General features: G+C 36.9%; 18 protein-coding genes and 1 long non-coding RNA gene across 22 annotated transcripts; 10 read left to right on the forward strand and 9 right to left on the reverse strand.

Moving 5' to 3' along the window:
- Positions 1–1,716: 1,716 nt before the first annotated feature.
- On the forward strand, positions 1,717–3,355 carry LOC118433155. Its single transcript, XM_035844819.1, has 2 exons — positions 1,717–2,458; positions 2,587–3,355. The coding sequence occupies exons 1-2, from the start codon at positions 2,438–2,440 to the stop codon at positions 3,175–3,177; spliced, it is 612 nt and encodes a 203-aa protein (XP_035700712.1). The 5' UTR covers positions 1,717–2,437; the 3' UTR covers positions 3,178–3,355.
- A 1,699-nt stretch (positions 3,356–5,054) lies between these two features.
- Positions 5,055–10,768, forward strand: LOC110861590 (zinc finger protein 525). Its single transcript, XM_022110719.1, has 3 exons — positions 5,055–5,153; positions 5,382–5,562; positions 10,131–10,768. Exons 1-3 carry the CDS (start codon positions 5,055–5,057, stop codon positions 10,766–10,768), a joined length of 918 nt encoding a protein of 305 aa, XP_021966411.1.
- An 11,261-nt stretch (positions 10,769–22,029) lies between these two features.
- On the reverse strand, positions 22,030–23,629 carry LOC110861598. 2 transcript variants are annotated; one of them, XM_022110728.2, is made up of 3 exons: positions 23,264–23,629; positions 22,509–23,010; positions 22,030–22,440 (listed from the first exon to the last, which is right to left on the reverse strand). In XM_022110728.2, the coding sequence occupies exons 1-3, from the start codon at positions 23,292–23,294 to the stop codon at positions 22,413–22,415; spliced, it is 561 nt and encodes a 186-aa protein (XP_021966420.1). In that variant the 5' UTR covers positions 23,295–23,629; the 3' UTR covers positions 22,030–22,412. The 2 variants fall into 2 exon arrangements, with proteins under 2 accessions (XP_021966420.1, XP_021966419.1); XM_022110727.2 differs by having other exon boundaries at positions 22,030–22,304; positions 23,264–23,618.
- A 618-nt stretch (positions 23,630–24,247) lies between these two features.
- LOC110861599 lies at positions 24,248–29,207 on the forward strand. The gene is made up of 3 exons (XM_022110729.2): positions 24,248–24,365; positions 24,478–24,537; positions 28,026–29,207. The coding sequence occupies exons 2-3, from the start codon at positions 24,498–24,500 to the stop codon at positions 28,649–28,651; spliced, it is 666 nt and encodes a 221-aa protein (XP_021966421.1). The 5' UTR covers positions 24,248–24,365; positions 24,478–24,497; the 3' UTR covers positions 28,652–29,207.
- Positions 29,104–31,014, reverse strand: LOC118433149. Its single transcript, XM_035844809.1, has 4 exons — positions 30,898–31,014; positions 30,556–30,766; positions 30,380–30,471; positions 29,104–29,938 (listed from the first exon to the last, which is right to left on the reverse strand). The coding sequence occupies exons 1-4, from the start codon at positions 30,964–30,966 to the stop codon at positions 29,696–29,698; spliced, it is 615 nt and encodes a 204-aa protein (XP_035700702.1). The 5' UTR covers positions 30,967–31,014; the 3' UTR covers positions 29,104–29,695.
- A 10,612-nt stretch (positions 31,015–41,626) lies between these two features.
- Positions 41,627–46,628, reverse strand: LOC118433150. The gene is made up of 6 exons (XM_035844810.1): positions 46,246–46,628; positions 45,893–46,161; positions 45,089–45,241; positions 44,896–44,993; positions 43,030–43,498; positions 41,627–41,782 (listed from the first exon to the last, which is right to left on the reverse strand). Exons 2-5 carry the CDS (start codon positions 46,023–46,025, stop codon positions 43,316–43,318), a joined length of 567 nt encoding a protein of 188 aa, XP_035700703.1. The 5' UTR covers positions 46,026–46,161; positions 46,246–46,628; the 3' UTR covers positions 41,627–41,782; positions 43,030–43,315.
- Positions 46,629–50,850: 4,222 nt separating this feature from the next.
- LOC110861596 lies at positions 50,851–53,893 on the forward strand. The gene is made up of 5 exons (XM_022110726.2): positions 50,851–51,041; positions 51,451–51,531; positions 51,601–52,178; positions 52,826–53,387; positions 53,740–53,893. Exons 2-5 carry the CDS (start codon positions 51,463–51,465, stop codon positions 53,785–53,787), a joined length of 1,257 nt encoding a protein of 418 aa, XP_021966418.1. The 5' UTR covers positions 50,851–51,041; positions 51,451–51,462; the 3' UTR covers positions 53,788–53,893.
- Positions 53,894–54,329: 436 nt separating this feature from the next.
- LOC110861591 lies at positions 54,330–59,782 on the reverse strand. 2 transcript variants are annotated; one of them, XM_035844808.1, is made up of 4 exons: positions 59,675–59,782; positions 55,413–55,659; positions 55,232–55,323; positions 54,330–54,895 (listed from the first exon to the last, which is right to left on the reverse strand). In XM_035844808.1, the coding sequence occupies exons 2-4, from the start codon at positions 55,654–55,656 to the stop codon at positions 54,614–54,616; spliced, it is 618 nt and encodes a 205-aa protein (XP_035700701.1). In that variant the 5' UTR covers positions 55,657–55,659; positions 59,675–59,782; the 3' UTR covers positions 54,330–54,613. The 2 variants fall into 2 exon arrangements, with proteins under 2 accessions (XP_035700701.1, XP_021966413.1); XM_022110721.2 differs by lacking the exon at positions 59,675–59,782 and adding an exon at positions 55,773–55,927.
- On the forward strand, positions 59,165–61,339 carry LOC110861592 (zinc finger protein 728). The gene is made up of 3 exons (XM_022110722.2): positions 59,165–59,881; positions 59,970–60,072; positions 60,355–61,339. The coding sequence occupies exons 1-3, from the start codon at positions 59,573–59,575 to the stop codon at positions 61,125–61,127; spliced, it is 1,185 nt and encodes a 394-aa protein (XP_021966414.1). The 5' UTR covers positions 59,165–59,572; the 3' UTR covers positions 61,128–61,339.
- A 4,586-nt stretch (positions 61,340–65,925) lies between these two features.
- Positions 65,926–66,568, reverse strand: LOC118433185. The gene is made up of 2 exons (XM_035844872.1): positions 66,371–66,568; positions 65,926–66,285 (listed from the first exon to the last, which is right to left on the reverse strand). Exons 1-2 carry the CDS (start codon positions 66,563–66,565, stop codon positions 66,088–66,090), a joined length of 393 nt encoding a protein of 130 aa, XP_035700765.1. The 5' UTR covers positions 66,566–66,568; the 3' UTR covers positions 65,926–66,087.
- Positions 66,569–70,652: 4,084 nt separating this feature from the next.
- LOC110861593 (zinc finger protein 235) lies at positions 70,653–73,123 on the forward strand. The gene is made up of 3 exons (XM_022110723.2): positions 70,653–71,362; positions 71,673–71,775; positions 72,073–73,123. The coding sequence occupies exons 1-3, from the start codon at positions 71,042–71,044 to the stop codon at positions 72,834–72,836; spliced, it is 1,188 nt and encodes a 395-aa protein (XP_021966415.1). The 5' UTR covers positions 70,653–71,041; the 3' UTR covers positions 72,837–73,123.
- Positions 73,124–78,280: 5,157 nt separating this feature from the next.
- Positions 78,281–80,994, reverse strand: LOC118433153. Its single transcript, XM_035844817.1, has 4 exons — positions 80,105–80,994; positions 79,350–79,611; positions 79,178–79,269; positions 78,281–78,729 (listed from the first exon to the last, which is right to left on the reverse strand). The coding sequence occupies exons 1-4, from the start codon at positions 80,177–80,179 to the stop codon at positions 78,481–78,483; spliced, it is 678 nt and encodes a 225-aa protein (XP_035700710.1). The 5' UTR covers positions 80,180–80,994; the 3' UTR covers positions 78,281–78,480.
- An 8,783-nt stretch (positions 80,995–89,777) lies between these two features.
- Positions 89,778–91,198, reverse strand: LOC110861641. The gene is made up of 4 exons (XM_022110774.2): positions 91,061–91,198; positions 90,561–90,840; positions 90,401–90,492; positions 89,778–90,140 (listed from the first exon to the last, which is right to left on the reverse strand). The coding sequence occupies exons 1-4, from the start codon at positions 91,127–91,129 to the stop codon at positions 89,892–89,894; spliced, it is 690 nt and encodes a 229-aa protein (XP_021966466.1). The 5' UTR covers positions 91,130–91,198; the 3' UTR covers positions 89,778–89,891.
- A 3,525-nt stretch (positions 91,199–94,723) lies between these two features.
- LOC118433182 (zinc finger protein 184-like) lies at positions 94,724–98,107 on the reverse strand. Of its 2 annotated transcripts, XM_035844867.1 has the most exons (4): positions 97,959–98,107; positions 97,101–97,822; positions 96,900–97,002; positions 94,724–95,829 (listed from the first exon to the last, which is right to left on the reverse strand). In XM_035844867.1, exons 2-4 carry the CDS (start codon positions 97,338–97,340, stop codon positions 95,054–95,056), a joined length of 1,119 nt encoding a protein of 372 aa, XP_035700760.1. In that variant the 5' UTR covers positions 97,341–97,822; positions 97,959–98,107; the 3' UTR covers positions 94,724–95,053. The 2 variants fall into 2 exon arrangements, with proteins under 2 accessions (XP_035700760.1, XP_035700759.1); XM_035844866.1 differs by having other exon boundaries at positions 97,101–98,107.
- A 3,888-nt stretch (positions 98,108–101,995) lies between these two features.
- On the forward strand, positions 101,996–103,412 carry LOC110861654 (proline-rich protein 2). Its single transcript, XM_022110782.2, has 2 exons — positions 101,996–102,277; positions 102,355–103,412. The coding sequence occupies exons 1-2, from the start codon at positions 102,207–102,209 to the stop codon at positions 103,100–103,102; spliced, it is 819 nt and encodes a 272-aa protein (XP_021966474.1). The 5' UTR covers positions 101,996–102,206; the 3' UTR covers positions 103,103–103,412.
- Positions 103,413–104,184: 772 nt separating this feature from the next.
- LOC110861621 lies at positions 104,185–105,219 on the forward strand. The gene is made up of 2 exons (XR_002549069.2): positions 104,185–104,420; positions 104,503–105,219. It is a non-coding gene; the product is annotated as an uncharacterized LOC110861621 (long non-coding RNA).
- Positions 105,220–111,399: 6,180 nt separating this feature from the next.
- LOC118433156 lies at positions 111,400–114,378 on the forward strand. Its single transcript, XM_035844820.1, has 4 exons — positions 111,400–112,223; positions 112,321–112,477; positions 113,636–114,101; positions 114,168–114,378. Exons 1-4 carry the CDS (start codon positions 112,191–112,193, stop codon positions 114,301–114,303), a joined length of 792 nt encoding a protein of 263 aa, XP_035700713.1. The 5' UTR covers positions 111,400–112,190; the 3' UTR covers positions 114,304–114,378.
- A 2,467-nt stretch (positions 114,379–116,845) lies between these two features.
- LOC110861659 lies at positions 116,846–120,292 on the reverse strand. The gene is made up of 5 exons (XM_022110784.2): positions 120,132–120,292; positions 119,833–120,030; positions 119,160–119,243; positions 118,241–118,334; positions 116,846–117,626 (listed from the first exon to the last, which is right to left on the reverse strand). The coding sequence occupies exons 1-5, from the start codon at positions 120,154–120,156 to the stop codon at positions 117,449–117,451; spliced, it is 579 nt and encodes a 192-aa protein (XP_021966476.1). The 5' UTR covers positions 120,157–120,292; the 3' UTR covers positions 116,846–117,448.
- A 9,098-nt stretch (positions 120,293–129,390) lies between these two features.
- On the forward strand, positions 129,391–131,939 carry LOC118433157. Its single transcript, XM_035844821.1, has 3 exons — positions 129,391–129,960; positions 130,648–130,800; positions 131,292–131,939. The coding sequence occupies exons 1-3, from the start codon at positions 129,703–129,705 to the stop codon at positions 131,712–131,714; spliced, it is 834 nt and encodes a 277-aa protein (XP_035700714.1). The 5' UTR covers positions 129,391–129,702; the 3' UTR covers positions 131,715–131,939.
- Positions 131,940–141,263: the final 9,324 nt, after the last annotated feature.

Raw genomic sequence — 141,263 nt, forward strand, 5'->3', positions numbered from 1 at the left:
CGGGTGTGGGCCACCCCGTCAAATTGTCGATGTGAGAGATGTGTGGTGGGCAGGCGCAGAAGTCGCCATCAATGGTCGAGATATGCGAGGGAGGGAAAGGTGGTCGATAGAATGCGTTGGTATGGTGTGGAGGTACAGGTTGGAAGGAAGGTAGAATGTGAGGTGGCACAAAAATGTTATCAGGGAGAGGTGCCGCGGGGGTTGGTAAAGGTTCCAACTCCGTATTAGGACAGACTTGTGGGAAAAAAGGAGGAGAGTTAGTATCTGTCAGGGGTGAACATCCTGGAGAGATGGTGATGTCGTTCATAGGTGTCCCCATTTGGAAAAGAGTGGGTGATGCAATAATGAAAGGACAAATTGGTGGTGGTTGAAGAGCGGAAGGGTGTTTTGGGCAGGGTCTCAACCACTGCTGGGAGGTGGAGTAAAAGATGTTGTGGGACCAATAAGGATGAGGGGTTGATGGGCACGGAGTCGTTGTGCAGGGGGTTTCGTAGACTACGGTGGTGGCTGGTGGAAGACGTTGGGGGCTGGCGTTTGGTTGAGGATAGAAAGTAGCGGGAGGCAAGATACTAGTTTTGAGATAAAAAGTCGCAGGGATGGATGCTGCAGGTAGTTGATTTGCACTCGAAACTGGATTTTAGCTATCGGGGTCAGAAGAGAGAGGTGATGAAGGAGAAGCAGTTTCTGGTTGGGGTGAACGTCTTGGACTCAAAAATGATATCGTGATGTGGAGCAACAACCTCGTTTTGAGGTGGAGATGTTGAAATTGGAAAGGGGCTGGCAGGTTGGAGAGATTGACCGAATGACGTGGCACCAAAAGTATGCGGAACAACCTCGATTTGGGGTCGAGATGTTGAAATTAGAAAGTTCCTCGCTGATGGGAGAGATTGGCCAATCGACGTGGCACCAAAATTATGAGGACCAAGAGTGTGAGATGATGCTGGGGTTAATTCAGATGTAAGGCCGACTCGTCCGCCGAAAAATATTGGTCTAGTGGGCGTGCCGGATGAAAATGTGGATCGTATGTGGTTATAGGTAACCGGTAAGTAGGAGGAGAACGAGGATTCGGGGAGGCCGATGTGGGGTTAGTGGTTTGGGATGTGTAATATCGATGTCGAGAAATGAAATTATCCTCAATGCGGTCGAGTTGAACGAGCTGCCGCTCTCTCTTATTACAAAGTGCTGTGTGTCAGGTATGGGAAAAAAGAGCTATAACTACCAACACGCTAAATGAAACGGAGGATGCCCTAACGGCTGGAGAGAACAACGGGGTGCGTACGACTTACTTTCACAGGGTAAATGATTTTCAAAATATATCGGCGCCCCCTCGGAGCGTGAACCGATAATTAGAAAAATACGCTTAATGGCGAAAAAATGGCTACCGTGGCCTACTAGGTGCAAAAAGGACTGAAAAACGACCTCGTCCTTGCTGTCTCCGCAGTCAAGGGAAATAAATTCATAAAGTCTTCTATGTGTACTTGAAATGTAGGGGCCCCTATGGGCAAGAAGTGTTCCCCAAACTTCTCCCCGTCCTTTTTAGTTCTGACAGGTACGTGATTCTAGGGAATTGTGGACGTATGGTCGGTGGTGGGAACTCAAAATATTTTTTTTCTGTAAAATATTGGCAGAGTACCGACCAATGGTGGATCGTGTAAAATGGTGAAGGGGGGAGAGTGTGGAGGGGGTGGTTAAAAAGTCATGGAAATTTTTTTTTTTTACTTACCTTGGTGGTCTGTCACACCGACGTCGTGAAGATGGGGGGTAGAGAGGGAATGGCGCGTTTTGTAGTGATGACACTTCGTCACACTGCAGTCGTGAAGATGGGGCGATTTTGAGAGAGGGGGTGCGGCGTCCTTCTCTCCTTCTGACAAGGAGAGGCCGCCGTGGGTACCAATGTGGTACCCACATTATGGGGGGTTGACTGCATTGATGGTGGTGATGAGGCAGATGAGACGATCGTCGTCGTTGTTGTTGTGTGTGCGTAATAATTGTGAGGCGAGATGAGACTTGGTTGCACTTTTCTTAGAGAGGTTTTATTTATTACTTGTACAAACAGGCAGAACTCTGCCTCTCTCAATAATATTGGGAGAGGTAACATGCAGTAGCACAGAATACTTCCTCGACCCGTCCTCCACCGTTCCCCCGTCTGGTGGCTGCGCTTTCGCTTATATATCCTAGCAATACCTAATTGATACCTATGTGTTGACCGATTATGAACCGGTTGGCCACGCTGAATAGAGATATCTCAGATGAGGTTGTGACGAAGCTGGTTTGCAACATTGTCTCTTGTTTGTAAGAGATGATGGAGGTGAGTGGCATACTAATTAAGGGGTTTGGCATTAATGAAGTTGATCAAACCTGCTCTTTCACAGCTATTAAATAGATATTCATTCCCATTCAAAGAACATTAAGAATTATCCAATCTGGAAAACTAGCGATGGCGATTTGGATTACTTGGGTAAGGGTTTTAACAATCCCAGTTTTGGCCTGTCGTTTTGAGGTTTTTGCAAATATGTTTTTGTTATTTATTTATAAGTAATTTGGCAAAATTTATCCCCCACTATTCAAAATTTTCGAAAAACTTAGGTCCCGTTCCAATTGGCGTGGCGAAGTCTCAAAATCCTTCAGCAGCGGAGGGCTACTGATTTTCGTACCCTATTTTCAAAAGATTGTCACTACAAATACACAAATCTGGTGTACATCCAGTACGTCCGTTTGCAACTGATCATGATTTCTGGACAGGACGAGGATGCTCAGAGTCTTTTCATTTTAATGGTTTTGGGAGCGATACTTAGCTCGTTAGCGAATTTTTGTACAATCCGCCTCCTGAATGTAAGATTACCTATATTGTTTTATTCCGTGTTTCCCATGGCATCGATAGCTATTTTGATAATAGCTCAACAAATGTTGCCTGTAGCCGTGGGTGTAAATGAAAAGGCGTCCGAAGCCCTGCAGAAGTGGATAGTGGGACTAAATAATGGGAAATTGAACAGTAGTGAGAGAAGGTTTTTGAAAATTAAGTTGCAAGCTTTAAGATCGATTCGTTATCACGGAGGGTTGAATGGCTTTTACTTTTTTGTTGCGGACAAGACTATTAAACGAGAATATTTTGGGGTAATTGTAACGACAACGTTAAATTTATTGCTGTCGTTTCCAGCGGTAAGATATAGGTATTAAAAAAATAATTTGTAGTTATATTAGTTCATGTATTTATGGTATGTTCACGAATTTACGGTACAAATAATTGTTAACAATTTTATTTTAAGTATTGACATGCACGATATTGTTTTATTCCCTGCGAGCGAAGTTTAAAAATTTAATAAGGGAAAGTCCATAAATTATGTCACGCGAGAGGGGGGGGGGTCTAAGGCTCCAATGATATCGTGCCTATGAGACACATGTTAAAAGGGGGGGGGGTTCTAGAAAATCGCGTTTTTTGCGTGACATAATTTATGGATCGCGACTAAGGTTAATGCGTTCAATCGATTGCAAGAGCGTATATGTACATAAAGACATTGTTCAGCTGGTTAGATAATCGTGTTAAACCGAGTGTTATCAGCATTCAGGAAAATGAAGTATGTAAAAAGTCATTGAATAAAATTTTAAATGATGGAACTGGTTGAGTAAAAATTATTTAGGGTTGTCGCATCTTGCTGCATTTCCTCAGTGTTTCCGGAATTTTATGTGTACTCCTCGTTTTCAACTTTCCATGAACCCAAACGAGCTTCGGGGCGAGCACGTCGACGTCAAAAAAAGGCGTCCAAGAATTATATTAGCCGAGAAGCCGAATTATCCTATTATTTAACACCAGTTTATTTTATTTTGGCGTAGAAGTCATTCAATTACCCAAAATCTTGACACCAATTGAATAATTTAAACGCCAAAATAAAATAAACTGGTGTTAAATAATAGGATAATTCGGCTTCTCGGCTAATATAATTCTTGGACGTCGTGCCTGGACGCCTTTTTTTGACGTCGACGTGCTCGCCCCGAAGCTCTTTTGGGTTCATGGAAAGTTGAAAACGAGGAGTATGTACAAGGTCAAAAAGTTTCGAGACAACCAATTATCATTTCTCCAATTTTAGACACCGAACTTTATTTAAACTGTGATTTCCCTTGGCGATTTCCTCCTACATATCTACATATGTCAATTAATTTTTTGTACTTCCTCGTCCCCTTAAAAACCAACATTTTCGTACTCTTCCGTAATGCTTGGATCCTCGAAATTTAAAAATTTGGCGTTTCTCATACAAACACTGACCCCACAGTTTGAGCGTCTCTCCCAAAAACGCAATAATTGGCAGCACCAACAAACTCATCCAAAGATGAAAAAACGTCGAAATGCTTAAATTCAAACTCACCGGAACTACCACATCGGGTCGGTCCATTCTAGAAATAATTTCCCGGGTAAAATTCAACCTCAAATTAGAACCCTTCTTCTCTGCCCTGCTTAAAAACCCGGAATACCCCGCAGATTCTATAAACGACTTGAAATAACCCGGTAACCTTGTCGTTTCCGTATTTTCGAACCGCCAAAATGAATTCCGCTCCAACATGGAGTCCTTACTAGGATAAAATTTGATCCAGTAGTAGTGCCGACGTAGATAGTCCAGCTCATCGGCAACATCCCGGTGCGTCCCGGCGTACACGATCCTGTCGCACTTCACTAGCGCCTCTTCCGTCAAAGAATCCACCGCGGAAGGCGGGAAGTCCTGGTCGAAAACGCGCCAAAGTTTGGTCTTATCCCGCTCCGGAAACCAGATCATTTTCCGAAGCTTCAAAGAAAAGAGATACTCCATCACTTTCGGTAGTTTCACGTTTCCATTTTTAAGGTGCGACACCATCGCCTCCCTTCCACGAAGCGGGACCCTCGATAACCATAAGTAAAGGGCTAGTTGAATATTATGGGACGCCAAGTAAGCATCAATTGCGGTACTGATAGTTTCTAAGAAAGCGAAACTGGATCTGTAATACAGAGGGGCCACAGCCCTGAATGAAGTGGCCCTTAACCCCTTAAGGTATGAGTGCAGCCCTTGACGATGGTTACCTAAACTATGGCCGACACCACCATTTCCGGTAAATTTGCTGGCTACCCGGAAATAGTTGGGGGCGTGGTCCCATTCGGTTCATCGGTGAACTCCATTATCGCGTTGGTCAGAGAGGAACAGTTTCTCCCGGGTTGGGAGGAGCAGTACGGGTGAGTTAGGTCGTCGAAAGAGGTTACGGACTTTCTCGGGAGTGGCGATAGCAGAGAGGAAATTAGGCGGGAAGTGTAAAATTGGGTGAAAAGGATGGATTGAAGCACCCAAACATCGATGACTAGTCGGACGGCGGATCGGTTTTGAAAACGGGGTTGAATTTCGACATTTTTTTTCGAAAAGGGAGGAAAATACAGAGATAAAGTTGAAAATGAATTGGTTTTGAAGGGAGGAGGTCTTGACGTGGGTGATCCCCGTGAAGAAAATGGAGATTGTGACGACGGTGAACATCAGCCAGATCCAAAGGTATGGGTCGAAAGGGAGGAAGTAGATTTCCCAAGAGTACGTCTCCTCAGCCCAGCAGGTCAGAAAAGTCGTCGAGCTAGTTTCCGGAATGACGACGGCCTCCATCTGGTCAAATTGCCTGAGAAGAATGGCATGAAATTATTTAAATTATGCATGTAGTTAGAACTTGTGTGACCAAATGACTTGAAATTTCAGGTAGTTTCCAACTTCAAAAGCAATCGTACCGAAGCCTTTTGTACATACTGTACAAAACTTTAAACATCATGCCTTTCATTTAATGAATACTCACATTTTCTTGGAGGGCTCGTCGTTTGAAACAATGGGAAATTTAAGGTACTCCTTTGTCTTATCGAATCGAAGAGACACATTTTTATGACAATAAACCTCCCTTAACACAGCCGCAATTAGGTTGAACTTAACTTCCTGCTCGATTAAATGCTTCGGAATTGTACAGAAGTCAGGGTATGCGGTATTGTAGGATGTCGCAACTACATGCATTACATTAAGTACCCTTTGTGGGTAGTATTTTTGAACGTTGGATGTAAGGCTGCTATCATTTAAAACCCGTATTTCCCGCCGGTCCCCGCAGATAATACAAAGTAGAAACGTCTCGTCGCTGTCCTCCGTCCAGAGAAAAAAGTAGCGCGCGACTTCGAGCCGCTCGCGCGGATTATCTAACGCGTTTTGAGCTAGGTATTTGACTTCGGTAGGATTTGGGAAAGCTGAGACCCGCATAGCAACAACTTGCCTCCTTTTGTATGGTACCGGTTTACCGAACGGGTCTACCAGAAGGGTCCGAATATTGAGCATTATGCGCGAATGGATATATATATTTGGTAAATTTTTAAGCTATATGTACACCGCGAGACAAAAGAGTCGTCCGTTGTGGAGTTTTGAGTTGAAAATTTCTATCGGAAATAAGTACCCGTTATAATTAAGGTTTGTGGATAATGAAACATCATGAATTGTGAGGGTGGATTGTGTACCTTGGAGAAATTTATGGTCAGATAAGGTTAAGAAATCGGTAACAAGGTGGATATGACAGGTTTGAAACTCGGTGAAATTTAAGGAGAACGCTGACACAAAAGGCGAGTATATTGTAATCAAATTTAGTAGTGTTAGTAGCGAAAGTCTAAAATAAGGGGACATTTCCTTTAAGTTTTTCGAAATGCGAGATGTTAAATAAAGGGTTTGCGTTGGACTACTTACTTAAAAAGTTGTTTTCCTTCTAGTGCGTGGTGAAAGAAATCGATGCGGTATCGCATTAAATAATTTGGAATATAGAAAATCATGTAAGACTCGGGAGAAAGGCATGTAGGTATATATTTAATTAAAATTAATGGATGAATACATGCATATGTAATTATTTTTTAAACCGGAGTGAATTGCGTCCATTTGTAGAAATACGAGTACGCCCGCAATACAATTTTATTTAAAGTACGGCCTTTTTTACATGTTTGATGTTGTTATTATATACGGTATTCCTCTAAGGAGGAGAGACCCTCTACATGTCATCTTCAGATCTTGATGCCCTTTGGATATGTTGGAGTACCCTATGAGTCTACTAAAACCCTCAAGTGGTTTGATGCCATGGCCCCATTTACGCCCGCCACACCCCCTCAAAGGTGTAAAAAACACGAAAAAAGCCCTGTTTTCATGTACTTCAACTGTCACCAAAAATCCAATTTTGCTCGGATTTTCATAAAATTTACATTTTTATGATCCCAGATACTTGTGTGATCATATCCAATAGCAATCTAAACTTTTTTGAGATTTTGAAAATTTTCGAATAATTCATGAGCAGTGGAATGTCCAAAAATTTCGAAAATTTCAAAAATGTTGAGATTGCTATTGGATATGATCACACAAGTATCTGGGATCACAAAAGTGTAAATTTTATCAAAATCCGAACAAAATTGGATTTTTGGTGGATTTTTAAAGTTGGTAACTTTTGTGGTTTTCATCCCTTTGAGTCGGTGTGGCGGGCGCAAATGGGGCCATGGCATCAAACTGCTTCAGGGTTTTAGTAGACTTATAGGGTACTCCAACATATCCAAAGGGCATCAAGATCTGAAGATGACATGTAGAGGGTCTCTCCTCCTAAGCTTGGACAGTCCAGCCATTTTTTTCTCGTAAGATGAGACATGGTGAGTGAACCCGGGTTCGCCTCACCACACTCACCATGTCTCATCTTACGAGAAACAAAAACCATGCACCGTACGAATGTTGGCTGGACTGTCCAAGTTTAGAGGAATACCGTAATATCTATTTAGATAATCCAGAATAGTATTGTTTATGCGAATTGAGAAGGGTGAATTTATGTGAAATTTTAGTCAAAAACACAGTTGCAGTCCACTGTGTTTCATTGTATACATATTTAAAATTCTTTTATAAAAATACATTTTTTACGTCCTTTTTTGCATTTTTATTTTTATTCTATCCAAAAACATACTGTACGCTTTTGGAAATTTTAACTATTTGAATTTCGCCGTGGCGATTTTAGACCTCAAACTGTCCCATATGAACGTATATATGTCTTGATTGTTACATTAAACATATAGTTAAATACATATGAGTGAAAAAGGGTATATGTGTAAGTAAGTACATATGTACGTAAATAGATACATACTCCCTGGAATTAAAGAAAGGGATGGAAATTGTTGTTAAAAGGTTAAGGGCATACGCATTCCTGCAAAACCGGAGTAATAATGAATACATTTTTACGTGTACACTTAACTCAAAAACAGCAGAGTAAAATACCTACCTAATTAACATTTTGAAGGATATTTCTCACAAAATACAAAATTCATCAAGATTTGGAAACATTTTTGTCGCGATTTTTTTTCCAACAAAACACTTGAATTTATTCCAATTTATCATTATCATGGTTTATAATAATCAATTACATATCAGATTTTACTAAAATGAGACGACGTCTTCTTGACAGGGCTTTACTTTTATTGGCCGTCAAGGTAGAAACTAAGCCAAGGCCTGTCTCCTATAATCTTCTTGTCTCTTAAATTTGTAAATATTTTTGCTACATAATCTTAAGTAAGTCTAAAAATAATTTGATAAAATTACAAAATTTCACTAATTAAATTAATTTATGATGCTAATATCAGTTATCCTAGTAAAAAAATACGTGAAACGCGTATTATCACATCTTATCACATTGCATAAAATGATTACTTTAACTAACTAACTTTTTGTCGCGAATAATTTCGACTGTAAATATCTCAGCTATTTTTGTAGTAGCGAATTAGAATGTTCCATAAACTAACAATATTGACTATACTGTCAACCAATCCTCAAAATTTCGAGTCGAACTTACAAATATATTCAGGCTCAGAATTTTTCAATTTTTAAGAAAATCTTCACAAGTGCCCCGTAAATTATAAGTCTGTCCAGTATCTCCAATCCGCCTGATTGACCCCGACTCACAATTCACATTTCACACATGTTTCTCACGGATCTTCTTAAAATCCAGACTAAAAAATTAAGTTGTAAGTACACTCCCAGAAATGCGTTTACGATTATAACCAGAAAGTAAACATATTTATATGACTCTACCGCCAAGGTTATAAATTTGTCACAGCTTGTTATAAATCCATCAAAATTGGTAACAAACGTAATAAAATGTAATGGTGAAAAATTGATAACCAGTTGGTGACAGAATTAATATGTCCTACACTCTGTTATTTGTGTTAAGTTGCTTAATTGTTTATTCCTGATTTTAAGAAGACCCGTGAGAAACATATGAATTGTCAAGTCACTTTCGAAAATCGACTCCAAAATTACCACATCCAGCAGTCCTTTAAAGCGTGACAAAACCGCAATGGAAAATTGCCAGACTTGCACGTGCCAAAATTGCAAAAAATCATTCCCGTCTGAACGGCGTCTTAACATCCACCTGAAACGGATGCACCCTTCCACTCCGAGACTTCGGACGTTTATGTGTGACATCTGTCCGAAAGATTTCTTCACCAGGTATGACCTCAGCCTTCACAAGAAGCACACGCATTCAGCATTGAAACCATTTAAGTGTACCGAGTGCGACAAATCTTTCAAGGTAAATAAAATAGTTAGGTAACGTAGTAATGAATTACCAAAATTAATTATTGCAAATGTCATAATATTTCATATCTAATTAGAGTAAGCTCGGGTGGAAGGTGCATATTTCGTCCCACAAAGGCAAGAAATCCTACCCCTGTCCGCACTGTCCCAAAATCCTGTAGAAAATGACGAAAAATTCAGTTTTCTGATATAAAAAGAACTTCTTAAAAAAGAAAGACTTATGATCGAAAAAAAAATTCTGATATAAATCATTGTGAGAAAGTTACAGAAATTTACAATGACTTTCGTCTTCTCTTGGGTGACCTATTTAATTCAATCACGTGTATTAAATCGCCACAGAACTTGTTTTATAGACAAAAGTAGAGAATCACACAGCCCAAAAATAAATAAAACATTGTCATGCTTATGGTCATATTGTTGGGCTTTTTAATGCCATTTTTCATTAATATTTTGAGGTTTTATCAATCATTCATATCCTACGTTTGTATATATATATTTATTTAGGGCGCAATTATAACAACAATTCAATCATTTGTTTGCATATTTACATAGGCCACACGAATATCCACATAAAATCGGATAACGACCGAAAACAGGTGTCCTGTCCTCACGATGCTTGTTCCGCCAAGTTTGTGTATCGCCACGAGCTAAAACGTCATATTTTCAGGGCTCATAGTATCCTCGAGCGTTCGCGAGACCACAAATGCTCCACATGCTTGGCCGCATTTTTTGATAAGCAGCAGCTCCGCAGGCACGAGGGCATTCACACCCGTGATCCTGCAAAGAACCAATTCATCTGTTACTTTTGTCCGAAAAGGAAACCTGATCAATGCAAGCTGTCAGACCATATGCGAATCCACACTCAAGAAAAACCATACCGTTGCGAGTTGTGCAAAACAGCGTTTAATTTTGTCGAAAACTTGAGGCGACACATTTTCACCCACACGAAGGAAAAGCCGTTCACTTGCAGCGTCTGCGAGATAGGGTTCGGAAACCAAGGATCGCTCCGAACTCACATGGCGACCCATACCGGGGAAAAGCGCTACTTTTGTGAAATGTGCGACTTTTCCAGTTTCCTCAGGGCACCAGTAACCAACCATGTGCGACGGATTCACTACAGATTGAACGAACTACAATGTCACCTATGTCCGAAGAAGTTATTTACTAGGGTTGCCCCGGGTACCGGGTAGTTACCCGGTACCCGGCATACCCGGCCTGTTTTGGGATACCCGGTACCCGGCCGGGTATACTTAAGTACCCGGTCTACCCGGCCGGGTAATATAAATATTCAATTTTCTTACTTAAAATGAAAAATCTTACAAAAAAATACAATCTGATGGATTTCATTTTTGTACTTGGTTTAATATATTTGGAAAGAATGGGTACAACCTTGGCCAACACTGATTTGGAAATTTTCATACAAATTTTAAAATTACTTTGAGCGCACTCGCGTCAGCGAATTATCAATCAGTCAATTTGCATATCTCGCACTCTCGCACATTAAGCATACCTTGCGAAGTTTTTTGAAATTTGCAACATTTCTCAATGCTTTTGCTAAAAAGCCATTTTTTGAAAGATTATTTCCTAGACTCATCCTCGCGACCACCAGCGAGAGAAATTTCAAACATCCAAGACAAATGGATCAAAATAGACGTCTTTATTGGATTTCCGAGACTTTCGAAGTGCTATCTTGCTAATTGATTCGCAGGAATATCGTCTCAGAAATAACTTTCTTAAGCCCCACAAGTTTGCTGAATGATTGCGATGATAAATGAAGCATTGTCGTAAGTATGCCTTTTGTGTGTCCCACATGATTCTTTCATTTATGCAATATCTACTTTCTAGGCCGAATCATTAGCCTGCGAAGTTAAAATTTTTACTATATGCATATGCACTGGACAAAGATATATATATACATAAAACAAGTTCAAAGATAGGCTACATCGGTCACCTAGGTGACCTATGGGGGAGCAAAGTGTAACCACAGTGAGTGTAACATAGAGAAGGCTACCCATACCTATTTTTACAAATTCATCTAAAATTTGGTATTGAGGTTAAAAATGAAGTTTGCATTGTAGAAATTTGTCTTGTAATTTTAAAACTTAAAAAAGAGTAAGAATTAAATGATTCGACAAGCAGATCCGCCGACTATTTCAAAAGTACAAATACTTAATTGGATTATGTTCCCCACATGAAACGAATTAAAACTTAGCATTTTTTCGGGCGCCAAAATTTCCTTTGGGGGGGTTATGAGAATAATGGGAGATAAATGTGGTGCACATAGGGCACAGCATATCTATGAAATGGGTTGATGAAATTTCAAAAACAAAATTTTGTTACACTCTCTGGATCAGTACCCCGATAGGTTTTTCGAACTGAGGTGGAATTCCGACTTTGAGGGGTTTTCACAGCGACGCAAAATTGACTCAGAAATTAATTTTTCGCTATAACGAAAAAGTATGACGAAATGTTCATACATTAGCTTTTCACCAATTTTTACTACATTGCAAATTATTAGTAGTAGAATAAAGGTTAAATTACCCAGAAAGTCGAAATCGACCTGCGTGACCTTTTTCGGGGATCGAAAGGTCACAATGTCAAAGGTCACATAGCCACATAAATGGGGTATCGTTGGAAAGGTATTGGCGAGAGGATTCAGAATATGTATACTTTGTGGGGTCTGAAACCACTCCCTGCAAACATAGAGCCAAAAGAATATTTTTGAGTTTTTCCCATGCATGCTTCCGTGTTAGCTCCCAATCCACTGCTGTGTTAAATTCTGGACAACTGCCGATTTTCGTTCTTTGGCCTCTAGACTTGCAGGGAGTGGTTTCAGACCCAACAAAGTATACATATTCTGAATCCCCTCGCCAATACCTTTCCAACGATACCCCATTTATGGGGTAATGTGACATTTGACATTGTGACCTTTCGATCCCCGAAAAAGGTCACGCATGTCGATTTCGACTTTCTTTGTAATTTAACCTTTATTCTACTACTAATAATTTGCAACGTAGTAAAAATTGGTGAAAAGCTAATGTATGAACATTTCGTCATACTTTTTCGTTATAGCGAAAAATTAATTTCTGAGTCAATTTTGCGTCGCTGTGAAAAACCCCTCAAAGTCGGAATTCCACCTCAGTTCGAAAAACCTATCGGGGTACTGATCCAGAGAGTGTAACAAAATTTTGTTTTTGAAATTTCATCAACCCATTTCATAGATATGCTGTGCCCTATGTGCACCACATTTATCTCCCATTATTCTCATAACCCCCCAAAGGAAATTTTGGCGCCCGAAAAAATTGCTAAGTTTTAATTCGTTTCATGTGGGGAACATAATCCAATAGAGTATTTGTACTTTTGAAATAGTCGGCGGATCTGCTTGTCGAATCATTTAATTCTTACTCAAAAGTGTTGCGAATTCTAGAAAAATTAGAAAAATTCCTGCTATTTGTAGTATATAAATGTTACCCGGTACCCGGCCGGGTAGCCGGGTACCCGGCATAAATTTTAGGCCGAGTACCGGGTAGTACCGCTACCCGGGGCAACCCTATTATTTACCAAGGCGGAATTAAGGCTGCATGTAGAAAGGCGTCTTGGATTTCCTTGTTATTTATGCAAAGTACCATTCCGAAGGGTTCGAGACATGGAGGATCATCTGAGACGGTGCACGGGAGAGAGAACGATTGAATGTTTATGGAAGTTTGGGGTGAAATAAGAATGAAGAATTGAAGGTTTAATCTTCATTAAATTTTCCACCACAGTAAACGATTGTCACGCCTTGCATCTGATATAATTATCCATATTTCTTTTTTCAAATCTGTTCATGTTTTCTCCGAGTAACTCCCTCTACCTAAATATCCAACTCTGTGCATGGCACTAGCCGTCAAATAAATGCATGTGTATGTATGTCAGTATGTGCATATATGTAGCAGAACTAAAACCAAGTACTTAACAATTTACACAAAGTTAAAATAAATGTCCACTTATTTCAAACTGTCGTCCATCCTTCTAAATTTAATTATAGTACACGTATCACATTTCCACCTAAATTACATCGAGTTTAGAACCTGTCATATACCTCGTTACCGATTTCGTCACCTTACCTGACTATAAATTTCTCCAAAGTATACACTCCACGTTAACGATTAATAAGGCTTCATCGCCAGACCTTAATGAAGACGGATACCCATTTCCGCTAAACATTTACGCCTCTAAGCTCCACAATGGTCGTCTCTTTTGTCTCGCAGGGTACATTTGCTTAAAAAATTACCACACATTAATCTGCATTCGCGTATGTACAGGGTGGTTAAAATGTCAAGCCACCATAGCTGGAAAATCTTATCTACCTACGAACCTAGTTAGTAGTACACTTGGACCCCGGGTAGTACACTTCGACCGGCCGAAGGCCGGTCGAAATATTTGTCGGACAAATATATAATGATCAGCAGAAAGTACACAAGACCAGTTGGAAGTACACTATAACTAGTACAAAATTGCTAGGAAATGCACACTAACCGTTAAAAGTAGTACACAATGTGTACAACACATCGATTACTAGAAACTAAATAGAACATACACCTGTCTTCGATAATGTAGTACACTTCGACCAACAAAATAAGGAGAAAATATATTTATACGACCTAATGGAAGTACACTTCGGCCAAGACAAAATCTGGAAAAAGTACAGGAGCGAATGGAAGTTCACTTGGTCATGAAAAAATCTGGGAAAAGTACAGGATCGAATGGAAGTACACTTCGTCCAAGAAAAAATCCGGAAAAAGTACAGGAGCGAATGCAAGTACACTTCGACCAAGCAAAAATCTGGAAAAAGTACAGGATCGAATGGAAGTACACTTCGTCCAAGAACAAATATGGAAAAAGTACAGGATCGAACGGAAGTACACTTCGTCCAAGAAAAAATCTGGAAAAAGTATAGGATCGAATTTAAGTACACTTCGTCCAAGAAAAAATACAGAAAAAGTATAAGAGCGAGTGGAAGTGCACTTCGACCAACACAAAAACTGGAAAACATATGTATACACAAGCGAATGAAAGTGCACTTCGACCAAAACAAAATCAGAGAAAACCGGGCATCCACAATTGGGAAATACGCTCAGGACACAGAAATATGTACGTGGAAAATTATATTTCAAATTCCATTCCCAAACCGTTCTACTGATTTTAGCCTCAACAATTTTCAATTGCCGTGTCCATATCAATTTTTCTTACGATCATCATTTTTCTAAGGGACATGCTTGGGGCGGCTATGGTATCTCCAAATTTAAGGCCTGGTCATATTTTACAACATAAGTCTTTATTGTGGACACTATGGCTTTCTAGAAATAGTAATTCTTTCATCCCCGAATCGGTTTTCGATTTTTTTCACGTCACTCCAGGCTGGCCAACTGATTTCACGTGATGCAACACTTTGGGGTCAATTTTAGGACACGTTTTTGGAGTTTCAGAATTGAGCAAGCAGAGACTGGTTCACCTTGAACTAATCCTAAACTTTCCAAAACACACGCAATGTTTTGTTTAGCGCTGTTGTTTCAAAAACTATGGGTAATTATCGACTAGGACTACAAAGTAGAAAGACCCTGTATCCACAAAAATTTCACAAACTGTTTGAGATTGAAACTTGACAATTTTCACAATACTAGCTAAGAAAGCTTGGCAACGATCAAATTGAGTTCGCAATCACCGTAAATTCTATTTTAAATTTTCGAGTCGAGTTGACAATTTGACTCGATTCGTGGAGTTCGAATCCTTGGGGGAGTCGAGTCTTATAAACATGAATGAAATTAAATCACAAGGAAAATTATTCCATGGGGCGTTACTGGCGCAACCTCTTCGAAAATTCTGAAAGCTAATTTCAGACTCTCATAGCCCAACTACCACATAGCTTTTCAAAAATGTATCATACATCTTGGTTTAATACCTACATCAAATACTAATTTGAAGGAGAGAAGTTGAACAAAATAATATTTAGTTTCTCAAAAGTATCCTCGCTGGTATAGTTTTCAAATTCATGGCTGATGCCAGCAAATTTGCGAAGGTATTAACCTTTTCATAAAGCTTCGAATCTGATAGTTTATAAAAATCCGAAGTCTAAAATTAGTCGCAGTTTTTTAATTTATAAACGACTCTAATTTGTGTGCCCAAACTTGATTTTGACCAGTTAACATGTTTTTACATCAGCATCGTAAATCATTTCTGAATCTATGCTTTTGAACGAGTTTTTTCTTTGGTACACTTTTAAAATAAATATAGTTTATTGAGTCACATTATAATGTCATAAATTACAAAAAGTTTACTATGGCCAAACCCCGCACAAGCAGGAAATACTTGAACCATTTGCCGTATTTCATACCAATCATCATAAATAAATAAAATTCATCATACTATTTTGAGAGTAATAGTGCCTCTTTCAATTTTTTCTTAAATAACTCATAGTTTGTCTTTCGTTTCAATTCAGTACTTAAATTATTCCAAAGTTGAACACCTCTAAAATTAAATGTTGATAACCCAAAATATGTCTTAGCAGTAGTAGTTGATCTGTGCCCATCCTCAGAGAGGCGAGTATTGTGATTATGCACAGAACTTAGCTTATCAAAGTAATTACTAAAATACGGGACATTATGGAGTTTAATAATTTTATACATAATACATAGTAGTCTGTAATCACTCATATCTTTTGGAAACATCCATCCTAGGTCATTGTGGATGTCCCTAGCCACGCTATCATACTTTCTTTTGCATAACACTAACCGAGCTAGAGACCGAATTACTTTCTCCGCTATCTTTAAGTGTGTGGAGTGTGTACCACCCCACACACTGGACATATAACTTAGAACAGATAGCACCAACGCTGCTCCAACCTTGACCAATACATCTTGTGTAAAATATTGCCTAATACTATACAGACAGCGAATACGATAAAAACATTTCTTTGCCATATCATTTATATGTAATTTGCTTAGAGTCGAATCAAATATATAACCAACACATCTTAAACAATCGGATGGATTAATTGTAACATCGCAAATTTGTACATTAAAATCACCCAAGTATTTTAATTTCGGTTTACTCGATAACATCAATAACTTAGTTTTGCCAGGGTGTAGTGTCATGTCATTTACCTGCGCATAACTAACAAGAGCAGCCATATCACTGTTTATACGCAACTGCAACTCTGCCAGTTGGTTAATGTTACCAATAAAAATAATAGTCCCATCATCAGCGTAACAAAATAACGTACCATTTTTTATCACAAAGCACATATCATTCAAAAAAAGAGAAAAAAGTCTTGGACCTAAAATAGATCCAGCCAAAACTCCCAATAATGTCTTTTGTACCGTCGATTTTCTACTATTCTGATAAACAAATTGCTTCCTGTTACAAAAATAACTCCTGAGCCAATGATCAGATATTTTAAACTGTGTCGCCAATTTATATAAGAGTTTTTCTCTGGGCAAAGAATCGAATGCTTTGGCATAGTCAATACTTATCATAGCACAAATTAACCCCTTATCAACATTTATTTTAACCAAATCACTCATTGCTAGAATCAACTGCTCGGTGCTGTGACCTTTCCGAAAGCCAAATTGATATTTTGAAAGGAACTTATTAGAGTAAATATATTTCTCCAATCTACTACTGTAAATCCTTTCCATGATAAGCATCAGATTCGCATTTACAGCAATAGGGCGAAAGTCAGACGGTTGTGTGGCGTAGGATATTTTGGGAATCGGTACAATCCTGGAGTATTTAATGATATCGGGAATTACACCAGAACTAAATGATTCATTTATAACATTTAACACAGCTTGTTGAACAGAAGGAATTGGCATAACTAACTTTAACATGAATTTGGATATACCAGTAGTGTCGTCAGCTCTGTTATTCTTATCTTTCATCCCCTTCCATGCCTGCAATAATTCATACATGAAAACAGATTTAACTTTAAAATACACGTCATCATTATATAATACTGTAGGGTTACTAGATAAAGAGTCAAGATGTGCTTTCCCAGGGGGAAAACCCATCGTACAATAGTAATTATTAATTTCATCGAGATCTATATCTGGCCCAATTTGTCCCTGCACTTTACCAAACGTCAACCCAAGATTCTTCAAAGTTTTCCAAACACCAACTTTTCCTAGCATTTTTGAAGTGTACATCTTCATATCTCTCTTAATACTTGATCTGATCTGTTTTTCAACAAATCTATATTTCTGATGTACATAACTAGAATTATTCACCCTCCATTCCTTATATAAATTATTCCTCTCAATTATCAAACTCTTTGTATGACCAGAAACAAATAATAACTTTCCCTCGCGAACTTTCTTTTCCACAAACGGAGCCTCTAAGTCAAACACAATTGTCATTACATTAATAAATTTTTCAGCTAAATTATCATCACAGTACAGTTCATCATTACTTAACATATTTACAAAACTCTCATAATTAATTTTATCAAAATTACGTGCATTGACACGCTTCTCCCTTTCAACCACTTTACTAGGAAAAATGTACTTACAATAACTAAAACGATGGTCCGATATAACTTGGTCAGATACTTCACATAACGCAATATTTACAGACTGGCTTTTATGAATAATTATCACATCTAATAAATTATCCTCTCTGGTTGGTGACTTTACAATTTGCAACAACGAGTGTCTGCGAAGAGTGTCGACAAATTTTTTGGTTAACTTACTCTGTTCCAACAAGTTTATATTAAGATGTCCAAGAATAAACACATCCTTTTTCGATTTTAACAAGTAACACAATAATAGATCAAAATTTTCTAAATCATTCGCCTTCGGTTCTGGAATATAAACACAACATATTACAAACGATTTATGGTGACCTTGTTGCACAGATACACATATGTATTCCATAGTTGAATCACTGAACCACTCTACATCTTTTACAATTACTCGATAAGCACTAAATTTTTTGTGAAGCAACACCGCTACGCCTCCTCCTCTGGTCGGTCTGTCCTCTCTGTATAAACTGTAATCTCTCGGAATGCAGTATTCAGTATCACTTTTGAACAAAGTTTCTGATAAACATAATATATCAAGATTAAAACAAGAAATGAGTTGAATAATGTTATGAAATTTGTCCCGATACGATCGAACATTTTGGTGCCCAAGTGTGATTTGCCGGGATGAGCCATGTCCGATCGCCCCCTTTAATCATTGAGTAGATCCGAGATCCATATCGTCAATACCAGTCATATGTTTTTTACTCGAGTTGTCTTCACCAGTCTGCTGACGCTTCCTTTTCTTTGCCGACCTTGTTCCAACTGGTGACCTCAGTTGAATTTCTTGCTGCTGAATCTTTGTCAAATCCCTTCTGACCGATATCTTATCAAACTCACGGTGTTCCTTAAGTTTAACGCACTCCCTAAGTGCTTTTGCTCTCTCAGACGCAGACGGAAGGGGAATCCGTAACGGCCTTGGCCCCTTCTTATTCGGGACACCAATTCTGTTATCAATTAATGGACCTGTCCAGGTAGGATAAATGACACCCATTAATTTTACTGCTAACTTAAGGCCCTCGCCAGATTCAGGGACTCCCATCAAGACTAGATTCGACATCCTTATCACACGTTGCTGTTGTTCCTTAAGTTCCTCACGGACAGCCGCCATCTCACGTACCACGTCAGCCTCGACCCCGTCAATCCTCTTTTCTAAGTTGTCCGTCTTAGCTTTAATTTTTGACACCTCCTGAGTCAGCGATCGAACCTCCTCCAGTAATTTGTCGTTCGCCTTATTCACGACTTCTTCCACCACTCGCCTTAACGTGTCCTCCGTTATTCCAGACATAGCAATATAAGGAAAATTGTTACGATTTGTTGTTAACTGTCCAAAGAGATTTTGAGTGACAAAGTTCTTGCCTGAATATTAGCCCAGTCCAGACCCACTCAATTGCTTGCAATTTAATTTGCTGCCAAACACGGTCAGGACTGGGACCGACGTGACGACCAACTAAAGTTTTGTCTTTAATTGTATGCAGGAGAGTTCGAAGGAAAATATTTAAGTGATAATTGTAGTAAACAACGTAGTTACTTCAGTAATTTCAATAAATTAAATAACTACAGTAGGGAGAATGGAAATTTTTGCGTCCTCTCAGTTCACCGTTCCCGCTATTGTGCTTTTCTTTTGTAACTTTTCTTTGTGCTGGATTTAATTCCTAGTTTGTGAGATGCAACGATAGATAAGTCGCTTCAATTAATATTAGCGATACTGGCATCCACTTTTGTATGTATACAAATCCATAGCAGATGTATATATGAATTCAGCATCGTGCCGAACGGAAATTTTATTTAAAAATCAGTTGTGCGAAAGAGGTTAACAAAATGAGGAGTCAATAAAAATTCTGCGTCTCGATTGATGAATTACTCTTTTTTCTACTGTACCATTTCAATTTCAAACTATTTATTTGACGGTTTACTATATAAACATTTGAATAGTTTGATACCAACGAAAGCCCTCAGGCAAAATTGTCTACATTATTGGATGATCCTCTTAAGGCCTATTTCGTACTCTTCATTCTAGCCATGTTTTGATTTAATTTTCACAGTTTATGTGTCTTCGGATTTATTTTACTTTCACGAAAAATTAACGCTAGGCCAACAGCAAATGGAAGTTTATAGTGGCATTCATTTTGCTTTAAGTTTGGTTTAGTTTTCACTCCATTTTCCAAAGTTGAAAGTGTTTCAACTTTTGAAAAATGAAAACAGCGTTAATTTCTTTATAGTCAACTCTAACTATGGTCGAGGATGCCCTGTATGGTTTGTGTATTGTATTTTTACTTGTTACACAGTGCATCGGAGGTTTTATTCATTTATTATTACTTTGGCTTTCCGAACCGTAGTTTAGGATTGAGATTCCTTCCAAACTCGGGATTTCAATTTCCAATTCTATCAACAAAATGAAATAATTGTGAAATGAATTACGATCAACTATACGTTCCAAAATTTAAAATAACGTGAAATCTATCGTGAAATCAAAATAAAATTGAAATGACGAGTATAAATACGAGGTAAATAATTTGTTTGGAAAAAGCGCGTATTGTAGTAAAAAAAACTTCATAATATAAAAACATCTAAGTTAACTGCGTTCGACTCGTCGGGTTTGTCCACTTTGATCTGAGTAATTAAATTATTGTAGTTTGTGGGACACTGTAAAGCAAAGTGCTTATATTTATATATAAAATATTAGCATAAGGAAAATACAGTGTACAAAATCCAACCAAAAATAAATATTGTAGTATTAAGGGAAATTCCCAACAATTTTAATGAACTATATGTCGGACTGGAGCATTTTGAAGCTTTTTCAATTGTTTTTTTTGCTTTCTACCAATCCTTGTGACATGGATTATCTGCACGGATGAAAATAAAAATGGACTTGACCACGTCCTAGCAAGCAGACCAAAGTTGCTTTATTTACAGTCGACCCAAAAGCCAGCACAGATTCGGCTACAGTTGCAAACCGTCAAAAAATAGAGACGGGGATAATTTTTGCTCGGTTATACGTACATAACTTGAAGAACTTAAAAGGCATGAAAGGAATCAAATAATAAAAGACAAGGTTATGAAAGTTGAAGATGAGTTAATCGAGTGTGCTTATTTCCAGATTATACTATATCTCACTGATAGGGTGGAGCTATGATCATTGCCGCAACCATCATAATCTTCACAAAAATTTTTCCAAGCTTCCCGCACCACTGCTCAGGTTCCTGCTGATTCATAGTGTAGTATATCTTTGGAGGAATCATGAAGATAAAGCCATGCTTCGTCGATGCTTACCCCGCCTCTTTATCTTCGGGATTTATTTTTGTATCCATTGTCCTACCGAATTTCACGGGCTTTGAAAATTAGTAGAACCATTCGGTTGTGACCATAAGCGGGAAGATCAGTCCAAAGTATGTTGCCATTAGGGGTAACTGTAGACGTATTTCAAGGAACCGCCGTTTCGAGGTTCATTGTTTCTTACTTTTGCGTCAAATTTCAATTTTAGCAAAAACGAACTTTTTTCCTGCTAGTACACTAGCGAAGTGTTAGTAGTACACTTCAAAAATCTTGTAAGATTTTCCAGCTATGCAAGCCACAATGGAAAATTTTTCAATGGGAAAAGTCCCTAAATCTCCATTAGTTACAAGATTTGGGATTGAGATTTTTATAAATTATTATCAAAACTGATGACAAAATTCTTAAAATGTTGCATTTTAGAGACAAAATTTCGGTAACTAATGGAAATTTATGGATTTTTCCCATCGAAAAATTTTCCATTGTAGCGTGACATTTTAACCACCCTGTATAATGCTTAACATTTATTCCCTTTTGGTCGACTCGTTTGGTGAACGTATGCGTATGGTAAACGTACTTATAATCCTTACTGCCCAAATTTCCCAAGAAATGAGACACTATCGCTCAGAATTATCACAAATATTTATTTATTTATATGTACATTATTTCCTTAAATTCAACAGATTTTAAGATTGTAACGTGCGTTTACAGAGTGTATCAACCATTTATACCAATTGAAAGTGTTTTCTGCTAAAATAATTTTACACACATGAATAAAAACTTCCGGAATTAGTGGATATATCTGTAACAAATATTTGTTGTGTATTATCCTATTAAAATAAATCCCTTTCCAGTGTAGCAGGAGGTTACGAATATATAAAAATGATGCTGGGAATTGCCTGAAAAAGAAAGGGATTGATTTTCAAATTTTGGAATCGTTTAAGTAAGCAACAATTGTAAAAGTATCGTTCTCCGAAATAATGTGAATCTCCGTTGTTTCTCTATTACTATCCGGAGTTGAAAAGTAAATATAAACTATAAACACGAATAAAAATAGGAAACATAAGATACACAATCCCAAACCTATTTGTGTGCATGAATACCTTTCCCAAAATTTCCACTTATTCCTTAGATGATTTTGCATTGGAGGAATCCATTCCGTCCCCGAATTCGTTCGGATGGCGTCAATTAATTTTCGTTTTGTCTCTGCCCGTACCGCGGCCACGGAGCCTTGTTCAATTTGCCGACACTGGTCTGGATTGCGAAGCGAACCAAGGATTACTGGGATGGTTGGGATAATGCCGAATTTTGCGGCGAAAATCTTATTTTCTTCCCACCATCCGTAATGACTTGGGTAATCACAATGACTAATAAACAGAATGGTGGGAAGGGTCGTGTTGAATATGTAGTTTCTATCTGACACTGCGAAATGGTCCATGGCATCAGTAATCCGGCCGCGGCGTAGTATGTAGATGATACAGGAGGGGATAATAGGGTCTAGGTTGGTCAAAGTTTGCTTAAGTTGTCCAATCGGCATTAATTCGCAGGATATTGCAGAATTTGGGACGCATTCTAACAAATTTTTCAGACTTCGTTTTCCCGATGCTGGATAAAAAAGAGTGATGTTGATTAGTCAAGATTACATAATTGGAAAAAGTACTTTATAGCATTGCACGGTATGGGTAAATCTGGAAGGAATTAATTGCAAAATTTTCGAAGCTCAAATTTGGCATGAATATGGATTTAGAAATGTTGAAAATAAATATCTGACGTAGGGAAATGTGATTAACTAATTGTTTTTTCATTGATATAAATTAAGAATTATTATTAACTGCATCCCAACTCTTACTAATCTTACCAGGTAATCCACAAATTAAGACGTGAGGCATTATGCAAACATACGTTAAGGAAGGAAGAAATGTGTGAAAAAATATAGAATATATTTTTTATCGTCTCCGTGGTTCAATTGGCAATATCAAACTGCAACGTATTCCGTGAAGAGTACCTATTTTATTTTTTGGCTTATTTGCACATGCAATACTTACTTCACTCTTAAAAATAATGTTGAAAATTGATTTGGCTCTGAAATCCACATAGATTAAGTAACATACACTAAATCCAAAGTAAACTTTACTTGTTATCCGGTTAACGGTACTCTGGATTTAATGTAGTTTAATTTATATAGAATTTATTTAGAGTGCATTTGCTTTTCAATGGAAGGAAAATATTTGCAAGAGTGTACTTAAATATGCGTCCTTTCCTTTTGTGTAATACTAATTTGGACCGGATTCTTAGAATGGTTAACCGTTGACATGAATACTCTGGACAAAAATAAGTTGGAGTATGAAACAGTTTGTTTAAATATGTATGTAAATAATGCATTTTGACAGTTTTGGATGTGTACATATGTACATGTGTAGATACACAATGGGCGAATAAATAAACAGGTTGTTTATAGGGATAGTATTTACTTTAATGTGGACTTCCTACCTCATTCTTGGGGGTGTTCACTACGAGTTTTCGCAGCAAGACATAAAATTGCGAACTAATTACACATGTTCGTAAGCGAATTTTTTAAGCCAAAATTGTTGGCGACTTTGCTTTTCTGTTAACGTCGCAAATGACGCGAACTCGTAAGTAATTTACTCTTTGAAATATTATTAGAATTATTATCGAGTATTAGAATCTATGTATTACCTCCATTATCTTACATTTCTAATATACCCACATATTTACACATTTATGTAACACAAATAAAAAAACTTAAGTAAACTTAAAAAGACGGCACTCCAGGAAATATAAATATTCATGTTTGAATATTTTATATGTGGTTAATCACCGGCCTGACCCAATTTCTTGCTTCATAAAAACAAAACGATAAGGTACAGAAATTATTAGTTGGCTGCAAGCATTTTTCATGAGTTATTTATGATCCACAGCCACAGATAAATTAATTACAGGTAAAATTTTATTGTAATACATAATTAAATTGATCATTTTATTGTGATAGGAGTAAATAGTTTATGGTCAAATACATACATATATTTAGTACAATATTAATACTTAATACAGCAACCACAAAAACCAGAAGGATGGCCCGGGAATATTCTGCAGTTTTAGCGGGAATACCAGGTAACCAAGAGAAATGGAGGTCTCCCAGCGTATGCTCCTCGATTTTGTCAATCTATGTGTTACAAGTTTACTTAATTATGTAATATAAAATTTGCAAAAGGCAGGATCTCCCGATGCTCATAATGCAGGTCTTTTGTTTAAAACTCAGATTTTCTTGGGACCAATTTTATTTCCTTCACAAAAAATAAGCATACCCGTAGTTTTTTGTTTCTCATAATGCGCAAATTTGTGCGAAAGGGTGCGAATTTTAAACACGTTTCGTGCCAAAACCGCCCGTTTTCAGAAACTGTAGTTTTGAAATCGAGGACTGTATGTGTTTCTTTGTTTGTGTGTGACTAATGTGTAACTCGAGGGCGAAATGTGACCGTGTAGGCGTAAATAAGTGGCGGTGTGGTCACAGAATGGTGGTTACTTGGTCGGCGTCATTTATTAATCACACAATTTTTCATTTACTTACAAATTTAGAGTGTTAAGAGAGACGAGGGGAAAATACATGTTATTGTTCTGCAGGTTGAAGAGACACTAATTTATTAAGACTTGAACTTCACTTTAAAAGGGCATTTCACTGCCAAAAACCGAAGCCAACGTCCTGGTAAGAGGAAGGTCTCCTCAACCTCACCGGCCAATGGCAGAAGGCCACACAGTCTTTGGAGGTGGGGTTGAGGAGGTCACAGTGGCGGATAAAGCCAACTCGGGGCCCCTAGGTGGGAGATTTTTGTGATATTTAAAATTTTTAACTACTCCTGTTTTTTTGGCTATAAAATCTCGCGGTAAAAAGGTTTCCACCTGGCCCACACAGTTCGCACCCAATTCCATTCAAAACCCTATGTCTAAAGTTTTAAGTTGCCATAAGCTTTGAATGGAATTGGGTGCGAACTGTATGGGCCAGGTGGAAACCTTTTTACCGCGAGATTTTACAGCAAATAAAATAAGAGTATGTTTGATTTTATAATATTTTGTTTCTGTTAATTTGTGTACTATGTTCAGCAAGAACATTTTGTCGATTTAACTAAATTATACTCGCTGACTTGATAGGGAAAATGATTTTTCTTATAAAGAACTCCGATTGGCGACATTTTTTGATAGCGGTAGTGTAATCGAACTATTTTAACTTCTTAAAGAAATCATTCAGTCTACACTACGTTGCACCGCTCCAAAAGATAAAATTAAGCCAGACCGTATCGCTTTACAAATGACCGAAGTTATTAGCGAACTTAAATTATTTGTCTTTACTTTTAATCCGAACTACTGATGACTATCGTCTCAATAATTCCCAATTCAACGATCAAAATAGGCGGGGAATATTAACTTGCTATGAAATTTCTCTAGACCCGTGGGGAATTCGGCGTCAATTGGGCGAGCTAGATTAAGACACCGATTAATATATAGAGGGGAACATTATTTTTATTTTACCATTTTTGCTTGCGATTCTGCAAAATTTTCCAGAGGTGGGCAAGATCATTATTTCAGATATCAGATAAAGATCAAAGATCTAGATAATATCATGATTTATGATGGCCGGATCTCGCTTTTGATCTTGATCTTGCTCTGTAAGACCTTCGATCTTGATCTGTAAATTCAAAATCAAAATTAAAAATATGAAAAGTAGCATTCTAAAGCATAAATTTTGTAAAATTTCTTATTTTCTTTATCCATTACATTAAAGTACATTCAAGGAAACGAAAAATACGAGGTTTAGTTTTTTTACTGATTAATGGAACCAGTTCTTCAAACGACGATCTATTGCCTACATTCGAATATTATTAGCTCGTCAACAATTTGCGACAATTTGATACTTCAACTATTGCTTAATTTTTAAAGAAATGAAGTATAAAGGCAACTTAGAAAATCACGGTAAACGTCCTGTTAACCAATAGATATAACTAGACAAAATTATAATAGCGTCCACGCTGTCAGCTTTGAATAACTAAAATTAGTTAGAAAATTAATTTTGGTTATCTAGATTTGTAGTGTACACACTACACGTATGTACAATGTACATTACACGCAGTTCTATGTATGTATTTATCGGTTTATATATATAAAATATCTGCAACATAGTTGGAATTTACATATGATTTGATCTTATAATCTTGATGTGGCATTTGATCTTGATCTTTAGTATTCGACAGACTTATCTTCATCTTGATCTTTATCTTGCGAGGATCAAAAATTGATGTTGACCTTTTTTGTTGATCCCCGAAAACTTTGATCTTGCCCACCTCTGAAATTTTCGCACACTTTAGGCTTGATAATAAATTTTTGGGGCCCCTTGACAGATATGAAACTTTATTATCGCCAAATTTTCTTGAAATATAATTTTTGGGACATATTCGTTATATTTCAAGAATACAAAAAATCAGTTTTTGGCGAAAAAATGTCTCCCCTCTGTTGAGGGGCCCCCACATTTATTATTAGGCCACTAAAGTTTGCGAAAATTTTGCGGACTCGCTTGCAAAAAATGTTCGAAACCAAAAAAAAGCAACTACCAAGATTACATAGTCTACACTGGAAATAACTCGGTTGCAATGACATGCAGAATCGAATCGAAGATATATATTTGAGTCTACCACTGACCCGTTATGAATTTATAACAGACCGGTGAGAAATTTATTCCAAATCGGCAATAAATAATTGTAATCGAATTATGTATGTACCTTCAAAACATATACATAAATACCTAACCACCTAATTGTAGTTTTCCAAAACTAATAGTTATGCGAGTTCTTAATAGCAACTAACCTAATAATAATTTATCCGAAGTATCAGTAAATTTATTTTTCGAAATTCGTTGACTAAACTTGAGTATAGTAATATGTATACATATACACCACTCCGCACCCGGGGGCTGCGCGGGGGCCCCTATGTCACACCTACCCCACATACCCTATTTATCCGCCACTGGGAGGTCACAATAAGGTTCAAAAACTACACAAGGTGAGATAAGATGTGGACAAATCTCCACTTAAATCCAAACTGACTGGCAACAAATTTGAATTTCCGTACCTCTGTCTGTCTTACGGCACATAAAGTCATACACTAAAATTCATCTTCATTATCATGTCAACATTCAGATTTTCATTATCATGTCAAATACATACAAATTTTTCATTATCATGTGAAGCATTCAAAAATAATGATCATCATAATCTAGGCAATATTCATAAAATTAATTATTCAGATTCTCGACGACAGAACCCTTAATATGTAAAATTAACACCAGTTAAAACATTCGAAAATATGTTTCTTCAGAATGCCTTACTGGATCTATTAAAAATGCAGTTTTGTAATTTATGGACAGCCCCATACATACATAAATTAATTTATGGTCGATTGATAATGCTCTTGTCAAAATCGGACAGCACGCGTTGAGAGATCTCCATTGTAAGTCATTCTATTAAATTTTCAGAATAAAATACTATAAATTGTCGTATTTTATTCTGAAAATTTAATTGTAGTCTACAATTTATATGTACCGATATTTCTAGGAAGCGGAAAAACCTCTATTTTTAACCTACTCGCCAGGAAAGATATTGCGAAAGTGTCTCACAGTGCAGCCCCGTGTACCGGAAGTACCCAGAAAGTAAGGCTACCTTGTGGCGATGACTTATTCGTAGAAGTATACGACACAGCGGGTCTTGGCGATGGTCTCATTGAAACCAGACACATGGCAGCGGAAAGATTTCGAAAATCTTTGTACGAAATTTCACAAGACGATGGAATTCACGTTTTGATTTTTGTCGTTAAAAAGGGTGACGATTTAAAATCATCATTTGCAATTTTTCGTCGATATTATGTAGACATGTGTCGTAGCAAGGTGCCCATTGTATTGGTTGTTACACACGTGGACTCTGACACGGATTGGGATCAATGTAATAAAGACTATAAATTCCACTTTAGTCAAGAAAGTTTATTCGTGCAGGATTGCATTCCGGTATGTTCCGCGCAAGTGGACACGTTTCCGGAAAATATTCAGGATGAAATTACCCGTTTGAGAGAATTGACACGGGAAAGAATTATGATTTGTGTGGGGCGAAATATGCAATGGCCGGGGTTAAAAGTTTATCCATCTTTGTGGGAAAGAGTCTTTAAACGACCATTTTTTGGTTATTGAGGAGAAAAACTACAGGTCTACGAAAAATATCGAATTGTATATTGTAAAGATACGATCATTTAAAAATATGTATGTAAATATTTCCTCCACACTCCACAGCATTAAAAACTCGATCCCATTGTAATAATAGAATTTTGAAATTTGTTAGATTTTAACCTTTGAAAATTCAGTGAAAGCGATGATGTTAACTTAGGAAGTTGAGAAGAGCACAAGTTTATAAATGTGTTGTAGATTTGCGGTTAAGATAGTAAATGTACAAATTGATTGACGTTGTTTTTTAACTTGATTAACCTAAGTAAATTAAAAAACCTAGACCAAACATACATTTAAATCATTTATATTTATCATGGATGGGCAAATTGCATTGTCCAATTACAGTAATCTGGTCTCCGGTCTTCCAATTGTTTGGATTTGCAAATCATCAATTTCTCATGCAGTTTTTGGCATCTAAGTCATGTTTTCTACGTATGTTTCCTAATCATAATTTACATAATTTACTGTAATACATTTGTACAGGATGATAAAGTACTGCGAAATAAAATATATAATTTCATGAGCTTTTTATTAAAACGTGTAAATAAATCGATTGTTTGTCAGTAGCAATAATTTAGAAATGATGTCATGATGTAGGCACTTTGCAATGCAAAGTTTGCATGTATATGTACATAATTTATTAACAAAAGTGCGAATTTCCATGACTCATTTAACTGGATTTTATTAAAAATTTCAAATTTTGAAATTTAAGAATTTGACTATATTTATGTAGCTAGCATTGAAATCGTAGTATGTAAGTAATGAGCAACAAATTAGTCTAACCAAAAATTGCACATAAAAAAACATTATATTTATATACATACGTATACATATGTACATATGTACATCCCTATGTAAATCTAGTTGACATTGGATGCAAATCATTTACATAAATCGTGCCTCAAACTTTATTTAACTTTATATAAAAATTTTATTAAAAATTTGCTTATCTCTCATTAGTTCAGGATAAATTGCTGCAAATTTCCCTTTTAAAGATGAAAATGCACAAAATTACAACCTTTTTTCATGATTTTCCTTCCCAAGCCGCTTGGCTTCTTCCTCCTCCCGCAACTCATTTATGAAGGCGTACACCACCCACATGCAGTACGCGTTGTTGATAAGCCCAGCAGCTCCAGCATAATTGGTACACTCGTCAGAGGTGGAGAATGTCAATCCCACGAAAAATAAGACGGTCGCCAGCAAGAGAAAGATGGCTTGAGCGATGAGCCAGGGTCGACACATGTCAGCGATTCGCTATAAAAAAGTGCAAAAAAATGCAAAAAAAATAAAAAATGAATGGCTGTGCAATTTGTTTTACTACACTTATTAGAAATTTGGTATTGTCACGCAGGTACTGTTTTCTGTGTACTAAAGTTACTATCACTTGGTATTAAAATTATATTAATACGGAGCCACATATTACATATTTTGTAATAGCTTGGTGTTAAAGTTTTCTAATATCAATAGCAAATTTTAACGGGCCAGTGTACCTTTAATACCAAGCGGTAGCAATATGAATGCGGAGGACGTGCATTAATATATATGTACCAGATTACCAACAGTTATTTTTTTAATACCGTAATACCGGTATTTCTTATCAATGCCATATTGTCCGTAGAGTTACCAAGCGATTACTAATACCATTTGGTACTATTTTAACACTATGCACATATATTTCAAAGACTGCATTCTTACGTTTGCTACCCCGTGAAACAAAATTACGGACAAGACCAAGGTGACGACTCGAACTAGAATCATGTAAATGCCGACCTCGATTAATATCGCACCTGCAAATTGAGTCCTGATTTTAGGGAATTATTCAAATATTGCAAAATTCGGCATATGTACATACATACATATATTTTTCGTACCGACTCTGTTTGAAAGTTTAGTCAAATTCTGTTCCAAGTCTCGCACGGCTTGGTGCTGGACAGAATTGAAATGGTCCAAGGAATCGGTTGTTGGAGGCAGGGTATCACTCGGCGTGGTTCCGTTGAGGGGGAAAGTTACCTGGGCGAGCGCCATACGACCACCAGAAAAGAGAACACTGACGCCAACGTAGAGAGAAATTGCAGCCAAAATCTGACCAATAGTTAGACACATGTGTAAACCCCATTTAAAAATTTTGAAATTTTAGGAATGTAAAATAATTTTAAAAATAATATATGTAAAATATATATATAAAATAGTATGTATAGATTTTTTATCCGTACAATTTGCAAAATTGCGATAACTTTCGTCCAAGCTTGCAGTGAACCACGGTAGTAAATATGAAACTCCATTTTTTGGAAAAAAATTCGAGCGAATTTGGAAGCGATGTGTCCACCCAGTTAGGCAGGGAGTTAAGGAATGACTTCGTTTAAGAAAATGGTGACATGAAGGGTAGGATTTTGTAGGGTAACTTATTTCAGTGGACGCGGAAGGTGGTTTGGGCCATGGGGACATTTTATATAAGCCCCTGAGGGATACGGCTCTCACAAGGATTTTCGTATGTACTTATGTATATATGTGGCCTATTTATCAAGGTTGGGAATTTTTGTAGATAAAAATCCACCATTTTAAAAAGATGGTCATGGGGATGATATTTAAAACAGTGATTGGAAAGTTAAGAAATACTTAATTTAATAAAATTCAAATCTAGCCGATTGGGCAAAATGAATTGAACATTTGAATAGCACTATTTATAAATTTAATCAATTATCTTGGCATTGATGGAAAAGGCATGATAAAAATACATAGATAATTTAGAGATCAACGCCACCGATCGGAAGCATTTTAAGCGCCTACCGATAAATCGGATTTCCTGTTCTTACAGCCTTGTGGCGCCGGACGGATGCTGCCAAATCCAAAATTGATCGGCGTTTAGTTCATCTACGCCATAATTTTTGAATTTTGGTTTGATTTGGTCGCATTAAGGTCGATCATTTTGTACTTGAGTCCCACGAGACCGTGGGAACCAATGCATTGCACGACGCCACAGCAAAATTTCCATGAGAACAGTTTCCCTGTATCCACGCTCGCTAGTGCGGCCACTGGCTTGCAATTCTTTGAAGAGGATGACTAATCTTAAGACATAAGTACGTTTTGTAAATATATGTATACACATGTACCCATGCGTGTCAAATATATATGCGTAGGGGTCGTACGTAAAGCATGCAATCGATTTTCGTCAAATTTTGTTCATACTCTCATGGTGTAACCTGTATGTATGTATGTCCCATGTTATAAATAATTAACATGGGAAAGATAAGATGGATTGGCCCCTATCCCCACTCGAATCGATCACATGCTATTTGCACAGCCCCATATGAGCATACGAAATGCAGCCTAATAAAAGTTTATACTTTATTATGTATACATGTGAATGTATGTTGACATACATATATGAATATACCCATGTATGCATATTTTCATAATTTCCGTGTACACATTGGATAATGCTCCTTATCACGTTAGCATGACTCATGGACCACGGTTGAAGCTAGACACTGGCAAGATGGGCTAAGCTCGATGCTTATCTAAACAGCTTCTGTTAACTAATACATATTTCAGTCAGATTGTCAAATGTTGTGATAATGACATATTTACCAGTCAGTGACAAACTACACACATAAATACATAGATAGATATGTATGTATGTACAACTACCAATCTTCTTGGAAGTTATATGTATGTACTTATAACCAAATCAAAAAATTTTGATACATACTAGTCATGACATGTACCAATTCCGAGTACATACATATGTCAATACATGACTAAACCAGATTTTTAGTCGGGTATACGTTTATTTACTACTAGCGTATAAGCCCGTCTCCCGCCGGGCGAGCGAAAATAAGAGCTGGAAATATCTGTCGGCAACGGAAGTAAAAGATAAGTGGTGGAGTGACATTTCTGTGTGCTCGTGTCTGACTCCCACTCCACTTCCACTCCACTCCGCAGTGGAGTGACAAATTCCGAGTACTCCTGTCTGACTCCCACTCCACTCCGCAGTGGAGTGACAAACTCGTACAGAATTGTTGGTTGTAGAAGTCACGAAACTATGGATCCATGAACTCATTTCCACTTCAATTCCACAGAACTGACAAAAGTCTGGATCCATGAACTCACTTCCACTTCACTTCCACAGAAGTGACGAAACTCTGAATCTAACTAATTTCCACTTCACTTCGCAGTGAAATAACCACCCAGCATAGCTACTATTAGACAACCACTCCTAGATAAGCACCATCAAACAACCACTCCCAAATAAGCACCATCAGACAACCACTCCCAGATAAGCACAATCAGACAACCACTCCCAGATAAGCACCATCAGACAACCACTCCCATATAAGCACCATCAGACAACCCTCCCAGATAAGCTCCATCAGACAACCACTCCCAGATAAGCACCATCAGGCAACCACTCCCAGATAAGCACCATCAGACAACCACTCCCAGATAAGCACAATCAGACAACCACTCCCAGATAAGCACCATCAGACAACCACTCCCATATAAGCACCATCAGACAACCACTCCCAGATAAGCACCATCAGACAACCACTCCCAGATAAGCACCATCAGGCAACCACTCCACAGTGGGCCAGATTTAATAAATTTTGGCCAAAAATATATATGAGCCGAATTTGAAGAAATAAAAATTAGATTTTGGTGTGCAACAATAACCTAGAGCATATATTATATGAGGTAATTTTTAATAGTCACCTGCCACACCCCCAGTGGGTGTGGCCCTCGGCGACTTTTCGATTTTAATGAAACCATGTCATATGATACATCATTCTTCTCAGCTCGACGAGGGGATCTCGACAGAATCATTAAAATATTGACACCACACCCCCAGTGGGTGTGGCTCCAAGCAAAGTCGATTTTAACGGAATCATGTCATGTAATATATCATTTTTCCCAGCTCGACCAGGGGGTTTCGACGGAGTATCTAAAATTGGGAAACCGCACCCCCAGTGGGTGTGGTTTTCAGAAAACTTTCGAGTTTAATAAAACCATGCCATGTGTTATACCATTTTTCTCAGCTATACAAGGGGGTTCAGCGAAGGAGGTTCAAAATCAGCGTTCAGCGACTTTTCGAATTTAATTAAACCATGTCGTGTAATAGATCATTTCTCTTAACTAAATGAGGGGACTTTGACAAAATAATTAGAATTGCATTATGTAAATTAAGAAAAACCCACGTTCAAAAAATTTAGTTTTTCACAATTCCTTGTTGCATTATTCAAAATTCCGAAATAGTATGTAAAGTTTTAAATTTTTAGAAGCGTATTTTTATAATCTTATTTTTAGTACTTTTTGAGAAAAAAAATGTTTTAGTTCTTTCGGTTTTGATGTAGCGTTAAAATTACAAAACATACAACTTTTTGACAAATTTATATTTGAGCTAAAAATGCACTCAAAACCGCCACAAACGGAAACCCGAGCCTTCGTGGAGACGGAAAAATACAGGTGGTGCTATTTCGGTGTGGGAAAAATTTAAATCGGAAAAAATCATCTACTTTCAGTGGCTGAACGCCACACCCACTGGGGGTGTGGTTTTTAAATTTATATTATTCTGTCGAGATCCTCTCGTCGAGCTGAGAACATGACATAACACATCGCATGGTTTTATTAAAATCGAAAATTTTCCGAGAACCACACCTACTAGGGGAGCGGTTTCCCAATTTTAGGTATTCCGTAGAAACCCCCTTGTCGAGCTGAAAAAAATGATATATCACATGACATGGTTCCGTTAAAATCGAAAAGTCGCAGAGGGCCACACCCACTAGGGGTGTGGCATATGACTATTTGAACATTGCCGGTAGTGACCAGGGTGTCGAGATAGTTTTTCGATCGGCAGTTCGATTTTTAGCGTTTGAAATTTGGCGGTATTCATTAATTATATTTTACAATTTCTTTGACCTTGTAACCTTAATTTGGAGGGGGTGTGGTCGAATTTAAAAAATCTGGACATATATATTTCGCCCATTGACATAAGGTTTCCCAAATAGTAAAAAAATTAAAAATCCCTTAACAATTTGAAAAGTAATCCGAATTTCAATTGTTAATGTTGTTAAGCATGACAAGATCGGCCATTAAGCCTCTCAGCAAGAAATGTTTAATTTAAATTCCTCTACTATAGAGGGTGTGGTTTTTAAAGCCAAGATATTATCCTGCTACCACCTCAGCTTGCTGAGAAAGCCCAATGATTGAGTATACTTAAAGCATATTTGAGTAAAAATAATTCAACCTAAATTTGACTTTTTTAACTTTAATGACTAAAAGTGGGTGTGGTTTTAATAAAGTTTGATGGTCGCAGCTGGTCGCAGCAGTGTATCATCCCACCAGTATTACCTAATTAATGGCGCCAGTAGTTAGTCATAGATGCACGGGAATGGGCGGGAATGTAAGAAGATGTAAAATCCCTATCTCCGTAATGTATTATACAAATTTTAACCGCTTCGTTTATCCGATTGGCTTGAACCTGTGCCTTAATATTTTACACCAAGGTCAAGTTGGTTACAAAGAGTAAGATGGTATACTAGTTAAGCCAAACAGCGGCACTGCCTTAACGGCCACTTTTTTAAATTCCTGGCCCACTGTGCACTCCCAGATAAGCACCATCAGACAACCACTCCCAGATAAGCACAATCAGACAACCACTCCCAGATAAGCACCATCAAACAGCCACTCCCAGATAAGCACCATCAGACAACCACTCCCATATAAGCACCATCAGACAACCACTCCCTGATAAGCACTATCAGACAACCACTCCCAGATAAGCACCATCAGACAACCACTCCCAGATAAGCACCATCAGACAACCACTCCCAGATAAGCACCATCAGACAACCACTCCCAGATAAGCACCATCAGACAACCACTCCCAGATAAGCACTATCAAACAGCCACTCCCAGATAAGCACCATCAGACAACCACTCCCAGATAAGCACTATCAAACAGCCACTCCCAGATAAGCACCATCAGACAACCATTCCCAGATAAGCACTATCAAACAGCCACTCCCAGATAAGCACCATCAGACAACCATTCCCAGATAAGCACCATCAGACAACCACTCCCAGATAAGCATCATCAGACAACCACTCCCAGATAAGCACCATCAAACAGCCACTCCCATATAAGCACTATCAGATAACCACTCCCAGATAAGCACCATCAGACAACGACTCCCAGATAACTAACATCTGACTCGTAATTTTTGAATTTTTAATTTGTTTTGAATTTTCGAAACTTAACTTTCACTTCCGTTTCGGAAAATTACTTTCACTTCCGTTTCGGAAAATTACTTTCACTTCCGTTTCGGAAAATTACTTTCACTTCCGTTTCGGAAAATTACTTTCACTTCCGTTTCGGAAAATTACTTTCACTTCCGTTTCGGAAAATTACTTTCACTTCCGTTGCAGAAAGACATTTCCAGCTTATAATGTAGATTTAGTAAGTTGATAGTATGAAACACATCTTACTGATGTATGTAAATACACATGATTCGATAAATGTATTCCGCTTTGTTAAACAATTGACCAATTATTTTCTGCATGCAAACTCCCGTACATAGATATGTACAGGCAGACATACATAATACGGAATAAAACGGGGTTTCTCCTTTACCACGGCATATGGGAGGAAATAAGCAGGATTTCTATGAAAAATTTCCCATAGATTTCTTCTCTGGCTTGTTTTTGATCCACCCTTGTGCAGTTTCTCGGTGTCTGTATCATTTGACCTGTCGCTTTTCGGTTTAAACAAGGGAAAAGTTTCCTTCCCAAAGGGTGACGGCGTCACCCTCGACATCACTGATTACCGAAGCGATGTAAACCTCCCGTTCTAGCTTATTCGATCCTGTCAGTGTGGCAACTTCGATGACATATTGTCAGTTTTTCTTGACATAATAAGTACACACAAAATTATGCCTGGTTGTTTTCGACTACACTATGAAGCGATCTGTTCGCACATGTCTTGATGACCTAGAATCCGTCAATTTTTAGTCGATTTACAGTCTGTATTTATGAGCAACCCTATTTATTAGGAAATAGTCTTCACTGCGACCTCCGGTTCTGAGGTATTGTACTTCTTCATGTTTCAAATAAAATTTAAAAAAAACCTACTCCAAGCAACTTTGCGGGGCCTTTTAAGATGGCATTAATACCATCTTGGTAGTTAATGGCAACACATTTGGGTGGAAAAGACCCCTATTGGCCAACTATTTGGCCGATCATGCCCATCTCCGAACTCATCCTTACTTTTGACCCGAAGATGAAGTGTGCAAAATTTCAAGTCGATAGCTTGTGTTTAAAGAGATTTATCGTGCGCACAGACGGACGGACAGACAGACATCTTAGTAAATCTATAAGGCCATCTTAAAAGGCCTAAAACAGGGCTACAAATAGATTGGTTTGTTGATAACATATGCAAATTTCAACGAATTCGGTCAACCCACTGTGGGCTAAATATATTGGCTGGCATAGGAAAATTAGCAAAAATGTAGTGCAACCGTCCGGGCTCGAAACCGGAATCTCATCTGAATCGCGCAGAGCGACCTACCTTTGGTCCACGATCACACTGGGTGATTGCTATTGCCTTTTAGCCTGCCGATATATCCCACCTTATGAAACAATCTCTCTCACACCACGAAGATTTTAAAGCCATATTTATGTGGCCATTCTTCGCCTGTTCAGCCTCTATAGTTTGTCACTTTGCAATGTGAAAGCATTTTCTGCAGTCAAATAGGCTAAAGTTAGGGCAATTTAAAGCGAATTAAAAAAATATTTTATATACATGTAGATACATATTTGGGCGATGTGATTAAACATTTTACATACAAATTTATTTCGGGGTTTTTAGACGGACAACTATTCAAAATTTAACAAAACTTCTAACCAATCAGTCACCAGTACTATCTATTTACCAACACTTGTAGACGCAGCTACAAAATACAACAATTCAGTAAAAACTAAATCTTAAATTTAAAGATTTTCACCACAAAGTCATACATATACGTAAGACTAAACGACAAACTACCTAATTAGCAGAAATTATTTGCACATTTCTACTCTAATACAAAATTTAATTGAATCTTGTAACCAAATAATAACTCGTAGATAGCTGGATGTACAAATTTTCCCGAGATCTAAACCAATCTAAATTTTCACCTTTGTCAGGAAATTTTCAAGGATAAATATTTCGCTTCTTTGGCAAATCTGTATGTGGCCCCACGTGAGGGGCGGACTTACAAGGCGCGTAGTACGCCTCTCGACACATCCTCCAGTCAAGTCGCCCCCTCTGAACAGCCTCCGAAACTTTATCGGCCTCATCGTCGTCAAGATAAATCTCGTGCGGCCCGAGCGGGTGTGAAGTCAGGAAGAGGACGATACGTTCCACAATTTTGAGGGGAAGCTTTGACCCCAATATTTCCTTGACTTGCCCCAAATACCAGGATTTCTTCTGACATGGCACTTTCGCCGTGGACAAAACTGTGGTCCCTGGATCGACCAGGAAAAACGTGATGAACTTAAGATGTCCCCGCCTCGTGGGATCCACCAACTCGAATGGTGTGCTACGCCGTGAGAGAGAATTTTTGAAGACGATACTCCGACCCTGGATTATCTCAATTTCCGTCGGGGGTAGATTATGCTCCTAAGTGATGGCGATGTGATAACCGGATCCACTGATCGGCTTGGCAGTAGGGGCAAGACATATGTTTGACGGTGCGATATTTTCATTTGCAAAATAGAATCCCCGTGGCGACGATGCGTTCGTTATCCATCCCATCGACGTCCCAGTAATGCTTGTAATATTCTGGTAGAAAGGGTAAAATCAGGCTGTCTCTAGGACTCGAACACAGTGGAATAAGGAAATACCCTATTTCAAGGGTTTTTCATAAGTTCCATTGCTAAAAAAATATGGAGGAGCGTGCACCCACTGTGGGATTTTTTAAGTTTTTTTAAAACACTTATATAAAATTGGAGTTGCTGTTTTATATAAGTGTTTTAAAAAAACTCAAAAAATCCCACAGTGGGTGCACGCTCCTACATATTTTTTTAGCAATGAAACTTATGAACAACCCTTGAAATAGGGTATTTCCTTATTCCACTGTGTTCGAGTCCTAGAGACAGTCTGGACCCATGGCTAAATCTAGCTCTATAAACATACGTCGGATATGAATGAAAAATGATTTTCCCATTTATTGACGTACACTGGCCCGTACCGACGATGCTTCTAGATGGAGCGCTGGCTCCAGGCCGTACGGCCCGGAGGGCCGTACCGGCACGCACTATACACTAGATATAATTGTCCTATCGCACGTCGCAAGAGAAATGCATATTAAGCACGGGGAAATGTAAGGCAGACGTGCTTCATTCGCGAAGGCGGATGCTCTTAGTCACCAATTTAACAATTTTAAACCCAAATCTGCTCTTAGGGGGATAGACCTTCAGCTAATGAGAACGTTGTTATGTGTAGGGCTGTAGGTTGCCCTGGGCATGAAAATAAATGCCCGGAATTTTGGGCATTTGCCGAGGTCATAAATGTACTAGGCATTTATTATAACCTTGAGCTTATGGGGGCATTAATTTAAATGCCGGGAAAATAGGGCAAATGCCCTACGCCATAAATGCCTAAATTCTCAGGGCGCGGGCACCCATCAGCCCTAGTTATCTGTGATGCAAAATATAGGATTACAATTTCAGACCTACCAGCACCAATTCATAATTTCATGTAACATTTGATTTCAAGAAATGAGATAGAGAATTGAACTCCATGATTAGAAAATAGGTCTCGAGGGGTTTGTAAGTAGGGCATCCAAAATTAATTTTGCATTCTTTGTTTATTTTATTTCCGAACTATTTACAATTTGCAATAAAGCCGATTTTAAAAACCGGTTTCTGCAAAGAACCTAATACCGGTTTCGTAGAATTTTCCAAAATCCGATTACACGAAAACCGGTTTCGCCACAATTTTAAAAATCCGAACAATCGAAAAACCGGTTTATTAAAAACTTCCGATTTTGCACGCCCGATTTGTAATGATTTCTGGTTAATTGGACGGAATTTGGTTAGCTTAAACCTATGTATTTAGTGCCCAGGACAGATTTTGGGCAGGCACAAAACGGGCAACGCTTTAAAGTTGCTTTGAAGAAACACTCCCGTTTGGTACTCGATGAAAACCAGACCAAGTGTACTACAAAACTCTTTTCCATATTTAGCGTGAGGCAGAGTGAGATTCGGGTTCTGGTGGGTATCCACAACCATCGCGCGTCAGTGCCGTATCCGTCTCACTTTGTCGCACTCACTCAATCATGCGTCTTATTTAATTAACCATACTGGATTACTTAAATGTTGTCTTATTAAAATACAAAAAAAATAAATGTTGGTATATCATTAGCCCTCGTTTGTTACGGCACTTGCCGTATAAGTCATTCGATCAGAAACTTTGACCCCAAAAATCTTACGGTCCCACGCATTTCTCGTCAGGCAACAAAAGCTGAAAATGTAGCCCTTCATAAGGAGAAAATTCTGGCATCAGGTTGTCAGACGGAAAATGAGTGGGACCATGACTTTTTTAATGATTTATGTGTATGCAAAAAAAAACCGCCAATTTTCGAATTTTGAAACTCTTGATGCATCAAAATGTTCGTATTCCAGGGGGAAGTCAAATTGCAAATGCAAGTTGGGGTCTTATTCTTTTAGTGCCGAGTGCACATTGACCTTCTCATTTTTCACAATTTCCTTTACCAATTTTTGAAGGGGGGGTGTTTGCATATAATTCGAAAATACCTATGGTATATTGATGTTTTTACCCAAAAATAAATTTTGGATTTTTTATGTCAAATTCGGTGAAATCGACGCGAAAAGAGCTTGTACTTTTGGCTCATTTTGTACCACTCATTGTACTGAAATTCCGAAGTCCTGTGATGGAGTAATTTAATAGAAATCAAAGAATCTGCCGTTTCGCTTAAAAATTCCATCCTGAGTACTAACAATGCGATGGTGTGAAATGTAATCCTCCGATTTGGTTGAAATTTTAAAATTTTGTTGTCCAAGTCAGTACAACCAATGTTTCTTCAGGCGAGATATTAGGATTCGCCAAAATATTTGAAGTCAAACCTGACAAACGGGCGATTTTTACCAGGCGGATGAAGCAAACTCCACTTCCATTAGTTCCATTCCCTTACGGTGCTAAAAATTGCATATTACTCAACTTTGACCTCAAATATTTTGCTAAATTCTGACCATCGCACAAACTGCCTGAAGAAACATTGGTTGTATTGACTTGGACCACAAAATTTTAAAATTTCAACCAAATCGGAGGGTTACACTTCACACCATCGCATTGTAAGGTTAAATTATTTGATTCGAACGAAGAAAATTGTCGTATTATGGAAAAGTTTTTAATTCTGGAGCAATACTAGTCGCTCTGAAAAATTATGGTCAAGGTGCAAGGTGCAAGACGAAGATAATTGTCGTTTCTCGAAGGACACTGGTTTTTGTCAATCTCTTTCCGCGACGCATGTAAAATCTTTTGTGATTTTTATGGATTCTCTTCTGCAATTAAGTGTTAGATTTGAACACTTTCTTTCTGAAAATTCGGACATATTTAAATCTAATGCAATATAGGACTCTTCATTCATTTTTTCGCCTTTTATTTGAATCAGTGAATTCTCCCTCCCGTATCACGACCGTAACATCCATTACATATATGGTCCCAGAATTAATGCATCTTATTGTAGTAGTTGTGCATACTCCTGCAAACGTTAAGCTATGGATCTCCCTCGGTACCATTTTTTAGGTTTCAGTACTGATCCTAAGGGATGGAATTATAACCAAAAATTCTAACTCTATGAGCTACGTTACAAATTATAATTACAATCAGTGATAAAGAAATTAAAATGAGCCCAACATTATTTCATGTAAAATTTATTCCGCGGTTTGAAAGATGGATATAGAGGGCTAGATGGCACTTAATTTTACGAGACACTTTCAAGCTAGATACATCCAATGTCGTAATGACTAGATATTTTACATAAGTTTTGAAAAGGCCGGACTCAATATGTGCTCCAGGTCGTCCCAATCCAAGGAACGCCTCTGCGTGGGTCAAAGCATATTTGTCATTTTCGGGTTTTGAGAAATATTCGTATTCTCCATCATACTTGGGGCTTTTTTCGTTCATTTTATGAATGTTGGCCAACTTCTAACATTTAAATATTGAATATATACCAAATGTCCTGACGACGATGAAAAAATATTTTTTTCTGGTTTAATTCATTGCGAGAAATTTACAGAAATTAACAATCACTTTCTTCTGGGATGACTTAATACATTGGGGGCTGTTCTTAAATTACGTAACGCTTGAAGGGGGGGGGGAGGGGGTTTAGGCCCCAATGATATCGTGCCTATGTACGCTATGTTAAGGGGGGGTCGAGAAAATCAATTTTTAGCGTTATGTAATTTAAGAACGGCTCCTTGGCACTAGATAAATCGTCTAAGAGATTGTTTTCTTGATAAAAATAGAGTATTCAACAAGCCAAAAATAAAAAAACAAGTCATTTTTATGGTCATATTTTAGGGATTTTAACGCTCGTTTTTCATTGATATTTTGAGTGAGATTTTATCGGTCATTCATATCCGATGTCTGTCCATAAGAAGGCCACATTTTTAACATTGCACATCTTTAATTTCAGTAGTTAGCCATGCTCTAAATTAAGATGGGTAAAATTTACTCAAGGTTGGGCAAAACAGAGGATGAATCAAGCAAAAGGTAAAATTGATCCAACATTGTGCAAAATTTACCCGCCATTGAGGTGACCCAATAACGTTGGACGAATTTTACCTCTTTTCTTTTGTTGTTGTGTGTCATCCTCTTTTCAACCTTGAGTAAATTTTATTCATTTTTATTTAGAGTGCATGGTCCAGACTTAAATGAATGAAGAGCATTACACAGTCTGACTTTCAGCTTGAAATTTTCATCTCACACTATTTACAACAAGTGGCCGCGGAACGCCCCCACTGCTTCCGCGGCCAATGGTTACAACTTTACAACCGAAATTCTAAATCATGCGTATATACAGGGTGGTTTAAATGTCACGCTACAATGGGAAATTTTGCAAAGGGAAAAGTCCATAAATCTTCATTAAATACTTTAGTTACGATGATTCGGGGTTGAGATTTTTGCTGATTATTCAACTCCAACATCAAAATTGATGACCAAATTATCAAAATGTTGAATTTTAGAGGCAAAATTTTGGCAACTAATGGAAATTACGAATTTTTTCCATTGAAAAATTTTAAATTGCAGCGTGACATTTTAACCACCCTATATATTAAATATTTACCGAGTTTTGCCTTTTCCGGTGTCAAAAATATCGAGCTCATTTCCACCAAAATTTGCACGCCTCGACCTCGCAATCTCACGGGTCTGACGGATAATGGCGACACGAAGGTTCCCGCACTGTCTCGCTTCCTTGCCCGGCGTATGCTTGACTTTTCAAATCCTCTGAAATGGGATCAGCCTCTGCAGCTGATCCCATTTCTGTCAGTAATTTTTCAAAGAGTGGAACAAACGCGGACATAACTTGCTCCAGAACCGCGTACAATTCCCCATGTTCTGCCGGATTTAGTTCATTCACGTACGAGGTGAAATGAGCCGACCCATCCCAAGAGATTGTAACATCGGCGGGAAGCAGTTGGAAATTTGAGTTCCATTGTTCCCACTTCCATGGGAAAAAATCTAGACATTGAATTATCCGGGAGACGAGGTGGTTTAGACGTGAAGTGAAGCAAGTGAGTGAAGTCCTTGGGATCCTACGTGTTATATAAGTTTACTCGAATATGGCACCCTTTCTCAACCTGCATCCGGATTATTTTCTGAGTTATACCAAAAAAGCAAGTCAAAAATAGGAATCACAGGGCGCTTATCATTCCATGGCCCCTTTGAAGAAAAATATTAGGGGTCAAAAGTACCCACGAGCGCACGTTGGTCCGGAATACTGAATTTCTTGGCCAAAACCTATTCTCACCGATTCGAAAACGAAGTAACCCCTTCAGTACCTTTGACATAGATGTTCAACTTCAAAGTTTCATTTGGATTGTTCAACGGGTGAAGGCGTGGCGTATACTCAAACTTGGCTTATAACATTGGGCTAAATGGGACAAACTTTAAGTTGAAATTCCTGTCTATTCCTGTGCTTTTCTGAGGAACCGTAAATGTATTATTAATCCCCCATATCTAATTTACAAAAACTGCTGCCACCAGCTGCCACCATTACAAATAGGCAGAGAGATTTGAATTTATGTAATTGAAAATTGCCATAAGCAAAATATCAGGAATGCTCCAATTATTGTCACGTATGAAATTTTCGAGTGTTCCAAATAACACAATCGCTTCGAAATATCTTGCCCAGTCCTGGGGGAAGGAAATATGGTAAACAAAACCCCTCTAAAAAATTTATTACGAGCCGGGGTATTTTATGAAGTGGCGACCCCCTGAGGAGGCATAACTATATTTATAATTTTGGTCCTATTTTGTTTGTTAATTAAGTTAGAGGGCAGAAATACTTCATAAAATATAGAATATTGTAATTTTATGAAAATACATCCTCAAAATTATCAAAACAAAACTTTCAAATTTGTATTTTGACCACACCCCCTGGCAGTGGGTGTGCCGATAATGTCCAAATAATGGTCGGAGTTGTTTAGAGCTTGATTAGACCTTTCAAATGACTCCCCACTTGATGGGGTAATGCAAGAAAATAAATATTCACCTGTGACCACACCCCCAAAGGGGTGTGGCTTCAATGAAAGTTGCATAGCTTATACCCCTTGGAACTTCATGTCTCGATCCCCGAAGGCAGAACTCGAAAAAATTAAATGGTTCGACAGCTAGAGGTTTTGGAAAACAAATAAAGCAATCCGGACCAGTGTGGAGCGCCTTGGTTTTCGGCTCGTGGAGGGAAAGGGAGAGATATTTACTAAAAAAAATTAACTTTGCCGGCAATATTTTTCTTCTGAGGGACCATTCAACGGAACGATAAGTGTCAGATAATTCCTAATTTTTGACTTGATCTTTTGATAAAACTAACCAAATAATTCCGGTGCAGGTTGAAAATAGGGTTAATTGTAAATAAATAATTAAGTAAGACAAACATTATTTGAATTAGATAACCATTACCGCATTATTTCGGAAAAATATACATAAGTACCTGTTGCGCCTTAGGAATAAAGGGACTCTGCTCTATATTCGATCTATCCAAGATGGCGCAATGTCTGTAGGGATCGACGACGCGGAGAACACTATTGTCTGAAATTAATTAATTAGTGGAAAATACTTAATATATAAATCTACGAGGTATATACTAAATACTATAATATAATAATTTCCGTTCCTCCCCTCACATTCTTCCCAATTGCGGTCTTTCCGAGCGACACATTCCGCCCCCAAAGCACCGAGGGATTTCATGAGATCGTCCTTCACTACCACCCAGCAACCTTCCGTCAGGCTTTGAGCGATTTGTCCATCCGTTCCTGTCACGTGCGAAGCAAGACGAGCTGTAAATATGGAATAATAGCTGAAATTAACCGCTACAACAATTGACTTGACTTGGGTACTGTGGGATTTTCGGTGAATTGCATACGCGTTGAGAGCAAAAATAAGAAGGAAGAGTAGTACGAGGAATCGAACCTTGTGTCTTTCTCATGCCGGGAGAACACCTTACCACTAGGCTAACCGCCCTGCTTCCTATCCTTGCTCTCTTTTGCAACCACCAAATTCCACTATTCTCTCCTACAGTACGTTACGTTCAAATATAATTTCAACTATTTATATTTTTAAAAACAGAGGTCGGATATGAATGATTGTCTGATTGATAACAACTCAAAATATGAATGAAAAATGAGGATAAGAAATTTTTATCCTAATTTTTCATTCATACTTTGAGTTATCAATTTTTATTAAAAATTCGATTCCATCGATTGTTTCCCATCATTTTCTGCCTCCTATTTTTCGATACCAATGATTCTTCTTATTTATTAAAAAATGGAGCGGGTCCATTTTAATAAGCATTACTTGATGCAAAAAAAACTCCGTAACAGACAGACAAGTTGTACTCAAAAGTTGAGCTAGGTAATGCAAATATTTAATTAACACGATTTAAGATTCGTCGTATAAATGAAGAAATTAGTAGGGATTTATGTACATACCGACAACCATGGGCCAATCAGTGTCCAACCAAATTCCGGACGACCGCGTCGCGACTGCCGGGACGACCTTTTTCTTGGCATCAGCTAGCCAACCCTTGTCCACAACCGTTGTGGCACAACGCCAGTCTCCCATCCCGCCATTCTCCGAATCTTCAAGCCGCGGAAAATCCGCCGTATTTCGGCATCCGTGGACCCACTCTTTGTTATCATGTTGCCAGGATGATTGTAATATTGTTCCAGCGACAAGGGGGAAGAAGGACGAAACGTACCTTAAGTTTAAGTCAGATATTTATGTAGTTAACTTTTAATTGCAATGTGGAAATTAAATGAAGTAAAAAAAATATTTCACTTACCCGGCACCGCTAACGTGTCCTGCTGAAGGGATGAATAGTCGGGATCTGCTGGATTATCACCACGTGGGCCACCGCCAACCGGCGCCCTCGTTGTATTCGTCATATAATGGAAAAGTCACGTCGTCATTTGCATATTCGACTTTAACCGTGTACTCGATGTCGATTTCGTCAGAATTTACGATGCCATCGGGACGGAGTGTAACTTTGATGTCGTCATCATTTGGGGGAGGTGTAGATGGCCCGGGTTAATATGAGAAGAACAATAATTACAGAGTAATTAAAAAGTGTAATTATTACACTTTTTAAACGGTACCGAGTAAAAGTTGCGGTTTGTTAATTTACTTAAAAATTGTGTCAAATAATCGTACCAGGTTGAAAATGTGTCCATTTGACCAACTGTGATACCATCAGTTCCAAAGAAGCAGAGGTGGGCAAGATCATTATCTCAGATACCAGATCAAGATATTATCTTGATCTTTGATCTTCGGCTGGAGCTTTTGATCTTGATCTTGATCTAGCTCGGTAAGATCTTATATATTGATCTTGATCTTCAAGTTCAAGATCAAATCTCAAATATGAAAAGTAGCATTTTGAAACATTGATATTTTTTAAAAATAGCACCTTGGTCCATTACTCGAAGTAAATGCAAGGAAACGAAAAACACTCGTACGGGATTTAATTTTTTTTTTACTGATTAATGGAACCAGTTCTTCAATCGGCGATCTACTTCCTAAATGCGAATATTGTTAGCCCGTCGACCGGATACTTCAACTATTACATAATTTACCAAGAAATGAAGTATAAGGGCAACTTAAAACATCAGAGCAAATGTTTCATTATGTATTATATAACTATACGAAATTATAATAACGTTGACGCTGTCAGCTTTGAATAACTAAAATTGGTCAGACAACCAATTTTCGCTACTTATCTAGTGTTTGTAATGTGCACAGTGCACACTACATACATTACACCTAGTTGTATTTATCGGTTTATGTATAAAAAATATTTGCAACATATCTGGAATTTATTTGATCTTGTGATCTTGATCTTGATCTGGGATTTGATCTTGATCTTGATCTGGGATTTGATCTTGATCTGAGATTTGATCTTGATCTTTTATCTTTAGTATTCGGCAGATTTATCTTTATCTTGATCTTTATCTTGTGGGACGCAAAAATTGATCTTGATCTTTTATCTTGATCTTCGAAAACTTTGATCTTGCCCACCTCTGCAAAGAAGTAACTTTTGAATAGCCACTCCCACTACCAGCAGCGAGCCTATTCAGGTTTGGGTGGGTGTAGTCTCTTCGCAATTGAAAGGATGAGACTTCTGCTTTCCTCCGAGAAATGGTGTAAATAATGTGTGAACAACAAATGACGATCTCAATAATGCAACGCCAATTTATTGTCACAATTAACTCACTAATTATTAACACCAATTGTTCACTATAAGGACCACTGTCTCAGCAGTAAGTCTGCTCTGTTCGGACTCTAAACTACGACTCTTTCCTACCTCTTGTTAACCTTCACTCCAATCCAAGGTTAATTGTTCATTGCCTTTCTTTCTGCCAACTCACCACCACCGCGAATCAAAAATAGTGGGGCGACTTAAAACACAAAAAAAGAGAGAGATTTTCATGCATGAAAAGCTTACATTACGCAAAAGTAACTCTTTTCAGCAATTCTTCCATATTTCTTAAATTGGAATGGTTTTTTAAAATTGCCTGCTTGCTGTGTTAAATTGTGAATTGAGAGTTAGAAATTATTTATTAAATAAATCAATTTTATTCGACAGCTGAGGATGCCGGGCAAACTTTTCATATGTGAATAAATCTACCCCGCGGCCCGTATCAACCCACCCCTCAACTCGTTATCCCGCATCTCGCTAATTCTACCCCGCCACCCCCATAAATTGCTTCCACACCCCCTGAAAGTGGGAGTGGTCAGGGGAAAAGTGAAATTTTTGGAGAAAAATGAGATTTGTGCTGATATCATGTGCTGCAAACCTCATATTGTTCAAAATTTTAAGTAGAATTATCGGGTTCTCGTTTAGTTATTGAAGCGAGCAGACGTGTTTATTCTGAGCTCTCATTAACTTGAGTTTTTCACTACGTAAAAGTACAAGTCATACTAATAAAGTTATATCATTATAAAGCTAAATTCATCGCGATTACCCCCACATAAGAATTTCTGCTGTAAATTCATACCACTTCGAAAAATGGGGAAAAATCAGAAATATTCACTTGTGCATAAGCCCCCAACGAATAATATAAGTAAAAACGCCCACAAAATTCAGCTACTTGACAATGTGCAACTCGATCTACAAGAATTTGCACAATCAGCGAAAGAGAAACTCGAGTTCTTATCAAGTAGTTTTGTTAATCACGCAGAAGAATTGAGCCACATAAAGAAGCAAGTGTTCAACTTTAAGAGTGAACTGGACAGATTCATAAATAAGTTTATCGGATTGGAGCAGCAAGTGAGGAAGAATGCAGAAACGATTCTTCGCTATGAAACCAAACCAAATGCAAATTGTGATCGACAATGCAACATCATAATTCATGGATATGAATATTATTCTGCCAAAACTGCAATGGAGGAGACGACAGATTTTCTTTCCAATTGTTTGAAAGTGGATATCACTGTTAAAGATATCTGTCCGTTGTCCAACGGTAAATCGGTGCTGGTGAAATTGGCATCAACCAAGCAAAACAATATGGTGTTTAGAAACTGCCACAAGTTAAGAGCCATCCCTGCCAAAATCTCAATTGTGGAGGACCTAAGTAAAGGGGAACGTGCAAAGAAGAGACGACAAATACCAGAATTCCTTGAGCAAAAGAAACTTGGAAACAAAGTCTACTTCCGAGGCGCCGACCTTCTCGTCAATGGGACTCAAGTCACCGAAGAAATTAGAATCTCACCCTATCATGACGTCAGCCATTCAGTCACAGCCCAAACTAAACCTACGGAGAAGACAGAGAAATTGGACCACGCCAAGTGTGGACAGCCCCCTGTAGAAAAAGACGCTCAACCCGAAAAAGACGATCAACCCGATACACATTACCTGGAAGGACCACATCTCAAAGACGTTAAACGAAGCCCAAAATTATCCCAACCAATTTCGAATGACGGCGTAGCCTACATACTTTCAATTATGGATGCCAACATGAAATCACTGATGAGGGAAATAGATGCTTGCCTAGTGAAAATGGATAATTTCAGAATTGGAGTTTCATGATTTTCTTATGAGGACTTGAAAAATGGAGATTTGCTATGTGTAGTATTTAATGGTTTGATTTTTGCAGTTATTGTCATGCGAATTAGCATAATCGGTTGATATTGTGAATAATATTGCAATTTAATTTGGAATTATGAATTTAATTTTGAGGGTCTGCAGTTAAATGACTTGACATTAGTATCGTTCATGGAGCAAATACTGACTGTTTACTTTTTACGTTTATAAATTATGCCGTAGTATTTAATGGTTTGATTTTAGTAATCCACCACTTTGAGTTATTTAATTTGATCAAATGAATTCGTTCGTATTGACCTAATTAGTTGAGATGGAATTGTGAATAATAATGCTCTTATTCTACGTTTATAAATTTGATACTTAATTATGTCTGATGGTTATCTATTTGATTTTAGTGCTTGAATCCTGCAAACAATGACGTTAATTTTTAATTGAGTTTTTCGTACAATATTACTGTGTTTTAATCAAGTTGTCTTATTCTTGTTGTAATGCAAATGTTTAAGAATCTGTATTTTAACATACACAAACCTTATTTAGTAGAATGTTATTAAGCGAGAACCCCCAGGATAATTTTGCAAGGAAATAATTGTCATGGTAGTATTATTGATTTGTTATTTAATTCTTTACGATGTAATCTAACGTGTAATTCTATGGGCCATGAGCCTTGTAAAAATTGTCATGAATAAATTATTATTATTATTATATTATATTATTAGGTAGAATTATCAGGTCGTATGGATAACATTATTGAAGCAGTGTGTGCAAAAACGCAGCCTTTTTGCTATTTTCCATGCCTTTTTGCCTATTTGCCTGTGTCGTGTCTTTTTGCTCGATTTTTGACGATTGAAACCGATTTCTTGTCGTTAGAACGCATTAAAGAAATTATAGAATATATTTAATGTTTTTAAAATTGTATTGGAGGCTTTCATCAATGCTTCAAGTTTGTTGAATACTTTTCGTTAAGGGTTGTTTCTACAATGTCATCAGCTTAGTTAATCAAATTTTTGGCTAAAGGTCATATTTGCGAAAAGTATATAAAACGCAAGGAATAACTTTCATTTTAATTTTATCCCAGGGTTTTCATCTCATCTCGCCCCAATTAGAAAAAGGGCAAAAAGGCACCTATTTTTGTGGGGCAAAAAAGCACTGCCTGCCTTTTTGCTGTGCACACCTGTTTTGAAGTGATTTATTCACAAGCTTCCAGGGTTCAACTGCCCCCTTCTACAGGTGTAAAAGTGTACAGGAAAATTATATTTCATGCTAGATAATATTTTGCCTTGGCCTTGCTTTTTAGCGTGTTGCGGGGGTGTGGGATAGCTTGATGCGGGATAGCTTTATTCACATTTTGAGAAAATGATGCCTGGGAGACAAAGTGCTGATGAAGGCGGCAGAAATACATTCACTCACATCTGCTATTTACTATCATGCTACTTTGTACTTGTTGCAAAAAAATCTTTGCTAAATACTTACAAGTGACAAGTTAGATTAATTCAGTTATCCGTTCCTCTTATCATTATTATCCAGAAGGAGGAGGAATTTGAGTAAGTTATTATATACATATTTATAATGGGGTTTGTAGAAGAATAATTCGTAATTAAATACTTATGATAAATTACACATATAAGTTATTAAAAATTTGACACATTTCCAATTAATTAGTAACTGATAATTAGAAGGAAAATATTTCGTCTAATTAATTGGTATATAATATTGGTATATTGGTATAACGCAGGTTGCTAATTAAGCCGATTAATTGGTGATTTCTAGTAATTTTATTATTAATTATTAATTAAAACTAACTTCGGTAGTACCAGTTAACGTTAACTAGTAAGTACTAATTAGTTTAAACTTGCCATTTAGTTATAATTAGTTAGAATCACTAATCAATTAGAAAGCCCTGAAAATGTGATGTTTTTTTCTATATTTTAAGAATAACTGTTCTGTTTCCAGGTAGGAAGTCCGATGTCTCTATCTTATTCTAACAATGAAGTCGGCGTCTCCCAATCTAGGCCTGCTATTCTAATTCCAAATGTAATAATAAATATTTCTTACTCACTCATGTTGCAAAGACTCGTTTATAATTTCACCCCTTTTCCCAAGGTGATTTCTTCCCTGTGCAAATTCCTGTCGGTTAAGGACATTAAGGAATGTCGATTAGTGAGCCAGGTCTGGAATCAGAGTGCCACCCCCGTTCTCAAGGCCAGGACACGGATGGATATTGAACTATGCCAAGACAACGGATGGGGTGGAATCATCGAAAAATTGAAATTCTCTCCGGTCCATGTCTCTCTGGAGGTTAAAGATGAATCAATCCCTTCCCCGGATCCTGAAGTCCCCTTTCCGCTCATGGAAAATCTAAAATCTCTTTGGCTCAACTGTGAAGGAGGGAACCAACCAGGGAAGGACTTTTGTCACAAAATCATCCTCACGTCAGCCCCCATCCTGCAGGAATTAGAGTTGGAATGCTCCAATGATCCGGATGTCCCTGCATTACAGCCGGGCACGCTTTTCCCAAAGCTGAAGGACCTCGGGATCTCTTACTGGTGGGAGTTGGAGGATGACGCGGCAGAAAAAGTTGCGCAAATTATTACCGCCTGCCCAGCATTGGAATGTCTGCGGACATACTACAGCTATTTGGATGGATTTGGGAGGATGAAGTTGTTACAAAAGTTACCTCCGTAAGTATGTACTTATTTAAGTATAGTCGAATTTCTATAGCCGGTCACCTCATTTGCATAATTTGACGCATTCACCAGAGACATAGTTTATTCAACACGGAAAGCCCGTACCTCCGAAAATGGGCATAGTGAGATTTATGCAAATGAGGTGACACGCCTAAATGCGAGGATAGTACATATGCAGCTAGATAAATATGAAGAAGCGGATTAACCTCCTTGTTACCAGTTATTTCTCGGGAATATTCCGTTGCGTACCTTATACACATTTGTGTAACGATTTAACGATTTTTATCACTTCACTACCAATCCATTTTTCGTAATATTATGTACTTTGCCTACCAATTAAACATATTTGTGTAGCAAAATTATTTCCATTAGGGGATTCGGGGATTTTAAACATTCTGGTAGTCTGGGTATCTATCAAGTTGTAAAACCTAAAATTACCAAAAAATATTTTGGTATCTAAGAAAAATAATTTTGCTACACAAATGTGTGTACTTGGTAGGCAAAGTAACATTTCGAAAAATAGTTTAAGGTAATCAAGTGATAAAAAATCGTTATACAAATGTGTGTAATTGGTAGCCAAGAGGGTAATTAATAATTAATACATTCTGACATTAATTAGCTACCAACATACATAATTTCAGATCATTTTCTTCCCTGACCTTGGACGGAGATCTGAACGCGGATGGGCTCGAGGTTCTGCTCAAAATTCCTTCCCCGTTGAAAAAACTTACCTTTGAGATTCAGTATGATGCCGAGCTTCAAAAAGGAGACTACCTCCAAGAAAACCTGTACAAACTGCTGCACAAACATTCCCCCACGCTGGAAAAACTTTCAATCAGTTTCCCTTCGGCCTTTGATAAGATAATGGAATGGAAATTCCCGGTATTTTCGGCAATGAAAGTCTTCCAGATACAGATGGGAATGAATAACAAGATTTCATTTCAAAGTCGCCGTGGAAAATTTGGCTGGATTGATTACCATAAGAGTTTTCCGGTCTTGGAAAGCTTGCACGTGTGCTCGGATTCAGTTTTTCCCGGTTTTTCCAGTGTGGATCAGTTTCTTCCAAAAGGTTCCGGAGGGTCGGAGTCCGTGAAAAGAGTGGAGATGGTTGTTTCCTACGATGCGAAAAGGGAGGCTAACATGGCAGCTAGGACTGATTTATATGATCGGTTGGTGAAAACGTTTCCCAACGGGAGAGATTCGGTAAGGAAATCAAGTTGATTAATACATTTTTAGAAATGGGGTTACGATTATGTATAACCAAAAAGTAAACGTATTTATGTGACTCTACCGCCGCGGGTTATGAGCTTGTCACCCACTGGTTATGTTTATTAGCTCTGGTGACAATTTCATATCAAGTCGGTGAAACTTTATAATTAGTCGGTGACAATTGTAACCACTTGGTGTCAAATTCATAACCACGGCGGTAAAGCCAGATACGTTTACTTTTTGGTTATAATCGTAACCGCATTTCTAAAAGTGTAGTAAATATGTATTAAAACAATTATTTAGAGGAAGAGGAAAACCTTTATTGATTTTTTATTAATATTTCCAGATCACAATTACTCCATTTGATAATAGAAATTTTATGTGGCGTGAATGAATACTAGAGAGTTAGTTTATTGGTATGTACGTATGTGCATATGTAACCTGTGTCATGTATAATTCAATAAAATAGGCTGGGAATAAATTGATGATTATGCAATGTATACGAACCATTCATTTATTTGTAATGGGCACCAGAGCCTGCTGTCCCGGTCTGACCTGCAAACCTGTCGCCATTTCTGGCTCTTCCCAGTAAAATGGATGCATACATAGCAAATCGAATCATGTCATTTGTGGGTGCAATGTTTAGTATTTCAAATAAAAATAAGTATATGCACTCTAACATGATAAGGGTTATACCTATTACGTGAAATCAATGCAGGTAAAACTTTTTTTGCCATTTATGTAACTCATGTTTTCCACGTGTACATATGTCCGAGTCAAACATAATTTACTGCAATTCATGAGAATCAAATACTGCGAAATGAAGTATGTACATATCCGTTTGAATGAGCTTTTTATTAGAACGAGTACATAAATCGATTTCTTTTTGTCAGAAGCAATAATGTAGAAATTCTTTGTGCACTTTTCAAGGCAAAATTTGCATGCAGATATAATTTATTCACAAAAGTTCTCATTTTAACGACTCATTTTACAGAATGGTATTTAATTAGCTTCGTAATCGTAAGAAATAACGGGCAACAGATACATCTCCCCAAAAATGCAGCACAAGAAAACATATTTTATTTATGCATACTAAGTAGTATAGTTAATATTGCATGCAAATCAGTTAAATTGTGTCTAAAATTGTACTTAAGCTTGCACGCACGTCAAAATTTTATTAAATTCTATGTCTTCAAAACCAATTGCTATATATTTCCCTTTTAAAAATGAAAATGGGCAAAAGCGCAAAAACACTCCTTTTCTTCATGACATGCTTTCCCAAGTCCCACCCGCTTATTGGCTGCTTTTTCCCCCCGCAACTCATTTATGAAAGCGTACACGACCCACATGCAGTACGCGTTGATGATAAGCCCAACAGCTCCGATACAGGCGGCACGTTCGTCAGAATAGGAGGATGACAAGCTCACAAAATAGAAGCCGGTCTCCAGAAAGAGAAAGATGGCTTGCGCGATGAGCCAGGGTCGACACTTGCCAACGATTCGCTATAAAATAAATGTAAAAAAGTACAAAAATTTCAAGGAAAAAAATTACTAATTGCAATAAATTACACTCTTAGAAATCTTGTAGAGTGATGCAGTTATTGATTTTTCGATGCTAAAGTTGCTACCACATTGTATTACATTTCTACCCGTCCGGTTAAATCTATTATCCGTATGACGATATAATTGTGTAATACCAAGCGGTAGCAACTTTATTACCGAGAAATAGGAATTTGCGTGACTACATCAGATTGCGAAAAATGTTATTTTTTTAATAGCGTGGCGTGTACGGTATTTCGTATCAATTTTTATACTGGATTTCTAAGAGTGCAATCTTACCTTTGACGCCCCGTGGAACAAAATGATGGACAAGACCAGGTTGACGAGTCCCTTCAGAATGACGTAAGTGCTGACCATGATTAAGATTTCACCTGCAAATTGAGTCTCGATTTTAGCGAGTTGTATTTTTATAAAATTCAAAATTTGCAAAATTTAAAAATTCCACATATTTTTTTCGTACCGATAAGGTTCACCAGTTTAATCGTACTCTGTTTCAAGTCTTCCACGGCTTGGATCATGGCGGATTTGTTGACAGAATTGAAACGGTCTGAGGGATGGGTTGAGGTCGGGTCAAATTGAGAATCCGACGTGGTTGTCGCTATCCCCCCGGCCGTGGTTCCGTTGGGGGCAGTTGGATCGGCGTGTGTGAGACGATCACCAGTAATGAGAATACTGACGCCAGCGTAAAGTGAAGCTGATACCATAATCTGACGAATAGTTAAATAACCTCAATTAAAAAATGTTGGGATTGTACATAGATTGTAACTTTAAAAATAATATATGTAAAAAAAATAATAGTATGGATTGTTTTTCTCCGTACAATTTGCAAAATTGCGACAACTTTCGTCCAAGTCTGCAGTGAACCACAGAAGCAGTTAAGAACCCCCATTTTCTTGGAAATATTTTAAAGAGAAATTTGGAAATGATTTGTCCACTCAAGTAGGCAGTGGGTTAAGGAATGAAAACTTTTAAGAAAAATGTAACACTTAAAGGACAGAATTTTTATTAAGTAGCGTCAGCTACTTATTGTGATCACTTTGTCCGCCTGTGTGTCTGTCCGTCCGTCCGTCCGTAAGCAGGATATCTTTAGAATGCCTCAACACAATCAAAAGCGGTTTTCGACATTGTACTTCTAATTTTTAGTTCTCGGTCGAGTTCGAAAATGGGGTCAATCGGACCACCCCCACAGCGCCAGGGGGTGTGGTCCAAAGTTAAGTTCACGTTAATTTTCATATGGGGTATCATTTTAAAGGAAATTTGACCGCGATTTCTAGGACGTTAATATTTTTGACCTCATGACCTTGTGGACGAGGTCACAGGTCAAAAAAAACTTAATTTTCATTTGGGGTGTCATTTTAAAGGAAATTCCACCGCGAATTTGAAGACGCTAATATTTTTGACCTCATGAGAGTTAGGACGAGGTCATATACGGAAACGCTAAAGGAAACTTGAATCGCTCTGACGCTACTTATTTACATTCGTTTGGAGGGTTTATTAGAATCCAGCATCATTCGTCGATAAACTGTACGAGGATGACTAATCCGAAGACATATTTACATCAATGCATTTTGTAAGTAAATATGTGTACATGTACCCTGTGAGTGTCAAATATGCATAGGGGCCATGCACAAAGCATGTGATCGATTTTCTGAGAATTCTAACCTCTTCTCCTATGGTAAATATGTATATAAATATGTATGTACATATGCCCCATGTTATATTTAACATGGCCAGGATAAGATGACCTACTCCCACTCAAATCGATCACATGCTACTTGCACAGCCCATTTGGATATATGAAATGTAGCCTAAATATTAGACCTTTATTAAATATGTACATACATATTTATGTATCTATGCGTACACATTAGATCATGATGGTTCTTATCACGTTAGCATGACTCATTGTCCATGGAACAAGGTGGAAGATTGACACTACCAAAATGTGCTACGGTATGTATTTTATAATTAGAACTTTTTTCTTGATTTTTTTGGTAGATAGGTTAAGTGGCCGACCTTCTAATGCCAAATACATTGGAAATGGATATTGTCACCAAATTGTCAGTTGTCGACCGATTCTCAAAGTTTCGAAACTTTGAAGGTTTCTACGAAATATATATTTTCAGAATTTTCAAATACGACCACACCCCCTTGAAATGAGGGTCACAAGTTAAAAAACTGTGTAAAATACAATTTAGTAATGCAATTAAGTTTCAAAGCGCAAAATTCTAATTGCATGGCGAAAAGATAAACCGACACCCAGGTCACCCTCCACAAGATTCAAGTGGTCATATGCCCCACCCAAGTGGGTGTGGCTCTTGGAGACTTCTCGATTTTCTTGAAAACATGGGTTGTGATATGGCATTCTTTTCAGCTCGTCGAGGAGATTCCGATGAACTCATTACAATTCATAAACCACACCCCCAGTGGGTGTGGTTCTCAGGAAATTTTCACTTGTAACAAAACCACGTCATGTGATATGTCATTTTTCTCAGCTCGGCGAGGAGAACACGATGAAAAAATTAAATTTGAGAAACCACACCCCCAGTGGGTGTGGTTCTTAGCAAATATTCAATTTTAACGAAACCGTTGTATGTGATATGTCGTTTTTCTCCGGATGATGGGGAGAACACGATGCAAAAATTAAATTTGAGAAATCACACCCCCAGTGGGTGTGGTTCTTAGCAAATATTCAATTTTAACGAAACGATTTTTATGAGCCAGTGAGTAAAATTCCGACCATGCATTGGAAATTTTTCGAGCCACTCCCACTCACGAGGTGGTTATCGGAGGCATTGTATTTAATTCAAATTACACGAAACACGGGGGTAAATCATTGGGGTAAATCATTTACCCCAATTTTTGATATGTTGCAGATATTTTGTAGTAGATCAATACTTAAATCACCCTAAAAGTCGAAATCGACACGCGTGACCTTTTTTCGGGGGTCGAAAGGTCGCGATGTCAAGGGTCACCGACCTCAATAAATGGGGTATCGTTGGAAAGGTCTTGACGAGTGGATTCCGAAAATATATACTTTGTGGGGTCTGGGACCACCCCCTGCAAGTCTGGAGGGTAAAGAACGAAAATCTGCAGTTGTCCAGAATTTAACATGGCAGTGGATTGGGAGCTAACACGGAAGCACAAATGGGAACAACTCAAAAATATTCTCCTGTCTCTAGTTTTGCAAGGGGAGGTCCTAGACCCCATAAAGTATATATTTTCGGAATCCACTCGTCAAGGCCTTTCCAACGGTACCCCATTTATTGAGGTCGGTGACCTTTGACATCGCGACCTTTCGACCCCCGAAAAAAGGTCACGCGTGTCGATTTCGACTTTTAGGGTGATTTAAGTATTGATCTACTACAAAATATCTGCAACATATCAAAAATTGGGGTAAATCCAACCGACGAACATTTCGCCATACTTTTTGCGTCACAACTAAAAACCAATTTTTCGAAATTAAAATTTTGGACTTTAAAGTTCGAATTTCGACTCAATTCGAAGAACGCACCAAGGTATTGATCCAAGGAGTGTAGAAGAAAAATTTAGTGCAATTCTATCAACCCGTTCGTGAGATAAGTTGTGCCCTGTGTCATCACTTTACAATCGCAAAAGTCTCATAACCCCCCAGGGAAAATTTTGGCGCCTAAAATATTTTGCAATTTTTTTTCTTTTTATAAGGTGAACATAATAAAATAGTTTAATTTCACTTTTGAAATACTCGTTGGATGTCTTTGTCGAATCCTATAATTCTTACTCTTCAGTAAGTTAAAGGTAATGGATAGATGAATGTGTGCACATATGTACGCAAATATGTACATATGAAATACAATTTGTTAAACTATACATACGTAGTGAAGTAAGGGAGTGAGTTTCACATCTTTTACCAAAAATAAAATATGAACCTCTACTAACCTGGCAATTTTAGTCGAACTAGTAATCTTTCATATGAAATTAAAATTAGTATCAAATACCAGTTTTAAGCAACGCCATAACTAATTTCCTGAAAAACAAGGGCCACCTGGGCAGAATTGTGAGCAATTTGTGAGATAATTGTCTCATGTTTCTCCCCATTATGCTTAAAAGGTCAACCTGCTGCAAAAGCCGAATATGCACTAATTATCTGTACGTATGTACATATATGTATGCATATACGTTCGGTATATACATACGTATGAACATCTGACTCATGGAAGCAGTTAAATTTGTACATATCAAAGTACGTATGTGCATACATATGTATAAATCTAAGTATCAATTTAATGCACCAAAATTCCAACTGATGTACATTTTTAGAATACTACACAATTAGTTATTTATTCCTTCTCCGAAGTGTAAGTATTACTTTATTTGACCTAGAAATTTTAAAGTTTCAAATGAAAGATAAATAAAGTCACCTAAAACTAAACAATTTATCTATGTGCAGTGTGCAGGGTCTAATAAATGGTTAATAAATATTGAGAGTGTTTCCGTAAAAAGTTAACGATGGAATTCTTAGAAAAGTTCCCGAACTTGTAGGATAAGCATAATTTAAGGAAACACTCGAAGCAGACATCGGTCTCCTCGTCTCCACAGTCCGTCCAGTTCTCAGGTCAATTGTAATGATTACCATTTAAAATGGACTCACAATATTGCCACATCCCGAAGAAAAAGTGCTCTTTAAAGCGTAAAAAACCCACGAAAAATGGCCAGAGTGAAACGTTATATGCTTGCACTTACCAAAATTGTGTCAAGTACTTCAAGATAAAAAAGGAACTAAACCGCCACCTGAAACGGATACACCCGCCCGGCCCGAGACTCTGTAACTTTAAGTGTGACATCTGCCAGAAGGGTTTTTACACCGGTTATGAACTAGACGCTCATCAGAATCGTACCCATTCAACCCTGAAACCATTTGGGTGTACCGAGTGCGAAAGATCTTTCAAGGTATGTACATAAACGCAATTAAAAAAGATAGTTCACTTACGAATGCAATTCCTGAATTAATTATAATATTAATTTTATGATTATGTAGAGTAAGCTCGGGTTGAAGGTGCATATCTCGTCGCATAAGGGCGAGAACTCCTACGCCTGTCCACACTGTCCCAAAGTACTGTCGACTCTCTCAAACTGGCGACGTGAGTGGAATTATTATTTTGGTTAATTAACTAGTACTATTTATTTACTAATTATGCACTCTAAATAAAGTTGTACAAAATTTAGTCAAGGGGCTTGACTCAAGTACAATAGAGGATCGATGTCTCGATTGTGTAAAATTTGTCTCTCGATTTCTGAAATTCTACCCAACTGTTTCGTAATCCTCTATTTTACTCAACTTGAATAAATTTTACACAACTTTATTTAGAGTACAATAAATAAATAAGTAATTTGCATGCATACACACATATTTATGTATGTAGGCCACACGTATATCCACACAAAGTCGGACAATACCCGCAAAAAGTTGTCCTGTCCTCATCACGACTGTTCCGCCAAGTTCGAGTATCCTTTCGAGCTAAAACGTCATATTTCCCGCGTTCATGGTATCGTAGAACGTTCGCGAGACCATAAATGCTCCACGTGCTCGGCAGCATTCTTTGACAAATATAAACTCCGCAGACACCAAGACATCCATACCCGCGACCCTGCAACGAACCTCTTCGTCTGCTACTTTTGTCCGAAAAGGAAACCCGAACTGTGCCAGCTGGTGGGTCATATGAGAACCCACACTCGGGAAAAACCCCACCGTTGCCCCTTATGCAAGGGAGCCTTCACTTTTGGTGGGAACTTAAGGCGGCACATTTTCACCCACACGAAGGAAAAGCCGTTCCCCTGTAGCGTCTGCGAGATGGGGTTCAGCAGCCGCCAAGCGCTTCGAGCCCACGTGGCCACCCATACTGGGGAAAAGCGGTTCTTTTGTAAAATGTGTGACTATGCGAGTTTCCACAGGATATCATTAATGACTCATGTGCAACGGATTCACTACAGATTGAAGGAATTCCAGTGTCACGTATGCCCCAAGAGGCTGTTTAGCAAGCCAGAGTTGCGGCTGCATGTAAAAGGACACTTTAACGGAGTTGTAAGAAGGGAAGGTGCTGCTTGTTATTTATGCCAGGTACGATTTGGGGTTCGAGACTTGCAGGCACATCTGAGACGGTGCACGGGAGAGAGAAATATTCAATTTGTATGGTAGTGTCCCCACTGTTTGGTGAGAACAAAACTTAAATATGTAATACAAACAGAGTGGTTTAAATGTCGATCTAAAATGCGAATTGGAAAAATTTGTAAATTTCCATTAGTTACCGAAATTTTGTCTCGAAAATTTAACATTTTAAGAATTTTGTCATAAGTGTTTCATCATTTTGATAATAATTAATAAAGCTGCTTGCAGAAGTTATGTTAAAACTGCCAATTTTTATGACTCACTTAACTGAATTTATTTAGTTAGCATTGAATTCGGTTGTGCGGATTACGGCGTGTGTCAATATGTGACTCTACCAGATTTTAAAGCATATATATGTAAGTCAAAGTAAACTTGATAGTGTAAAGTATGTATCATACTAGACGTAAGTATGTAAGTACAATGTACATATGTTCATCTCACTTTATTGTAAGTATGCATTTATGATTCAATATATGTACACTCTTAGAAACTTGGTATTGAAAAAAACCTAACGGTATTGATACGTGACTCTACCGCCTTGGTATTAAACGGTTATACCATATTGGTATAGAACCGGTATTGAAATTATACCTTATGGTAATAATTTTAATATTAATTGGTATTAAATTTTTTACCACGTAGTATTAACTCAATACCGGATCAATACCACGCGGTAGAGTCACGTATCAATACCAACGGTTATTGATTTTTTTAAGAGTGTATTCGACTTTGACCAATTATTTTTTCATATTTATGTACATATGTAAATTACACGGAATAAAACGGTTCTTATCCTTTGCCATTGCATCATAAAAATTTCTGTGCAAACTTTCGAATACATTTGTGACCCTTCTTCTCTGGCTCGTTTTTTATCATCTCTTCCGCTTGTGTTATTTAATTTTTTTGCAGTCTCGCAATCCCTGCTTAATTTGGTTCGTCGTTTTTCGGTTTATCCGCATCTTACGAAGGGAGCAGTTCCCGGGGTCACCTTCGTCACTGATTTCTGAGGCGTTGCCGCGTTCCCGTTTAACTCTGTCGGTGTGACGAATTCGATGATATGTTTTGTCGGTTTTGTTACATAATATGTACAAACTAGTAAAAATCATTATCATATCTGTATAAAAGAAACCCAAAAAAGGAAAGCTTAGATGAGACTTAAGAAGTGCGATAAAAAGTATTTAATAAATTTCTTCTCCAGTGAAGGGTATAGAATTTTAATATTTCCAGTATCAGCGCCCCATTTTATTTTATATACTAAATTATATAAGCAACATGTTCACGTATGCATATTACTGGGGAAAGGAGTCGACTATTTGGTAAGACCTGTATATTATGTATCAACTTTAAGTATAATTGCAAGCATTCATAATTTTTTAGTGACAAAAACAATTAGCAAATGATTTTAATATGTTTCGCTACATCATATTTGAAATTTGATAGTTATTGTATATTTGTATCTATTTATATAATAGTGAATGAAATGGGGCGCTGATGCTGGAAATATTAAAATTCTATATCCTTCACTGGAGAAGAAATTTATTAAATACTTTTTATCGCACTTCTTAAGTCTCATCTAAGCTTTCCTTTTTTGGGTTTCTTTTATTTAATAGTTTTTATTCGCAATTGAAAGTAATTTATTAGTAGTAGTAGTAGTGTAAGCCAGTGTACCCTTTTATTATTCGTAATTATCACTTTTCTGAGTGCTGGGCCTTAGCAACTAAACTTGGTGGTGGTGGGGGAGGCAATATTTTGACCACCATCAAAACTTTCTCAGTTTTAAACTGATTTTCGGGATTTTAATTTTGTATTTTTATAAAAAATATGTATCAACTTTTTGCTCATTTACATTTAGCATGAAGGCCTTCATTTTCTTATAATCTCAATAAAACACATTTTCGATGGTGTTTTTCCTGCATATCTCAGTAACAGGGCACTATTCCAGCCTCCTGGTCGACAGTTCAATTCTAATTTGCCATAATTGACTCTGGACACTAATTTCATTAAAATCGGATGGAAATTGACCTAGATCTGAAAAAATTAAGCTTTTCAAAACCGTAGTGATTGCTTACTTAGATGATTTTTTTCCTGCAGTAACTATAGCCTCATCTAAGAAAAATCATATGTAAATACATATGTACCTATTAAAATATTTTTCATTCCAAAAGGCATTCATTTAGTCTTAAGACTGGAAAAAATCAATTCTTCAGTATTTATTTATTCACTTCAAAACAAAATAAACTGATATTAAATAATTTCGAACACCTTATGCGGTTCGGCTGAGGATTAGTAAAGTGCGGTGAAAAATTACTCTAGCAGGATTAATACTATCGTTTGTATTTTCTCTGGGACATATTTATATTGTCTGTCAAGTGGATGACAAATCGAATCAGGTTATTTGTCTGAAATGTTTGGTGTTTCAAGTAAAAATACATACAGATGACAGAGGCATGCATTCGAGCATGATACCTGTTTTATTGCATGAAATAGCTGTAGGTAAAATTTTTTTCATGCAGATTTTGGCATCCAAGCCATGCTTTCTACGTACATATATATGTATATTTTCTAAGCATAGTTTACCCCAATATATATGTACAAGATGATAAAATACTGCGAAATAAAATATGTATTTTCAGATTTTTATTGGATCGAGTAGATACATATGTGAATCGATTTCTTTTTGTCGGTAGCCACTAGCGGAACTATAAATTTGGGGCCGGAAGGCACAAGGTTGCGGGGGCCCCTGTCCCTGACAGATTTGACAAGACTTAAGAAAACACATGTAGGAAAATTTTGTGGTTTCTAGCAAAACATTTTCCGAGCAAGGTAATTTTGCGCTGTATTGTTAAGCAAACAAAGGTTTAACCTCTTTACGACGAAGGGAAGTCATTTTATTTTCCGTTGACGAAGAAATTCACAAATGTGCGTACTGCATAAATTACCTTGACATCAAAATTTCTTTAAAAAATAATATTTCTTCAGCATTTTGTGGAAAACTCGATTGTGAAAAGTGAATATTTTGCGTTGTTTTTCTCCACAAATTTTTGCATTTTCTCTGTACCGACGAATGCTAAAAAGTAGAATTTTCGCGCTTTTTGTCAAAAAACTCAAGAATTCGAATCCGGTTGAAAATTCTAATTGGTTGCTATCAGGTACATATAATTATGAAATCCGAAATTTTATTTACAAATGAGTGGTACCAAAGAGGTTAAAATATCATTTTAATAAACTTGTTTCAAATACTTTGTGTGCAAGTAGCAGATTGTACCGAGTGTCAGTTTTTGCAGTTTTTTGATTCATACTAATTGAATTAAATAGCTCAAGAAAATTAATCATTTGTAAATCAACCACAATCAATCACACTAAAAAAATTCACCAATATTTACTCAAGGTTGAGCAAAATTGCCACCAAAGCAACAAGTTGGATAAACGTTACTCAAAATTGAGTCAAAAAATAAAATTTTGCTTATTATTCGTGCAATCCCGGGCGACTTTTATCCAACAGTTGTGTTGGTGGCAATTTTACTCAACTTTTTTTACAGTGATGCTAAGATCATCCTGACAAGATATGTGTGTTTTTCCTCACCCTATCGAGTTTCAATTTGAAAGACATAAATATGGAAAATTATCAATCACGTACGGACAGGCGCGCAAAGCCTATACTAAAATTTGTAAAATACATAATTACAGCATTTCTACAAAATAAAATTTGGCAGAATTTTTTAGCATAATTTAATTAGCTAAGATTTTTTAAAGTGCTGTCTACAACGCTTACCCCTAGTTGCTACATTGTTTGACATACAAAATATTTTAAACAGTTCCGAGTGGCTACGGGGCCCCCACTCCGTGGGGCCCCTAGGCCATGCCTACCCTGCCTACCCCTAGTTTCGCTAGTGTCGGTAGCAATAATTCAGAAATGATGTGCATACTATGAAATCCAAAATTTTAGACACAAAAGTGCACGGTGTCCGGGCACTGCATACCCCACACATTGTTCCCCCACATTACATTTCCACGTCGCATTCCCCCACAATTAATATCTTCACATGTCATACGAGGCACACCTCATTTACCCACGCATCATTCCCTCACTTATCATACCCAGCACATTTCATTCTCCTCAGTTCATGCCTCCAGTTCATGTTGACAAATACCCTCACAGCTCATATGCTACCCAATTCATACATATGTCCATTGTCACTACAATAATACTGTAATCCTTTTTATGGTGAGCTTTGAAATCAAGAAAAATTTTGCAATTGGCATTAAAATTTTTAAACAAATTTCGGAATATACTAGATCTAATAAATAATGGATCACTTCCCGAGGTGCACCATCACGATATAGGCACGAGTTTGGAACGAATCCAAGCACCTCAGTTTTCGTGTTAGGCACGTATGAAAATGGTGGTGATTTCGTCCCAAACTGGTGGTAGGTGTCGCTCTTTTTAACGTGTACAATTCGTCCCTAATCCGTTCATGAAGAACGAGTTTCGACACGAGAATTATCCGATAGAACAACGAGAATAGCCCAAAATAAAAACCAGATTCGCACGTTTAAAACACGATTTTTTCTCGTTTGGATTAAGTTTCATTTTGAATTTATTCAATTTTTTAACTCATTAAACAATTAATAACAAATGTGAACGATTAATAGAAATAAAGATTAATCACTCGTCGGATTCCGATCCAGAATTTGTTGAGGGAAGAGTATCACCAGATTTGGCCAACCGTTTCCTGATGAAATAATTGCACAACAAAATTTATATCAATTAATCAAGATTAATAGTTTTGCAACTGGGGATGTGTTCATACCTTTCAGAATCAATACGTGTGCTGGAGCTCTTTAGCCAGTTTTTAATTATGTCTGCAATTTCGTCATCATCAGCGTTTTCCAACTTTCCGTGAATTGCTTCTAGAAACCAAATGTCGAAAAAATAATGAGTGTCGACGAATTTCAATTGTATTTTTATGAATTACGAAACTTATGAGATTCAACCAATGAAAACTAAGGCTCTCTTAACAAAAATAATTTGTTTCATAAAAGATTTAGAAAAGGGCAACTTTCCTCCTCTCGAGCCAATCCAATTGTACGAAGATGCAAGCTTATCTGTCAACAATTTCTTTAGGATCCGCTGCGTAACGTTTGATAATTTCTTAGTCCCACTTATGCCTCTTTGAAGTTCTACAATCTATAAAATTGAAGTTGTAATTAGCACCTTAAGCTAAATTATGTTCATAAATATTATGTACGTCAAAATTTTCACAGTATATTACCAATGTAGCCTTGGAATCCTTGATAAAGTCCTCAAGCTTTTCCAGATCGGAATTGTCGTCCATTGGTAATAAATCTGCAGGAAAAGTATTTTGCACCGGACGGTCTTGTTTTCCACTAGAAGTGTTCATTATGGCATCCACACTTTCCTGTAATTGTCTTAGCTGTGCTTTCATAATATTTACTTGACGCACCATCCATGTCTGAAATTCTGAAATAGTAAAATAAGGATTAATTAAAATGCATGATAAGTGAATATTACATGAATATTGAGTACACCATTAATCATCCTAACCTGGACTACTGTTTTTATTTGCGATATTTGATGAAACGTTTTCATCTCTGTCAGAAACTTCGTCTTTGTCCCTTTCATCACGGTTTTCCAAGTTACCCGTCCTGAATCCTCGCGAATTGTTCAAAATTTGGTTTCCAGGCGGTGGACCAATCTTTGGGCTACTGCTTGGACGGTTGACGTGTTCACAAACGCTAATCATGGAGGAGTGGGCTTGCCGTGAATGTGAAGCAATTTTAGGTGTGCCTTGTTGTTGGAGGGAACGCGGGAAATTAATCGGCGGGGTTTGATCGGTTACTTCATCAGACATTGGACTGATTGCTTCTCCTGGACCTTGAGATGTAGAATGCGACGTGGCATCTCCGACCAAGACTAAATTGAGTTTTGATTTTGATTTTAACTTAAATTCGCATGAATCAAGAAGACAGCACAATTTATTTTGCTTCTATTCATACATAGAACTCACCGAGATATTTTGGAGGTGGCAGTATTTGTTTCACCTTAGTTGAATGCGACAACTTTTGCTTCATTTTAGTCCCAGTCGGATCCCCAAAATCCCCATCTTCGCCATCCGAACCGCTTGAACTTCGATTCAACGGGTATTTCTTGTATCGTTGCCCACGACCACTTGTTTCTGCTTCACTCTCGAATTCTGGATCAGTTTCCTCCATAGCTTTGCCGATGTTATTTTTGGCTTGTTGGTATGTCTCTAAATAAAGAAATGGTTTATTTTAAGTAAGTATTTTTAGTAAAAACCTGCATACTTTATTACTGAAATAAAAAGGAGACTTACCAAATTTTTTACCCTCTCCGAGAACAGCGACATTGAATAAAGTCCACGAATTTGGGTTTGGGTCGTCCCCATCAATAGCGGCCTTCACTTGTCGGTCCACAGACTTATATGGGGGCCACCAACATTGCTCGTTAGACAGCAACCAAGTGATGCCAATTGATGGGTGTGATTTTAACCTCATCGGTGGCAAGAAAATGAACAATTGAATAGCGCATTTTGGAACTTTACTGGATTTGACTATGAATCAAGGGACAACAAACAAACTTGGTATCAAACGGAAGAAGTACACATTTAAATTCAATCAAGTTAATGTCAAATTTTCTGGGACTACTTAAGTTCGACACAAGTTGTACACCAATTAATGACGATGAACATGGAGAGCTGAAGAAATCCTCATTAGTTTTAAACTTTTGCCCAACTAATACTGAAGGCAGACCTGCCAGAAAATAATGTATTTTAATAATACTTCCGTCTTTAAGTTTGCAAGTATTATTGCCCGCCTTATTTGATAGTTCGAAGTTATTAAATTTGTACACTTTAAAGCAATTTGATCTCTCCTCTGAATTAATATCGGGCTGGAGAAATTTTGGCTGCTTGGTACACTGGTTGCGGCATGCGAACTGAATTTGCTCTCTTTCAACCACCCGCCGGTGAACTTGTTGCAGGGGAAATGCTGGAGATCGGACCAACTTCTTTATTTGTTGCAACTTATTTTCAAATGGGAAGGCACTGAAGTCGTCGAGAGGACCATGTCGAATGCTGTCTCGGGCTAAGTGTAGTAAACTATGGAGATTATGGCTGCAGTATTTTTTCCATATATTTCGCCAAAGTTGTTCACAAAATATTGTAATAACTTTTCTGCATAATTATTTAGAATTTGATAAGTTTTAGGATTGACAAGAATAGCGATGGCCACATGGAGACACAAAAAATGTTGGTACAACTCGGGAGTAAAAATCTTCTTTAATACAGTAGGACCAGAGTACAATAAAAACTGTCGATACTCAGTAGTCTTCCAGTGGTCAAGTTCTTTAAGTGGACGTGGTTTTCTTGCAAATTCCTTTGGTATTGATTTTTTTATGTTACACAAATTAATTGTTAATTGGTCAACTTGGTGAGGGCGAAGACGACATGGACATTTTTTACCCTTAGTCCACAAAAAAAGTAACTTCCTAGTAATGCCCAGGCAAACGAGATGCATGAAATCCACTGGAACATCCTCGACCAGGTTTACAGGAAGCAATTCTACTATGGACGATTGATTATGGTGAGCTTTATCCAATTTCAAACGGATAGATTCATCACTTCTCAAGTTGTAATTTCCTGGAGGGAACGTTACACGGTTGTCCACATATTGACCTTTTATATCGCATTCTCCACACGAACTATAACCACTATGACACTTGGTCCCCAAAATAAATGATCGTGCTGGTAAATCACACACTATTGCGGATATTTCGAATTTTAAATCGAAGTCTGGTTCAAACGAAATGAATTGGTTGACGAATCGAGTCAAAAAGTTATCTATATTAGCAGGTTTTCCAAATCCAGAGTAAATTCCAATCACTATCACTTGATTTAGCTGAACAATATTAGCTAAAATCGGCCAAAATTGTCGTGCACTGCTTTTGTACAGAGGAATACCATCAATATTAATTTGAATTTTCACAATTGCTGGCCGTGGAGCTTGAACAAATAACTTTTCAACTGATGGGATCCAGTCAAAATGCACATATTCTCCAGGTTCGACAACTTCAATTGCAGTTTCTCTTGGAGTACGTAGAAGTGTTCTGGGATCTTTTGGTAACTTAAAATCAGGTTGTCTATTTAAAATCTCTAGCAGATCCCGTAAAGCAGCACATGTAATGTTATGTTTCACTGCCCACTCTCGTAATTCGTCACTGGTGTCCTGGTTAGGCTGTTCGAAATCACTATCACTTGAACCTGACTCCTTGGTGGACTGACTATCAGAGAAATCTGAGGAAAACGAGTCGTCCTCACTGTTGTGGGTTTCAAAAATCACACTGTCGCGTTGTGGTGAACTGTGTGGGTGTGGTGTCGGCGATTTAGAACTCGGGACAATGGAATTTAACACCGTTTGCACCGTGTACTGGGAAACTAAAGCAAAATCTTTAATTCCATCTTTCGCATTACGGAATAATTTTCTTTTCCTTGCTCGATTCATCTTTGCTATGAAAAGAATAATTGTGATTCAAATAATGTGACTTCTTCAATGACATTTTTGTGGGCATTATTTAGCTCTGCATTAAATAAATCACGAAAATTTTTCGTGATTTTTCCGTGCATTTCATCAATAGTAGGAACACGAATTTAGTGATCGAGTTTAACCCGTGACAGACACGAAAGATTTTGAACTGATTACGTAGTGAGAAATTCGAGTTTACTATTCGGGTTATTCTCGTGCCTACAAAAATATTTACACCAAAAATGCACCAAAAACTAGATTGACACCGGGGATACCAATAATACACGTAATTTTCTCGGTTGGTGCACCTCGGGATTGTTATGTTTTATATTTATGTCACTAAACTAAAAAGTTTTTGTAGTTTTGTGCAAAAGCTGCCTCTTCTATAGCTCATTTCGTATCAATTATATCAACTAGTTGGTGAAACCCAGTAAATTTCGGTTCTAATTCATACGTGTGTATATCATTCGGAAATTTATTTAAATTATGGATTACCGGGCCGGGTACCCGGTACCCGGTAGTAATTTGATACCGGGTCCGGGTAACCGGGTACCGGGTAACACTACTACCCGGAACATGCCTAGTAAATATGTACATATGAAATACAATTTTTTATACTACATGTATGTGTACTAAAGAAGGAGAGTGACCTACATATGCATTATCTAGGGATGGCACGTTACAAATGGTATAAATAATACAGCACTGGACGAAATAGATTTCTTAAAACTTCACCCCTGCCCTACATAAGCAGTGATTAAAAAACATTTCTACCGTATTGTTATATACATAGTAACAAACTTAAGTATGAGTAAATAAAGGTGCGTAAGTAAATACTTCCGAGAAGAGAAAGGGATGGAAATAATTTTTAAAGGGTTAACTTGCACATGTATCGGTCCAAAAGCAGAGTAATTATGGGTATGTATGTACATACCTATGTACGTCTATTTATGTACAATGTATGTACGTACCTATTCATCAGCAATCAAAACATGGAATGTAAGGAAAAGTATTTATGTATCTTGAATATCAAATAGTCACTCATACCTTCTCAGACCTGCAAGCGTTACTTTATTCACCCTGGAAATTTTTGGATTTCAAACCTAACGTATAAAAGCTACCCCATAAATAACCCAACAAAACTTATCCTTGTCCGTCCAGTGTATACTCTCAGTGCTACATTAAAACGTGAAAATTGCAAAGTTTTGATTAGCTCGGAAGTTTCTTGTCCAAATTTTAAGCTTATCTATTTATGACAGCGATATGTTTCTCTGTGTGTGAAAATTAGCTCTCTGTTCTCAAAAGTAACCGCCCCCGGAACCGAACTTGAGCCAAAAGGGTGCCACCAAAACAAAACTTATCGATCAGCCTAATTTGCGAATATGGAAAATAAAATGATCCCACAACAGTGCAACATCCCACGGAACACTTGTCCCTTAAAGGGTCAAACACCCATAAAAAATGGGAAAACCAAGAACTTATATTTTTGCACAGATCAAAATTGTGACAAGTCCTTCGCGTTAAAAGGTGGTCTTCAATCCCATTTGAAGCGGATGCATCCACCCGGCTCGAGACTCCGTTCCTTTAAATGTGATCTCTGCCAGAAGGGTTTCTACACGAGTCATGAACTTGACCTTCACAAGAATAAAACACATTCAACCCTGAAACCATTTGGGTGTAGCGAATGCGAAAAATCTTTCAAGGTATGTATTTCAACGAACATTAGGTTGTGCACAATTTAATTAAGGTTGACTAAATATGCAGAGAGTCACATAAATATCGCCTAAAATTTATAACATTGAGCTCAAGTTTAAACAACCTTGGATAAATTTTACCCAATGGCTGAGTTTAGATACTTAACTTTTAGTAAATTTTTTTACACAACTTAATTTATGTACATATTTACGAGTAATTGGAAGTATTCTAATAATTAATTAAGATAAAATTAGTTAAAATTTTACAACCTTATGTAAATAAAACTAATAACAGCAATTATTGATATTTTATGAATAGAGTCAGCTCGGGTTGAAGGTGCACATCTGGTCGCACAAGGGCGAGAAATCCTTCGCCTGTCCTCATTGTCCCAAAATATTGTCGTCTTATTCAAACTGGCGACGTGAGTGAATTCATGTATTACATTTTTTAACGAGGTGCATAATTCAAGCAGTCATCGGTAACTTGTAAAATCCGTACGTTTTGCGAGATAATTTCTCAAAATAAGAGACGTCCTTGGTCTGAGTACTTACAAACATTTATAAAACTTTGCGAACTAATTTTCCTCAGAAATATTTATAAAATTATGTACAAGGTTGAAAGTTTGCGGAACTTACAATGCAACAAATGACTGCGTGAATTACCTCAATGATTACCTAATTAAAAACTAATTTTAATAAATGAATGATTTGTTTGACAGGCCACACGTATATCCACACAAGGTCAGATAATGCCAGAAAAAAGCTGTCGTGCCCACATGACGATTGTCCCGCCAAGTACGAGTACCCCTACGAGCTAAAACTTCATATTTCGCAAGCTCATAGCACCGTAATACGTGCGCGAGACCATAACTGCTCCACGTGCTCGGCAGCATTTTTTGACAAAAACAAACTCCGCAGACACGAAGACATTCACACCCGTGACCCCGTAAAGAATCACTTAATCTGCTACTTTTGTCCGAAACGGAAAGCCGAACTGTGCGAGCTGGCGGGTCATATGAGAAAGCACACTCAAGAAAAACCCTATCGTTGCCCCTTGTGCAGAAGATCCTTCAGTTTTTTGGGTAACATGACGCGACATATTTTCACCCACACGAAGGAAAAGCCGTTCTCCTGTAGCGTCTGCGAGATGCGGTTCAGTAACCAAGAATCGCTCCGAACACACGTGGCGACCCATACGCGGGAAAAGCGGTTCTTCTGTAAAATGTGTGACTATGCGGCCTTTCATAGGACCTCAGTGAACACCCATGTGCGACGGATTCACTACAGAGTGAACGAATTTCAATGTCACATGTGTCCAAAGAGGGTATTTAGCAAGCCGGAATTAAGGACACATTTAGAAGGGCATTTTAAAGTTAGAAGAATATCGGGGTTTCCTTGTTACTTATGTCATGAAGGATTTGCTAGGGTTCGAGAGATGGAGGCGCATCTGAGACGGTGCACGGGAGAGAGAAAATTAGTGTGATGAGAAATTAGTATACTGTGTAGGAGTATTTATTTACCTAAAGTACGTATGTCAATGTTTATTGTAGAAAAATGAGTATGTACTTTGTTACTCCTTATGTAAGTCAGTCACTGTTTTTGAAATGTATGTGTGGGATTGAGTAGGTCAAAAATTAATGTTTTTAATGATTAAGCATATGTAAATATGTACCCTAAAGAATATTTATCGATACAATGCATATTTAGCATGCATAATGCGCCAAGAAATTTGCAACGCTACGAAATAAAATACATACGTATTTCGCTAACTTTTTATTATAACGAGTAAATATGTGAATCGATTTATTTTCATCAGTATGACATAATTTATTCATAAAATTATACAATCTGTGTGACTCATTTAACTGAATTATACTTACTTAATTGCGTAATCTTAATGCATAACGGGTAAGAAATTCACCAAAAATGCCACATGACGGTGTCCATACCAAACCTTGAAGCCTTGGCAGCTGAATTTTTGATTTTTGAATTTCCATCCAAAATAGATCACAGACCATGAAATTAGTGTAAACGAAGAAAAATTTTGAAAAAAAGTTGCTTCAGTCCTTTGTAATGGCCGTTTTTGTAATCTGGAATAGGGTTTGTAGTACGGCGATTTTTTCGTCACTTTTTGGGCTAGAAAGCTGAAATTTCGTACTCTACACCGTCTTGAGTATCCCCAGGCGGGACTTTTTCGTTTTAAGATCCAATGTCGAAAATGACCTTAAAACCGGTCACTTTTCGACTTGCAGATTTTCCCATGGTTTGATATATATGATGTCAAGTCTCACATAGCCCCATAAATGGGGTATCGTGAGAAAGGTCTCGGCAGGTGGATTCAGAATATATATATACTTTGTGGGGTCTGGGACCCCCCCTGATTTTCTAGAAATCAAGAAATGTTGAGAGTTTTGGCATACAAAATTTAACACACGAGCAGATTGAGAGCCAACATAGCACGTATTAAGGAAAACTCAAAATTACTCATTGGTCTATAACTAATCAGTGGGTGGTCCCAGACCCCACAAAGTACAGTCTATTTACGATACGACCCTCGACGTCACCACTGCAATGCTATTAGTAATGAGAGTGATGACGTCGAGGATCGTATGGTTAAAAAAACAGGAGTATATATATTCTGAATCCACCTGCCGAGACCTTTCTCACGATACCCCATCTAAGGGGCTATGTGAGACTTGACATCATATATATTAAACCATGGGACAACTTGCATGTTGAAAAGTGCCCGGTTTTAAGGTCATTTTAGACATTAGCCCTTAAGACGAAAAAGTCCCGCCTCGGGACACTCAAAATGGTGTATAATCTGAAATTTCAGCTCCCTAGCTCAAAAACTGACGAAAAAATCGCCGTACTACGAACCCTGCCCAAACTCATAATAATGGCCATAGCGGAAGGTTGGGGGCAACTTTTTTCAAAATTTTTCTTCTATTACACCAATTTCTTGGTCTGTGACCTATTTTTGATGGAAATTCAAAAATCAAAAATCCAGCCGCCAAGGCTTCAAGGTTTGGTATGGACACCGTCACATGCAAAATTCCACACGTCACTTTTACTTATTTATGGTTAAAATTAATTAATCATATATGTATTTGAATGTAATATTGCATGCAAAAATCATTTAAATCGTGACTCAAATTTTATTCAAACTTATCCCCACGTCAAAACGTCGTTATGTTAAATTGTATACCTCTTATTAGTTCTGGATCCGTTATCATATTCATTATCGATTGTCATAACATAACATATTTCCCTGAAAATAGATATGTAAGTGCGGAAAATTACACCTTTTGTTCATGAGTGGATGAGTAATTAAATATTAAATTTAATTGTATGTAGTTGAAGTGTCTATATAGAAATATATATGTATGAGTATGTGTATATGTACATACAATTTCTTCAAGCTACGTATACATACATATGTACCGGAAAATGGAAGTGACCGACATATGTACTCTGCCGGAATTAACCCATGGGAAATGGCAGGAACAATCGATGTAGTCCTGAACGAATTTAATTTCTTAAAAATTCGAACCTGCCCTACATGAAGTCTGTTTCAACGAACATTTTAACAGGGTTGTTAGCAACAAATTTAAGAATGAGCAAAAAAGGTGCAGATGTTCATATTCCCGAGAATTTGAGAAAAGGGATGGAATTGTTTTTAAAGGGTTAACTTGCATATTTGTGTATAAACCCAAAAGCCGAGTAATGATGGGTATGCACATACACCTGCCTCAAGAAAGCGGAGCAAAATGTCTATGTAATTATGTCTATATTAATCTAAAATATGTACATACGTGGAATGTCGACAAAAGTATTTACCTATCTTGAATACTAAATATCTAGTCACTCATTCCTTCTCAGACCTGGAAGTGTTACTTATTCAACCGAGAAATGTTCGAGTTTCAAATGTAACGTACAAAATCACCCCAAAATCCAACAAGTACAGATTCAGGATAAAAACACGTCACTTGACCACATTCAGGTCAATTGTGAATAACAAATATTTAAAATGTGTTCACCCCAACAGTGCAGCCTGCCGAGGGGCAAGTCTCCTTTAAAGCGTGTGAAAACCGCAAAAAATGGGAAGTTATATTTTTGCACAGATCAAAATTGTGACAAGTTCTTCACCTTAAAAGGGAATCTTACAGTCCATTTGAGGCGAATGCATCCCCCCGGCCCGAGACTCCGTAACTTTTAGTGTGACATCTGCCAGAAGGATTTCTACACCAGTACTGACGTACATATTCACAAGAATAAGACACATTCGACCCTGAAAAAATTTGGGTGCACCGAGTGCGAAAAATCTTTCAAGGTAAATATTTATTAAAAAGATTATTAATCTTTCAACGTGCACTCCAAATAAAGTAGTGTAACTTTTACTGGTTATTTTAAAATTAAGTAAAATAAGCTGACACAAATGCTCGATAAATGTTACCCAATTGCTTTAGCATCCTCTATTTTGCCCAACTTGGAGTAAATTTTACACAACTTTACATGTACCTATTTAATGTGTGATTAAACGTCTTCAAAATAATCAAATTTTAATAAAATTAATGAAGAACCCAAATCAATTACATATTGATATTTTATTTATGTACATATGATTAGACTAAGCTCGGATTGGGGGCACATATTTCGTCACACACGGGCGAGAGATCCTTCTCCTGTCCTCATTGTCCCAAAATGCTGTCGTCTTACTCAAATTGGAGACGTGAGTGGAATTATTTTCTTTTAAATGAGGTAGTTCACGTAGCCATTGGTAGCTACATAGTGTGTAAAGTAGTTTTACAAACTTTTAAGCAATAAAAAGACCCCCGCCATCTAAGTAAATATGTATATAAGTTTTCAAAAATTTATGAGCTAATTTTCATCAGGAAGTTGACAGAATTTATGTTACCAATGACTGCTTGAATATTTACTTAAAATAATTAATTATTCACTAATTATAATTCATAATGCGTTTTCATATGTATTTAGGTCACACGCATATCCACACGAAGTCGGATAACGACCGAAAAAAGTTATCTTGTCCGCATAATGATTGCAACGCCAAGTTCGAGTATCCCTACGAACTAAAACTTCATATTTCCCGCACTCATAGTACCCTCAAACGTTCGCGAGACCATAAATGCTCCACGTGCTCTGCAGCATTTTTTGATAGATATAAACTCTGCAGACACGAAGACATTCATACCCGTGACCCTGCAAGGAATCATTTAGTCTGCTACTTTTGTCCGAAACGGAAAGCCGAACTTTGGGAACTGGCGGGTCACATGAGAAAACACATTGAAGAAAAACCCTACCGTTGCTCCTTGTGCAAGAAATCGTTCAGTTTTATGGGTAACATGAACCGCCACATTTTCACCCACACAAAGGAAAAGCCGTTCATTTGCAGCGTCTGCGAGATGCGGTTCAGTGTCCACGACTCACTCCGGAAGCACGTGGCGACCCATACGCGGGAAAAGCGCTTCTCTTGTAAAATGTGTGACTATGCCAGCTTCAAGAGGACAGTAGTGAGCACCCATGTGCGACGGATTCACTACAGAGTGAACGAATTGCAGTGTCACTTGTGTCCCAAGAGGTTTTTTAGCAACCCTGAATTAAGGGCACATTTAGAAGGGCACTCTAAAGTAAGGAGAATGTCAGGGTTTCCTTGTTACTTATGCCAGGTACGATTTGCAAGGGTTAGAGAGATGGAGGCGCATCTGAGACTGTGCACGGGAGAAAGAAATATGCAATTTGTTGTGCAGTGTGGTGAAAAATAACTACAGTATGATTAATGCTATCATATGTATGTATGTAATTATGTGCGTTGAGACATATGTATACATACTTATATTGTCTGCCGTCGAGAAATCAACACAATTATTTTTAAACAAATATATGACCTCATAATGATAATAGAATTTGCATGACATGAAAATATGATTTTTATATGGGTTTGAGACTGGAGTCCCGTAGGGAAATTTAAACGGGGCTCCAGTATGTCTCGAGATAATTGGAGTTTTGTCCAATTTTATCTCCTCTCTTTTGTATTTTTATTTAAAGTTTGACCTCTCCTCTCCTCCTCTTTTAATTAAATTAACTTTCAAGGTGTTCTTTTGTGATTGGTGGAGAGGAGGAGAGGAGGGTGTTCCTTTTGTAAAAGAAGCGTTCTTTTTTGGTAATATTCTCTGGAACAATTGTGCAAAGTGAACAGTGTCTCTCCAGCTACGGGAATAATAACACGTACTTTTCCCCTCGTCTCTCTGTAACACTCATAAATTTGTAATTAATGCTCTTTGTGTGACGAATAAAACGACACTACCAACCCAGTAACTAATTGTGACCACATCGCCCTTATTTACAGTTTTTACGGTCACATTTCGCCACCGCCAGTTGCACAAATAGTCACACAAACAAAAAAAAACATACAGTCCTCAATTTACGAGACATTGTCAGTAAAAATGTTATAACAAATCGAGGCAGGTTTTCTTTTTGAAATGTTTGGTGTTTCAAATAAAAATACATAAATATGCATGATAAGTGTTTTGTGGCTTAAAATATGAAGCCAAAATTTTTCGTGCAGTTTTTGGCATCCAATCCATATTTCTACGTACCTGCATAAATATGTATATTTCCTAATCAAACATAATTTACCTCAATATTTATATGTACAGAATGATAAGTACTGCCGCAGTACTTATCATGATACTGTTTATTAAAATGAGTAGATAAAACGGTTTCTGCTGTTAGCATGTAGATATATTGATTTACAAATCGTGCTCGCACTTTGCAATACAACACTGCGTGCGTGCAGAAGTTATTCGCAAAAGTGCCAATTTTTATGACTCATTTTAATTGGATTTTATTTAGTTAACATTGAATTCGTCATAAATAAAGTGCAACCAATTCATCTTACCAAAAATGCCACACATGTAAAAAAACTTCATCTTAATTTATAAATATATTTAATTAAGTACTTATATTTCTACATACATAGTTAGCAAATAATTTAAATCATGTCTACATTTTTAAGCAAAGTGTTATTAAATTCCATACCCCTAATTAATTCAGGGTCAATTTTTACATGTATAGTTCCCTTGAAAATGGACAAATGCGCAAAATTACACCTTTTGTTCACGACATGCCTTCCCCCGTCGCATCCGCTTGGCTGCTTCCTCCTCCTCCAACTCATTTATGAAGTCACACACCACCCAAATGCAGTACACGTTGATGATAAGCCCAACAGCTCCGGTCCAGTTGGTAAGCTCGTCAGAATAGGGGGATGCGAATCTCAGGAAAAATAAGATGATCTCCAGCAAGAAATAGATGGTTTGCGCGAAGAGCCAGGGTAGACACATGAACTCAATTCGCTAAAAAAAATTGCAAAAAGTGCAAAAAATTACAAGAAAATAAGAATCGTTATTTGACTTGTTCTACTACACTGTCAGAAATCAGAAGTCACGCAGGTATTATGGTACTAAAATTGTACCGGTCCGTAAAATATTCCTATCGATATGATGGTAAAACTTTAATACCGAGGGATTACATATGTTGTAACAACTCGGAATTAAGATTTTACCACAGCAGTAGCAAATTTCATGGACAGGAATACCTTTAATACCAAGTGGTATTTTAACATTAATGCCGAGAAATCAATACCTGCACGACCATATGTACCTGATTTCTAGCAGTCTTATTTTTTTCAATACAATACATATATTTATATGCATTATGTCTTATTAAAACAACTTTGGTTATAAATACATTAATACCGCTCGGTATTATTTTAACACAATATTTCTAAGAGTGTAATCGTACCTTTCCTGCCCCGTAAAACAAAATGACGGAAAAGAGCAAGGTGACGAATCCCTCTAGAATGATGTAAATGCCGAGCGCGATTAATATGCTACCTGCAAATTGGGTCTAGATTTTAGCGAATTATGTGCGTAAATATTACAAAATTCGACATATATAAATATGTTTTTCGTACCGACTGCGTTTGAAATTTTAGTCATACTCTGTTCCAAAACTCGTACGGCTTGGTTGTTGTCAGGATTGAAATGGTCCAAGGGATCGGTCCTTGGGGGCAGGGGGGTCGTGTCAAAATGAGAATCCGACGTGCTGGTCATCATACCCACGGGGGCATCACTGGGCGTGGTTCCGTTGAGGGGAAAAGTTACGTTGGCGAGCGCCATACGACCACCAGAAACGAGAACATCGATGCCACCGTAGAGACAAATTGCTGCCATAATCTGAAGAATAGGTAAAAAACCGGATTTAAAACTGTAATTTTAAAATTATACATACTTACAATGCGATGGTGTGAAGTGTAACTCTCCGATTTGGTTGAAATTTTAAAATTGTGTGGTCCAAGTAAATAAAACCAAAATTTCTTGAGACACTTTGTGTGATGGGGGGAATTAGTAAAAAATGTTAGAGGTAAAAGGTGAAAATGGGCGATTATTACCAAGCGAAGTCCATTTGAAGGAAAAAATCAGTCATTTTTCAACTTTTACCTCAAATATCTATTTTGACTAATTCCAACCATCGCAAAACTTCGTCAGGAAACGTTGGTTGTAAATATGAACTTGGACAATATAATTTTAAAATTTCAACAAAATCTTACGCTTCTTTCGAGACTTACGCTTCACACCATCGAAGTGCTAGATGACTTTAAATTTAATATATTTGTGTAAGATATGTGAAAAATTAATAATAATATTAGCGGATTTTTTTTGTCCGTACAATTTGCACAATTGCAATAACTTTCGTCCAAGTTTGCAGCGACCCACCGCAGCAGGGATGATACCATTTTGCCATTTTCTTAAGAAAAGTTTTATATAGAGAGACTTTGGAAACGATGTGTCCACTCGGTTAGGCAGGAAGTTAAGGAATGACTTGGTTTAAGAAGATGGTAACATGAAGGGCAGGATTCTTGAGCAGAATAGGGTATGTGGCTTGTATCAGTGGTCGCGGAAGGTAATTTGGGACATATAACAGACATATTTTCATAGCCAATTCTTCAAGGCTAAAGGTGCTTCAAGGATTTTTTTTCAAGGAAAAAAAACTCTTCCATTAAAAAAAATATTACTGATGGGAATGATAAAACAGGAATCGGAAGGTTAAAATACAAAATTTTCTAGAAACTGCAAGAAACTCAGAATCTCACCGATTTTACCATAAGTATAAAATTAATTGCATATGTGAATGGCTCTAGTAATAAATTCAACCAATTAATGTATCTTTAGATTAGATTGGAATTGAGAGATTGGGCGTTTTGTCATATTAATTTTGAATTATTGCTTGCGCATGTCGATGTTTTTGCACATTCAGTCCCACTGGACTGTGGGGACAAATGCGTTGCATGTCCCTACGGCAAGATTTCCGAGGGGACATTGTCCCCATGTCCACATGCTACCGCGGTCACTGGCTTGCATGTTGCAGACCGCATTCTTTGATTATGAGGATGACTAAGCCTTAGAACTAAATACATTTTATAAGTAAATATGTACACATGTGCCCTGTGAGTGTCTAATACACATTCATAGGGGCTAAACTAAAACATGTGATCGGTGTTGGGAGAATCCGGACCCCTTCCCCCTCGGTGTGACCTATATGTCCCACGTTATAAATTATTAGTACGGGAAGGACAGTCTTGACCTCTGCCCCCACTCAAATCGACTACATGCTTTTTTGCACAGTCCCATATGGACACGTGTACAAAATGCATTCTAAAAATTAGAACGTTATTATGTACACATGTACATAGGTATGTTTGTTTATATCAATGTACGCGTGTATATGAGTACATATGTACATATGTATTTATGTAAATCCGCATTTATGTAGTATGTACCCATTTCCCATATACACATTGGATCATCAACCATGATGCTCCTTATCATGATAACATGACTCATGGTCCAAGGGGCCTGGGTTGAACGTCGACACTACGTAGCAAGATAGGCTAAAAACACTCTACTACTTATCTACATATGTAGATGCGTAGACCGTATTTCTGTGAAATTGTCGAACCATATGTCATATCATAATGAAAAACTTACTCAGAAACATACTTGTAAATGCCAATCGGGCAGGAAGTTGTATTACCAAATCAATACCAATGCTGGGTATAAATATACATATGTACATACATACATACATACTGTTCAGTACTGTCATACATATTTTGTCTCATTTTAATATTTTTGTTCATTATGTAAATGTATTATGAAACTCCTCTCTCTTGTCCAATTTTGCCCAGCAAGTTCAACTTGCTCCGCACTCTCAGGCCAGCCGTCAGCCAGCACGGAAGCCAAATTAGTCACTCTTCAACAATCAATTCAATATCTTTATGAGAGTCAATTCGGTCCTAATTTGTAAACCATTAGATTTTCCTTGACCATTAAATTGTAACTTAACATCAAAATTAAAACGCCCCCATTTGTGCTCTACACATTATTAAACATCAAAGTTTTCCACTATTCACAATAACATACATACCATCCTCATCCAAAGTCACACAATTACCATTCACAGACCACACCCTTCGTCACATACATATATTCAGATAGAGAAACTTATGTACGGCGCTGGGCGTTTAGCTTTTTCGAAATAAATGTATGTATGTAAAATGATTTCATGGAAAGAACAGTAATAAAAGTACATACATAAATACAGATATCTGAGTCTCATAATGTGCCTTGTGAGGTTTTTAACAGTGTAAATATACATTTATTTATTTATATATCTCCAATAAATAAGTAAGTAACTCAGGGATGTGCCTACACATACCTATTTCATAACTACACTGTAAGGAAAATACCTATATGTATAATACCCTCATTAAATATATTGCATATTTTTAATACATCAGTATAAGTTTTATTCAATTACCTAAGTATAGAATTGTATTCGCATATAATTTACATAAGTGCAGATATTAAATATGTCATTCGCAGAATAAAAGCTTGCTACATACTTGTATGTACATATAGTACAACAATGGTTGTCAAGATTGGTGATTCCAGCTGAATCCATGAATTCTAATTCCTGACAAATTTTTAACAAAAGTCAAACATAATGAACAATTCATAATTTATATAACCAATTATATGGATGTATTTGCAGTGATTTGCATAATTACGTATCATATCTCCCCGAAAACTTGTACATCATAGGTACATACATACAACAATGGGATGAGCTTCAGGCATTGTTAACTTTTTCTGTGCATTTATTTGCACGAACACTACAAAAAAATCGAATTAGCAAGAATTAGATAAGAAATAATTATCTATTATTAATAACTCTGCACGCAATTCTTTAATTGATGGAGTATGTATGAATGTGCATATGATATTAATTTGACAGTTGTGTAGAGTAGCTCGTATAAAAGGAGGTACAAGTGTGGTCACCATAGCATTAATACGATTTGATTACCATTTTTACAATTTTGTTAAAAGCTAATTTTAATAAAAACCAAAAATTCCCAAATTTCTGGAACTTATCCAAGAACAAAAATGAATTATAAAAGCGTTGTCTTGATAGTGTGCCTGGTTCTGGCTATGTTCGCTCTTACCGCGGCTGGACAGGAGGTAATACATACTAACAATGCAAGTCTTTTACGTGTACAACTCACATCGGGTTGGGACCAATTTTATTTTGTTCACCACAAAAAATAACATACCCGTATTTTTTCATTTTTCCTAATGCGCTAATTTGAGCGCGAGGCGCAAATTTTAAAACATTTTTCAGCCAAAACCTCGCTTTTTAAAAATTCTGTAAATTTTCGAATTTTAGCGCGAATCTAGAAATTCGAAGTCTCTTCAGAATGACTTACCTGACTTATGAAAAATCCAATTGTGTCGAAATTTGAATTTCAAAATTTTTTGCCAGTTTTTGAAATTCATTAAAATTATAAACTCTTTCAAATTTTTAATTTTTCAAAAAATAATGCATTTGGATTTTTCATAAGTCAAGTAAGTCATTCTGAAGAGACATGTTTTCGAATTTTTAGATTCGCGCTAAAATTCGAAAATTTACAGAATTTTTAAAAAGCGAGGGTTTGGCTGAAAAATGTTTTAAAATTTGCGCCTCGCGCTCAAATTAGCGCATTAGGAAAAATGAAAAAATACGGGTATGTTATTTTTTGTGGTGAATAAAATAAAATTGGTCTCAACCAGATCTGAGTTGTACACGTAAGACTTGCATTGTAAGTTATTGTTTAATATTTTCAAAATATGTAAATTTAGCTAACCTACATAATTCCAATCGATAAGTTTGTGAAATATTGAAGGTCATTACATAGTATCGTAAAATAATTTAAGAAGAAAAACCCCAGAGGTCAAGCAGTTTAAAAATCGAAGTTTAGCAGCGTGATTTTTCTTGACAAAGACTTAAGATGTCTACAAAATCTCGAAACCGTCGGAACTTATGTTCCAATACGAAGAATACTTTGAATACGAAGTACATAATCATGAATAGCGAATATTCTCATTATTGTGAAATATTTATCAGTAACTGACTAATGATAAATCTATCGTAAGACTAGTGGAGTTGTCCATTTCTGAAATTATTCGGCACAATTTGCTTTGAATATTTATTTTTCTCCTTGGCAAAATAATTTGTACTTACCTGCCACATACACTTTTACCGTTTTATTTAAAACTTGTTACCAATTATTGCAGTGCATCAAGAAGGGGCTCTTTTGCTCGACGGTGAAGTTGGATGGGGTCATCCAAGCCACAATCGGAGTCTGCTGTCCTGGGTTGGCCTGCAAACCTGTCGCAATTTCTGACTCGGCTGGCTTTTGCCAATAAATGGATGAATATCATGTTTTTTTTGTGTGAAATGTTTAGTATTTCATGTAATAATCAATATGAATTTGAGCCTAATACATGGATTTTGTTTATAAAAACACGCCATTATCAAAACAACCTCACTAGTAAGATTTAATTATTCATTGAATAAAAATTTTAAAGTACATAGAGGGGTAAGAAAAAGTATTGAGACACTTGGACCTAGGTCCTTTTTAAGGGTCAAAAAATGAATTTAAAAATCTCAAAATTTGGTGTAATATGCTAAATATATCGAACTCCGAAGCCACAAAGTTTCATGCCCTTAAAATTAAACATAAATTTCCTACGCCCTTTCAAAGCGACGAACTCGCGAATCGAGTTTTACGGAAGTACCAAAATTTGATTGACAAAGACTCTCAGAAGGCTTGACTACATTTCAACGGAGAAGGGGGTGGGGGTGCAAAAATTAAGACTTACACGAAAAAGTATGGAGAATCCGAAAATGTCAACCTCGAATAACCATCATGAGAAAAAACATCATAATGACCCATTTTAAGTTAAAAACGATTGAATTTATTTTCGGAAAATGTCGCTCCACCTCCATGGATGATGCGGCCAAACGGTCAAAGATAAATTCAAACCACTTTCATCATATTAAGGCCCATAAGTTGTGGGTCAAGGCGTGTACAAACAAATCTTCAGTAAACCACACGGAAGGTCAAGAAAAAATGGTAAACGCAAGACCTCACAAGCTCTACAATAAAATTTTACCAAAAAAATTAGTCACTGACGACGAGTCCTATGTTCTTAAAAACTAGCAAGAAACTCCGGGAAGGGAATTTTTTCATGACAAATATATGTCTCAAGTGAAAACTGAAGAAAAATTAAAATAATGTTGAATATTTCTGAAGAAATTTCAAATTTGGTTGGCATCAAAATGCATGGTGATCAAATGGCAGTTTGATTTTGAAAAATGAAAACCCTCCAAATATCCCTAATTTTCGCCCCAACGAAAGATGTTGGACTTCATGTAAGAAGACATACTTCCAGCTTCGTGAAACAATCGATACTTTAAGAAAATTTCGGTTCCAGTCAGTGGCGGATAAAGCCAACTCGGGGCCCCTAGGTGGGATTTTTTGCGATATTCAACGGTATTTTAAATTCTTAACTACAGTGTATCAAACAATTGAGTTACAAGTGACAACGATTGACGTTTATTTAGTAACGATATGATGTCGTGTACTTAGAGGTTCTAAACTCCGCACGCGTTTGGATAAACTCAGCCAAATACGGCATTTATAAAACCACCCCCACCCCCACCCAAATCCAGGTAGCTAGGCTAGATAGAACCTAGGTAGAAATTCTAGCTAGCTAACCTAGGTAGCTCTGCTAGCTAGCAAGGCTACCTAGGTTAGCTAGCTAGAAGTGCTACCTAGGTTCTATCTAGCCTAGCTAGCTAGGTTACCTACCTAGGTTCTATCTAGCCTAGCTACCTAGGTTCTAGCTACCCTAGCTACCTAGGTTCTATCTAGCCTAGCTAGCTAGGTTTGCTAGCTCAGCCTTCCAAGCATTCCGCGTACCTAGTTGATCTAACCTAACCTGCTCGCTTCGCTCGCTAATTACGAACTATACCCCAATATGAAATAGAATCTCACTTTGCCCCAAGGTATCTCACGTTGCCCCATAAAAATTGTGGGGGTGGATGGGGGTGGGGGTGGGGGTGGATGGGGGTGGGGGTGGGGGTGGGGGTGGATGAGGGTGGAGGTGGGGGTGGATTTAGGTGGGGGTGGGGGTGGATTTGGGTGGGGGTGGGGGTGGTTTTATAAATGCCGGCCAAATAATTCCCCGTCGCCGATTTTTAAGAACACCGAAATTCAAATGTCAGAATTTTTTAGCGATTCGAAATGAGAGCCAAAAAATAAAACTCCCTGCATATTTTTTTTAACTTTCTAATATATTTTACTGGAAACTGCAAGGTCTTACGAAGAAAATGAGCTAGGAAAATGAGCTACGACAGTGTACGATGTTTTTGACGCCCACAGAAATTTTTCGCCAAAAACGTTTTTGATGCCTACAAAATATACAATATACTGAAATATATGTACAAAAGCATATACCGTAAAACCTCTATTTATAGCCCTCTTCTAATTATAGCCGGTCTCCAAATATAGCCGGGTCTAGAGACCAAGATTTCAAAATTATAGCCGGGTCTCTAATTATAGCCGGGTCCCCAATTATGGCCGGGTCTCTAATTATGACCTGTCTTGTCCGCTGTGTCCCTGTTCATAGTCCATTCAAGAAAAATGTTACACATTATGCCAATCAACGAATAAGTTGAACTACTAATTTTTTCCTACTAATTTCAGGTTAATAATGGATATAATCATGACAGAAAATTTAAAAAAAACCTGCTAAACTTCGTTTCAAGATGTAGATTAAAAGTGAATGAGTTACTTATGGCTTATCTTGCTAAATTAGAAAACTCAAATTGAGTCAACATGACTTCTCTTTGATTTTGTAAAATCTAAAATTTTGGGCCGAACAAAATTTAGCCGGGTCTCTAATTATAGCCGGTCTCTAATTTTAGCCGGGTCCGTGACCCTCAGTTTTGGATTTTAGCCCCGGCTATAAATAGAGGTTTTACGGTATGCACTTTCTATAGGCTTTTGCATCTTTCAATTCTTTTAATTTCGCCGCGGTCGCGATTTTAGGCATCAAAAACTATTTTGGCGAAAAATTCATCTGGCTCTTCAAATGGCTCTCACTTCGAATTGCTAAAAAATTCTGACATTTGAATATCGGTGACCTTAAAACTCGGCGACGCGGAACTATTCGGCTGAGTTTATACAAATGAGTGTGGAGTTTAGAAGCTCTAAGTACACGGCATCATATCGTAGTTAAAAAAAACTTCAACGTGCACTTAATTGTTTGATACTCAATTGTTTGTACACTGTAAATATGCTAGATTTTATAATATTTTGTTTCTGTTATTTTGTGTACTATGCATGTTTAGCAAGCATATTTTGTCAAGTTAATTAAATTATGCGCTCCGACTTGATACGGATAATGAATTTGCTTAAAAAGAACTCCGATTGGCGACATTTTTAATGTCTGGTAATGTTATCGAACTATTTTAATTTGTTAGAGAAAATATTCAGTTTTTTCTACGTTGCACCGCTCCCAGAAATAAAATTACGCCAGACAGTATCGCTTTAGAAATGACTGAAGTTCTACAGTTACTTTTAATCCTAACCACTTATGGCCATCGTCTCAATAATTCCCAATTCAAAGATCGGAATCACCATGAACTAGATTGAGACAACGATTAATATAAACCGTTACAACGCATGTAACCAAGGGGTGAAAGTAGTGTGTCATACGTCAAAGTGAATATCGAATTGTTCGAAAATTTGTTAAGACTGATACTTCAGACGTGTTTCAAATTTAACAGCCGATAACCCTTTTTGTGACCTTTATATGACCTCTGAGGTCAAAATGGAGGTCACCATTGAATTCGGGGTTAAATTTCAGTTCAAATTGACATAGATATGTCCTATGACCTTTACATGACCCCTGAGGTCAAAATGGAGGTCACCATTGAGTTCGACATTGAAAAATAGTTAAAAATGATGTGTCAAATGTCAAAAGTGACATGTGACACTTTTTCGTCACTTTTCGTCACTGGGACGACGTCATCGTCCTGGGGGACGATGTACCAGTGTCCATCTTCGAACTCGTCCTGTCCACTGACGTTAGGAGTTAACGTTCAAAATTTCAAGTGTCTACGTCATTTCGTTCAAAAGTTATCGGAGCTACGGACAGACAGACAGACAGACAGACAGACAGACAGACAGACAGACATAACGATCTTATAAAGGCCTTTCATCCCTTAATAAAGAGGCCAACATAATATTTATTTGACATTTTCTACATGCGATTCCGCAAAATTTTCTGGTACTTTAGTAGCTGGATAATAAATTTGGGGGCCCCTTGACAGATATGAGACTTTTTTCTAGCCAAATTTTGTTGAAATATAATTCTTGGCACATATTTATTAAGGGGTGAAAGCCCTTTATAAGATCGTTATGTCCGTCTGTCTGTCCGTCCGTCCGTCCGTCCGTCTGTCTGTCCGTAGCTCCGATAACTTTTGAACGAAAAGACATAGACACTTGAAATTTTGAACGTAAACTCCTAACGTCAATAGAGAGGACGAGTTCGAAGATGGGCACTGTAGGTCACACCCATCAAGGTCAAAAGGTCATGAAATGTCATTTAAAGGTCAAATTGCATACATGCATCAATTTGAATTGAAATACGGATAACACACTTCTTTCACCCCTTGGTTACATTCGTTGTGACGGTTTATTTGTTATATTTCAAGAATATAAAAAAATCAGTTTTTGCTTAGGTCTCACCTCTGTCCAGGGGCACCCACATTGATTCCTGCGAAAATTTTACGGAATCGCATGCAAAAATTGTTAGAACACCAAGAAAGCACCTTCCAAGATTACATAATCCACAATGGAAATGACTCGGTTACGATTATAACCAGAATCGAACATATATATATTTGAGTCTACCACTGACTGGTTATCAATTTATAATCGACCAGTGACAAATTTATTCCAAATCGGCAAAAATAATCGTAACCTAATTACCATCAACATATATCCATAAATACTCAACTAACTACTTGTAGTTTCCCCAAACTATTTGTTATGCGAGTACTTAATAACAATTAACTTAATAATAATTTATCCGCAGTATCAGTGAATTTATTTTTCGAAATTCGTTGACCAAACTTAAGCATAGCAATATGTACACCATGCCGCACCCGGGGGCCCCCGCTGCGCGGGGGCCCCTATGTCACGCCTACCCCACATACCCTATTTATCCGCCACTGGTTCCAGTAGGAGAAAATTGAAAATGAAGTTGCAAAGTCTTCCGAAAAAACCAGTAATGGCCGGCGTGATGTAAAAAGTTAAATACGAGATGGATAATTGATTAAAGTATTCTTTGTCCACGAATATCTTTGACTAGATATATTTAACATATTTTATCAAAATTTGAGATTTGTAGAATCATTTTTTCGACCATTTAGAAGGAAAAAGGTCCAAGTGTCTCAATACTTTTTCTTACCCCTCTATATTAATCTCAAAAAGAAAATAAATTAATGAAAGAAAATAATGATAAGATCAAGTATCCGAAATCTTCGATTCTTATCCTTAAATACTTTAATACATGAAATGCATGAAGTATGTAAATCTGCAAAATGTTGCATGCGGGTAATGAAATACATAAATACTCCGACCGAAGTAAAATGTTTTCGTGAACTTTTCATAAATAGAATCAGTAATAAATAAATATTCTCTTCTTATCTAAAACCAGTCAGTAGCAATAACTATAGAAACGATATGCGTACCTGGAATGCATAATTTACATATTCACAAAAGCATCAATTTTTACGACTCTTCTGAACTTTGGTTAAATATCTAACTTCGCAATAAAACACGAACATCAAATCCGTCTCGCAAAAAAATGTTCTGCACATATGCATGTATGTTGCACATAATTATGTATATTTATTTATTGTTATAATATGCATTGCATGCAAATTATTTAAATCGTGTCTCATTTATTATCTCAACTTGCATGTCCAAATTTTATTAAATTGTATATTTCTCAATTGTTCAGGATCAATTGGTACAAAGTTATTTTTAACTTTGCAAAAATTACGCCTTTTGTCCATAATATGCTTGTCCAAGCCCCATCCGCTTGGCTGCCTCCTCCCCCCGCATCTCATTTATGAAGGCGTACACGACCCACATGCAGTACCCGTTGATGATAAGCCCAATAGCTCCGGTAGAGTTGGTAAGATGGTCAGAGGAGGAAGATGTCAATCTCGCAAAATAGAAGACGGTCGCAGGCAAGAGAAAGATGGCTTGGACGATAAGCCAGACGCGACATTTTCCAACAAGTCGCTAGAAAAAAATTGCGAAAAATTGCAAAAAATTAAATTAGCAAACAAGTAAAAATATAATGGATGGATGTCCATTTTTTACTACATTGTTAGAAACCCATTATTGATTTCTCGGTATTAAAACTCTGCCACTTGGTATTAAACTTATGCCGATCCGTAAAAATTTGCTACGGATATGGTAAAATTTGAATACCGAGCTATGTATTACTACACGGTATTATTTTAATACTGGATTTCTAAGAGTGTAGTACATAATCTTACGTTTGAAGCCCCGTTAAACAAAATTATGGACAAGATCAAGGTTATGAATCCCTCTATAATGGTGAAAACGCTGGCCATGATTAATATGCCACCTGCAAATTGACTCTTCAAATTTTAGAAAATTTTACATCTCAAAATGCGCCGTATTTTTCGTATTTACCAAGAAAGTGGAAGACTTTAACAGAATTCTGGTCAAAATCTGGCCCGGTAGTGTTTGAGGTGGATTGGTTGAGAAAATGGAAATGGTCCAAGGGATGGCTTATCGGAGGTAGGAGGGTCGTATGAAGATAAGCATGCGACGTGTTGGTCACGATTCCCCCGTGGTGACTGCTCGTGATGGTGGAGGTTACATTTACGGGGGCAAGTGAGGGGGCAAGTGCCAAAAGCCCACCACAAGCGAGAAGAATGACACCACCAAAGAGTGAAATTGATGCCTTAATCTGAGCAATAGTTATTTAGACACGATTAAAAAAATGTATATTGATCAGTGGCCGCGGAATGGTGTCAGAGGGACAATGTCCCCACGGTTTCTCGATGTCCCCATCATCTGCCCATGTCATATAAACCCTTCCTTCCACTATCCTGCCATGTTAATGTCCCCACGGTTTCCGCAGCCACTGGTAAGGATAAAATAATAAATTGTTATATATGTATCCCTACAATTTGCAAAATTGCGATCACTTTCGTCCAAGTTTGCAGCGAACCGCCGCAGCAGGGATGAAACCCCATTATTTTTAGAAGGAATTTAAAAGACGATTTGGGATGTCTGCTCAATTAGCGAGTAAATTTAGGAATGACTATTAAAAAAAGAAAATGACTCTTTGATATGAAGGGCAGGGTTTTGAAAAGATGACTTGCATGTTGCACACCATCATTAAATAATTGACAATCGGGATGACAATATGTCCATATAAGCAAATTTCATGGAAAATGTGTGCCCCGTGTCGGCCATGTATACATACATGTATGTACATACATACCAATACATACATACATGTATACATATGTATGTTACATACATTATGTATGTTAGTAGAATGCATGTATGTATTCAACTCCATAATGTATGTACATATATACATACATATACATGAGCATATGTATGAAATGCAATCCAAAAATTACCAGTTGAAATCTGTTGCAAGTGGGAACCCTTAAAGAGATGCATACTAGAATTGATTCATCTCCAATAAGACAAATCTATTAGAACCAGTAAGACTATATGGGATTCTACTGGCGACAAAAGTTCATGCGGGATCCGATTCTGTCATTTTCCACGGGATTATCATTGCATACACATTACACAAATTACGCATCAGAAAAGCTTACTTACTACAAAGGAGTCGTACATTAAAACCCCTAACCTGAAAAGTATATAGGTAAATACACATCCATATTCACACAAAATATTCCCAAGGCATAAATCCCACGATGAAATATGTTTGTATTTATAGTCCAATTACTTCTTTCAAGTCGGGCATTCTAATTGAAGTTCAAAGAAAATTAATTTCTCCTTTACTCCCGAATATCCACTTTTAATTAATCAGGTCGTTTTATAATTACCCAAGTGGTTTGTAAGAAATTTCACTAATTGTAAGTAATGTAGAGCATTGAAAGTTGATCAATTATTTATTTAGTCTTCTTGCAACATTGGTTACGTGCTAGTTTTGTCCATAGCTTATGTATTTATGTTACGGTTGAGACATGCAATTCTTCACCCACCTCACTCCCTTAAACAAATAAGGATATATAAATTTAGAAAAAGTCGGAATGTGCACACCCCCACCAGAAATTACCGAATTTTTCGGGCCTTTACTCGCTTATTCGGATATAATGGAAAAATCATACCTGTTCGGGAAATTCCCCTTCCACTGGGACATAGCAAAGTTTAGATTCGTTCTAGATTTCAAGTGGACCAGGGATTACAAACCCCTGATTCGAATTGGCTGCTCCTTCATAACATTTATCTTTCCAGTGATTACAATCGTGCTGGCTTCTTTGACCGACAAACTTCAAATTTGTATTCATTTCGAGAACAGGGTGCCATATGATGTCATACTTATGCAAGTCTTCATCTTGGTAATGTTACTTGGCATGTTTGCAATATTTGTTCCTGTAATGTTTTTCTGGAAAATTTATATGGTGGGGGAAATGGAACGATCATTCGTAATGTTTCAGCAGCTAATAAGAGGCAAGTTTTCTTATGATGGTGTACCCATAGTAAAGTTTTAAAATGGTCACGGGTTAAACCCGACAAGCTCGCACTCAGAATAAGGTAGTAATGAATCATTACCATGCGGAATGACTATGTGGCTCTACCACGCCGGTTACGATTTGTCGTAGAGATGGTAATAATAAGTTCAGGGAAATTCAAATTTAATACATAATGGTATTCACTTCATTAATATTTGGTAATGAATTTGAATTTCCCTGAAATTATTACTACCATTTCTACGACAAATCGTAACCGACGTGGTAGAGCCACATAGTCATTCCGCATGGCAATGATTCATTACTACCTTATTTTGAGTGCGGATGCGGGCCGGTCGGGATTTTAAAATGTTTGACCCCACTCAAATCTAGATTTTATGCAAATATTTTGTCACTTATAATTTTTTCCTGCATCAGTTCGCCCCCAAGAGGAAAACGGTGGCCATATAAGCACCTGGCTTACTAAGGTGGCTAGATTAACGGTGCAAGTCTACGTAAAAATTCCCTTGATTTTGGCCGCCGGTTGTGTACCGTTCAATTTGGACCCGCTGCACTACGGCATGATTGGGATGCATCTTGAGCCCAATAATTTGACCAGTAAGCTGGTTCGCATCGTTCTTTTTGCCATTTCTGGCACGGAAGTGTGTAGATCGATCGCAATCATGATTTGTTTGATTTTGTCGGCCATCAACATCGTGCGAAGAGAGATGTTCATGTGGACCAATATTGCGAGAAGGAGCAACTATGGGGGACATTACTTCTACAGACAGATTTCCATTTTGTACACCCTCCGGAGAAGACCAACGACGATCTTGATAAGCCTAATTGTCACCGCGGGTTTCCTTGTTGAGGTAAATTTAGTTACTTATGTACATAATGTACATTTTGACTGTTCAGCTAATATTAATCATCTGCAAAAAATTTCTGGGTGATACTTTTACTTTATGTATTATTTTCTAAAAAATTAATCAAACTCGTTGAAATTTTTCCAAGATACTTAATTAAGCTACCATTAGCTAATTAGAAAATAGTATAGCCCATCGAGCTACAAGTTTCCCAAAAATATGGCAAAAATAATCTGCTTATTAGCCAATACATAATTACGCGGAATTATTTATCCACATGTGTCTAAATATTTGAACCTTTCACAGGTGTTATTCAACTATGCGACCATTGTGATGTTTGGCTCCTTTCCAATCTCGACGTACTGGGCGCTGCCATACTGCGCAATTGTGCTTAGCACAATTGTCGCCCAAATTCTTGACATGGCTGCACAGGCGCACGGTGACTTTGATTGCGGATTGAAATTCATGAGGAGAAAATGCACGTCGAGTAAGTCCAACATGTACCGAAAATTAAGAGCGTCGCCGAACCTAGGATTTTGTATTTTTCTCGGTGCGAGTCCTTACTTGGTTAAAAGTAGCTTAAAAATTAGTTATCGATCGACAGTGCTATATTATACAGCTTCGCTTATTATGGCTACACGTATAGGATGGCCATATAATGAGTGACTATAAGGTGACTTATGTATAGGGTGGCCTACTTGTAAGGGAGGTCTGCCAACGTATGCTCTCTGATTTTTACAAAATTAGCGCTATGGTTGAGGCATTACAATAGGAATATTCCAGGATTAGAATCGATTCCTGAATCAGGTCAAAGTTCTCCATAGGCGATTATCTAGATTAGTTTTCGCAAAAAAATGATCGTCAAAATATACGATTAGTTTGGATTATAATCGATCATTATTCAGTTTTTAATTTTAAGGAAAAAAAACAGCGCCGTGGATACAATTGACTTGCGTGTTTTCGTTGCTGGAAGAAAATGAATTATATTTCAAGATGATCGGAGAGATTGATTAATCTGTGCACTAACAGTTGCAGACTATACTTTATGTATCCTAATCCACATAATCGCTAACCCTGACGTCCCCTAATTAGAGCCATTTTTACATCAGAAATGTGTACAAAATGGCTCAAATGGACAGGTATGTATGTATGCATGGCTTTAAAACGCAAACTAATTCTAAGCAAGCTTGCTCATCTTTAGCTGCATATGATTTTCTTGGACAACACAGCAAATATCTAAGAAGACATAATTTTATTTTAACGTCTATCATGTTAGTGATATTTTAACAAAATTCCTCTTGTGTACGACGTCGATTTCGTAATTACATCCGATAACCAATTATAATTTTCTTGATCTACATACAATTAAAAGCGAAATATTTGTTTCCACAAGTTTAAAAGGTTTGAATTTTTTAACGAAAAATCCACTTCATAATATTAGTCGGTATAAATACATAAATAGGCAAAAGTTCAAAATATGCGAGTTTCAGATATTTAAAGCAACAATATGGATTATGAAATGTAAGTATGTATGTATAAATACGCATATTTTTACACATATTTATGTAGGTAGCATCAATTATAAGTTCTATATTTATTACCACACTACGGCCTTAATTCTTTTCTCGCCGGTGCACAGTCTCAGATGTGTCTTCATGTCTCCAAACCTCCCAAATCGTACCTGGCATAAGTAACAGGGGTGCCCTGTTACTGGTTTCACCTTGAAATGCATTTCCACATGCAGGTTTAACTCTGCCTGGCTAAATAACCTCTTCAGGCATATGTCACACTGCAATTCGTACACCCTATAGTGAATCCGTCTCACGTGGATGGACACTGAGGTCCTATGGAAGGCGGTATAGTCACAAATTTTGCAGGAGTACCGCTTTTCCCGCGTATGGGTGGCCACATGACTTCGGAGCGATTGGCGGTGACTGAACCCCTTCTCGCAGACGCTACAGGAGAACGGTTTTTCCTTCGTGTGGGTGAAAATGTGGCGCGTCATGTTACCCAAAAAACTGAAGGATCTCTCGCACAAGGGGCAACGGTAAGGTTTTTCTTGGGTATGTTTTCTCATATGATCCGTCAACTCGGACTGACGGGCTTTGCTTTTCGGACAAAAGTAGCAGATTAAATGATTCCTTGCAGGGTCACGGGTATGAATATCTTCGTGTCGGCGGAGTTTGTTTTTGTCGAAAAATGCTGCCGAACAGCTGGAACATTTATGGTCTCGCGAAAGTTTGACGGTACTATGCACGCGTGAAATGTGATGTTTTAGTTCGCAGGGGTATTCAAACTTGACGTGACAATTCTCATGCGGACAAGAAATATGTTTTCGGTCGTTATCCGACTTTGTGTGGATATACGTGTGGCCTGTGGAGAGAAATTATTCAATGATTTTAATTAGTATATAGTTACACGTTTAGTAAGAAATCGTCACCCGCGGATTTATTATAAATAGTGCTGTTTTGTGGGAGTGATTAAGTAAGCGTTTTGTCACCAATGGAAAACAAGTAAAAAACTTGTGGACCAAACGGTCATGACATTTTTATTGAAAAAGTCGAATACTTTAATGTATAAAAAAATTATCATCGAAAAATTAAAGAAGCATTATCCACGAGTGTATAAAGAAAAATCCGTCCAGCATGAACAATGGGAGGAAAATAAACCCTATTTGGTTACCACACTCTTAAAAAAATCAATAACCGTTGGTATTGATATGTGACTCTACCGCGTGGTATTGATCCGGTATTGAATTAATACTACGTGGTAAAAACTTTAATACCAATTAGTATTAAGATTATTACCATGAGGTATAATTTCAATACCGGTTCTATACCAATATGGTATAACCGTTTAATACCAAGGCGGTAGAGTCACGTATCAATACCGTTAGGCTTTTTTCAATACCAAGTTTCTAAGAGTGCAGCTATTCTGCCCCTAATAAAAAATCCATATATTTTCTCAGAAAATTGATTGCAATTTATACTCCAAAGTTTTTGTAGTGTTCTGTAAGAAAACAATAAGTGTTTGTGACCCTGATGAAGACAACATTCGCTGTAAAAAGCTTGGTCGAGTGTAAATAAAACTGTATAGTTTTTTTAATCTAGTAGTCTTCAAAACCGTTTGAAAAATCATTTTAAAAAATCTTACATTTATGCAGATCAAAGGTGTTAAATTTTTTAATAAAGACGTGGATTCGGTGTGGTGTATGCGTTTTTTGCTTAATTTCCGTGGGTGACAAAACTTATCCAAAAACATCGCACAAAATATCAGTATGTTTAGTACGTCCGTGGGCGACGATTAATCAAGGTACCTCACCAAGTTATGTATTTATAGTGTAAATTAGTTAATTTAGTTAAAATTAAAGTTCATTAGTTAAGTTAGTTAAAATTTAGTTAATTAAATAATTCTATGTATAAAAAAACAATAACTGCACTCACGTCGCCAGTTTGCGTAAGAAGAAAGGATTTTGGGGCAGTGTGGACAGGCATAGGCTTTATCGCCCTTGTGCGAAGAAATGTGCACCCGCAGCCCGAGCTTACTCTAATAATTAAATATTATATGTCACATTTTCAATTAATTAATTTTTGTTATTCATTAGTAATTTAACTATTTTATCTACGTTTGTATACATACCATACCTTGAAAGATTTTTCGCACTCGGTACACCCAAACGGTTTCAATGTTGAATGCGTATGCTTCTTGTGAAGGCTGAGGTAATAACTGGTGTAGAAATCCTTCGGACAGATGTCACACTTAAAGCTGCGGGTTCTCGGAGTGGAAGGGTGCATCCGCCTCAGGTGGATGTTAAGACGCCGTGTAGACGGGAAAGTTTTTTCGCAATTTTGGCACATGCAAGGATATAACTTGCAATTTTCCATTGCGGTTTTCTTAAGCTATAAAGGACTTCTGGATGCGATAATTTTGGAGTTAGTCGATTTTCAAAAGTTATTTGAAAATTCATATGTTTCTCACGGATCTTCTTATAAAATTAAGTAACTCAAACAATAGTTAGTGTGTGACTTTAAAACTGTTTTAAAATTTAAGGAGTTAAGATAGTTTCAAATTTGTAAAATTCTCATTTTCACCATCGGAAAATGGTGAGGTGAACGACGTATAGCTTCGTATGGTGAAAATGCATGTTTTTGTCAAGACCAAAACTGCTCTGTGAACTTGAGTCGGGGTCAATCAGGCGGACTGGACAGACTTGGAATTTATGGGATACTTGAGTTTTACGATGAATGTTTCCTTAAAAACTGAACGATTCTTAGCCAGAATATATTTGTAAGTTCGATTCAAAATTTTGAGGATTAGTTGACAGTAATTTTTAGTTTATATGACATCACAATACTGTCAAGAATATCTGAAATATTTACAATCGAAATTATAGTCAGGACAATAATGTTTCCAAATCTTGATAAATTTTGTATTTTGCTATATGTAAGTATTATTCAAATGTTTTTAACTCGTTAATTTTGTACAAAAGTTAAAGTTCATACTGGTGGAATTGATATTCTTGCAAGTTTCAGAAGTAACTCTAAATTCAAATTCGTCTTTCAGTCTGTTTTCATACAAGGTAAATTTATGCAACAAGAACGAACAAAGTCTCAAAAACGAGAATTGAAGTAAGACTTGTAGGTCTGAGGAGGAATGCACAACTAGTGTGCCACATACATAAATACTCAAGTTGCTTTTACACGTTAATACACACATATGTGTAAAAATTACCATTGATTATTGTTAGTGTAGTATATATTTAGATGGGTATTTTACTCTGATGTTTTTTAGTCAAACGTATGTACATAGTTACCCATTATTACTCCAGTTTTGCAGGAATATTTATGTATGTACGTATGCACGTTAACCTTTTAACGCCAATTTCCATCCCTTTCTATAATTCCAGGAAGTATGCATGTATGTGCATACTTATGTACATACTTGCACATAGGTACATATGCTCTTTTCACTCATATTTAACTATGTTTCTATGTAACAATCAGGACATATTTATATAGGACAGTTTGAGGTCTAAAACCGCCACGGCGAAGTTCAAGGAGTTGAAATATCCAAGAGCATACAGTATGTTTTTGGATAAATAAAAATGCAAAAAACAACGTATTTTTGGGTGGTCCAAAAATTATTTTATATGGTGAAACACAGTGGACTATGTTTTTGACTAAAATTTCACAGAATTTCACCTCCTTAATTTGTTTAAACAATACTATTTCGGATTATCTAAAAAGATAACAAAATGTAAAATAGGCCGTACCTTAAATAAGGGCCGTGTCAAGGAACGGCCTGGCAAGGATGCCAAAACACAGACTGACATAACGATCTTATAAGGGCTTTCACCCTTTAATAAATAATAAATATCGTCCAAGTAAATTTTGTAAGTATGACGGTCTTGGTGAAATTTTATAATATCACCAAAAATTATATAATATCTCCTCGAATATCGACTTCTTAACGAGATTAAAGTTGTTCCCTTTTTGTAGGAAATTTATTGCAGTTTTCAATTTATTACCCAAAAAATGATATAGATAAATTCAAAATGATAATTAAAAAATGGACAATACAATAAATAATAAATATCGTCCGAGTGCGTTTTGCAAGTATGGCAGTCTTGGTAAAGCTCACCGAAATTACTACAATATCTCCTCGAATATCGACTTTTTAACAAGATTAATGTTGTATTTCTTGGTACGAAATTTCGATAAATAATGTACTTAAAACCTTGAAAGTTGATCAATTATTTAGACCTCTTGCACAATTTATTATGTAGCTCCGTGCCAGGTTCAGCCCATAGCTTACCTTTACCTTAGTTGAGACATATATTTCTTCGCTGAATCCTTTAATCAAAAAAGGATATAAATTTTCCCAAATAAATATTCGTAATGTGTCACCCCCCACCAGAAATCACCGATTTTTTCGGCGTTTTCCTCGCTTACTCGGACACAATGGAAAACTCACACCTTTTCGGGAAACTTCCCCTCCACTGGGATCCGACAAAGTACAGATTCGTTCTAGATTTCAAGTTTTCCAGGGATTACAAGTCCTTGATAAGAATTGGATTTTCTTTTATGGCATTAATCTTTCCCGTGGTTACAATTCTGGTGGCATATTTAAGCAAGAAATTTGTATTCATAGAAATTTTCCCCCATTTCAAAGACATCGTGCCGTTTGACGTCGTAAATTTGCAAGTCTTCATCTTGGTCATATTGTTCGGCGTGTTTGTGATATTTTTTCCAGTAATCTTTTTCTGGAAAAATTATACCGCGGGGGAAATGGAACGATCATTCGTCATGTTTAAACGACTATCAAAGGGTAAGCGTTCTAGTAATTTTGGGATAGAATATTACTTGCAGGGTTTCAATTGGCCCCACATCCAAAGAGTTTTCTCACAACATAGACCGAACGAGTAATAACTGTTTTCTTTCGTTTTGTTCTTTCCACTATTTCCACACTTGTCATAAGATAAATATGTAGTTTTGAACGGGAAAACGAAACCCTGCGAATTTTGTATCATCTAAAATTGCATTTAAGATTTAACATTTGAAACTTATTCCTGCATCAGTTCGTCCCAAGGAGGAAAATGGTGGCCATATAAGCACCCGGCTGGTCAAGGTGGCTAATTTGGCGGTACAAGTCTACTTCAAAATTTCCCTGCTTTTAGTCGTAGGCTGTATACCTTTCAACCTGGACCCGATGTACTACATCATTATCGAGCTGGGTTTTGAACCAAATAGTCTGCCTAGTGTGCTGATTCGCATAATTCTTCTGGTAATTTCTTGCGCGGAAGTGTGTAGATCGATCGCAATCATGATTTGCCTGATTTTGTTCGTCATCAACCTTTTGCGAAGGGAGATGTTCATGTGGACCAATATTGCGAGAAGGAGCAACTTTGGAGGACTTTACTTTTACAGACAGATTTCCATTCTATACACGCTCCGGAGACGACCAGCCACGATTATGTTAAGCTTCATTGTGATCTTGGGTTTCATTTTTGAGGTACAATTACTTAAATATACAGACTACATAATTCTTTTAAAAAAATTGAGAGCTTATTCGAGATGGAAAGCCGAAAATAGCCGAAAATGGGCGTAGTGAGATTTATGAAAATTAGGTGACACGAATAATTTCATCATATTTTATATATTTGAAAATTTTCCAGGTTTTATTCAACTATGCGACCGTCGTAATGTTTGGCTCCTTTCCAATTTCGACTTACTGGGGAATACCATACTGCGCCATACTCTTAAGGACAATTGTCACCCAATTTGTTGACCTAGCTGCAGAGACGCATGAGGATTTTAATGATACGTTGAAATTTATGAGGAGAAAATGCGTGTCGAGGAAATCCTACATGTACCGAAAATTGAAAGCGTCGCCGAATTTAGGATTTTGTATTTTTCTCGGTGGAAGTCCTTACTTGGTTAAAAATAATTTAAAAATTGATTATCGCGCGACAGTTCTTTATTATACGGTTTCGCTTATTATGGCTACCCATTAAAAAATTACAAGGTGGTCTAGTTCGCGTTAGAATAAAATTTCCGCGTCGCATGTATTTTTATAGTTTGCTCAGGGATTTTTCAAATATGTAAGAACGCGTAAAGGACCTTTTTGCTCTGCACACACTGGTAGTGCATGTTTGTTTATAATCATATTACAGAATACACATGTGCCTTTATTTATAAAAATTATTGCGAATTTCGAATATTCCACTACACCTCTAATCTATAGATATGAATATTTAATCTATTTTGCTATTACATACATATTGGTATATACGTGACGCCGCCATGACTGTGATTTATGTGCCTACGTAATCTCGTTGCTAGAAGAAAATTACATTTAGTTCTACTGGATTGGTGAAATAGTCTGTCGATTTAGTTCTTTGCACATACCTGGCGATTAATAGTTGCTGTCAATCATAATCCACATAAACTTGATTACTGCTAATAGATATGTAACAACTTATGAGATGTAGCATTAACAAAGCCAGTTTTGACAAGATTATGTACATATAGTTAAATTTGTAAATATTTTGTATTTGCACTGATCCATCCTTTCGTGGCCAGTATTTACATATGTATCTTATCGAGGTTGATAAATATGTGAATTTATTGTACGAAATATATATTTTGATAAATCAACCTGCATAACAGAATGATGTTTAATATATCATTAATTAAATATGTATGCATGTATTTGCAAAATTCGGATGAGTTGAGCATTATATAAATATGACAAATTCTAAACCAAGTTTCCTGAAAATATTTATTACGTCTAAAAATTTTGCATGGATTTGGCTTTTCAAACGTATGTATGTAGGTAAATATGGGCTTTTTGTTGATTTGAGAAAAAAAATTAGTTTGTGATTCACTTTGGGCTTTTACTCCACTTTCAGTCAATTGACCACAATCTTGTCGTTATTTGTAAACCAAATGCAAAAAAACATTAGTATAATTTTTTACTTTATTTACCTCATTGTGTTAGGTTAGTACTACACATTTAAATTTGTATTTATGAAGTATTTACATGGATTAAAGGATTAGCGTGCGTAATTAACCGCAGAATCAAGTCAGACCAATGTGACTAATACAGTGTGACAAGAAATTCATAATTATCCGATTCATCGCCAACATCAGAGCAACTATTTCGTGCAGTATCGACTGAGCATTGTTGGATTTGATGAAGATATTAATTAGTCAGGCAGTTTTTATTTTTTTGGAGTCGTAATTATCAAGATGGCCTTTTGTTTTAAAATATTATTTGTGACAGGAGTTTTGTATGCGATTTGCATAATAAGCGTTGATGCGTAAGTTCTTAATAAATTGGTACGTTTTAGTCGTTAAAGGGGATAAATGTAGACAAATTTGGTAAATATTTATGCAGACAAAGACATCAGCACAGACCGAGTTTAACGAGGCATTCAATATATGGACCAACGAGATCACGTGAACCAATCCCTCGACCAGGGCCTCCTCCAAGCTCAAGCGGACCACAGCCTCGACCAGGGCCTCCTCCAAGCTCAAGCGGACCACAGCCTCGACCAGGGCCTCCTCCAGGCTCAAGCGGGCCACAGCCTCGAACAGGGTCAACACCGAAGCCAAGAAATCCAATATCAGCCCCCAGAAAACCAACCCCAAAACCACGGCCAGATAAAGAAACTTCATCCCGGTCTTCAACTACAAAGAAACCAACCAAAAAGAAAGAAAAACAAGATCCTCCAGACGATGATGGTGGGAACGATTCCGACTCAAAAGACGGCGAATCCGGTGGCTCCGAATCCAAATCCAAAAATGATGATAAAGGGTCAGGCGATGCTAAAGGAAAAGAAAAGAAGAATAATTCAACGACTACACCAAAACCACAAAACGAGAAGGTATATTCATCACCTCCGATAATAATAAGTCATCACGCCACTAAAGGGTCTTACCCCAATTTCAATTTCAACTATGTTCCGGCACATTCGCAAGATTATTATTCACAAGATTCGCCGTACGTTGGAAACGAGATGCACAAAATTAAAGATGAAGGACAAGGGTTCACAAATTTCGCGATATACTCATTCGTTACGGTAATTACGGTAATAATCGTTGGTGGAATAGTTAAAGCAATGTCAAAAAGAGTCAGAAGCTAAGACGAACAGTTCAGTTTAAGTGATTGTTCGAAAACAAGGTAATTACATGTTTATCGTCTTGATTTATTAATTACGTTGGTTTATTTGAGAATTATTGTAGCATAATTTTGTTGCCTTAAAGATACATGCATACTTTTGTATTTACTTCATAAACTTGCATTCATGCAATTCGCATCTTTTCCACATCCGAAATATAAGGTATGACGTGACCAAAGTGGTATTGATAAGTTAATAAATAATGATATCCATCTAGTAGCTATATTAAAGTATTACCATACACATGAATAAATACGTAGTAAATTTTGACAGAGCCGTGTACATAATTTTAAATACATAATATCAATCGGTACAAACTTTAATACTGAGTAATTAATATCTGCGTGACTATACCAGATTTCTAACAGTAAATGTATATTGTAGTTTATTTCCGTTTCGGACAAAATTGTGGAGAAAATTGTACAACTAAATATGTATGTACAACCATAGCGGCGAGACATGAATAAAGCATGTTGCATAAAGCATAAAGCATGAATATTCATGTAATACATTCATATAAATGTTAGTCACTCATATTATGATTAACTAGCATTTATATGTAAATACATACATACTCTGTTGGGGTTCCGGCAAACCACAAGTTTACGTCAGTTTATCAAAAAGAATGGCATAATTAATGATTTACGTTGGAGTTCCATACCCTTTACAGCTAACGTATTTATGTATGTACACTTTAAACAACGTTATGTAAAATTTTCACAAATTTTGGACCAATTTATCCAACTGTTTGAAAAATTTTACTCGATAACTGTCATTCATCATTTCATTCAAATTTTACACAACATTATTTAGAGTGAATATAAACACGACAATGTTGCGGGAAGAAGCGCGTCAGAGGAAACCGATGTGGGAGACCGACTGAGGAAAACATGTTGCGTCAAATAAATTAAATTTAAGCGTGTGTTACATCCTTATTTCCGAAATTTTATAAGGTTAACCGCAAAATTACGTCAAAAAAATTAAATAAATAAATAATTCTCTATCCTAACCACATTTACGTATGTATAAATATGAAGCATTATTTAATTCTTGCATAGATTTCAACATTAAAATAAACTTTGCACTAGGTTTCTGTAGCAATTGAGGGAGAAAATTCCATGAACTACTCGAAATTTGTATTGTCTCATTATTCACTACATAATCCATATTTAGTAGGTTTACAAGAAAAACCTTACTTTTAACTTATCGAGATGCCAAGGGTTTTTCAAGCAGTATTGGCTGTCGAAATTTTATGTGGGATTTTACTCCCAAAAACGGAAGGGTAAGTGGTATCATGTCTTTATAAGTAAGTATTTATTTCGTTTAAAACGGTAAACTTTACTTATTCAAATATTTTTTTGCAGGGTGACACATAAGCACAACAAATTAATTATTAATTCATTAACCCATTCTGCCAGGAAAAGCAGACAAGTTTTGTATCCTCACACTATACAAGAACCTGTGTCCTATCCTGCCTCACAGAACAGAACCGGCGAACTAATTCCTCATCCAGCCTCAAATAGATTAGACAAATCAAGACCAGCATATATAAAACGGTCGTGGTCCACAAAGCGGAAGATACTCACATTTCTGGCCGTATTTGTCTTTATAGCAGTTACTTTGCAGTTATATTTCTGTTGTAAGAGGCGAAAGGGGTCAGCGTGATGGTGCCGAGATCTTGGTTTACATTTAAGTTGGAGTAGTTATATGAATTAAATAACATTAGTTAAGCGAGATTGTGATAAAAAAGAGTTCCAAACAGGTACAAATGTATAATATCGATGAATTTATGTACATAGACACATGTTATGTTTCATGATTGTAAGGAGAAGGACTTCTGAAACTTATGTACATACATACATTCTTAAATACGCAAGCACGTCTTTGATGAATGTGTTTTGTTTCACCATGTTACCAATTAGTTTTCTGAAATATGTATTCCGTTATTTGTTACATACACAAATTACACACATTTGTGCAGTCATATTATTTCTCTTAAATATCCATGCAACACTTGCATATGTACATGGTATTCTTATGGTATAAATTTAATAAATGTTCCTATGAACAAAATAATAGCATAAAACCAAAAATATCTGCACACTTTTCGTGACAATTTTCATGACGATAAAACTAAAGAAATAATAAGGTCTGTTTGATGGATAATTTTACCACAAATTTTGGCTGCTCGGACAAAATATGTACTTACATTGTCTATTTAATCCCCACAGGCACACTATCCTGCGAAATTGTAAATTGCATCTCGGCATAGGACCATTTGACTCGAAAAGCTGTGAGAGATTCACATCTGCGAAGGACTTATTCGGATTCAACTGTGGTTTGATGCAGTCCATCCATAGATTTTAATATATAATAGATGCCACGAAGTATTCCTTCGTTAAATGAAGTGTGTGAGATTAGCCCTATGCTACACTCTTAGAAATCTGCATAGTATTAAAATAATACCACGACGTATTCAAATATGGCTATGCCATATACAAGTGGAATTAATACATAAGTAATGCCGTGTAGTAAAAGTGCTCAGTGTTGCAATTTCGCAATATCGGTAGCAAGTTTTAATGGAGCGGAATCATTTTTATACCAAGTGGTAGCAGCTGTAACACTGAAAATAGAGCGGGTCTTATATATACCCGATCACTTGCAACTTCGGCCTGAAAATTGTCTAAAATGAGTTCTGAAATCTCAAATTTCTGTAGAATACTAAAAATATATCTAGCCCAACTGATCCAGGAACAAAGAGGACTTTAATCCATTATCCACTTTGCATTTAACCTTTTTCTTCACACCCGCCGTTACTGATTTTTTGGAAGACTTTGCAACTTCAATGTTAATTTTCTGCAACCGGAACCAAAATTTTCTTAAAGTATCGACTGTTTCCCAAAGCTGGAAGTATTCCTTCTTACACATAGCCCAAATTTTTTTATTGAGCGAAGATGAGGCATGTATGTAGGGTTTCCATTTTTCGACGCCAAACTGATTTTTTTTAGATTTCTTGCTTGATAGTTGTTGGATTGTGGAATGGTCCAAGGTCGGTCTAAAAATTACATTTTCTATTTAATAATACTCCTTGATAAAAGGAATCAGACGGTCTATCTCCCATTCCTGAAATAAAACTTGTGCTTCCTCACAGCCATTTTTAACTGAGGGGTCCGAAACGTGCCCAAATTGCCCGAACGCCAACCAAACCTGAGGTTTTTTGAGAAATTTCGAAAAACATTTTAATTTCTCTCCGGTTTTCAGTTGAGAGATATATTTCCCATGAAAAAATTGCCTTCCTGGAGTTTCTGTTACGTTTTTAAGAACGTAGGACTCGTCGTCAGTGACCAACTTTTTTGGTGAGATTTTGTTGCAAAGCTTTGGATGTTGTGCGATCACTATTTTTTCTTCAGTCCCCTTTGTTTTGCTGGAGATTTCTTTGCATACGCTTTGACCCCCATTTTATAGGCCTTAATATGATACAAGTGGTTTGTATTAATCTTTGACTTCATGGCCGCATCAGGCACCGACGTGGATGGAGAATTTTCTTAAACAAATTTTTCGTTTTTCATTTACGGAGGAGTCGAAATGATGGTTTTTTCTCATCCTGCGTATTTGGGGTTGTCATTTTCGGATTCTCCATACTTTTTTACGTATATCTTAATTTTTGCACGGCCACATCCCTCTCAGTTAAAATGTAGTCAGGCCTACAACGAGTCAATGTCGAGCAAGTTTTGGGACTTACAAAAACTTATTTCCCGACTTACAACGCGATGGTGTGAAGTGTAACCCTCCGATTTGGCTTAAATTTTAAAATTAGGTGGTCCAAGCCAATACAACTAACGTTTCTTCAGGCAGTTTGTGCGATGGTGAGAGTTACTCAAAATATTTGAGGTCAAAGTTCAAAAAACGGCCGACTTTTTTCAGGCGGAGTGAGAAAACTCCACTTCCAGTCTCTTCCCCTCGCTTTGATTTTCACTCCGAAAAATAATTCATTTCAACAATTATAATTTAATTTTTTTTTGTAGAAAAATATTAATTATTCATTGTACATGTGACCATATGATTATTTTCATAAAAGTCCACAAAACAATACGATAAACTGCACCAGCTGAATTTGATGAATGTGGGATTGCCACAATTCAGGTCGCAACTAATATTTTTTTTCTCTAAAACAAACGTCGTTTACATTTTTAAACTCGGGCTTTTCGTCATCACCCCATAATCCGCTCGAGTACCAACAATATCGAATCATTGGAACAAACACAGGAGCACTTAAAACATAAATTAATTGAATATTAGAATAACCAACGCGTTCGAAATGGAAAGCAAGTTAAGTTTTTCCATGTTTATTTGCCGTTGGCGAATTTATAAATTAACTTTTATGTAAATTTGTACTAGAAATAAGTAAAAATCGCACTTATTTAATTATGAATTAAATTATGTATAATGCGTATTAATTGCTTTTTAAGCTGTAGTTAATAATGTTTATTTTTTATTATTTTGCATCAAAGCATGTGCTTGTGCATGAAGGCGTATGCGTGAGCGAGACACCTGCAAATCAAAGCGAGGGGAAGAGACTGGAAGTGGAGTTTTCTCACTCCGCCTGAAAAAAGTCGGCCGTTTTTTGAACTTTGACCTCAAATATTTTGAGTAACTCTCACCATCGCACAAACTGCCTGAAGAAACGTTAGTTGTATTGGCTTGGACCACCTAATTTTAAAATTTAAGCCAAATCGGAGGGTTACACTTCACACCATCGCATTGTTAGTCGTTTTGAAATGGTATAGGAAATTTTGCTTTCGAGGAAAACTTATGAAATTTTAGGGACACGTAGCCAGATATATTTACCTTATTCCACAATAATTTCAGATTTCAAAACTTGGTTTTGACCATTTTGATACCGAAATAAAAAGTGATCGGGTACATATAAGACCCGCTCTATGTGCCTGACTTTACCAGATTTCTTACAGTGTACCAAAACTGGTGGTTTAGTGAGATTTATTTGACGAAAATTAATGATTTCTCTGGCAGAATTCATAAATTATGTATGTGACAAATGTATGTACCCAACTCTCTCGTATTAATATCGACTAATCGAAAATTTATGGATTTTCGAATCCCATATCAGGTTTGACTATTTCGGTAGAAAATTTTTTTACCGTCCGGTAGCATTATTTTAGCTCAAGGGCTGTAGCAACTTTAATAGGGAGAAATTATTTAATACCTGCGAGACTACTGAATTACCAGATTTCTAACGGCTTGCAATGTTATGTATGTGACAAAAAAGCAGCATTACTTATGAAGAAAACTAGTCTTTTGTCAACATATTCATTAAGAAATTCCAACTTCTCGGAACATGATGAAGGCTTCCGGTTTATTGCGAGTGAACAATAAGACGAAACTTGGCATGCAAGAGAAAACCGTGGGTGGTGGGAGAAAGTGGAGAAAGCATAGTGTAAATATGCAGATGCTACCACCTAAGATTTGTCTCCTGACGAAAATCTTTCTTTGCTTGATGCCTATAAGAAGTGTGTTATGCATAAATATAATGAAATTTTTATACCGTTTGGATCAGCATTGTTGCTCCACATAATTGTCCACTAATCGCTTAATCAAATACATTTTTTAAACCCAAAATTATGAAATTAAGCTTACACGACAAATAGAAAAATTATTGGAGAAAGTAAGACTTTCATTACTAAATATGTACGCAAATCTGAGAACCTTAGAGCAATTTGGAGCTAAGGTTTGTACACTTGATGGGATCTAGTGAGTTTGCTGGAGACCGATCGGGGCTGAAGCATGAAAATGTTGATAAAAAATTGAAAGTTTTTTTATAAAACCACTTAAGGGGAGAGAAACAACTGCCAGCTGGAGAAAAAATTTTTAAACAACTTTTTCGCCCCTAAAAGACAAAAAAACTGAAAAAATGCCTTTTTTGGCGGTGAACAAATAATTTTACGCGATGAAACACATTGGACCATATTCGTATTAATTATTTAGATGTTTTATGTGAAAATCAAAATTTCGAAGAAAATTGTGAAAATTAGTTGCTGACCCTCCCCATAAGTCGGATTGATTAAATTTTGTACCGTGCGGTTGAGGCTGACGTTGTGAGAAACTCGCGGCTTCCATAACTCTCTTGCTGGAGTCAAGGGTTTCTTACTAATCCGCACTGTATAAAACTTACTCAATCCGACTTATGGGGAGGGTCAACCACTAATTTTCACAATTTTCTTCGAAATTTTGATTTTCACATAAAAAATCTAAATAATTAATACGAATATGGTCCAATGTGTTTCATCGCGTAAAATTATTTGTTCACCGCCAAAAAAGGCATTTTTTCAGTTTTTTTGTCTTTTAGGGGCGAAAAAGTTGTTTACAAATTTTTTCTCCAGCTGGCAGTTGTTTCTCTCCCCTTAAGTGGTTTTATAAAAAAACTTTCAATTTTTTATCAACATTTTCATGCTTCAGCCCCGATCGGTCTCCAGCAAACTCACTAGATCCCATCAAGTGTACATAAATACAGGTTGGAAACGGAAATGAGACTTGGAGAACATTTAGATGCCCAGACTGAAAATTTATCCACACAATCTCATCTTTCCCCAATCTCCCACCAACGGAAATGATATCTCAGTATCATTCTGAACGAGAGAAACATGTCAATTTCAGTATCGACTCTCCCCCAGCAGGCGATCCATCCATCTATTTATCACTCCTCCCTATCTCATGGATAGCGAGACATGCAAATAATTTGCATCTCATCGTTACATGTGACATTCAAATAAGTATAAAGTGGCGAAGGTGAAAGTCAGACTCGCTTCGCGTCAACTAATTTAATGATCATATCTAAAATTGATTACTCCTCTCTCACTTTATTCTCCCACGACGCGACTTTCACCACACCGCACTTTCTCCACTCGAGTAGCTACTCAGCGTGGCAAAATTACCTTTCAGCCAAGCGTGCACTATAAATACATCACACGAAACATAAATCTTTCCCAGCCAGTGAAAGCACATCTTTCACCCAGGCCAGATGTGCTTTCACTCGTACTCTTTCACTCACTGAGTTCAATTCGATGAGATTACAGAGTCAGCCCACAAAGCGTGCATAAATAGATTCAAAGCCCTTCTTTCGCACGGATTAGTTCGTGGTTTTTAATTTTGCATGGTTCTGGATGAAAGGAAATAAATGTTTAATTTTTTTATGAAAAGGGAGAATAAATTGAAGCTTGTATAAAGCAATGCCTAATTATACCCACGACCATAACATAAATGTATGTATGTATGACTGGAAATATGCAACAAGTTTAGTGAGGCATGGGCAAGTCAAAATTTTTTATGTTTACGTAGCTTATGTGGAAGGTGCAGATGTGATTTACATAAATGTTAATTTTTTGCGATTGCTAAGGTTATTTGGGATTCATGAATCGATATACCAATACTCGAGTTCAACTCTTCGCAAAAAAATAGAGGCAAAAGGCTTGAAGTTTATGTAAACTTGAATTTATTTTTAAGTGACATGTAAACAACTCTCAGATAACGATTTAAATTTTTGTATCTTTTTTTCGAGCGGATAGCACCCGTAGCTTTATATTTTGAGGGGTGAGTGCGAAATATATGTAATTAATGGACTATTTATTTAAGATCAAAGAGATTGCATGTGCCGCTGCACAATGTTACGAAATATTTAAAGGAATCATGGAGAAGAAGAATTGTATAATGAAATGAGAATATTTTTAAATGTCAGACCACACTCTGAATAATTTCATAATACAATTATTACCGGCGGACGTACTATGCAATTCTATCGCTTCTGTAATAATTTATCATAAAGGGTAACATACATATATACAGAGGCTAAATCCTTCTCAGCCTCCAATGTCGAAGCTCTATTCCGTCGAGATTGTTTTCCTGAATGAAAAGTAAACAGAAAAAATAAAATTGCGTGGGCACATCTTTCATCAATCCAGACGGATGTACATATTTTTCTCCCACAAACTTTCTCCCACAATTTAAGCTTGTCGATTCTGGTGAAAGTAAAGGAAAACAAAAATAACTAGCTGGGTAAATTTGAGCTTTGCTTTTGTCTCAAACTGAATAAAGTACTGATATTTCTCCACTGTTTATACTTTATTTGCGGTTGAGAGATGGGAGACTTTCTCCTTCATGGTGAAAATCTGGTGCGAAGTGTCGAATCGATTCCCAACAGAAGAAGAGGAGAAAACTCGCAATTTTAACTTCAGTCCGTCTCCAGCCTGCAAAGTGGGTGGTCACGGAATAATACCGCTTTCACTCCTTTTCCACTAATGAAAGTCTTATATTCGGTCCACCTTTAGTAGGTAGGTAGGTAAATTTATTAATGCTCGATTGATGTGGCCACGGCCTTTACAATCATATATAAAAGAAGTTTTATAAATTTGTTAATGGTCCACCTTTAGTAATGAAGAAACAATATTATCTTCTTTTGTGCCGTTGAGGTGAAAGTGTGATTAAAGTTAGTAAATCGGTGGATGTCATTAGTGACTGGTGACTGAGCACATGTGCTTGTTGAATTTGAAAAATTTTGTGTACCAATTTGACTTTCATATTTACATACATCGCTTATCTGACGAAACGTTATCGAATCGTTGGTGATCCGTGAATTTATTTACACATTTGAATATTCGCCAATAAACAATTCTACCCAAATAAAATATTTTATATATATATGTGCATATTGTTGTCTTCTAATTTTTCTCTAATTTATTCATGTTCAAAAGATTGAAGTTACATATTTATGAGTATAAGTAACCAACCATATACTATCAATGATTCGTATGATGTGTGCAATTCGGAATTATGTATGTATTTACATATGTATTACTACATATGTGCACAGTGTTTGGGACAAAATCGTACTGTAAATAATTACATATGTGACAGCGAAATTAATAATCAGCCATCATCGTAACGATGATAGTCTAGATTTTTATTACTAAACTGTTCAAACTAAAATGCTCGGAAACAATACTATTGTGCTACAAACTCTGAAAATATAGGAAAATAGGACATGTTACCCGGTATTTGTATCTCATTACCCAAGGTGCGAAATGTCTTTGATTATGCATATCATTCCTATAATTTATATTTCAGATGTTTGTTTAAATAGATTTCGTTGTCATCTGTGTCCACATATTTAGATCTGCGTCATGTTCCTCATTACGAGCTTGCTAACTTTGGGAGTGATTTACTTCTTAAATGCGGAGGTTGATTACACAACGAGAATGGATCATGACAGGACCGAGGTGAAAATATATCGGAGTGGAAAAGTGAACAGCACAGCAGTGGAGATGAAAGGTTAGTCTGTTAAGGTTAAGGGTCAAAATTCTCAAAAAGTTAATCCCACGCCGGATGTTACATGCTTTGAATGACATATATTTTCATGAATTTTCTTAATGTGGTGGTTAATGTCCCCCAGGGGTATAATTTTTGTGCGGGTGGTGCATAATACTTAACTAATCTGGGTATTTCAATTTTGTAAAGTATTTGTGAAGATACTTAAATATGATTTTATAAAGTGACAGATTTGCGAGAATGAAAGCTAACTTACGTACATATGTATTTACATAGATATACATAAACATATAGATATGTGTATGTAAATGCATAAATTCACCCATTACTCTCATGTATGTACGTATTTTGTAAATAAGAGACCTTGCAATGAGTGTGTCAAATTTTGAAAAATTTGACTTTCACCATCTACAGATTTTTATTGCTATGACAACCGCACGCAGACCTTGGTCCTTACATAAATCGTACTAAATATAATCGATTACACACTTTATGCACGGTATGTCGGGTATTATGTAAGACAGGATTTCATAATAGATGGTCAATAACCGTTGCTCTATGAAAAATAGAGTGTATAGGAAAAGCTAATATTAAATTTTTTCATGTCATCTTACTATGCAATGAGTTAAAAATGATTTATTAGATTCATTCAAAATTTTTTAAATTCTTATCATGTTGAAGTCTAGAATTTGATACATATGTGCTCTTGTATTTTTGTCATTTTGAGTATTTTTCAATGACACTATTGGCATCTTGAAAATCCGTAAATTTTGTGAGTTACAATATCGTAACATTTGATATATACATAAATGCATACACATCTTTATTCTCATGTAAGAAATTCACGTCAATAACTTTGTATCCTACGTGTCCCTCGTAATCTCAAAAGTGCTACATAAACATTTATAAATTCTTTCATAGATTTTATTTGTTATCAAATCTGCAGTTTTTACAAAAATTGTAAAATATGCAATTGCTCTAAAATTTATTTACAGCAATTCTCAGAATGCTGGTTTATGCTAATATTGGGCAATCTACAAATTTGTTACCAAAACATATGTACATACGTTGAAAAGGCGAACAAATTATTGCAAAGAATTTTCGAAAAAAAATTATATTTCTGAAAATGACATTTCTTCATTTTATGCATTTCCCTTATAGGAACCGATTCTATGAGAAAAATTGCCCCGCTGCCGGAAAATACCATTCATTCCCCGATTCGGACTGAATTCGCCAATTTGTACCCAAACTTTCAACCCAAGTTCTCCCAAAATTCAAGAAAACTAGAAGATTTAGAGGACCCCAAACTTAATGAACGTCACCGCTTTCGGCACCATAAGAAGAAGAGCAAGTACAATAACAGAACGAGAACGGAACTGCACGATGTAATATTAACACATCCCACCAAGAAAAATATTGTCGTAGGATCCCCACAAAAAGAACAATGTTATCAGAGCGATGATGTCCTGAGTGTGATCGGGATTACGTGTTTACTCAACTTTAGCTTCATTCTCGTCGTGTGGTGTTCCGTTAGCTGGGTGAATAGACGGGCTGGCGGTGGGACAAGGTGGAAAATTAGGAAAAAGCAAAAATTTAAGAAGAAAGGGAGGCCCTCTTGGGAGGAAATGTACTAGAATTTTTTTAAAATTATTCTTGGGGAACTTAAAATTTGAAATATTTGATTTTCCACCAGGTCTGATGATAGCGATGACACTGATGTGACGACATCAAGTACCGAATCGTCGAGTAGTGATTTTAGCGTGGATGAAGAAGAAAATCGACCCCTTAAAAGTTATTCAATGGAGGATTTGAGATTTTATTATGGTTGATAATTCAGAGTTGTTGTAAAAAACATGGATTTCTTAATTATCTAACTACTAAATATTTTTGAAGGCAAATAAAAACCCGTGTTACATATGTTAATGGAGAGTTTTCTTAAAATTTTTTGTCATGCTTTTAGCTACTAAATAAATAAATCATGTTTTTATTAATTCATCTACATATATAAATGGAACATATATGTATGTATGAACCATAAACTTTAAACATAAACTTTAATTAATTTATCTTCATATAAAAACAATATACCTATGTATGTACACACATATTTATGCAAATGACCACGAATTTAACAGAAACGTACCATGTGAAAACAAAGAACATATTTAATTAATTTGGAAAGTTGTGTGATCACAGTATAGTACACACTCTAAAGAAAATAATATTAATATATGCTCTGAATTCCATACATGTTAAGTAAACAATCCTAAATCCAGAACAAACTTTACTCCTTATCAAGTTAATTTTACCCTAGATTTAGTATAGTTTACCATTGGAAGACTCAAGACTCAAGAGTGTATTTACTTTTCAAAACCTTAAAATTATTTTTAAGTATGCAGATTGTGCATTATCTCCAATTAGGTATTACAAAATACCTGGTAACGAAATAACGAACTTGGGTTTCACATAGAAAGTTTTTTGCATAGCCTTTGCCATATGGCTTGGGGCGTTGGGAGAAAGTTAGACCAAAACTGGGCAGGATATGTAGAAAGTGGTGAAAGTGGTGGAGTTGTTGCGATTCGAGTAAAGTGAAGAAGCACTTTCCTTCACTTTCACTCTCTCGCTGTGACTGGTGAGATTGAGAATGATGACTTTTATGCGGTCGGGTAATGTAGTGATGACTGCTCCGAGGTCGTTTGGTTTGATGGGGGTGTGAGTAATCTTTCTCCTGTATGAATGGGAAAAAAGCATGGCGTGATCGATATTTTATTAAAACGGCAAGTGCTCAAAGTAGCGTAATTAGAGATCATTTGACAGCAAGATTAAATAAGCCAAAGTAATGAACGGGGTCGTTATAATCAATCTTGACTTTAAGTATGATTACGGTTTTTTAAGGCACCATCCATAAACTTACGAGTTACAATGTTAGAAATCTGGTATATTTATAGTCAAGCCTGTATTGATTTTTCGGTATTAAAGAACCGGGATTGGTATCGAAAATATACCGGCACGTAAAAATTTATTATAGAAATGGTAACACATTAATACCGAGTAATTATTGCAACGCGTCCATTACCAATACCACTTTAGTAGATTCATACATGAATACTTGGTATTATTTTAATGCTGAATTTCTAAGAGTGTACGTTAGTGATTTACATAATCTATTTACGTAAAATGTGAAGGTGAACGCTGACCTGCATGCATGGACCCTCAGGGTGGATACCTTAGTATTTACAGTGCAGTGCATACGATTCATTTCGTTTCAGATGTATGCACCAACTTTCTCCTACTTTCACCACTTTGTCTGATTTTATGTAATTCTCCCTCCGGGAGAAGTACACCTCTTTCCGTCTTGAGATAAAGCATGTTATCTCCTCTGTTACGTGAAAGTTATATAATTTGATTGAAGGTTTCAACATTTCAAATGAGGCTACAAATTTATCCTTCGTTGCGGATGAGGTTAATTAGCAGGAAGGTTAAAGTTTGCGAAGCTACTTTTTTGCTAGGATCCTTAAGTATTTATGTATGAATGACTAATCAAATTATGATTGGATACATTTCATGGACTGGAACATTACTTGCGGATGTTCACTATACACTCTCAATAATTTTTAGACACAATTGTTACCGGCGGAGGTATTATATGACTCATATAATATGAGATTCTTCCGATTCGGTAATAATTTATCACCGAAGGGTAACATGCATATAGAGGTTAAATCCAACTCAGCCCCCAATGTCTACTCTATTGAAATAAAAATATTACCATCTCCGAATGCAGTTTCTTACCCTCCCTCAGTAGGCAACTATCTATATAGTAACTTGTTACTACATACATATATTGTTACCACGCGGTGGAATTGTATAGTAGCTCCGCCGGTAACAATGAAGTATATAACAAAAATATTGAAAGTGTACGAATTAGAATGTTTGCATAGATATTTTGCATGTTCCTACTGCATGATGTCGTACTTACATACATACGTATGTACATATGTATGTATGTATGTACTGTCCTCGTACTCTGCTCTGTCACCTCATTTGCATATTTTAACGCATTCGTGAGAGTCATAGAGTTTACTCAACATGGAAAGCCCGTATCGCCGAAAATGGGCTATTGAGATTTATGCAAATGAGGTGACACGCCTAAATGCGAGGGTAGTATGTACTTGCTATATAAGTAAACAATATAGGTTTGCATACATACGCTGCATATTTATTTACATATCTTTACAATGCTTACCATAGCCGTCATATGAAATGCGTAAAGTTGAAAATAACTTCACCGTTATAAACTAAAATTTCCACCAGAATAAGATTTGCGACTTTAGGATCTATAGTATTAGCCAAAAATCGTATTCACATAAATATTTTTATAAGGCTTTATTCTGAATCAATTGACGATGAGGTATATACACAGATAAACATTCACCAAGAAAATTCTTTATCAGGGTGAAATTATGATTTAAATCATTTGCAGATACATTAATCATCACCCGCAATCATAAAAAATTGAACCTTTCTATATGAGTATTTTTAAGATTACTGTTTACATATATTAAAGTATTATTTTATTAAATAATGACATCATGCCTGCTTCGTAAACAAGTTTTGGACTTATTCCTCATAGTTCAAAACCGCCTCTTAATAATTACCCGAATATACAGCACAACACTACCTCCGGGGGTGACAATTTGTCTCTAAATTATTTATAGTATATCATATTAATACTGATACATAAATATCCGCATAATCATACCTTCAGACAAATAAAGAACGGAAAAAGTTGGCTTTTTTACAAAAAAAATGAAATGAAACATATGAAAATTTATGTATGCACGTATCATGAAGAAAAATAGGTGACAAAAAATTTAAATTTCCGGTATAACTTAAAACGGAGGGAGTCAACTAATTTATGGCCCTGGTGGGAGTGTAAGCGGAGAATCATCGTCATTCGTGGTTTCAGGTTTTTCATGAGGAGACGGTGTGTGGGGACCGTTTTGGAGGTGGGATCTCGTTTCGTGTTTTAGGCTCTTCAGGAGATGGGCTGGACAGTCCTGTCCCCTTCTCGATACTCCAAGGACTATTCAATGGGCCAGAATCACTTACCACCGGTGCCGACCTCTTTCTGGTGTTGGGCTCCACGTGTCTAATTAATGTGCATATGGAAAAGTGATTGTCAGTGCCATTGTTAATTTTCAATTCTTCCAAATATTAAATTAATGTGAATGAACATACGTATTTACATACAGCGTAGAAAATAAAAGCTGAAGATCGTACAATTGTCCCACCACCAATGTTGTAGCGACGCGAAACCGGTGATATGAAAATTGACAAGGCTTTGAAATCATGCATTTTTGAGGCAACAAATACATACATACATATTTATATACATACATACATGCAAATTATTGCTAGAAAATACACTTACAGTTATGCACCTCCCCTTGTAAGCAACAACTTTCACATTGCACTCTTAACAATAGCGTTACCCTTTGACGTAAAAAGTAAATGCACTCTAAATTAATTAAACTAAACTAAATCCAAAGTAAAGTTAACTTTATCAAAAGCCAAGATTACTCGGCATTTGGTATAGTTTACTCAATTTAAATTCAAGGCGCATTTAATCTTCAAAAGATAGCATTATTTTTAAGAGTGTACATATATTGACCAACCTTCACCGCGTTATATTTCATGGTTCCGAACTTTATTGAACACAAGTGTCGTCGTCAATAAAAGCTTTAATTTATATACTAATTAAACCTTAGATTAATTGTCGACACGGTTGGGCCAGGTCCAACACCGACGACGAGGGATCCGTGCCCAAATGCAACTCCACTAATGGTACTGTCACCACCTGTTGAGAGGAATAAAATCATTTTAAGCTCATTGACACCAGATCACGAACATTTACGACTATCAGGCCGTCTGACAATGGAACATTTTATCATGAAACACCCGAACAGCTTAACGAGTTATAATTAAAAAATAACTAATAAATCAGGAATCGCGTGGTACTTTTCCTTCCATTGAATGACCACTTTTGAGGTCACATATAGCGGGCAAAGTTCACGCTTCTGCCGTGTTTTTAGTGGGAGAGAGTGAAGAAAAATTCCAACATTTTACTCCAAGGTTTATCTCCTGCGAATCTGACTCGATACACCCACTTGCGATGAATCTACCAACAGACTGTTGGCAACAGTGGCCGTGGAATTGTGCGAACGGAGGACAATGCCCCCACGGTTATTCATATTCTATGTCCCCTTCGTCTGCCCATGTCGTACTAACCCCGCTCTCCCCTATCCAATAATGTTAATGTCCCCAGATGTCCCCACGGCTACCAAAGGGCGGTATTAGCAAGTATGTAATAGTTCGGTATTAAAATCTTTGCATATCTTAGAAAATTTTTACGGACCGGTATAATTTTTCTATCAAGCGGTAGGAGCTTTAATACTGAAAAACAGTGGTGGCTGAAGCTTGGGGGCAGGGGGACCAGGGGGGCAATATCCCCACGGTTATTCGATGTCCCTACCATATCCATATACCCCTCCCTCCCTTATCCTACAATGTTAATGTCCCCACATGTCTCCACGGCTTCCACGGCCACTGCTGAGAAATCAATACCTGCCCGACTATTTATACCAGATTTCTAACAGTCCAAGTGTATTATATGCTTACATACCTGGTGATTCCTGTCGTGTCGCTGGCGTGCCTGTTTGCGGCTCAGGTGTCTCGGGAGAGAAAGCTAGAGGGGTTTTTTCTTCCCCTAAATATATAAAAAAATTAATATTTAGAATCTCCATACATATCTAGTTCCTATACATAAGCATAATACACTCTAAGTAACTTTCGAGAAGTCGTTACATGCGGAGATGTTATACATACATAGTTATCTATTTTTGGGTAAGGATTAAGCAGGCGTTTGTCACCAAGGGAGAATATGTCAGAAATTCATTTACATACACAACATGCATGACGTCGTTATTTAAATATGAGCATTTTTATCGTCTCAATATTTGTAAGACTTTGTTGCATGAAAGTATTGAGTTTGTAATAGTGACGTCACATGTGTTATCAGTTTTTGGCTGAGTTTCCCTTTGTGAAAAGACGTCTCTTTAATCCTTACCAAAAAGTATTTATAGCACATCCGAGGGTGACGATTTGTCTAGCTTGTAGATTTGTACATATGTACCTACATATGTATATATCGGTTGCTATAAGCGGTCATTAAAAATATTAAAGTTCGGATAATTCCCCATTTTCAGACCAGACCAGCTTATTACTCTTCCAAAACTTTATGTACACCAATATGGATAAATGCGTAAATTTGAAAATTAATAAATTCTTTTACATACATTTCTTCAGCTCTGCCCTTATTAATCGTAGTTCAGTATTTAAAGGATCTCGGGCCCGTTGGTAAATAGCGGTGCGTTGCGAAATCCGCCTTTTGCACTCCTCAATCTCCAATTCGATTACGTCTTTGTCCTCTGTATAACGTCTTCCAACCTCTGCTGCTTCTGCCACCTTGAGTGCCTCTTGTTCCTCCAGCTTATCTGTAATTTAAGCACGAGAAATTAAAAATTAAAAGCGGCCAATCTATAATTACATTTTAGTTCCCCGATTGCACTATGTATTTTCTGTATGCAAATCTTACCCTTTGGCATTCCAGTGTAATCCATTTTGTGTTTGGATGGGGTGGACTCGATGAAGGGGGCCCGAATTTTTATAAAAACTCTGCGTAAAATGATTGACGGTTACGGTAATGAGCACTTGAGAGAATTAACCTACTTTTAGGCATGTACTGAATATGGGACTGAAGGGATAAGTGAATGGTGAGTCGTATTTAGGTACATATGCATGCATGCGTTGTCGTAAGAAGGTTGCATTTTTTAAGATGCATGAACATGACGGAGAAATGGTCAAAATTTCCTTTTATTTGGACAAAAATAAATATGTTGATACATAAATATGTAAGTCCCAATCTAAATATAGGAATTCATTTTGTGGTTTGTTCAGAATTATTAGACGATCGGCTGAAGCTTTCTCTTAACCTTTAAATGCGGGACGGTGGACATGTAGAGAAATTGTTGGGAATAACCATACTTACTTAATTCATATGTGTACACCTTAACGTGGGAAGTTTCAAATTCAGATCACTGAATTGAGTTATATATGTATGCAAGTGTTCAGGCTGAACAGTTCAGCACGTCGAGTTAAAATAGGATAATTTTTTTAATTTGCGTACAAGGCTGGATGAACATGGCACTAATGCTAATCTAGATACATAGGAAATTCAAGATAACTTTATTTTCGCACATATGTATGTCTGGCTCTGAAACAAATTCAGATCGTGCTTGAAAATTAAACCTCGAAAAAATAACTCTAAATGGATGACATGTTTTTACTTAAATGATAATTTTGTAATTATTTCAAAATACTCTAAAATGTGTACAAATCTGTCCATTCGGCAGGCGCAACTATCGACGAGAGAACCAAATATGTAAGTATTTATGTTGAAATAAGTATGTCGAAAAGTAAGTTAAAATTCTTAATATGGGCTGCAAATAATATTTCCGCAGGGACAAAATGAGCAAGCATATATTTTACAATGCATGCATATGACACCTTAGGCGGGAGAGTTACATAAACGCTTTAAGGAATGCTTGCAATTGTTCAAATAATTTGTGTAAAATTCGCAAACTTTGTTAATTGGCGAATCCAGATTGCCCAAACCCCGCTTTAGGCGGGAACATAGAAAACTATTCAGAACAACTGGAAAATAATAAATAATCGGTGGGGGTAATTATGGAACGACGGGTTTATAAATTTAAAACATTCCTGCAAAGTTTTAATTTTCCCGCTAAGGCGCAATAATACTCTGTATGTATGTCTGTGAAAGTTAAAATAAATTGTTGCTCATTTTATCTCTGAAAAATATGTATCTGCAGGATATGCTATAGAGTACAGTTACAATGATTTATATTTTCTCGCCAAAACTAATTTTCTGTAACTCCAATGTGTGAAAATGAAGTTTTTTTTTAAAATTCTCTTACAGTCAATGGAAAAAGTATTGGCAACCCCCACGCTAGCTAAATAAAATTTGCTATAACCATGGAATGCATCATACAATTGGCATGTAAATTTGTAGGCCTTTAGCAAATATAATGTAGTTTTCGATTATAGTCATGTTTTATTGATTAAAATTAGATAAACACAGTTTTTAAATAATTTGTTGGAAAATTTGCAAACTTTACCCGCAAAAAGTATTGGCAACCCTTAACTTAAAAAATCATAAATCAATGAAACGCCAATTTTATTATGACAAACTGCTTCTAATATTACGTAGCACCTCCCCTCGACGCAATACGAGCAAAAATACGTCGTGGAATTTATTCGACAAGTTCCTATATAACGTTTTTTTATATGCCTGCCCACACTTCCTTCGAACTTTTGACAAGCTCATTTTTCGAAGAGTGGTTTCCCACCAGTCCCTCTTTTCTCAATCCGGACAATCAGAATCACATTGGGAGACTGTGTGGCCAACGAAAGAAGCTTAACCTTTTCGATATCCAAAACCTTGCATCGTTAAATTGGCTACATGTTTGGGGTCACTGAATTTTCGGAATATAAAATTCTTTCATAGGTTAGATTTTTATCAAACAATTTAAAATTATCGTTTAGAATGATTATTTGGACCTCATTGGTCATGATTCCATCGATAATGACCAGCTACCTACGCCACGACCTAGTCATTTAACCCCAAACCATAATCGCTCCTCTTCTGTGTTTAGCTGTCATAGGAACATATTCGTTTTTGTGAGCCTATTATGGCATCCGCCAGACTTGAACCATTCAATTGGCTCCGAATAAGCAAAATATGCTTATGTCAGACCAGCAGAACATTTTTCATTCATTGGAAGTCTATTCAGGGTGGTATTTAGTCCATTCCAATTTATTGAGTTGGTTCGTTTTGGGGGCCCTCGCGTCAGTCGAGCTTCTGGACCCTGAAACCCCATGGCATGATTTTTGATTGATCACAATATTGCATGATATGTTGACCCCACAGTTGGTTCTCAAATTCAACATGGTTTTGGGAGCTGAAATCTTCCGATCTCGAGTGATAATTTGCTTGATTCATCAGTGGCTCGTGGGCGTAGGTGACTTTTTCCTTTCGCACCATGGAAAAGTAGAAACTGAGATTGCCATTTTGTATTTCTTGGCTACGTTTTCAATAGTAAATATGGAAAAGTATGTTTTCTCTTTGAATTTTCGATAAGAAAGCTTTTTTGTGAAAGAGACATGATTATTTCTCCCGGCGCCAATACAGCTCGTTTGGTGTCGCCATTTTGGCTCCAGACAACACAACTGTAGACTTAAAATGTAGCTAACGTCATATTTGGTCACCTAATTAACTTACCGTAATGAAATGTGGTAGCTGATTAAGAAAATTGTTTCGCGTAATTAATTTGGCCACATGTTGCCAATACTTTTTGCGGGTTAATTTTGCAAATTTTCCAACAAATTATTTAAAAACTGTGCTTATCTAGTTTTAATCAATAAAACATGACTATAATCGAAAACTACATTATATTTGCTAAAGGCCTACAAATTTTCATGCCAATTGTATAATGCATTCCAACGTTACAGTCAATTGTATTTAGCTGGCGTGGGGGTTGCCAATACTTTTTCCATTGACTGTATGTAATGTGTTAACATGTTTATAGCCTTGTCTCATACAAGTTGCATGCAAGTTCAACCGTTTTCACATGTGTGCGGGTCGGCTATTGAGATCCATTCGGCTACAAACAGGATTTTTTCTAAAGTTAATTGTCTCTCTGCCCGACCGGTGCATCGATCTTGTAGGAAGACATTAACCTGTTTCTGTATTGACGCCGATTCCATGAGGACTGCAATTTTTCTCCATCCGCCTTAAGGGGTTAATACATATGTAAGATCCAACGCAAACTCCTAACATATTGTCGTTATCGGTTCGAGATAATTGCATATCTACAACTCAAAACTTTGTTTGGCTTTAGTATCAAACACCCCACCAACTATGTACATACATATTCTGATTCCATGGGTTCGAAATCATATCATGCAAAAATTTGAATTTTTGAAGGAAATTTATTTTCTGTTCATTTTCGCTTGGCCGATGGGCTAATTTTCTTAGACAAATCATGCGAATGTTATGAACCTTTTCTCTCACTTGTTCTTCGTATGTATGTCCATTTGTTTTTAGATTTACATGCTTAAGGATTAACCTTTACTGAAAAAGGAAGCGTATTTTTGGTTCTGAACGTACATATGTACATACATTATGAGGTAAGTATTGACCTCTTTACTGGACCGGTGAGCGTGTATTGTTAAATAAGATATTTAATACACAGAAACTACACATACATTCATATGTACATACTGCATGTAGCTTACCCATTTAGTGCTACGATTTCTTGTTTCACATTCAAATTCAATTTAGGAAGATATTTTAGGATTATTTTTATTTTTAGACCGTTCCTTTACAATCGAGCTACTGATTTTCGAAAGAATTGAGAAAAAATTGCGGACTCTGCAAATATTGGAATGACAAAATATCGTGAATTGCAAGTTACCTAATTAACAATATTTTAATGCTCAAATGCTTGTTGATTCCTAGTAAAATTAAGATTAAATAGATGGATAATAAAATATTATAATAAAATATATAATTAATATATTAATTCATATATTATATTATATTATATAATATATTAATATATATAATTAATATTATAATAAAATATAAATTTCCAAAATAATTTTGAAATAACCATTTGTTCATGAAAAATTTAATTTACATAGAAAATAAGAATACTGTGCATATATATGCGCTGCTAGAAATCTTGTAGAGTCCAGAACAGATGTTAACGCAGACCAATTTGGCGGTGATTATTTTGAGTGATTTTTCAGCGGCACGGTGCGGCGCCCCAAGTTTTACGAATAGGAAATCAGATTTATTGGTCATCGCGAAGCACCATCGCGCATCGGCAGCATTGACCTCGACCAGAGTTCCTCGCCTCCGACGCCGCAGCACTTCTGTTATAATCTGATTTTTACGTTTACAATTGATCCTTTATCAGTTACATATGTACGTAAGCAAATTAGTTCAAAATTTAAATTAACTACACGTTAAATAATTTGCCAACATATAAGAAAACGTAGGTAACGATTTGATAAGCATTCACCCAAACATTTTTATTTCGATAGCATATGTACACAAAATTTGATAGTATTTTGATAGTTTTTCCATAGATTAACTTATGTATATCTTCCAGTCCAGAATACAGGGTTTTTCCAGGATTTTTTAACACATTCCATCACACGTTTCTGGTCGTGCTACAGCGACAAGTGCACGACGTGCACCTAGAATAGCGATAGCGATACCGTACATAACAACCGTTGCTGCAGGAAATTCTGCCCAAACCCCCGCAGTACGAACAAGCTCGCGACGTGCCATTTGCCCCGTTTACGGTTAGCGCAATTTCTCCTTCGAGTACGGCATCGTCATCATTTGACGTCTCATCCGGCCCCTCGATTAAAAGGTCAGGATAATCCTGGTCATCTTGACCTGGAAAAGGATCTTTTTGTTCGACAATCTTGATGAAAAAATAAATTGACAATAATAATTTTGGCGTAAAATTATAAGTATTTATGCATAATTTTTAAGCCTGTGTGTAAGTACGCACTTCCCTCCGATATTTGAATTCTTGTAGGGCGACAATCTGGGCAAAAATACAAAGAAAATAATAAAATTATACTTGTAATTTTTAAGCCAGCTAGTTTCACTCGGAAATTCGAATAAGCGTGTAAAAGTAGGGCAAATTTATGTATTTATGTATGTATTCACCTGGCTCAATAAAAGCCCAGCGATGAGCGAGACAAAACATATTTTGGCGTAAAATTTTGACATTTTTCGATGTAAGTAAATTAGAAATTAGATTTCAAGTTAAAAACTAACTTTCGTGCAACAAGGTTAGGCTGATGATATGTATATGAACTGTTGTACAAATGGTTGATCTTCGATGAGGAGAATTCCCGTTTTATACTCAATATCATCGTAACTCGGCCTTTTGTAAATTAGAGCAAATTCACTGACTTTACTTTTATCCTTGAATCCTTAGAAAATTCGTCGGAAACAATCCGACGACAACACCTGGCAGAAAGTAATCTCATATTTACTTATATAACTGGGGTTTATGTTATACATAATCTAATTTTTTTCCTGTAAATATTATACATACAATTGATCCTTTATGAGTTAAACTAGTTCAAATTTAAGATTAACTACACATTAAATAATCTAGTGGCAGAATCGTAATGGGTAACGATTTTACACATATATTACAGAAACTTCCTGGCGAAAGTGCATATGTAGTTGTTATTATGTTACATAATAACAACACCTTGTCGAAAAAATTTGGTTCCAAGATAATACTAAAACTTTGATTTTTTGCACAATAATTGTTACGCACGTGGTCTTCACTCGGTGACAATTTTGTACCCATATTATTTACAGTGCACATACATATGTAAGTTAATATATATTCAAATATATTATACTAGCGTATAAGCCCGTCTCCCGCCGGGCGCGAGCTTACTTGATTTTCATGAAAATTGAGTGCAATTTTGGAAAACTCCAACCAATTAAATACATTAATCTATATAATAAGCTCAAGTTCTGTCACCGACGGAAGTCAAAGGAATTTGCAAAGAACGTGAAATTGATGGTTTGAGTTGATGATGGAAGTGGATGGTAAGAAAATTAAAATATTTATGAAATCTCAACAATGCTCAAAGAATGGATCCATGGAAAATCATCATATTATTATACCCGATTCAAATTGTGTTAACAAAGACACGTTTGACGTGTTCGACATATGTGACATTTGACTTGGTCCACGCGGTCACTGGTGTGTGGCATGTCAAAGCGCGTGTGATATTATATTCGTGCTCAGATTTCAAAATCTGTTCCAGTAGAATATTTGAGGAATTCATCGGAATCCTTATTCCCTAATGAAGAGAATGGAAAGGGAACGGATTCCATTCCTTAAATCTACCAGTCTGCACATGAAGGGAATGGAATGTGTATAACATGGGCAGCCGATGGGAACATCGAATAACCGCGAGGACATTTTCCCTCGTCCATCCGTCCCCACCCTTCCGCGGCTACTGTGTTTTTGTCTGTCGTTGGGAGCAGCATGTTCCTTATGTATATGTGTATGCAGTGAGAGCTGGAAAGGAGTCTAGACAAAATATGAAATAGCGGGAAGGGGAATCCGTTCCCTTTCCATTCCCTTCATACAAAGATGCCACTACTTCTTCCGAAGTATAACCGACGGGAAGAGGGAAGGAACGGAACCCTCCCCGTTCACCATCGTTTGACGACTTCACTGCGGCTCCAGCCCGCACACCCCCAACAGTGATAACCACATCCCAATGCGGCAAAATCAAACAGAGGTAGTGGTCATTTAGGTGCGCGACCCCACAAACAGATCACACCCGAAACTGAGGGTGCAGCCACTTTCGATATGCAAACTCCCCAGCTAATATCCGGCACTCCCGTCATTCCTTCTATCATATAGTCCACACATGAAGGGAACGGAATCCATTCCCCTTCTTTTTGAGATTTCACTACTTCCCCTGAGGTGTATCCAAAGGGAATGGAAGGGAATTCCATTCCCTTATGTATCGGCTAAGTAAATATCTTGCAATTTAAACAATCCAATAATAATATGGTCCACCAGGAGTCTTGAAAAAATATGAAATGACTGATTTCATTTAGGTGCCTGACCCCACCAATAGATCACACCCAACACTGGGGGTGTAACTACTTTCGATAGGCAAACTCCTGAGCTAATATCTTGCATCCCATATTCCTTTCAGCATAACGATAACTGTATAGTCCACGCATGAAGGGAACGGAATTCCATTCCCATTCCCTTCCATTGATATGAAGATTTCCATACTGCGCCTGAAGTATATCCAAGGGGAATGGAAGAAGAAGGGAATTCCTTTCCCTTATATGTAGCCTAAGTAATCTATCTTTAAATCCGATATGAATATTGTCTACCCATGAAGGGAATGGAATCCGTTCTCCTTCCCGTCATCCACACATAGTGAAATTTATGTCACTGGTTTTGTAACGGGCCTGAATAAGCCTGAACGGAATAGAATGTTCCTTAAATATCCGGAATAAAGGAACTAATGTCCCTTCGGAAAGTGACCAACATTTCACACTTAGCATTGGGATAATAGGCAAATATAAATGATAATGTCTGGCATACCCCTTCCCCCAGAGCGTAACCACATCCCAGAGGGGCACACCCTCGCTTCCCTCCCCAGCAGAGCGATAGCCATATCCCAGGGGGGCACACCCTCCCACTCCCCCCAGCAGGGCGATAACCATATCCCGGGGGGGCACACCCTCCCACTCCCCCCAGCAGGGCGATAACCATATCCCAGGGGGGGCACACCCTCCCACTCCCCCCAGCAGGACGATAACCATATCCCAGGGGGGCACACCCTCCCACTCCCCCCAGCAGGGCGATAACCATATCCCAGGGGGGCACACCCTCCCACTCCCCCTAGCAGAGCCATAACCATATCCCAGGGGGGCACACCCTCCCACTCCCCCCAGCAGAGCGATAACCATATCCCAGGGGGGCACACCCATCCTGCCCCCCCTGCAGAGCGATAACCATAGCCAAAATGGACACAACCAATTATTCCCCCCAGCAGAGCGACAACCACGCTTAATAATTTCCGTTAAATTCCCTTCCTGATAAGCTAACCAGCAAATCCTGGATAACTGACTTATCAACCTTCCAAAACAGTTGATGTGCAAATCACTTTCTCCACTTTCACTTCCGTCACGGAAAATTCCTTTCACTCCCGTCCCCGACAGACATTTCCAGCTTATAATATAGATTATAAATAACCCATACTTCGTAAATTTTATCAGCAAGCGATTATTAATAACGAAATTAACTAAACCCCGCATCATTCCGTATGAATTATTTATCGACATTGGACACTAATAAATTTTAAAATATATTTTAATTCTTCGTATCACAAACTGGCCCACGGCGAGGCAAATTGGAACGACGTGCAGAACCATTTGCATATACCATCGCTACACGTATTCTGAATGCACCGCTTGCACTTGTCTCTGTCGACTACCCAGGCCCGCATATGTGTGACGCGGAATGTTGAGAAAACCTTTGGACAATGACCTATTTATATGTATTCTGGAATGTTTCAGTTAATAAGAAATTTAAGATAATCATGCTATGTACATGATAAGAGCTAATATGTACATGCATGAGTAAATATGTAAGTTCACCATGGTGGAGAAATTTATTCCCCAATTTTATCCTTTGCATTGACAATAAACTTTTTGCGGTATAAATTGATTAAATTGTGCAATTTTAGAAATCCAGTATTAAGTTAATACCAAGCGGTATTCATGTATGTATGACTATGTCAAAGTGGTATCAATACGTAGATAGTTCTGTGCATGGTCGTCCTTTCCATGAATATACTTTTATTTCGCATTTAGAATTACATAAGAAATTCTAAACGGAGATCGATTCTGCATATTATGTAAATATGTACAAATCGCTTGTTTTTCTAAATTTTCTAAATGCGGTTCACCTAGCCCAGCCGGAAAATTTCGTTGGTGGGTTCGATAGATTTTTTAAGTTGGTTTGAATTTGTTATCCCTACAGATGAAATATTGCTCATTTCGTGCCTATGTAAATACGTACATACATACATTCGTCTCAACGGAGTAGTGTTTGAAAATTGAGAAATTATTTGTAAATTTTCAGATTTAACACAGTGTGAAATTTACTTCTATGATAACTAACCTCCTCACAGCTTCGCCTCCATATTTACATTATTTATTAGTGGATCCCATGAAAACTACAAGTGTCGAGTAATGACCCACCATTTATGACAGATTGGTCAAACCAGACGCGTCTCAGAGTGAAAAAAACAATACACCCATAAATCTCAGTCCGAATTTGGTTGTCACTGATTTGCTCATTTATTTATTTACTTTCACATGAACGACGGGAAAAAATAATTGTATACAAATATATGTAAACACAAATCTGTGTTGGGTACACGCATAAAGAACCAGGCGAGAAGATGACGAGTAAGTTTTGCATTCGCGTCAATCAAGCATGACATTTGTAATTATGTATATGTACGTGTCCATCATGTTACTTTTGTCGTCTAAAATTAAAAGTGACAAATTTATGCCATTGTCATGGTTGCAGTTTATTTTAATATTTTTGTGTGTTAGTCGTTCCTCATCGTTCGACATGACGCCAAGTGTGGGGACGGTTCGGCTGAGAGGGGAATTATTTCTGAATTTATTGGGTAAAAATATCCCACTATTTTTTATTGTGGGGGTTCAGTTCGTGGTGAAATTTAGTTGGGTGAGTGTACATATTTAAATATATATCTTAGTTAGACGTTAGTTTTGTAATTTGGTAAAATTACGAGGGGCGGTGCATAAAGGATGTGATTGGTTCGAGGGGATCTTAACCCGACAGTGTTTGAGATCTGAAGGGCGTAATTACCATATTTATAATTAGAAAATTCACACAGGTTTTGGTAACATTATAAACTGTAAATTCTGCAAGCGTTCAAACTTTCACAAAATTGTACAAATTTTGTGTCTTTTTTTTATAAAAGGTTAAAAAAATTGTTTTATAAAATTTGCAGATTTTATGTACATATATGTTACAAATGACGGCGTTAATTGCCTCAATTTATGTATGTATACCCACCAATTTTTTTTAATTCATCACATCATTTATGCAGGATCCGTAAATTTAAGAAAAAATATGGCATTTATGCCGGAAATTAAAAAAAATATGGACAAAAAAATAGTGACATGTTTACCATCGAAGTTTAACAAAGTTGCTAATATTCACCTGAATGTTTGTAAACCAGTAATAAATATTTAATAAACATACATACGTTGTACACAGATTTTGCAAGGTTACAAATTATCGCAAATTTGCACTTGTAAAAAATTGCAAAGGTTATATACACATGTAGCCATGATTGCATAAAGTGTCCTTAAATGATTTGACTTGAACTTTTCGGTAAATATGTAGGTGGAAGGTCAGACGTTTGAGCGAAACTGTGGGGCACCGGTGCTGGGCCTTCCGGGGGACCAATTTTGCGGATTGCTTTGTGGCGTGGGAACGACGGCAACGTGTCGTGCAGGAGACGGCCTTTGCCAATGTGACTCTACTTGTGGCGCAGCGGTAAGTGGGGCAATGTTCAAAATTTCGATAAATTTCGAGCTATAAAATTTATTTTTTGAAACTTTATATTTGGAAATCAGGAGCTAATCAGAATTTTTTTCTGAAATTTATAGAAAGATCACTAAAAAATTTATGTTTGGTCAGAATGGAATTCTTGTGGGTTTTATGTAATCACGAAGGCAATTCTGGTAATTTTGCAAATCCGTCAATGTTGTAAAATAATTTTACAATATTTTACAAACTATGTAGACCCCCTGATCTGAGTGAGCTTACAGAATACAAAAATGCAAGCGTCAATTTTCACTCTAAATATTGGTAGAGTTTTGTGAAAGTTTACAGAATTTACGAATTTTACAAAGTTTGCAAAGACTGCGTGAATTTCCTCTCTCTTTTTTAAGACATTTAAATTAACATAGTGTTTTAAACACGATTTGTTCAAAAAATACAGAAAAATTGAATTGATGCGTTTCTAAAAAAATATTTTTTTGTAGCTTCCCACCCCACTTTTTGAACCTACATTTTGCCCGCCCTCACCAATCGCGCCGGTCGACAGTGTCCTGACTAGGGCGCAGTGTAACGCGATGTGTCGCACCGTGTGTATTGGGGGACTTGGAGAAGCTTGCGAATTACCCGCAGCCATCGCGCCACCCGACTTGTACGTTTCTGTTTGCGCTTGCTATTGCCCAAATTGTGATGTTACAACGGTAGCGACTCCTACCTCCTCAACGGTGTCATTAGCTCTAGTACCGAATCCTGTGGGACCCTTTAAAGTGAAGAAATTGATAAAATTAGGATTACTTCTTTTCTTTCGGAAACTTGTGAAGCTAGTTGCTCTCGAAATTTTGGCTATTTCAACATTTTGTTGGTATTTTAGTGATCTCGCGTCCCGTGTGGGGGGAGGATGGACCAGTTGAGATGGAATTATTGTTACTCTTCGTGTCGTAAAATAAGTTACAAGGCTGAACAGATTTTGTAAGCGTCGTGACATTACGCATTACAACATAATAAGCTACATATCCGTAACAATTTCTATGAAGCAAGACCACTTGTTTTATCTGTTAACTATTTTACGATGCTAAGGAATACAAAATAATTGTGAGTACCCTTCCTGTAATTTTGTTTGTCATATAAATATTTAACCGAAAAATAAAAAGGTAAAGCTACGATGTGTGCTGCTATTTAATTTGAATCCTTTTTATCTCTAGATAATTGTGAAGATACGTAAGAGTGCACTGCGTTAAAGATACAAATGTAGATGTGTACATACAAATATATATATGTAGATACATATATGCACGTATGCATATACAATACATACATATATATACCTACATTACACAATTTATCTGCCACAATGTACCACTTTATTTATATATATATGTACATACAGACATACATACATACATACATATGTACATATGATTCGGGTTGTGGTAAATTGTCCTCTTCAGTTATACATAAATGAAGGGTCTGAAGACTCAGTATGTCATAATTTTAAGTAAGGATGCATTCATTCGCGTCACTGCATACTGTAAATTAAGTGTAAATAATTATGAACATATTTGTGTGCCCAAATACATATGTGCATAAAGATAAATAAATATGCACAACGACATAAATCTACATAATGATTCTAAATTTGCATTTTACATACTATGCAAGTTACTGTATTTCGTAATTATCCAAATATTTGAAATATTATATTTCAGATTGTTGTAATTTTGATGGTTTTGATGGTTTAATTTTTTTAAGTATATAAACTGTTTATTTGTATTCGCCCAACCGTAAAAACGTCAAATAATTTTGCATGTCAACCGGAAAGAGAAAATGTAGTAGAGATATTTACTAAATTTAACATCAAAAAATTTAACCGGTAATTTACCAGTCCAGTTATTTACATATATTGCATATTGCATTTGTAGTTTAGAAATGTGCATATAATTTGTATTTATGCATTTTAGGGTTAAATTTGTCTTAAATTGTGCTAAATTGTAACAAACTTTTCGTATAATAGACCTAGTTTCAACCTTTTGCGTCATTCGATCTGTACGAATGCGTCTGTTCTCGTCCAATAAAATTCAGTGAGAACTAGATACCCGAGAATTCAAAAATGTTAGACGTCGTGTGTAAAAATTTCCTTCATACCGCCGTCTTATCGACTCAGCGTGCCACCCTGTACACAGTTTATTATTTTTGTTGGGACTCTAAAAACTCCCGGGTTACCCAACCTCGGGTAAATTGACGCGTAAAAGCTTTTCAAGCAATCAACATTAATGCAGGAGTTATCATAGTTCCCGCCCTTTGGGCGAGATGCTACCACTTAGCGACCACCTCAGAGGAGGAAATCATCACGGTTTGTCTCACTTATCTGATCAGCTTTGTCATTCCGACGTACCTCTGCTACGCCAGGGTTCTGATGAAACCATCTGGCGCTAGGAAATACATCTCGAGCTACGAAGCCATTCTAAACATGGAGAGCACGCTGGAATGTGAGCCTGTTACTTAAATAAACCCTTACAAACGAATATAAAAAAGTAGCGTCAGAACGATCGAAATTTACTTAAAAATGACGTTGTATCTGACAATTGTATATTTTTGACCCCTGACCTCGTCCTCATGGTCACGAGGTCAAAAATATTAACGTCATTGAAATCGCGGTCAAATTTCCTTTAAAATGACACCCCATATGACAATTAAGTCTCTTTTTGACCTGTGACCTCGTCCACAAGGTCATGAGGTCAAAAAATATTAACGTCATTGAAATCGCGGTCAAATTTCCTTTAAAATGACACCCCATATGACAATTAAGTCCCTTTTTGACCTGTGACCTCGTCCACAAGGTCATGAGGTCAAAAATATTAACGTCATTGAAATCGCGGTCAAATTTCCTTTAAAATGACACCCCATATGAAAATTAACCTGAATTTAATTTTGGACCACACCCCCTGGCGCTGTGGAGGGTGGTCTGATTGACCCCATTTTCGAACTCGACCGAGAACTAAAAATTAGAAGTACAATGGCGAAAACGGGGTTTGATTATGTTGACTCGTTCTCGAGATATCCTGCTTACGGACGGACGGACGGACGGACAGACGGACAAAGTGATCACAATAAGTAGCTGACGCTACTTAATAAATAAACCCATTTAAAGGAAATGACACATCCAACGGGGCGAAATAGTTTGATTCAGTGTTTCCGGTGTGAGTAACCAGGTGTAAGACATAATGGTAGAAGAAAGTGGTTTCTTGCAGCTATATCGACCTGCAAGAAATGCAAAGCGCAAGAAACGACGCCCCGCCGCGCATAGTTCATAGGGTGCATATTTCTTGCAGTTTCTTGCACCTCGCATTTCTTGCGTCTTTCACTTCTTGAGTTTATTGCATTGTAGTGCTAGAAATGTACCGAAACCGTAAGAAATAAAACACTGCTTCGACCTTCCCCAATTTTTTGAAAATTGAACTGACGTGCGTTTCGCCAGTTTATTATTGGGTGTGTCACGTCCTTTAATATTTGAATTTCTTGCAGCCATGATTCCGCGCCCTGATTACGACCGAGGGCCCGACGTTAAGGCTGCCGTCAAGCAAATGACTCACTTTCCTGGAGTATTTTACTTCTTACTGGATTATATTGTCCCAATTTTGGTGGGATTTTTCTCCTTCTCAATTTGGAATCCTGTCTACACCATGCTCCGCGCTGTACATAATTTCGAAATGTATGGAACAATCGTTTCCATTGCGATTCAAATTTCGCTCGGCTTCATTTCTACGGTTGGCTTTAGTATGATGGTATCCACGATAGGAATTTGCATTCTCATTATCAGCTATCGGATGTCTCTTCGTGTGGACTTTGTTTCTCACGCCGGAAAATAATAGGGGAAATTTCAAACTTCGCGGTGCCCTAGGTTTCACAGAGGCCATAAAAATGTACAACATGCTCCGAATCATGACATTGGTTGAGTAAGAATTGTTCCGTGAATTCCTAAATCCGTGTTTGCATCACGTCTCGGCAGTCACAAGGTCTACGTTTGCGCTGTTTCTGATGGTTGACCGTGGCGGGAAATCGTTACCGCTGATCGTGGGGTGTACAGCGATGTTAGTTTTTTGCTTTATCATCGAGTTTTATGCGATCTTTGTCATGGCGAAGGTTGGCCTTCTGTCGAAAACGTTTCTGAGATGGATGAGAATGGAGGATGGGAGAGTTCCGTATAGAAAAAGGGTGCTCGATTCGATGTTGCCGAATTCGATATGTCTCGAATTTCTGAGATCGGTGGACACATTACGTAATGGGGTAGAAATGAGCTATTTTCTCAATTATTTTGATAGAGTTACGCATTACACTCAATCTTTGTTGCTGACATAGCCACATAAGTAAGTTCACTGTTGTGTAGAAATCTGTCAGGTATGCGGTATAGATTTTTCAGCAATTAAGTTTGTATCGCTTCCGCTTGGTATTAAAATTTGTCCGGTCTGTAAATATTTGTTATCAAAATCAAAACTTTAATATCGAGCTATTTCTACATTCATTGCTTGGCAATATCACTTACCGTCAGGCTCAAATCCTGCAGATATGTGCTTTGTTGTACAAAAAATGCAGTAAAATGTCGCACCTGGATACTACGTAGGTGTTTTATTATTGATTTTCAAAAGGTATGTTCCGCACTGTTTCTGGCCAAAATTTTGATGAAATAACAAACTTTAGATACATCTAGGATGCTGTGATTTTTTTCAGCCCTTTAGGTTAACATTAACACTAGCAATAAATCAGCAAACTTTACCTCGACGGAAAAAATGTCACACTTGCAAATTAAACATCGTAGTGTGATTTAAATTTTATTGCTGGAGGGGCAATATGTGTCGCAGATTTATGATTGAATGCTTAAAGTTTACGATGGAAACTGCTCAACACAAAGCACAAATACAATTGGGTCGATAAGTTCAAATAAAGGCGAAAAGATGTCCCAGACAAAAAAGTCGCCAGGATACCCAAAATCGGTTTCCACCGCAGAAAACCTCCAGAAACTTAAAGACCCAATTATTAGAGATCCACGATTGAAACTGTCCTATTTAGCAGATGAGATGGGTGTTCCAAAACCAATAATTTGTTCCATGTTAACTGAAGACTTAGGTATGAAAATGGATTCCTTCTGTTGGGTATCAAAATTGCTTTTGGCATCTCAAAAACAAGATCGAGTTGCTTTTGCAATGCAAATTTTGAGCTTTTAAATGAATACTGGAACCTGTATCATATTTTAGTAGTTGAATAAGATACTTGGGTTTACTATTATGACCCGACGACCACACAATAATTCATGCATTGGAAGCACAGGGGATTTCCACCACACATAAAAGGAAAAGTGCAAAAATCTGCCAAAACATTGATGATGATCAGTTGGAAGGATACCAAAGGTCTCCTCCTTATAAAATTTATTGCTAGAAATACTACGATAAATGGGGTCGCGTATGCAGGAACCCAAAAGGAGCTGCGTTCTGCGGTTGAAAATAAACGCGGGGTCAAAATAAAGAGTTGGCCTTTTTTTAGACGACAACGCGCCACCAAATACCTCACTGTTTTAGAGAGCTGATGCAGACGAAAATCGCTTTACCTGCACAGACCACCCCCCGTGCAGTCCAGACAGGACCCTTAGTGATTATTATCCGTTTCAAACGTTGAAGAAAAACATCAGGGGGAAACGATTTTAGGATGATAATGGAATCAAGTCGTAAATTTTTGCATATTTTCGAGGTAAATTTCGATGATTTGTTGCGGGTGTTTCTTTTAACCGATTGAGCTGAAAAAAATCACGACTTCCAAAATGTTTTTGAAGTTTGTTATTTCATCAAAATTTTGGTCAGAAACAGTGCGGAACATACCTTTTGAAAATCAATAATAAAACACCCACGTACATACACGATCCTACCATTACAAAATGTTTTTTGAAACATTCTTACATGCAAAGCTTGACGAAATGTACCGCATTAGACATCAAATTTAAGAAAACATGGGTTTGAAAATTAATTTAAACATAAATTACAAGTACGCATATTATATATATATACATCTTCACTAAATCTAAAAGGCATGGCGCAATTTATTTTAATAAATCAACATTAATAATTGTGAAGCTTTGTAAACTAGTGATTCATGAACCTTGCATTTAATGTGTGGCGTCTAGAGTTAGATTATCTATACATTTTATCTACAATTACCGTAAAACAATTATTTACTTTGAGGTCAATAAAACTCTAACAACGCCCCGTGACATTCCCCTAATGAAGAATAGAAGTGATACTTTGTTAAACTTAAACTTTGTTAATACTTTGTTAATTTTACAAACTTTTTCATATACAATTTTACTTCACTAAGAATGTTGCATGTAGAATATATACCGTCCATACAAAGTTGCATTTAAATCTTAGCCATCGTGAATTGACGACTTTGCAGGTAAGACGGGCATCGTCCCATGAAAGAGGTCCGACACCAAGTAAATTCCCCAGATAGAAAATATATCGGAAAAAGAGGAAATACAAGTTCGAAAGCTTCTCGGAAACGTACACATTTTCACATCGTGGAGATTGTCAGAATAATGATTCTGAAGTAAAGGAGTCTTCTCGTATTGTAATGTAACTTAATATTGATATCCTAAAGAAGGATGGGACGACCCATTTGATGCTTATTTTTTGACATTTGATGAATATTAATTGGTCTTCGTAAGTTAATGGTAATATGAAATAAAACTTAATTAGGTCACGGCAAAAATATTTAGACTGAGTAATTGAAGTACTCCACTTACATGCATATATGTACATATGTACATGCATGTAACGTTCCCGGCCCGGAGTGTCTTGTGTCATGATAATGTCAATTATACACAGAGCTGGGAAATTAATGAGTTTCAAGATTAAAAATTAAGATTTGAGATTAAAAATCCCCGAATCCGAGATTAAGATTAAGATTAAAATTATTCTTCCGCTACTAAATTAAATTAGTTAAGATTAAATTAATCAATTTTTATGACGCAGATTAAAGATTAGAGATTAATTAATCTAGATTAATTATATTAATTAAGAATAATTTTATTTTTTCGCCGTTTTTTATAGTTTACATCGATATTATATCATAAATTCTAAAATTTGAGAAAAGCATGAAATATCAGAGCTTCATAATTGTTGTTCAAAATTATTAAAGTTTTATCTGGTAAATTAAGGTGAATACAATAACTTGTAATACGAGTAAAAATCAGTCTCACGTCAAATGCAACGCGTTTTTAAATTTAAAAAAATTATAATTCTTAATTTTTTTAAATTAAATTAATTTTTTCAATGGCAACAAATTTTTTAATCTGCTTAAGGAATACAACTTTAAATAACGTTACTTTCAAAAGAGAACCTGTCAATTTAGAATTGTTTTGATTTTTAAAAATGGTTCCAGTGTGGATGATCGTGCGTTGAAATTTAGAGATTTACAAGGACTCAAGTAACAGATGGCGTAATTTTAATCATAATATTAATCCTGATTAAAATTAAAGTCGAAGATTCAAAGATTCAAAGATTAAAAATTAAATTAAATTAAATTGGCGTGAGATTAAGATTAAAATTATTGATTAATACGAACAAATTTCTTGATTAAGATTATGGATTAAGATTAATTATTCTTAATCTTAGTCTTAATCTTGATAATTTTAATCTAGATTTTCCCAGCTTATACATCCCCGAACGCCACAGAATATTTCCAAAACTGCCTTGGGAAATTATTCTCTAGATATATGTAAAATAAGTACATACCTATATATTTAAGCTTAGGCCGGGTATTCCGAACCAGGTTAACGTTAGGAATCCTACTTTGCATTAGAAATTACTCTGATTGGGCATGTATACTACTGTGGTAAATAATGATCAAGTCAACTGGGCGGTTGTCAATAAAACGATGTTTATTACTCGGAATCAATATTTATTTTTAATGTATACAACAAGCATAAATGAAGAAAACATTATTAAAGTGTTCCACTTAAAACAAGAACTTCACTTTCTTATTTTAAGTGGCATTTTCGAAGCGTCCTGACCCAAATACGAAGAAGTGTTAAAGATATTTACAACACAAGGGGATTTAGAGGTCCATGTCATGGAAACACCCTTCAGCAAAGCAAAATTGGAAAGTTATTAATTTAAGCATTAGTATATCTGCATGTAATTGAATTGAATTGAAGTTTTATTATACTGGTTTCTTAGTACAAGAAATACATAAACTTATGCTTAATACTAGAGAAGGGAACTCTAAATTAAACATTTTTACTAATTAAAGATTATCCAACAATTCCTCTAAAGTAATCAATTTGAGGTCAACAGAACTCTAACCACTCCTCTTGAAATTCCTCTAATAAAGAATAAGATGGATAACTTGGTAAACTTAAATCGAGCTTGGTCCCCAATTTGCAGCGGTTTACAAGATTTCACAAACTTTCTCATATACAATTTATCTCCACAACTCAAATCTAACTTACCCCAGGACCTTAAAGTTTTCACGTTTTGAGCAAAATAATACCCACCAAAGCGAAGAGTCGTTCCCCAAAAGATACAGAAACCAACACTGCGGTTTAAAATTATTATTATCGTCTTATTGTCCATGTGCGACGAATGCTGGATTAGAATTGCTAACGGAAATATTATCAGTATATAGATCAGCGTGTGCAACGGTACAAATAAGTTTCCATACATTTCCATTTCTATGTAATGCATAATTTCAAAACATCTGTACTCAAAGGAAAGATGTTTCAAGGACAAGAGGTCGTCTTGTCGTGTTTGCCGACCTGCGCGCAAATCCGTCGACATTATTGGCGTCGCGAAGAACAAGGAGGTCGAAGTGGAGATTGAATAAAATCCAGGATTGTATCGACAGAGTCCAATAAAATAAGCCGTTAATCGTCAGTAGGACTCTGTTACGCTTCCAAGGATTTGGAAGGCAAGATGATAGGTACATCGGCGAGTTTGGAAATGCGGCTGCATGCAAAGCTAAAATCAGCGGGATGATGATTAACGAAACTTGAAAGACGACAAGGATTACGTTGAGTACAGTGGATAAAGATTTTGTCCGGAGGTCTGAGGAGCCCCATTTTTCTGAGATTCATTAGTACAAAATAAATTAGAAATACAGAGACCATTGATTAAAGGTTTTACACTAATTATCCCGTAAATGTTAAGTTACTCATTTCCTTTAATAATAAATTTATGTAATTTGCATAAATTTATTTAATTTGCATGAATAGTTAGCATACAATAGCTAATTCGCAATCTCCCTAATATGATCAATTCGTATACAAGATGTCCAAAGATTGTGCATCAAAGTTTCTAGCATTTAAATGCTATTTAGCTCAAAACTTATTAAGTGGAGGGAAATTTAGATGAAGTTGTGACATAATCAAAACCAGCTTCAATACAAAAGTATTTAGGTGGGACACTTACGATAATATCTTCTCAAATAGTTCAGCAACATGTTTAAATCGCAGGAGACTTCGTGCGTCTGCAAAATTGATAAACTCATCACCAAGCAGACCAAGGTTTGATATGTCAGAAGGATCAAAACATGGCTGAATTGTTCCATGGTACACGCATTCGTACATCGGACTGCCTGCCGTATAAGGAATATTGCATGCAAAATATATACCGTCCATGCGCAGTTGCATTTATATCTTTGCCATCGCGAATGGGTGACTTTGCTGATCAGATGGGCGTCGTCCCATGAAACGGGTGTGACCCCGAATATGTTCCCCATGTAGAACATACATCGAAAAAGTAGGAAATACAGTTTGGAAAATGGTTCTATCGAATTGGAATGGATAGTTAGAAATAATCTTAGCCTTTTCGGAAACTTCAACATTTTCAGCACACAAATCGCGGATATTGTTAGATGCACAATTATGAAGTGAATAGAGTCTGCAGGGGTGTTTTACTGTAACTGCGTAACTATACACAAAAAGAAATTCAATGATTGGACGACCCAATTGCTATTTTTTGAAATTTGATTAGTATTGAATTGTCTTTATGGGCATACATAAAGTTTCAGAGTTAGTTTAAATATGAAATAAAATTTAATTAGGTCATTGCACAAATATGTATCCTGGATATTTTAAGTACTCTGGTTATAGGTACACAGTCTGGTACATATTCCGGACCTGGATTTTCTGTGGGTCAAAGTTACATCGATATCGAAAACATTTGTAAGTTTACACGAGTAAATATTTTCCATTAGGAGATTTTTAAATTATTTTCTTGACGTATATTGAGGTACGGTTTTTTAAGTAGACGTACACACGTATGTACCTACATGTATGTATATGTATGCATGTAACCCAAAATTACGTTTGAAATCCTAGACATATTGGCTATTGCATGTATGAGAATACTCAATCCTAAAATTATGGGATATCCAATTATGCATAAAGTAATGTTATGTGAAAAGGTGCTTATTCA

Source organism: Folsomia candida, unplaced genomic scaffold, assembly GCF_002217175.1.
Source record: "Folsomia candida strain VU population unplaced genomic scaffold, ASM221717v1 Fcan01_Sc043, whole genome shotgun sequence".
NCBI classification, from domain to species: Eukaryota; Metazoa; Arthropoda; class Collembola; order Entomobryomorpha; family Isotomidae; genus Folsomia; species Folsomia candida.

What these genes read in the sequence shown, in the direction of transcription:
- LOC118433153 (XM_035844817.1), bottom strand. Translation starts at nt 80,179, where the DNA reads ATGGCAAAATGGTATCATCCCTGCTGCGGTGGGTCGCTGCAAACTTGG. An exon ending in TAAAATTTCAAACGCAGTCG is followed by an intron (nt 79,270 to 79,349) that starts GTACGAAAAACA and finishes CCCAATTTGCAG; the next exon opens with GTAGCATATTAATCGCGCTC. An exon ending in TGTTTTACGGGGCAGGAAAG is followed by an intron (nt 78,730 to 79,177) that starts GTACGATTACAC and finishes AATTTTTTTTAG; the next exon opens with CGAATTGAGTTCATGTGTCT.
- LOC110861591 (XM_022110721.2), bottom strand. Translation starts at nt 55,841, where the DNA reads ATGGGGGTTCTTAACTGCTTCTGTGGTTCACTGCAGACTTGGACGAAA. An exon ending in TTGTCGCAATTTTGCAAATT is followed by an intron (nt 55,660 to 55,772) that starts GTACGGAGAAAA and finishes ACTATTCGTCAG; the next exon opens with ATTATGGTATCAGCTTCACT. An exon ending in TAAACTGGTGAACCTTATCG is followed by an intron (nt 55,324 to 55,412) that starts GTACGAAAAAAA and finishes CTCAATTTGCAG; the next exon opens with GTGAAATCTTAATCATGGTC.
- LOC110861654 (XM_022110782.2), top strand. Translation starts at nt 102,207, where the DNA reads ATGGCCTTTTGTTTTAAAATATTATTTGTGACAGGAGTTTTGTATGCG. An exon ending in TGCATAATAAGCGTTGATGC is followed by an intron (nt 102,278 to 102,354) that starts GTAAGTTCTTAA and finishes ATATTTATGCAG; the next exon opens with ACAAAGACATCAGCACAGAC.
- LOC118433156 (XM_035844820.1), top strand. Translation starts at nt 112,191, where the DNA reads ATGTTACCCGGTATTTGTATCTCATTACCCAAG. An exon ending in TTTGTATCTCATTACCCAAG is followed by an intron (nt 112,224 to 112,320) that starts GTGCGAAATGTC and finishes CCACATATTTAG; the next exon opens with ATCTGCGTCATGTTCCTCAT. An exon ending in AGGCCCTCTTGGGAGGAAAT is followed by an intron (nt 114,102 to 114,167) that starts GTACTAGAATTT and finishes ATTTTCCACCAG; the next exon opens with GTCTGATGATAGCGATGACA.
- LOC118433182 (XM_035844867.1), bottom strand. Translation starts at nt 97,340, where the DNA reads ATGGAAAATTGCAAGTTATATCCTTGCATGTGCCAAAATTGCGAAAAA. An exon ending in AGTGCGAAAAATCTTTCAAG is followed by an intron (nt 97,003 to 97,100) that starts GTATGGTATGTA and finishes TTTAATTATTAG; the next exon opens with AGTAAGCTCGGGCTGCGGGT. An exon ending in TTCTTACGCAAACTGGCGAC is followed by an intron (nt 95,830 to 96,899) that starts GTGAGTGCAGTT and finishes TTCTCTCCACAG; the next exon opens with GCCACACGTATATCCACACA.
- LOC110861592 (XM_022110722.2), top strand. Translation starts at nt 59,573, where the DNA reads ATGGACTCACAATATTGCCACATCCCGAAGAAAAAGTGCTCTTTAAAG. An exon ending in AGTGCGAAAGATCTTTCAAG is followed by an intron (nt 59,882 to 59,969) that starts GTATGTACATAA and finishes ATGATTATGTAG; the next exon opens with AGTAAGCTCGGGTTGAAGGT. An exon ending in GACTCTCTCAAACTGGCGAC is followed by an intron (nt 60,073 to 60,354) that starts GTGAGTGGAATT and finishes TTATGTATGTAG; the next exon opens with GCCACACGTATATCCACACA.
- LOC110861596 (XM_022110726.2), top strand. Translation starts at nt 51,463, where the DNA reads ATGTCTCTATCTTATTCTAACAATGAAGTCGGCGTCTCCCAATCTAGG. An exon ending in CTGCTATTCTAATTCCAAAT is followed by an intron (nt 51,532 to 51,600) that starts GTAATAATAAAT and finishes CCTTTTCCCAAG; the next exon opens with GTGATTTCTTCCCTGTGCAA. An exon ending in TTCCCAACGGGAGAGATTCG is followed by an intron (nt 53,388 to 53,739) that starts GTAAGGAAATCA and finishes TAATATTTCCAG; the next exon opens with ATCACAATTACTCCATTTGA.
- LOC118433150 (XM_035844810.1), bottom strand. Translation starts at nt 46,025, where the DNA reads ATGGGAGACTGGCGTTGTGCCACAACGGTTGTGGACAAGGGTTGGCTA. An exon ending in AGACCGCAATTGGGAAGAAT is followed by an intron (nt 44,994 to 45,088) that starts GTGAGGGGAGGA and finishes AATTAATTTCAG; the next exon opens with ACAATAGTGTTCTCCGCGTC. An exon ending in TTATTCCTAAGGCGCAACAG is followed by an intron (nt 43,499 to 44,895) that starts GTACTTATGTAT and finishes TATAACACGTAG; the next exon opens with GATCCCAAGGACTTCACTCA.
- LOC110861593 (XM_022110723.2), top strand. Translation starts at nt 71,042, where the DNA reads ATGGAAAATAAAATGATCCCACAACAGTGCAACATCCCACGGAACACT. An exon ending in AATGCGAAAAATCTTTCAAG is followed by an intron (nt 71,363 to 71,672) that starts GTATGTATTTCA and finishes TTTTATGAATAG; the next exon opens with AGTCAGCTCGGGTTGAAGGT. An exon ending in GTCTTATTCAAACTGGCGAC is followed by an intron (nt 71,776 to 72,072) that starts GTGAGTGAATTC and finishes TTTGTTTGACAG; the next exon opens with GCCACACGTATATCCACACA.
- LOC110861599 (XM_022110729.2), top strand. Translation starts at nt 24,498, where the DNA reads ATGGCCCGGGAATATTCTGCAGTTTTAGCGGGAATACCAG. An exon ending in AGTTTTAGCGGGAATACCAG is followed by an intron (nt 24,538 to 28,025) that starts GTAACCAAGAGA and finishes CGATATTTCTAG; the next exon opens with GAAGCGGAAAAACCTCTATT.
- LOC110861590 (XM_022110719.1), top strand. Translation starts at nt 5,055, where the DNA reads ATGGCCGACACCACCATTTCCGGTAAATTTGCTGGCTACCCGGAAATA. An exon ending in TGAACTCCATTATCGCGTTG is followed by an intron (nt 5,154 to 5,381) that starts GTCAGAGAGGAA and finishes TTTTTCGAAAAG; the next exon opens with GGAGGAAAATACAGAGATAA. An exon ending in ACGTCTCCTCAGCCCAGCAG is followed by an intron (nt 5,563 to 10,130) that starts GTCAGAAAAGTC and finishes ATATTTACATAG; the next exon opens with GCCACACGAATATCCACATA.
- LOC118433155 (XM_035844819.1), top strand. Translation starts at nt 2,438, where the DNA reads ATGGCGATTTGGATTACTTGG. An exon ending in TGGCGATTTGGATTACTTGG is followed by an intron (nt 2,459 to 2,586) that starts GTAAGGGTTTTA and finishes CGAAAAACTTAG; the next exon opens with GTCCCGTTCCAATTGGCGTG.
- LOC118433185 (XM_035844872.1), bottom strand. Translation starts at nt 66,565, where the DNA reads ATGGTGCGTCAAGTAAATATTATGAAAGCACAGCTAAGACAATTACAG. An exon ending in AGGATTCCAAGGCTACATTG is followed by an intron (nt 66,286 to 66,370) that starts GTAATATACTGT and finishes TCAATTTTATAG; the next exon opens with ATTGTAGAACTTCAAAGAGG.
- LOC110861641 (XM_022110774.2), bottom strand. Translation starts at nt 91,129, where the DNA reads ATGGGGTTTCATCCCTGCTGCGGCGGTTCGCTGCAAACTTGGACGAAA. An exon ending in TAAAGTCTTCCACTTTCTTG is followed by an intron (nt 90,493 to 90,560) that starts GTAAATACGAAA and finishes GTCAATTTGCAG; the next exon opens with GTGGCATATTAATCATGGCC. An exon ending in TGTTTAACGGGGCTTCAAAC is followed by an intron (nt 90,141 to 90,400) that starts GTAAGATTATGT and finishes ATTTTTTTCTAG; the next exon opens with CGACTTGTTGGAAAATGTCG.
- LOC110861598 (XM_022110727.2), bottom strand. Translation starts at nt 23,294, where the DNA reads ATGCCTCACGTCTTAATTTGTGGATTACCTG. An exon ending in CTTAATTTGTGGATTACCTG is followed by an intron (nt 23,011 to 23,263) that starts GTAAGATTAGTA and finishes TTTTTTATCCAG; the next exon opens with CATCGGGAAAACGAAGTCTG. An exon ending in AAGTGGAAATTTTGGGAAAG is followed by an intron (nt 22,305 to 22,508) that starts GTATTCATGCAC and finishes TTTCTTTTTCAG; the next exon opens with GCAATTCCCAGCATCATTTT.
- LOC118433157 (XM_035844821.1), top strand. Translation starts at nt 129,703, where the DNA reads ATGACATTTGTAATTATGTATATGTACGTGTCCATCATGTTACTTTTG. An exon ending in TCGTGGTGAAATTTAGTTGG is followed by an intron (nt 129,961 to 130,647) that starts GTGAGTGTACAT and finishes GTAAATATGTAG; the next exon opens with GTGGAAGGTCAGACGTTTGA. An exon ending in ACTCTACTTGTGGCGCAGCG is followed by an intron (nt 130,801 to 131,291) that starts GTAAGTGGGGCA and finishes ATTTTTTTGTAG; the next exon opens with CTTCCCACCCCACTTTTTGA.
- LOC110861659 (XM_022110784.2), bottom strand. Translation starts at nt 120,156, where the DNA reads ATGGATTACACTGGAATGCCAAAGG. An exon ending in GACACGACAGGAATCACCAG is followed by an intron (nt 118,335 to 119,159) that starts GTATGTAAGCAT and finishes TCCTCTCAACAG; the next exon opens with GTGGTGACAGTACCATTAGT. An exon ending in GTGTCGACAATTAATCTAAG is followed by an intron (nt 117,627 to 118,240) that starts GTTTAATTAGTA and finishes CACATTAATTAG; the next exon opens with ACACGTGGAGCCCAACACCA.
- LOC118433149 (XM_035844809.1), bottom strand. Translation starts at nt 30,966, where the DNA reads ATGGAGTTTCATATTTACTACCGTGGTTCACTGCAAGCTTGGACGAAA. An exon ending in TTATCGCAATTTTGCAAATT is followed by an intron (nt 30,767 to 30,897) that starts GTACGGATAAAA and finishes ACTATTGGTCAG; the next exon opens with ATTTTGGCTGCAATTTCTCT. An exon ending in TAAACTTTCAAACAGAGTCG is followed by an intron (nt 30,472 to 30,555) that starts GTACGAAAAATA and finishes CTCAATTTGCAG; the next exon opens with GTGCGATATTAATCGAGGTC.